The sequence below is a fragment of the Oncorhynchus mykiss genome, chromosome 28, assembly GCF_013265735.2.
Source record: "Oncorhynchus mykiss isolate Arlee chromosome 28, USDA_OmykA_1.1, whole genome shotgun sequence".
NCBI lineage: Eukaryota > Metazoa > Chordata > Actinopteri > Salmoniformes > Salmonidae > Oncorhynchus > Oncorhynchus mykiss.
The window spans coordinates 7,095,415-7,223,643 of NC_048592.1; the positions used below are offsets into that span (position 1 = coordinate 7,095,415).

The 128,229-nt window shown below is 42.9% G+C and overlaps 1 protein-coding gene across 2 annotated transcripts; it reads left to right on the plus strand.

Moving 5' to 3' along the window:
• Positions 1 to 44,738: 44,738 nt before the first annotated feature.
• Positions 44,739 to 105,030, plus strand: LOC110508413 (leucine-rich repeat and immunoglobulin-like domain-containing nogo receptor-interacting protein 3). Of its 2 annotated transcripts, none has more exons than XM_021588929.2 (4): positions 44,739 to 45,338; positions 102,209 to 102,821; positions 102,936 to 103,679; positions 103,859 to 105,030. In XM_021588929.2, exons 2-4 carry the CDS (start codon positions 102,255 to 102,257, stop codon positions 104,429 to 104,431), a joined length of 1,884 nt encoding a protein of 627 aa, XP_021444604.2. In that variant the 5' UTR covers positions 44,739 to 45,338; positions 102,209 to 102,254; the 3' UTR covers positions 104,432 to 105,030. The 2 variants fall into 2 exon arrangements, with proteins under 2 accessions (XP_021444604.2, XP_036822590.1); XM_036966695.1 differs by lacking the exon at positions 44,739 to 45,338 and adding an exon at positions 65,376 to 65,712.
• Positions 105,031 to 128,229: the final 23,199 nt, after the last annotated feature.

Here is a 128,229-nt window from a genome sequence, read left to right on the forward strand (position 1 = left end):
TTTGTCAGGTGCATCACAGCTGATTCATGTGGAGTTACTCTGACCGTTCTATTACAGTGAATCCACCCTGTGTAACCCCACAGCATCTGTCAAAAGGTCTGGAACTTCATGGTACAGGAGGTACTGCACTCGACCTTGCACTGTAGGGTCACTGATTCAAACCATGTTCTGACTTTTCCCCTTTAGTCTCTACAACAGTATTTCTGTCAAATAATGCTTGCTCTCCTCTCACACCCTTACTCCTTTCTCTCAATCCCCATTCTCCCCCATCCTTTCTCCATGTTATACACTCTCCTCAAAAAAACTCAAAGGGCCAGTCAGGTATTCTGACTCTACCCCTAACTGTTTTGAGACAGTCTGGGAGTTTAAAGAAGGAGTGGGTGGGTGAAATTGTTACTGCAACCCTGATTGATTTGTGTGTTGATTCTGTCTCAAAAGACGCCAACGTCTGCAGATAACAGCTTTTTGGAGAAGATAACAGCCTTTTGGAAGAGTTGTGGGCTTTTTGGAAGTAGATTTTGGAGAGAGATATTCTTGTTAGAGATATGAGCCAGTGTGGTTATCACACCTTAGCCTGCTTTAGTATTCAGCTCATCAGTGGCCTAATTTGTGATCTCATTAGAATGGATATCTTTCACATGGTAGCTGTCTCTGACTCTGACTCTCTTTCCTCTCTCTCTGTCCCTGTCATGTTCTATCAGCTCTCCCTAGCCTATTGTTCTCTGACATGTTCAATCTCTCCCTAGCTCAGGCCGCTATATCCACCTGCTTCAAGATGTCCACTATCATCTCTGTGAAAGTAACTGAACTGAAGGACTACAGAATAGTAGCACTCACTTCTGTCATCTGTCTTCTGTCAAAGACCATATCATTTCCTCCCTACTCGGCACACTCGAACCCTCTCCAATTTGCCTCCCGCCCTGACAGATCCACAGATGACGCAATCGCCATTGCACTGCACACTGCCCTTACCCACCTGGACAACAGGAATGCATATGTGAGAATGCTGTTCATTGACTACAGCTCGGCCTTCAATACCATAGTGCTCTATAAGCTCATTACAAAGCTTGGGTCTGAACTCCTTCCTATGCAGCTGGGTCCTAGACTTCCTGACCCACAGGTGGTCAAGGTATGCAACATTACCTCCTCAACATTGATTCTCAACTCGGGGGCCCCACAAGGGTGCGTCCTCAGTCCCCTCCTGTATTCCCTGTATACCCAACTCCGTCATCAAGTTTGCTGACGACACAACAGTAGTAGGCCTGATTACCAAAAACAACAAGACAGCCTCCAGGAAGGAGGTAGGAACTCTGATTGCGTGGTGCCAGGTAAATAACCTCTCCCTCAACATTAGCAAAACTAAGGAGCTGATTGTGGACTTCAGGAGGAACCACGCTGGACACGTCCCCATCCTCATCAACAGGGCCGCCGTGGAGACGCTCAATAACTTCATATTCCTCTACGTACACATCTCAGAGAAGCTGAAATGGTCTAACCACATGGACATTGTGGTGAAGAAGGCACGACAACGACTCCTCAACCTCAGGATGCTGAAGAAATTTGCCTGTCCCCGAGGTGCCTCACAGTGTTCTACAGGGGCACCATCAAGAGCATACTGTCGGGCTGCATCACAGCCTGGTACAGCAATTCCACCGCCGCGGATTGCAAGTCACTTAAGAGGGTGATACGTGCACCCCCCCACCCGCTACTTCCTCTACGGACATTTTCTCTCCACACCACTTCAAGTGGGGACACACAGGGACCCCCCCACAACAGTCACTTATCTTACACAAGGCTACCCCTATGGACCCCCCCCCCCCCCCCACTTAATTGTATTCTGCCCCCGCCCCAACGACATTCATCACTGTTGCAGTTGTTAATATGTATATTATTTAGTTTTTTTATAATAATTGTTATTGTTTTTATTTCACTTGGCCATCCTACTCACCCTGTGGTCATTTACCCTCACCACTTCAACAGTCTTTACTCTGCCTCCATCCCAATGGACATTTATTTATTCACTGCTACAGTTATGATGTAATGTATCAGTCAAAAGTCTGGACACACCTACTCATTCCAGAGTTTTTCTTTATTTTTTAACATTTATATTGTAGAGTAATAGTGAAGACATCAAAACTATGCAATAACAAAAAAAACAAAAGTTTTAAACAAATCAAAATATATTTTATATATTCTTCAAAGTAGCCATCTCTGTGGTCCAACTCATCCCAAACCATCTCAATCGGGTTGTGGTCGGGTGATTGTGGAGGCCAGGTCATCTGATGCAGCACAATCACTCTCCTTCTTGGTCTAATAGCTCTTACACAGCCTGGAAGTGTGTTTTGTTCATTGTCCCGTTGAAAAACAAATGATAGTCTCACTAAGTGCAACCCAGATGGGATGTCGTATCGCTGCAGAAAGCTGTGGTAGCCATGCTGGTTAAGTGTGCCTTGAATTCTAAATAAATCACTGACAGTGTCACCAGCAAAGAACCCTCACACCATCACACCTCCTCCTCCATGCTTCACGGTTGGAACCACATATTCGTTGATCATACGTTCGCCTACTCTGCTTCTCACAAACACACTGCGGTTGGAACCAAAAATCTCTCATTTGGACTCATCAGACCAAAGTACAGACTTCCACAGATCTAATGTCAATTGCTTGTGTTTCTTGGACCAAGCAAGTCTCTTCTTCTTATTGGTGTCTTTTAGTAGTGGTTTCTTTGCAGCATTTCACAAAGAAGGCCTGATTCACATAGTCTCCTCTGAACAGTTGATGTTGAGATGTGTCTGTTACTTGAACTCTGTGAAGCATTTATTTGGGCTGCAATCTGAGGTGCAGTTAACTCTGATGAACTTATCCTCTGCAACAGAGGTACCTCTGGGTCTTCCTTTCCTGTGGCGGTCCTCATGAGTTTCATCAGTTTGCAACTGCACTTGAAGAAACTTTCAAAGTTCTTGAAATTTTCCGGATTGACAGACCTTCATGTCTTAAAGTAATGATGGACTGTCATTTCTCTATGCTTATTTGAGCTGTTCTTGCCATAATAAACTTGGTCTTTTACCAAATAGGTCTATCTTCTGTATACCACCCCTTCCTTGTCACAACAACTGATTGGCTCAAATGCATTAAGAAGGAAAGAAATTACAATTTTTTTTTAACAAGGCACACCTGTTAATTGAAATGTATGTGGTGACTACCTCATGAAGCTGGTTGAGAGAATGCCAAGAGTGTTTCATGAATTCTAACTATTGCCACTTTTAAGAATCTCAAATATAAAATATATTTTGATTTGTTTAACACTTTTTTGGTTACTACATGATTCCATATGTGTTATTTCATAGTTTTGGGTGTCTACTTTGAAGCAAAGGGTGGCTACTTTGAAGAATCTCAAATCTAAAATATGTTTAGATTTGTTTAACAATTATTTTGTAACTACATGATTTCATATGTGTTATTTCATAGTTTTTGTTATGGAGAGTGAATGAGGACCCAAAAGCGAACTAACTTAAACAGAGCTTCTTTAATAACAAAACATAGGTAGGCTCAGATAGACCGGCAGATTCCGACAGGACAGGACAAGGTTACAGCAAACATGACGATAGTCTGGCTCAGGCATGAAACACAAACAAACAAGAATCCGACAAGGACAGGAGCAGAAACAGAGGGAGATATAGGGACCTAATCAGAGGGAAAAAGGGAACAGGTGGGGAACGGGGTGAATGGGTAGTTAGGAGGAGACAGGGAACAGCTGGGGGAAAGAAGGGGAGAAAAGGTAACCTGACACGACCAGCAGAGGGAGACAGGGTGAAGGGAAAGGACAGAGACAAGACAACATGACAGTACCCCCCCACTCACCGAGCGCCTCCTGGCGCACTCGAGGAGGAAACCTGGCGGCAACGGAGGAAATCCTCGATCAGCGCACGGTCCAGCACGTCCCGAGAGGGAACCCAACTCCTCTCCTCAGGACCGTACCCCTCCCAATCGACAAGGTACTGGTGACCACGGCCCCGAGGACGCATGTCCAAAATCCTGCGGACCCTGTAGATGGGTGCGCCCTCGACAAGGATGGGGGGGGGGGGGGGGGAAGACGAGCGGGGGCGCGAAGAACGGGCTTAATGCAGGAGACGTGGAAGACCGGGTGGACGCGACGAAGGTATCGCGGAAGAAGAAGTCGAACTGCGACAGGATTAATGACCCGAGAAATACGGAACGGACCAATGAACCGCGGGGTCAACTTGCGAGAAGCCGTCTTAAGGGGAAGGTTCTGAGTGGAGAGCCAAACTCTCTGACCGCGACAATATCTAGGACTCTTAGTTCTACGCTTATTAGCAGCCCTCACAGTCTGCGTCCTATAACGGCAAAGTGCAGACCTGACCCTCTTCCAGGTGCGCTCGCAACGTTGGACAAAAGCCTGAGCGGAGGGGACGCTGGACTCGGCGAACTGAGATGAGAACAGCGGAGGCTGGTACCCGAGGCTACTCTGAAAAGGAGATAGCCCGGTCGCAGACGAAGGAAGCGAGTTGTGGGCGTATTCTGCCCAGGGGAGCTGTTCTGACCAAGACGCAGGGTTGCGAAAAGAAAGACTGCGTAAGATGCGACCAATAGTCTGATTGGCCCGTTCTGCTTGACCGTTAGACTGGGGGTGAAAGCCAGAAGAGAGACTGACGGAAGCCCCAATCAAACGGCAAAACTCCCTCCAAAATTGAGACGTGAATTGCGGACCTCTGTCCGAAACGACGTCTGACGGAAGGCCATGAATTCTGAAAACATTCTCGATGATGATTTGTGCCGTCTCTTTAGCAGAAGGAAGCTTAGCAAGGGGAATGAAATGGGCCGCCTTAGAGAACCTATCGACAACCGTAAGAATAACAGTCTTCCCCGCTGACGAAGGCAGTCCGGTGACAAAATCTAAGGCGATGTGAGACCACGGTCGAGAGGGAATAGGAAGCGGCCTGAGACGGCCGGCAGGAGGAGAGTTACCGGACTTAGTCTGCGCGCAGACCGAACAAGCAGCCACGAAACGACGCGTGTCATGCTCCCGGGTGGGCCACCAAAAACGCTGGCGAATGGAAGCAAGCGTACCCCGAACGCCAGGGTGGCCGGCTAACTTGGCAGAGTGAGCCCACTGAAGAACGGCCAGACGAGTAGGAACGGGAACGAAAAGAAGGTTCCTAGGACAAGCGCGCGGCGACGGAGTGTGAGTGAGCGCTTGTTTTACCTGCCTCTCAATTCCCCAGACAGTCAACCCGACAACACGCCCCTCAGGGAGAATCCCCTCGGGGTCAGTGGAGGCTACTGAAGAACTGAAGAGACGAGACAAAGCATCAGGCTTGGTGTTCTTAGAGCCCGGATGATAAGAAATCACGAACTCGAAACGAGCGAAAAACAGCGCCCAACGCGCCTGACGCGCATTAAGTCGTTTGGCAGAACGGATGTACTCAAGGTTCCTATGGTCAGTCCAAACGACAAAAGGAACGGTCGCCCCCTCCAACCACTGTCGCCATTCGCCTAGGGCTAACCGGATGGCGAGCAGTTCGCGGTTACCCACATCATAGTTACGTTCCGACGGCGACAGGCGATGAGAAAAATACGCGCATGGGTGGACCTTGTCGTCAGAGAGGGAGCGCTGAGAAAGAATGGCTCCCACGCCCACCTCTGACGCGTCAACCTCGACAACGAACTGTCTAGAGACGTCAGGTGTAACAAGGATAGGAGCGGATGTAAAACGATTCTTGAGGAGATCAAAAGCTCCCTGGGCGGAAACGGACCACTTAAAGCACGTCTTGACAGAAGTAAGGGCTGTGAGAGGAGCGGCCACCTGACCGAAATTACGGATGAAACGACGATAGAAGTTCGCGAAGCCGAGAAAGCGCTGCAGCTCGACGCGTGACTTAGGGACGGGCCAATCAATGACAGCTTGGACTTTAGCGGGATCCATCTTAATGCCTTCAGCGGAAATAACAGAACCGAGAAATGTGACGGAGGAGGCATGAAAAGTGCACTTCTCAGCCTTCACAAAAAGACAATTCTCTAAAAGGCGCTGGAGGACACGTCGAACGTGCTGAACATGAATCTGGAGTGACGGTGAAAAAATCAGGATATCGTCAAGGTAAACGAAAACAAAGATGTTCAGCATGTCTCTCAGGACATCATTGACTAATGCCTGAAAGACAGCTGGAGCGTTAGCGAGGCCGAAAGGAAGAACCCGGTATTCAAAGTGCCCTAACGGAGTGTTAAACGCCGTCTTCCACTCGTCCCCCTCCCTGATGCGCACGAGATGGTAAGCGTTACGAAGGTCCAACTTAGTGAAAAACCTGGCTCCCTGCAGGATCTCGAAGGCTGAAGACATAAGAGGAAGCGGATAACGATTCTTAACTGTTATGTCATTCAGCCCTCGATAATCTATGCAGGGGCGCAGAGACCCGTCCTTCTTCTTGACAAAAAAAAAACCCCGCTCCGGCGGGAGAGGAGGAGGGGACTATGGTACCGGCGTCAAGAGCTACAGACAAATAATCCTCGAGAGCCTTACGTTCGGGAGCCGACAGAGAGTATAGTCTACCCCGGGGGGGAGTGGTTCCCGGAAGGAGATCAATACTACAATCATACGACCGGTGTGGAGGAAGAGAGGTGGCCCTGGACCGACTGAACACCGTGCGCAGATCGTGATATTCCTCCGGCACCCCTGTCAAATCACCAGGCTCCTCCTGTGAAGAAGAGACAGAGGAAACAGGAGGGATAGCAGACATTAAACATTTCACATGACAAGAGACGTTCCAGGAGAGGATAGAATTACTAGACCAATTAATGGAAGGATTATGACAAACTAGCCAGGGATGGCCCAAAACAACAGGTGTAAAAGGTGAACGAAAAATCAAAAAAGAAATGGTTTCGCTATGATTACCAGAAACAGTGAGGGTTAAAGGTAGCGTCTCACGCTGAATCCTGGGGAGAGGACTACCATCCAGGGCGAACAAGGCCGTGGACTCCCTTAACTGTCTGAGAGGAATGTCATGTTCCCGAGCCCAGGTCTCGTCCATAAAACAGCCCTCCGCCCCAGAGTCTATTAAGGCACTGCAGGAAGCTGACGAACCGGTCCAGCGTAGATGGACCGACAAGGTAGTGCAGGATCTTGAAGGAGAGACAGGAGTAGTAGCGCTCACCAGTAGCCCTCCGCTTACTGATGAGCTCTGGCTTTTACTGGACATGAAGTGACAAAATGACCAGCGGAACCGCAATAGAGACAGAGGCGGTTGGTGATTCTCCGTTCCCTCTCCTTAGTCGAGATGCGGATACCTCCCAGCTGCATAGGCTCAGCTCCCGAGCCGGCAGAGGAAGATGGTAGTGATGCGGAGAGGGGGGCAACGGAGAACGCGAGCTCCTTTCCACGAGCTCGGTGACGCAGATCAACCCGTCGCTCAATGCGAATAGCGAGTTCAATCAGGGAATCCACGCTGGAAGGGACCTCCCGGGAGAGAATCTCATCCTTTACCTCTGCGCGGAGACCCTCCAGAAAACGAGCGAGCAAAGCCGGCTCGTTCCAGCCACTGGAGGCAGCAAGAGTGCGAAACTCAATAGAGTAGTCTGTTATGGATCGATTACCTTGACATAGGGAAGACAGGGCCCTGGAAGCCTCCTCCCCAAAAACAGATCGATCAAAAACCCGTATCATCTCCTCCTTAAAGTCCTGATACTGGTTAGTACACTCAGCCCTTGCCTCCCAGATTGCCGTGCCCCACTCACGAGCCCGTCCAATAAGGAGAGATATGACGTAGGCGACACGAGCAGTGCTCCTGGAGTAAGTGTTGGGCTGGAGAGAAAACACAATATCACACTGGGTGAGGAACGAGCGGCATTCAGTGGGCTCCCCAGAGTAACACGGCGGGTTATTGATTCTGGGCTCCGGAGATTCGAAAGCCCTGGAAGTGGCCGGTGGATCGAGGCGGAGATGGTGAACCTGTTCTGTGAGGTTGGAGACTTGGGTGGCCAGGGTCTCAACGGCATGTCGAGCAGCAGACACTTCCTGCTCGTGTCTGCCTAGCATCGCTCCCTGGATCCCGACGGCTGAGTGGAGAGGATCCGAAGTCGCTGGGTCCATTCTTGGTCGGATTCTTCTGTTATGGAGAGTGAATGAGGACCCAAAAGCGAACTAACTTAAACAGAGCTTCTTTAATAACAAAACATAGGTAGGCTCAGATAGACCGGCAGATTCCGACAGGACAGGACAAGGTTACAGCAAACATGACGATAGTCTGGCTCAGGCATGAAACACAAACAAACAAGAATCCGACAAGGACAGGAGCAGAAACAGAGGGAGATATAGGGACCTAATCAGAGGGAAAAAGGGAACAGGTGGGGAACGGGGTGAATGGGTAGTTAGGAGGAGACAGGGAACAGCTGGGGGAAAGAAGGGGAGAAAAGGTAACCTGACACGACCAGCAGAGGGAGACAGGGTGAAGGGAAAGGACAGAGACAAGACAACATGACAGTTTTGATGTCTTCACTATTATTCTACAATGTAGAAAATATTAAAAAATAAAGAAAACCCCTTAAATGAGTAGGTGTGTCCAAACTTTGGACTGGTACTGTATATAGTGCTATTTCTATTGTTATTGTTTTTCTATTATCGTTTTCATTATTTCATTTCAGTCCTACATGTTGGAGCTCGGAGCCTAACATTTTCACTGTACCCTGCAATCACACCTGCAACCCTGTACATGTGACTATTAAACACTATTAAATCCCTATCCTTAAAAAAAAAAAAAAAATTATTGAAGAACACAAAGAAAGTACTAATAAAGTAAAAGAACTACACAAAAAGATCTGGCACATTAGTTACATTGACATCATCTTTTAATTAGACAAAGTACGAAACCCATTTTTCCCAGTTTTCCTGACCTCTCTCCTCTTGAGTTTTTAAAGCAAAGGTCATACACTCCATATGGTGTGTTTCTTTAACAATATCTATCCATTGTGTCATGGTTTGTTCTATGTCAAATCACATTATTTTTAGATCTTATTTCCCCCCAGTAAGTTTCGACCAAAATATATGAGATTGATCCCACCCTTGAGAGCCCGCATTCTCTCCAACAAGGGTGTAGGGAGCCAGTCTGTTTTGATTTCAGTTTAGGTGTTATGAAGAAACGTATAACATTCTTCCAACATAATTCTCTCCATGACCTTGAGTTGGTAGAGCTTAGTTGAGTCTCAAATATGTTCAACCATGTTTCATCAGTTATTTCAATGTTAAGTTCCTCCTCCCATTTCTTTTTAATATAGTTTGTAGAATGTTTATTTAAGGGTGGAATACCCAAGTAAAGATTTTAAATAATTTTTTTGTTACTCCCCAAGTTGTATGCGTTAGTGAATACTTGGATTAATTGAGGTGCTCGAGGGTCAATCACTTTATCTCCCTTAAGAAATAGTGTCGAACTTGTAGGTATCTGTAAAAAATATTGTCTATCCAAGCCATGTTTTTTTACTTAGGTCCTGGAAGTTATCTAGGTTCCCATTCCTTATAATTGTACTGAATGATGTGATGCCTTTCTGTGTCCACTGTTTAAATCTGCTGTCCTGAGTTGCAGGGATGAAGCTGGGGTCAGCAGTTTGACCTCTCCGTCTAAATGATTTTGCTTAACTACCCCAAACCATGTTTTAATAAGAGAGAAATTCATCCACTGATTTTGTATATTTCTATTACCATGTCCTTATTTCCCTAAACTGACTGTATGGTTATCTCTGTCGAAGTAGTCTCTTTCCATTTGGATTCGTATTCTGAATTGCACTAACAAACCAGTATGTATATCTAGTTCTTGGACTCTTACTGTTCCAGATAAACCTTGATATCCGTTTATCCCATTCCCTAAACTGTTTAGGTGGGATTTCTATGGGCAGTGATTGGAACAAATACAGTAACCTTGGCAGGATGTTCATTTTGATTCTACTACTAAGATCCAAGGGAAGGGAAGTGAATTCATCATATATTTTCTTGTTGATGTGATCGTAATTCATGCAATAAAGTTTGGTTATATCCTTTGGTAAATTTACTCCCAGATATTTAATGGATGAAGAGGTCCAGGTGAAGTTATTCCTACTCTTCAGCTCTTCCTGTGGGGCACAATTATATTCTAGGGTTTGGGTCTTGTGTACGTTAAGCACGTACCCTGAATATGTTCCAAATGTTAGTAAAACATCCATCAATCTAGGTACACTTGAGCCTGGGTCTTTAAGGAATAACAGAACGTCATCAGCACACAATCATGCCTTTTGTTCATTGCCTCTTATTGTTATTCCCTCTATAGAGGGGTCCTGTCTTATTGCCTGTGCTAACGGCTCGATGAAGGCGCAGAGCGTGGGTGAAAGATTACAGCCTTGTCTTGCCCCTCGCTCTAATTTTATCGTTTGTGACAAATGTCCATTTATCTTCATTCTAGCAGTCGGACATGAATACAGTGTTTTGATGCACTATATCAGTTCTTTGTTGAAACCAAATCTTTCCATAACTTGGAATAGGTAATCCCATCCCACTGAATCAAATGCTATTTCTGCATCTAGACTGATTTAATATAGCACTTGGTCTTATTCTGAGTAATGTGGTCCATGACATGTAGTGTTCTCCTTATGTTGTACTGTGTCTGCCTATTTTGTATGAAACCAGTTTGAGCCCCGTCAATCAATTCTGGGATTATGTCTTCCATTCTGTTGGCTATTATTGATGCATATACAGTGGGGCAAAAAAGTATTTAGTCAGCCACCAATTGTGCAAGTTCTCCCACTTAAAAAGATGAGAGAGGCCTGCATTTTCATCATAGGTACACTTCAACTATGACAGCCAAAATGAGAGAAAAAAAATCCAGAAAATCACATTGTAGGATTTTTTATGAATTAATTTGCAAATTATGGTGGAAAATAAATATTTGGTCACCTACAAACAAGCAAGATTTCTGTCTCTCACAGACCTGTAACTTCTTCTTTAAGAGGCTCCTCTGCACCCCCCATTCTTGTAGATATGCTGTGAAGTTCTTTGTTTTCTTCGTGTTTCTTGTTAATGTCCTTCTTGAACTCATTTAGTTATTTTCGTACAGCTTCTCGATGTTCCTCTCGTAAGCCTGTGAACGCCTTGTGCAATTCCTCCTTTATCACCTCACGAAATGAGGGTTATTTTGCTGCTGCTAGCTTATTTGCACTAGAATTAGCCATCTCTGTTTCGTCAACGATTATATCTTCTGCTGTCTTGTTACGAGCTATTGTTGTTGCTCCATGACCTTTTCCTATTTTCACCTTTTCCATTTTGTGTAAGTTAAAATAATTCTCAGAGTAAATACTTGAATTTAGGGGGGAAATACCTTACCCTTGTGCAGTACGAAAAACTAGGCAGCCATTTCCTAAGTTGCGTCACCGGAAGTCCCTTTCTTGCTCTCCTTGATCTCTCTTTCGTTTTGTCTGTCTCATTCCTCTCTGCTTTTGTCTCACTCTCATTCTCTCTCCCTCTGTCCATTCTACCCTAACCCTATATTCTCGCTTCATGATTTTCGAGTTTACCGATTTCGCTTTTACTGTTCTATGATTTTCTTTCTTTCTCTGAATTCCCTTCCTCCTCTATTTTTTCTCTGGGTAATTTTCTCTACTCTGTCCCCCAACTCCATCTCAGTTTTAAGTTTCACATTTTATTTGTCGCATGCACAAGTAGAGTGAAATGCTTACCTTGCAAGCCCTTCCCAACAGTGCAGTGTTCAATATTATAATAGAAAAGCTCTCTCTCTCTCTCGCTCTCTCTCTCTTTCTTTATCTCTCTCTCTCTCTCTCTCTCTCTCTCTCTCTCTCTCTCTCTCTCTCTCTCTCTCTCTCTCTCTCTCTCTCTCTCTCTCTCTCTCTCTCTCTCTCTCTCTAGTTGTTTGTGTGTGCAGCGGGATGGTGAAGAGCCTTTTAGCGTGCCACTGGCAGACGGCTGATTGTAGATAATTACAGCTATTTGACGGCAGCTTTTCACATCCCGTTCTCTGTAAAAGCACTTACAGAGGTAGATCAGAACAGTGATGCCAATGGCCCTCATTTCTCTCTCCAGATTCAGAGAGCGACGGCCACAGAGGGAACATAATAGAACTGATAGAATGGCACAGGGGGAATTTGATAGAATGTCTGTTAGAATATGCTGCAGATACAGTAGTTCTGGAGCTATCAATGCACAGTTAGGCAAATCACTTTATTCTCTCTGTTGGCAACAAACATTGATGATAACATGCTCATTTTGCATTGGTAAGGCAATGTCTTGGATATTTTGGAAGCAAAATATTGTGTTTGAAAAGTTTAAATCTCAAAACGATTCTGCAACCATGTGATGATGAATGTGATTATCAATTGTTATCTTAGGCAGATGAACCCTACATGTACTCTTCTATGTGACCAACTGCATGGGTTAAAACCCGGGTCTTCTGGCTGTGTGTCAACATCTGCGCGTCACCTGTCCTTCCTCAGAGTTGTTTTGTCGGCCTCCCCAGCTCCCTCTGACACGTGGTGTGTCTAATCCTCGTTCTGAGAGAAGGTCATTGTTTTAAAGCTTCAGCTACACGCCTCTCTCAACCCCCTGCTGTATGAACACTAAGAGTGACTCAGGCTCTTTCTCCCACCTCGCTCTCTCTGTCTAGCTGAAATGTCAATTATATTTCATACTGAACAAAAATTATAAGCGCAACATGCAACAGTTTCAACGATTTTACTGAGTTACAGTTCATGTAAGGAAATCAGTCAATTGAAATGAATTTATTAGGCCCTAATCTATGGCTTTCACATGACTGAGCAGGGGCGCAGCCATGGGTGGGCTGGGGAGTCAGGTCCAGCCAATCAAAATGAGTTTTCCCCACAAAAGGGCTTAATTACAGACATAAATACTCCCCAGTTTAATCAGCTGTCCTGGTGGCTGGTCTCAGACGATCCCACAAGCGAAGAAGACGGATGTGGATGTCTGTGGCTGTGGTCTGTGGTTGTGATTCCGGTTAGACGTACTGCCAAATTCTCTAAAACAACATTGGAGATGGCTTATGGTAGAGAAATTAACATTCCATGCTCTGGAAACAGCTCTGGTGGACATTCTAGTAGTCAACATGCCAATTGCATGCTCCCTCAAACCTTGAGACATCTGTGGCATTGTGTTATGTGACAAAACTGCACATTTAGAGTGGCCTTTTGTCAGTTGGATGGAATATATTGGCAAAGGAGAGATGCTCACTAACAGGGATGTAAACAAATGTATTTATTAACAGCTCATGAAACATAGGACCAACACTTTACATGTTGCACTTGTATATTTTTTCAGTATATTCCATTCAAATTGAGCTTTATTGGAATGGAAGGGACAATTGAATGTTGCTAAAGCAATATGATACAATTACAATGCAAGTAACATAGCTTGAATAAATAACTGGTATATGGATTCAAGCACTCTCTTTCCCTCTCTCTCTTCCTCCATCTTTCTCCTCTCTCCATAATTCTCTTGTCTCTGCTTGCCTATTTGCTTTGTGTCTTTCTCAATTTGTGTCTCTACCTGTCTCTGCATCTCTCTTTCTTTTCCCCGCTTCCTCCTTATAGAAGCTGTGTGCTTGCAGTGGAAACTTGTGGAGGATTAAAGGAGCTCTTCACACAACATGAACCCCATCTGTCTGTCTCCACATTTCAGATGGAAAGCCTTGACAGCTGTGCACTTGACCCGCAGGCAATAGAAGATAATAGAAGATGAGATCAAAGGAAGAACAGTAAATAGACTCACAAAAGGGAGTTAGGGAGGAAAGGAGGGAGGCAGGGAGGAAGGGATTAAGAAGGGAAGGAATTAAGCAAGGAAGGATACATTATTGGAGTGATTGGAATCGTTCCCCAGTCACTTTTGAGCCTTACCGCTGTCAGGTATCCCTTGGCCAGCGCTGCAGACAGAGAATGGATTGCTCCCTCACCCCACCATGATTAATGGCTGTTTGGCATTGGCAAAGCTCTGTACACAAAACACACTCAATCTGACAAACTTCACAGCACACAGATACACACATCGACAAATAACACACACACACTGACCAACCGCCCACACACACATGCGCACGCACACACACACATGCTAACACACCTCTGATCTCACACTCAGGCGAGCATCTGTGAATCTGATGCTGTGTGTGTGTGTGCGTGTCTTCATGTGCATGTGTGGTGACATCTTTCTAGCTCTTCTTTAAAATGGTCACACATGAGCACAGAGCAAGGGAAGCAAAATGTATTTTGGGATATGGGAACATGGGCTTAATTTGAGTCTGATTTGCATTCACACACTAATTGTTGTACATATTTCCAGCTGTATAGGCAAATGGATCCATGGAACATATCAAGTATCTTTAAAAGAAAGTAAACAAAAGTATAATGTATATCTCATAGTTGTGCTGTTATGTAATATCAGATCATGTGCGGTTAGCATTAACGCTACATATCTCCAATGATGACGTGGTGTCGTCAACATATATTTTAGCTTTCCTATTAATGATTTGTGTCGCCACAATTGGTCCCAGAGGGGTGTGGCGCAAAAAAAACATACTGGGGCCCGTAATTTTTCCTGATCTGGTAACCAAATCAAGTAAAACTCTGGGCCTTATATTGTATGACGTTATTCATTTGTTGTAAAAAGGTTTCATATGGGCTATGATGGGACCAGAGTTTTTCTAATTAGGTCACATGGTTTTAAAAATCTCCCGGAAAAACACTGTCAAACTGCAGCAACCTTGTACTTGTCATATTTATTATATTTTAAAGAAGGACTATCCTATACACAAACACAGGGCTGAGCTTGCTTTATGCAGGTTTGCATCGTGTAGCCCTGCCCTAATGCAACTGTAGGCCTAATAAACAATGTACTCACAGGCTATGTCAGCTATTGTGTTTATTTAAAAAATAAATATATGTTTAACTAGGCAAGTCAGTTAAGAACAAATTCTTATTTACAATGCCGGCTTACCGGAGAACAGTGCCTTGTTCAGGAGCAGAACAACAGATTTTTACCTCAGCTCGGGGAACCTTTCAGTTACTGGCCCAACACTCTAACCACTAGGCTACCTGCCATCCCATTATTGATTAATTCTGGTGAATAATTTTGAATGGAAAAATTGTATGTAGACTTGTCAAGTTTGAATATATCAATCAAAAGTGATCCCATTCACATTTTCTCAAAAACCAAATGTGAATGGCAGTGAGAGGCTTTGAAGCCATTGGTCGGCCATCTCACTCCCCAGAAGAAACAGTCCATAGAGTATTTCAATTACAATTTTCAACAACAAAATTACATGTATAAAAATATGTTTGTTATTGTAGTGGGGACAGTAATATTACATTCAAAAATATATATTTGAAGGAAAATATTTTTATCATTTGTTTTCACACAAAATTGCATGTTTAGCTCACATAATATAATGTAAAAGTATGCATTAAGGTGTCTGTAATATAATCAACGTGGCAAAAACAAATGTAAACATTAATAAATGCATTTTTATAGCTTCCAAACTATTGGTGGGTAAGTGCCAAGCTGGAGGCGCGGCGGCTTCAAAACAGCCTCCCTGTTAGTCTTCTAGGGTTTATATAAAGCATTGGCTAGCTAGACCAGCTGCGGTTGTTAGTAGCCTAGAGTTGATCAGACGGAAACATTTTCTTCTTTCCATGCCATACAGCATGTCAGATTGCTATGTTTAGGTGTAGGCTGCAACATGTATGTAAGACGTTTTTGCTTGTAGTGATGTGTTATCACACTTGCTAAATAAATACCGCAGTTAAGTGGAGAGCGCTCCTTAAGCTTTGTGCCCGGCCCACGTGACCTGCGAGTTCCGTAAATGTGATTGGTCAAGAAACACAAAGAATCTTCAGCAGCACTGGATGTGAAGAACAGAGAAATTGTGCGCGAGTTGACCAAAAAAAAAACGGTACTTTCCCCTCTTTTTTGAACTAAATCAAAAGTGATGTGGCGTGGCTACACCTGATTGAAAAGTGCTGTGGCAAATGCCGCCTCCCCACACGTTTTCCGGCGGCCCTAATGTGGTGTCAACAAAAGACGTATTTCCTTTCCCAGCCTATTGCTTTTAACAAGCCAGACCAAGGACCTGGTTGTCACTGTCATGAGCTCAGCTGTTGGATGGCTGGCCTGTGCTACGCTAGCCCTGCTACGCTAGCCCTTTTCGCAGCAGAAGACATCATCATGTCAGCCGCTCTCCCATTGGGAGATAATACTCTCCATCAGGCCCTTTGATTGCCTTATTATGAGCTGTCCGGCTCAGAGATATGGGCTATGCATCACTGCGCGCGCGCACACACACACACACACACACACACACACACACACACACACACACACACACACACAGTCTTGTACAGCTAACCTTGTGGGGACACACAATTCAGTCCCATTCTAAATCCAATTTTTCCCAACACCTAAACCTAACCCGTACTCTTACCCTAATACTAACCTTAACCTTTATCCAAAAACCCCATCTTAACCCTTACCATAGCTCCTAACCCTAACTCTAAAACTAATTCTAACACTAATTCTAACCTTAACACTAAACCCCCTAGACATAGCATTTGACCTCGTGGGGACCAACAAAATGTCACCAGTTGGTCAAATCTTTGTTTGTTTACTATTCTTGTGGGCACTTCTGGTCCCAACAAGAATAGTTAAATACGTCCACACACACACACACACACAGACAGAGACAGAGACCTCTAGTGAGGCAGATTGTAGTACATCAGGACTCATGGCTAACAACTCTCTCACAGCCGCACCTGTCCTTTTAACAGGGGAATAGACCAAACATATAAAATATTAAACTGATATTTTGTATTAATACAACTACTTAATGTGTTATCACTGTGCTTCGTCTAATAGCACAACCAAATTACCTGGATTGCAGTTGAGATTACATTAAAAGTACATAATGCAGGTGATAAATGCTGTTCAAGATTCTGCGCACATTATTACACCAATTGTGAAATTCTCCACAGACCTGAGACTTTTGCATTCTATCTTGAACATGGACACTTTCTATGATTACATAGGAAGACATAGTTACAGTCGGCTAACCTCAAAATGTGGCCATGGATGTGTTATTCTTTTTAAAGTTGAATAAATGCTGTTAGATTACTTTGTAAGAGAGCCTTAACTTTTGGCTATTTACTGTTTATAGAAAATATTATTGAATTGTGTTTGGTTGACAATGCAACCAAATATCAACATTTAAAGCATATCTAATACTTGGGTAGTTTCATCTGAGCCACTGGACTAAATTGCATATTTGTCCACACTGAGACTTAACACTCATTGGCACACCAATCAGTGTGTATGTGTGTGCATGCGTGTTTGTGTCCTTCAACGGGGTATTTAGACAGAGTGAAAAGAGGCCAACGTCAACAGGCCAAACACAGACTCCCTCCTCTCTCTCTCTCTCTTCCTTCTTCTCCTGTCCTTCATCTTTTCTTTCTATTTTCTTTGCCGTAGGTCTATTCTTAATTTCTCCCACCACCCTCTTCCTTTCTCTGTTCCCTAGTTCAGTTTTTCTCTCCAGGTCCTCCCTCCTTTTCTTCTGTTCCATCTTTCTGCTCATTGTGGGATTGACCTTGTGTGCCTGTCCCCTTTCCCTCACTTAATTCTACTCCATTGCCTACTCCTCCTCTCCCCCTGTCCCTCTCCTTGGACTCTCTTATATAAGCAGACCAAATGAGAAGGAGTGGAAGGGCTACTGTCAGGGGTGTGTGTGTGTGTGTGTGTGTGTGTGTGTGTAAGAGCCAGGGGACAGAGGTGTACCCGAGGTCATTAATTGTCCTCCTCTCCTCCAGATGAGATCCTGGGAGGTGAGACATGACAAGGACAGGAATTAGAACAGGAACGAGGAAGTGGACTAATAGAGGATAAGGCTTGGGGGAGTGAGAGAGAAATCGGTCCGCAATGAAACGTGGATGGTTGGAGGGGTTACAGTAAAATAGAGGCAAAACTGAAACAAGTTTAATTTGTGTGTGGTGGAGTAAGGGCATGGATTGCACAACTACCTCTCACAGTCTCACGTCATAATTAGACGTTTATCCATGTTTTTCAAATGTCAAATATCGAAGTTGTGCGTCAAACGTTGATTTTCAAGTTAAGGCATTAACTCAGAATATTTAAGGTTAGGGTTAAGTTTAGGCATTAACTCCAAAATCTTAAGGTTACGCATTAACTGCGAATGGTTAAGGTAAGGGTTAAGGTTTAGAATAGGCTTAAAACAATATCTAAAAAAAACAACTTTCTATCATTGGAATCAAACTTACCAACATTGGAATCAGAGGAAGATGCTTACTGCCACAATGCCATCCCTGTCGACAACGCCCTAGCAAACCCGAAACCTACTTGAAGGTAGAAGCGCTCACTGCTGCCCCTAGTGGCCGGTTTCTACGTCATCTTCCAACGTCCTCAGACATGGATGAATGTCGAATACTGACCTGGCTAGGATTGCAAGGGGGGAGGTGCAGTACAGTGAAAGACAGGATGAAGGGAAAGGTTAGAAAGAGGGGGTTCTGAAAGAGGTTAAGAATTAATTGTAGTTCTCTCCCTGCGGAAATGACTATGTCTTCAGGACTAGGTGCTTGAAAGCTTCAGGTTAAAGGGTTGTGGGAAAGAGGGGGATGGGGATAGAGATAGAGGTGAGAAAATAATTGTATTTCTCTCTCTCTCCCTCTCTCTCTCTGTACGACCACTCAGAGATGATCACGGGGTAGTTGTCAGGCCAGAAGGCTATGATGGAAGTGCAGAATGAAAAGGTTGGGGACGAAAGACAGAGAGAGGGATGGGGGCGGAAATGGAGGACTGTGGTTAGAAAGGTGGAGGAATACGGAAATTAAGAATGAATAGTTGTTCTCTCACCCTGCAGAGGTGACTGCTGCTTGCTGTCAGTCAATGCCCTGCCTGCTCGAAGCTTGTGGGTAATGGTTCATACTGCTGTTTTACCCTGAGCACTACAACCTAACGCACATTATGCACAATGTATTCAGTTCAGCCCTGAGGAGAGATGTATTCAGGAGAGTCAGAACAGAGCAGGCCATAGAGAAAGGGTGTTTTGTATTAGAGAGAACAAGTACTTGTGAGTGAGTGAGTGAGTGAGTGAGTGAGTGAGTGAGTGAGTGAGTGAGTGTGTGTGTGTGTGTGTGTGTGTGTGTGTGTGTGTGTGTGTGTGTGTGTGTGTGTGTGTGTGTGTGTGTGTGTGTGTGTGTGTGTGTGTGTGTGTGTGTGTGTGTGTGTGTGTGTGTGTGTACACGACCGGCTCGATTTGATCTTATGTAACAACATTTGAAATGGTGTTTTTTACATTGGATAAAAGTAAAGACTCAGAGCTAGAAAATGGTATTCCAAACACTACAGTTGAAGATGGGAAAGTAATTATGCTTTGAAAGTTGATAAACTTGTAATCTTACTTTGAGAAAATGGCCCTTGAATCTTTTGGTAAACCTACTGGAGAGCTCTTTGTCTACACCCATTCACCATCGTTCATTTAAAATGAATTTAGTATTTGTCAATCTATCAAACTAGGCAACTAAAAGCAACTTTCTAAACAATGTTTTGGTTAGTTTCTAGCTTTTTAGCTAGCTAACAATGTTAAGTTAGCTGGCTAGCCAGTTCAAATAATGACCATATCATACAGCTAACAACGTCTTCACTTTAGCTCATTTGTCATCATTATTACAGGAAAATAAACTCACAGAAATATCATTATTTACAAGTTAATGGCGACCCAATTGCAGAAAATAGTTTATGGTTGTGAGTGTGACGAAGTAAAGCAGGGCAATTTTACAACTTGGATACTGTCTCGTTGGCCTAATATTATATTCTAATATGACTTTGGTGCAGGTCATGTTCTTCACATTACCGGCTCTGATTTTATATGATTATAGTATGTGTTTACCAAAGTTAATTTGTCACATGCACAGGATACAGAAGGTGTCGTGAAATGGTTACTTGCATAGTGGAGTTTTGTTTAGACATGTAGCTAGCTAGACAATGAACAATAATCCCAACTCAGAATGTTACTACCCTGCACGAATCTGCAGGTATCTAACCAACCAGGAAAATGTTAGCTAGCTAACATTAGGCTATAACTAGCAATGCTGTGACGAGTGCGTTGAGAGTTGGAAAGCAAGTCCTGGGAGTGAGCGTTTTAACAAATGAAACAAACACATAACAAACAACGCACAAACATGATAGTCAATAACACTTGAGGAAGCAACCAAGGGGAGTGACAGATATAGGGAAGATAATCAAGGAGGTGATGGAATCCAGGTGAGTGTCATGAGGCGCAGCTGCACGAGACAATGGTGACAGGTGTGCGGGATAATCAGCAGGTGATGACCTAGAGGCTGGAGAGGGAGTATACATGACAAATACAAATGGCTCTGAGATACAAATAATATTACTACACAGATCATACATGTAACGTTAGCTAGCGAGCCAGCCAGCTAATGTTGGCTAGCTAGCTAATAGTATGCTTTAACTTGAAATTGTCACGATCGTCGTTGTGAGGAGACCAAAGCGCAGCGTGGTGTGAATACATACTTTTAATGAATGACGAAAAAACACGAAGTACACTAAACAAACAAACAAACAAACAAACAAACAAACAAAATAACAAAACGAACGTGACCGCTATCGAAACACTAAGTGCTAACATGTAACATCACATAGACAATAATCCACGAAATACCCAAAGAAGATGGCTGCCTAAATATGGTTCCCAATCAGAGACAACGATAAACAGCTGCCTCTAATTGAGAACCAATCTAGGCAACCATAGACACACATAAACACATAGATGGTAAACAAAACAAGGGTTTTTCTTTATTTTTACTATTTTCTACATTGTAGAATAATAGTGAAGACATCAAAACTATGAAATAACACATATGAAATCATGTAGTTACAAAATAATTGTTAAACAAATCTAAGTATATTTTAGATTTGAGATTCTTCAAAGTAGCCACCCTTTCCTTGATGACATCTTTGCACACTCTTGGCATTCTCTCAACCAGCTTCATGAGGAAGGCATTTCCAACAACCTTTAAGGAGTTCCCACATGTGCTGAGCACTTGTTGGCTGCTTTTCCTTCATTCTGCGGTCCAACTCATCCCTAACCATCTCAATTGGGATGAGGTTGGGTGACTGTGGAGGCCAAATCATCTGATGCAGCACTCCGTCACTCTCCTTCTTGGTCAAATAGCCCTTACACAGCCTGGAGGTGTGTTTTGGGTCATTGTCTTGTTGAAAAACAAATGATAATCCCACTAAGCGCAAACCAAATGGGATGGTGTATTGCTGCAGAATGATGTGGTAGCCATGTTGGTTAAGTGTGCCTCAAAATAAATCACTGACAGTGTCACCATCACACCACCTTCGCCACGCTTCACTGTGGGAACCACACATGCGAAGATCATTCATTCACCTACTCTGCTTCTCACAAAGACACGGCGGTTGGAACCAAAAATCTCTAATTTGGACTCGTCAGACCAAAGGACAGATTTTCACCAGTCTAATGTCCATTGCCCATGTTTCTTGGCCCAAGCAAGTCTCTTCTTGTTATTGGTGTCCTTTAGTAGTGATTTCTTTGCAGAAATTCGAAGGTCTGATTCACACAGTCTCGTCTGAACAGTTGATGTTGAGATGTGTTTGTTACTTGAACTCTGTGATGCATTTATGTGGGCTGCAATCTGAGGTGCAGTTAACTCTAAGGAATGTATCCTCTGCAGCAGAGGTAACTCTGGGTCTTCCTTTCCTGTGGAGTTCCTCATGAGAGCCAGGTTCATCATAGCGCTTAATGGTTTTTGCAACTGCACTTAAAGAAACTTTAAAGTTCTTGACATTTTCCGATGGACTGCGTGTGTGTGTGTGTGTGCGTGCGTGTGTGTGTCTGTGTGTGCTCTCAGGGGTTTTTAATCAGGGCATCGCACTCGAGTTTGACTAGGTACAGCAGAGCTCTCCAGCCCGCTGCCTCAACAACTATGCTCTCACAACACACGCACATGCACACAGACACAATTTTTTTCGAATCTCTTATCTCATTTAATTTACTCTTTTGGGAATTGTACTGTAAAGAACATTAAAGTATTGTTTCCTCCCCAAGGCCTTTGCTGTAATACAAGAGACAATTTGGTCACAATAATACAGGTACAGTATATTGAGTATCAAAATAAAGGGCCAATAAACAGGTAACTGCCAAAATAAAGGAAACACTGTAGTACATGAGGGATACAAAGTATATTGAAAGCAGGTGCTTTTCCTGAGTTAATTAAGCAATTAACCTCATCATGCTTAGGGTCATGTTTAACCTTTCTGATCTCCCCATCCCGGATCCGGGATCGTGAATACAGACTCAAGCTCATTACCATAACGCAACGTTAACTATTCATGAAATCACAAATGAAATGAAATAAATATGCTAGCTCTCAAGCTTAGCCTTTTGTTAACAACACTGTCATCTCAGATTTTCAAAATATGCTTCTCAACCATTGCAAAACAAGCATTTGTGTAACAGTATTGATGGCTAACGTAGCATTTAGTGTAGCATTTAGCATTAGCATTCAGCTGGCAAAATTTACACAAAAAAACAGAAAAGCATTCAAATAAAATAATTTACCTTTGAAGAACTTCAGATTTTTTCAATGAGGAGACTCTCAGATAGCAAATGTTCAGTTTTTCCTGAAAGATTATTTGTTTAGGACAAATCGCTCCGTTTTCTGCGTCACGTTTAGCTATGAAAAAACCCCTGTATCCAGAATTGTGTAAATCTATCAGCAAGCTCATTAGCATAACACAACGTTAACTATTCATGAAAATCGCAAATGAAATGAAATAAATATGCCATCTCTCAAGCTTAGCCTTTTGTAAACAACACTGTCATCTCAGATTTTCAAAATATGCTTCTCAACCATAGGAAAACAATCATTTGTGTAAAAGTAGCTAGCTAGCGTAGCATTTAGCGTTAGCATCCAGCACGCAACATTTCAACAAAAACATAAAAGCCTTCAAATAAAATAATTTACCTTTGAAGCACTTCAGATGTTTTCAATGAGGAGACTCTCAGTTAGATAGCAGATGCTCAGTTTTTCCAAAAAGATTATTTGTGTATTAGAAATAGCTCCGTTTTGTACATCACATTTGGCTACCAAAAAAAAACGAAAATTCAGTCCTCAAAACGCGAACTTTTTTCCAAATTAACTCCATAATATCGACTGAAAACATGGCAAACGTTGTTTAGAATCAATCCTCAAGGTGTTTTTCACATATCTCTTCGATGATATATCGTTCGTGGAAGCATGGTTTCCCCTCTCAATCAAATGGAAAAATACTTGCACATGGCTTTACGCACCAGTTTCGACGCAGGACACCAGGCGGACACTTGGAAAATGTAGTCTCTTATGGTCAATCTTCCAATGATATGCCTACAAATACGTCACAATGCTGCCGACATCTTGGGGAAACGGCAGAAGGTCTAAGCTTATTCCTGTCGCATTCACAGCCATATAAGGAGACATTAGAAAACAGAGCTTCAGAAATTCTGCTAATTTCCTGTTTAACGTATCATCTTGGTTTCGCCTGTAGAATGAGTTCTGGGGCACTTACAGACAAAATCTTTGCAGATTCTGAAACTCAGAGTGTTTTCTTTCCAAAACTGTCAAGAATATGCATAGTCGAGCATCTTTTCGTGACAAAATATTGCGCTTAAAACGGGAACGTTTTTTATCCAAAAATGAAATAGCGCCCCTAGAGATGCAACTGGTTAACATGTGCCAATTATTTTGGCTACAATGACTAGAAGAAGAGCTCTCAGTCTCAACGGAGCATAGGGGGTTTAAAGAGTGGGTGTGGGTCTCAGTTACCAGATCTCAACCCAAAACCCGAATGGGAGATTCTGCAGAGACCACCACAAGCCGCCAAAACAGCTACAATGTGTATTGGCATATATTCTACAAGTGTCTGGAACTCTATTGGAGGGATGCGACACCATTCCTCTATGAGGAATTACTTCATTTGTTGTTGTTTTTTATAGTGGTGTATATAGTGGTGTCTCAAAAGCCGCTCTTGAATCTCCCATAAGTGCTCAGCACACACACACACACACACACACACACACACACACACACACTTTAAACCCCCTATACTCCTTTGAGACCCCTCTTTCAAAGTCACTGAGATCTCTTCTCCTAGCCATGGTAGCCAAAATAACGGGTAACTGGATATTTTATATATGACCCTAAGCATGATGGGATGCTAATTACTTAATTAACTCAAGAACCACACGTGTGGAAGTGTCTGCTTTCTATATACCATATACTAAGTGTTTCCTTTATTTTGGCAGTTACCTGTTACCAGTCACTAGTTATGTACAGCTTGTGAGTCTCCAGGAATCCAGGTATGGGGTGTCTCCTATAATATCACATCACAGATGTCCTGTAATTGAGTCTGAATGGGCCAGAATGGAAGCTGTTGCCTCACGTAGAGTAGGCCTTCTGGTGTGTAGCTATTTATGCATTACTTTCATTATACATTTTCCCAATGTGTCACAAATTATTATCAGTGAATGCAGAATTGGCTTATTAGAGGAAGTAAGTGCACACACACGCATGTACACACACACAGTTAGAATTGAAAAAGCTTAGCCTGACTGTAGGCCTTGTGGCATCTTCATGGAGATCTGAAAGGTTAAAGACAGTAGATTAATCCTGAAGGACATCCTTCACATACACACACGGTGCACGTGTACGCATTGCGCTCAAACGCACACACACTCATGAGTAAGCACCTGAGTGCACACACACACACTTGACCTGGCGGGCACAGCAGCTGTAGGGCTGATAGACGGGTTGGACCTTCCTCTGCTTTTGCAGAAATTAATATCTATTTAAGCATAGAACATTACTGTACTGTAACTAAGTCCAAAAACATCCTTGTATTTAGAAGTATTTGATATCAGTACTGGTATGGTATTTGAGAAAAACTTACATGAATGCCCCTTAGGCATAAATACCAATGTGTGTGTGTGTGTGTGTGTGTGTGTGTGTGAAGAGGTGTACAGTGATATGTGAGTCTAAACAGATGGCCACAGTCAGATGGCTGACACCGCGGTCGCTCTTACTTTGATGACATCACGGTCAGTGTCTGTCATCCCGCTGCACCTAGCAATGTGCCTGTCAATCAGAATGGAGGTCAGCACGGCAACTAAGGACCCAACGAAGCGGGAATGTACCCAAGGTGCGTGCGCACACACACACACCTCTGATCTCACACGCAGGAGAGCATCTGTGACTCTAATTCTAATGTGTTCACAAACACCCGCTACAGCCGACAACTCATATTGACATTTATACGAGAATAGAACAAAAAATAGAATTGTGTCCTCTCTGAATCTTACCTTTCTGTCTCTTTGTCTTTCTGTCTCTTTCTATCCTGTTGTGGAGTTTGGGGACTGTTGGGGTTACTGGTGGTGGTATGTAGGCCAACCGAGGCCAAGTTTAGCCCATTTTATTCCACTTCAGACCACTTTATCCTTTCCTAATCTGAGGTCCAACCAAGGCAGCACCTTTTGTGTCCAGGGGGGTTTGGGCATGTAACCTACTGCGCCCCACTTCAGTCTGTTTCTATATGGGGCCTATAGAAACAGTGCAATACAATACACCCATCTACACCCCCCTCACTCCCAGGAGTAAGCCTGCCACTGTTTAAACTCCTGTCTGCAATTCAGTAACCCATCCCCTCCACAAATACTCACACCTCATCTCTGGTTGGAATGTAGGATATTTCAATCTTACAACTGGCTTAACTGCACTGACGTTGCTATTTTGCTAGCTTAAAAGCTTATTTGCATCTGCTGGTTGTGTTATCAAAGCTATTGGTTTGTATTGCCATGCAATACGTTTTCTGTCTTGAATCTTGTTCTGGAGGCAGCCCAAAGTAACCATACTGCTAACCCGAATGCCTAAACCTAACCTTAAATTAAGACCAAAAAGCTAATTTTGGTATTCATGCATTTTTACCATATAGCATATTTTGACTTTGCAGTTGGCCCATCTAGGGGAAATTGCTCAGTTCTGCCTCCAGTGCAAGATTCATAACAATAAACGTCAACCTGCTATTGGCATAGTGTCTTCTGATTTCAGGACTGTTATATAATGAGATCTGTGGTCGTGTTGAAAAGCTGAATACATATGCACACACATGCAAATTCACAAGCACACACAAACACACACACACACACACACACACACACACACACACACACACACACACACACACACACACACAAACACACACACACACACACACACACAAGCTGTTTGTGTTGGTAAACGATGTTTCGCTGCCCACTCATCCTGGTCCTTCCTGAAAGAGAGCAGCCAGAGAATGAAACTCCTCTCTTTCTCTCACTCTCTCTCTCCCCCCTCTCATTGACACTCTCTCAATAATGTTTGTGAATTATTATTTTTCTCTCTAAGGGAAGGCATCTAGTCAAAGAGTTCTGTCATGCTATCCAGGTCTGTGCCCAAACAGTTTGAGCTTCTACTTTTATAAATCCACCTTTCCAGAAATAAGTCTCTCACTGTTGCCGCTTGTAATAGACCCCCCCTCAGCCCCCAGCTGTGCCATGGACACCATATGTGAATTGATTGCCCCCTATTTATCTTCAGTTTGTACTGTTAGGTGAACTGGGATATGCTTAACACCCCGGCAGTCCTACAATCTAAGCTAGGTGCCCTCACCCAAATTATCATGGAACCTACCAGGTACAACCCCAAATCCGTAAACACGGGAATCCTCATAGATCCTTACCAACCTGCCCTCCAAATACACCTCTGCTGTCTTCAACTAGGATCTCAGCGATCACTGCCTGAGTCTGTAATGCTTCCGCTGTCAAACGACAACCCCTCATCACTGTCAAACACTCCCTAAAACACTTCAGCGAGCAGCCCTTTCTAAATCGACCTGACCCGGGTATCCTGAAATTATATCGACCTCATTCCGTCAGTAGAGGATGCCTGGTTATTCTTTAAAAGTGCTTTCCTCACCAGCTTAAATAAGCATGCTCCATTCAAAACATTTTGAACCAGGAACAGATATAGCCCTTGGTTCATTCCAGATTTGACTGCCCTTGACCAGCACAAAAACATCCTGTGGCGTACTGCATTCACATCGAATAGCCCCCATGATATGCAACTTTTCAGGGAAGTTAGGAACGTATATTGGTTCCTAACTTTCAGTTTGATAAAGCTAGCCTTTGCTTTCTTAACTTTCCTAATAGCCCTTGGTTCACTCCAGATTTGACTGCCCTTGACGAGCACAAAAACATCCTGTGGCGTACTGCATTCGCATCGAATAGCCCCCGCGATATGCAACTTTTCAGGGAAGTTAGGAACGTATATTGGTTCACCCTCCGATCCAACAGGTCCCAGACTTGCTCAATAGGATTGAGATCCGGACTCTTTGCTGGCCATGGCAGAACACTGACATTCCTGTCTTGCAGGAAATCATGCACAGAACGAGCAGTATGGTTGGTGGCATTGTCATGCTGGAGGGTCATGTCAGGATGAGCTTGCAAGAAGGGTACCACATGAGGAAGGAGGATGTCTTCCGTGTAACACAGGGATGACAACAAGATCAGTCCGATGATGCTGTGACACACCGCCCCAGACCATGACAGACCCTCCACCTCCAAATCGATCCTGCTCCAGAGTACAGGCCTCGGTGTAACGGTCATTCCTTCGACGATAAACCCGAATCCGACCATCACCCCTGGTGAGACAAAACCGAGTCGTCAGTGAAGAGCACTTTTTGCTAGTCCTGTCTGGTCCATAGGTTTGTGCCCATAGGCAATGTTGTTGCCAGTGATGTCTGGTGAGGACCTGCCTTACAACACGCCTACAAGCCCTCAGTCCAATCTCTCTCAGCCTATTGCGGACAGTCTGAGCACTGACTGAGTTTTGGGATTTTTACAAATTATCTTTGAAAGACAGGGTCCTGAAAAAAGGACGTTTTAGAATTGTAATGGGTATAGAGAGGGCTTTTTCTACCAAACAGCAGGCTAGTAGTCCATCCAAAATGGAAACAGTGTAGAAGTTATAGATGGATAGAACACTGAGAAAGACAACATTCTGAAAGATTATATGATCCTTATCAATTCTTCAAACATTCCAAATGACAGCTAGTCCACTTGCCATGGTGCATTGCCTTGAACTGGAATCTCAATTCCACTCATTCTATGTATATGGCTCAATTACCACGTGGGTATAAAAGTGATCAGATATCAGTAAAGAGCTGTTGGGTTTTGGGGGTGTGATAAAGTAGGTCCTGTCAGTGTAGGTGTGATAAGGTAGGTCCTGTTAGTGTAGGTGTGATAAAGTAGGCCCTGTTAGTGTAAGTGTGATAAAGTAGGTCCCCCCACAGTGCCTTTGCAGGCACTCCTTGAGTGTGTGTGAATAACATGGTATGCCTTTATACTCTGTTTCTTTTTTCTTTGGAGCATTATGTGTGTGTGTGTGTGTGTGTGTGTGTGTGTGTGTGTGTGTGTGTGTGTGTGTGTGTGTGTGTGTGTGTGTTTGTGTTTGTGTGTGTGTGAGAGAGAGAATGACCTAGAGACGTGCAGCTGTCGCCCTGTGCCTATATGAAGATGTATGGGTCACAGAACTAACCAATCAGGGCACAGTATGATAGATAGAGGGTGAGGTTGAGGTGGCTCCAAAGCGCATGCTGAATCTAAGATGGGCTAAACTTATGCTCCCAATTCTTAGGGATGACAGGGTGATACGTTATAGAATTCTAATGTTATAGTGATTGATTTTGATTGATTTTATTTAATGTAAAACAATTTGTACAAAAACAAATCGTTTTTAAAAGTACAAGAAACCCAAAGGATGACACATGAAAGTGTAAAAACACTTATTTCCAATTTGGTCTTTGGTGTAGGACAAAAAAAATACATAACACACAGGAAAATACATGGAGATGCACATAAAAAAATATATGGGCATATGATAAGCAGCTAACTAGCATACATACACCATCAGTAAAGCACCATGATAAGCAGCTCACTAGCCTACATACACCATCAGTAAAACACCATGATAAGCAGCTCACTAGCATACATACACCATCAGTAAAACACCATGATAAGCAGCTCACTAGCCTACATACACCATCAGTAAAGCACCATGATAAGCAGCTCACTAGCCTACATACACCATCAGTAAAGCACCATGATAAGCAGCTCACTAGCCTACATGCACCATCAGTAAAACACCATGATAAGCAGCTCACTAGCCTACATACACCATCAGTAAAACACCATGATAAGCAACTAACTAGTCTACATCTCAATAAATAAATCATCAATACAAAAATACCATCAATAAAATAAAATCAAAGTTCCATACCAGCCATTATAATGAGCCCGTCCTTCTATAGCTCCACCACTGTTGTCATCAGCAAACTTGATGATTGAGTTGGAGATGTGCGTAGCCACGCAGTCATGGGTGACGAGCTTGGAGGGCACTTTGGTATTGAAGGCTGAGCTGTAGTCGATGAACAGCATTCTCACATAGATATTCCTCTTGTCCAGGTGGGCGAGGTCAGGGTTTCCAAAACTTTTCCAAAATTGTAGTTACACTGTTTATTTATACACTGGATTCTTGACATAGCTTACTCTAATATCTACTGCTGTACACATCATTATTAGCTGATCTTGTGTAAGTTATCCCAGTGTACATACGTATAGATTGCATTTGATTACTGCTACAGTGCTATTTTAGTATTAGTAGGCCCAGTATAAGAGATCAGACTAGTAGGCTAAGTATCAGATTCGTCCCACCGTTCTTCATTTCTTTTTTGTCTTTTTCTTTTCCTTACATTTTTTTTGACATTTTACTGCATTGTTAGGAGTTACTAACATAAACATTTCGCTGAACCCACTATAACACCTGCTAAACTGTGTACACAACCAATAAACCTTGATTTGATCTGAATGCCTCACGTCGGCCACGGAGATCAGGAGCACACAGCGGTGGGGGCCAATGTCAGTTACTCGGTGTTGTTTTCCTCAAAGCGGGCAAAGAAGATGTCTAGCTTGTCTGGGAGTGAGGCGCCGGTGTCGGCGACATGGCTGGCTTTCCCTTTATCACCTGTGATTGTCTGGAGTCCCTGGCACATCTCTCCTGTCTGAATGATTGAATTGCAACTCCACTCCCTGTACTGTCGTTTTGCCTCTTTGATTGTTTTATGGAGGTCAAAGCTCGTCTGTTTGTACATGTCCATGTTCCCAGTCCCCTTGCCGTGGTTAAATGTGGTGGTTTGCACTTTCAGTTTTGCACTAATGCTACCATCTATCCACAGTTTTTCATTTAGATAAGTTCTAATCATCACAATAGGAACAACAACCTCTTTGCACTTCCTGATGAACCCAGCCACTGAGTCAGTGTATACGTCGATAATATTCTGCATGATCAAAACAGTCTTGAAGCATAGATTCCGATTGGTCAGACCGACATTGAACAGTCCTTACCACGGGCTTCCTGGTTTAAGTTTCTGCCTATAGGCGGCGAGGAGTAGCCTGGAGGTGTGATGTGATTTGCTGAAGGGAGGGTCGGGGTGGGCCTTGTAGACATCCCATGAAGGGAGCGTTACAATGGTCAAGAGTGTTTTCTCCGTGTGTAGCACAGGAGATGTGTTGGTAGAATTTGAGGAGTATTTTCCTCAGATTTCCTTTATTAAAGTCCCCAGCTACAATAAATGTGTCCTCAGGATATGAGGTATCCAGTTTGCACAAAGTCCAGTGTAGTTCCTTGAGAGCCATCGTGGTGTCGGCTTGGAGGGGAATATACACGGCAGTGACAATAACCCAAGAAAAAATGATCTTTGGAGAACAAAAGGATTTGAGTTCCTGTACATTACCACAATCACACCATTTTTAATCATGATGCATACCCCTCCACCTTTGTTTTTACCAGAGAGTTCTTTCTTTCTGTTTGTGCGATGAACAGAGAACCCTGATGGCTGTGTGGACAGGAACAATATTTCTGTATAGAGCTACGTCATCAATATAAGAAATTAAGACTAAAAGTAGTCTGTTGTCTTATGTAGGCCTGCCCACATTTTCCCACAGTCCAATATGGCAGCCTTGTAAAATGTATAGCATGGATAGAACATTGAGAAAGACACTACATTCTGAAAGATGGTATCATCAAGATGGCAGCTAGTCCACTTGCCTTAGAACATCACCTTGAACTAGCACCTTCATTCCACTCATTTTATTGATATGGCTCAATTATGATGTGCGAATAAAAATGACCTGGTATCTATAAATAACATTGGGGTTTCATGGGGTGCGATAAAGTGGGTCCAGTAGGTGTTAACGCAGGGCAAGTGATAGAGAAAAAATGTTTAATGAAAAGGTCAACATCAAGGTTGGTAAAGGGCAAGGTCAATTGTATGGAGAGAGAGTGGGAGTGAGATATAGAGGAGCAGGGCTGGGACACACCACCTTGACCTTCTCTGACTCCTCACCGCTTCATCCCCCTCTCCTCCATCCAAGGCCCCATTCCCCAGTCAAATCTAGATCCTTCCTTTCATTTTTCTTTTCTCCTCCATCGCGGTCCTCCAACGGCTCCACATAACCCCCTTTCTCCCCTTGGACTTTCCCCTCCAATATCTTCCTATCTCCCCCTTTCTCCTCTCTATATCTCAGTTCCTTACTAATCCATGAACTGTATTCTCCACCTGTACACCCCATCCCCTCTTATCATCCTTTCTCCACCATCTCATCGCCCTTTATCGCCTTCTCCCCATCACAGGCCCCTCCCCCACCCCACCCCCCCACACATACCTCAACCACCTATCCCCCACTCCCATCACCTCTCCATCTACCCCTCTACTCTCCACCCTGCTAACGTACAGGACTGTTTCCACTGATAAGAGGCTCACATCATCGCTAACAGCTAACTCTCTCCCGCCTCTCCAATGCTACCACTAATGAAGCTGTCAGCACTGATCTATCTATCGTTCTGTATGGGAGAGAGAGGGAGTGTTTGTGTGTGTGTGTGGGGGAGGGGGTGACAGGGAGGTAAGAGGGTGAGCAGAGAGAGCGCGAGAGAGCGCAAGCGAGAGAGGGTGAGGGGGGGGGGCTACAGCAGCACCTAGACGTCTACACAGATTCTGTCAGACCTGGGCCATGATAGTAGATCTCAGTAAGACAAAATAATGGTGTTCCAAAAAGGTCCAGTTGCCAGGCCAGGACCACCAATACATATTCCATCTAGACACTGTTGCCCTAGAGCACACAAAAACTATACTCACCTCGGCCTAAGCATCAGCACCACAGGTAACTTCCACAAAGCTGTGAACGATCTGAGAGACAAGGCAAGAAGGACATTCTACGCCATCAAAAGGAACATAAAATTTGATTAGGATCTGTCAAAATCTGTCAAAAAAATACTTGAATTAGTTATGAACCCATTGCCCTTTATGGTTGTGAGGTCTGGGGTCCACTCACCAACCAAGACTTAACAAAATGGGATAAACACCAAATTGAGACTCTGCATGAGGAATTCTAAAAAAACATCTTCTGTGTACAATATAAAACACCAAATGATGCATACAGAGCAGAATTAGGCCTAATCAAAATCCAGAAAAGAGCTGTTCAATTCTACAACCGCCTAAAAGGAAGCGATTTCCAAACCTTCCATAATGAAGCCACCACCTACAGAGATTAATCTAGAGAAGAGTCCCCTAAGCAAGCTGGTCTTCGGGTCTGTTTGTGTTTGCGTGCAGAGCCCCAGGACCAGCTTGCTTAGGGGACTCTTCTCTAGGTTCATCTCTCTGTAGGTGGTAGCCAGGATAGCATCAGCAACACAATTAGACAGAGTGGCAGAATACCTGACGACTGTGACCGATCCAACATTAAGGAAAGCTTTGACTATGTACAGACTCAGTGAGCATAGCCTTGCTATTGAGAGAGGCCGCAGTAGGCAGACCTGGTTCTCAAGAAGACAGGCACACCGCCCACAAAATGAGGTGGAAACTGAGCTGCACTTCCTAAAATCCTGCCAAATGTATGGTCATATGAGAGACACATACAGTGCATTTGAATTTAGACCCCTTGCCTTTTTCCACATTTTGTTACATTGCAGCCTTATTTTAAAATTATTAAATTGTTTTTTCCCCTCATCAATCTACACACAATACCTCATAAATGACAAAGCAAAAACAGATTTTTTTTATGTTTGCAAATGTATAAAAAATTCTTAACAGAAATATTTACATAAATATTCAGACCCTTTCTCAGTACTTTGTTGAAGCACCTTTGGCAGCAATTACAGCATTGAGTCTTAGGTTTGACGCTACAAGCTTAGCACACCTGTATTTAAGGGAGTTTTTCCCATTCTTCTCTGCAGATCCTCTCCTCTGCTGCACAGCTATTTTCAGGTCTCTCCAGAGATGTTCGATCGGGTTCAAGTCCAGGCTCTGGCTGGGCCACTCAACAAGGACGTTCAGAGACTTGTCCTGAAGCCACTCCTGTGTTGTCTTGACTGTGTGCTTAGCGTCATTGTCCGGTTGGAAGGTGAACCTTCGCCCCCCAATCTGAGGTCCTGATTGTTCTGGTGCAGGTTATCCTCAAGGATCCCTCTATAATTCGCTCAGTTCATCTTTCCCTCAATCCTGACAAGTCTCATAGTCCTGTTGAAAACCATCCTCAAAGCATGATGCTGCCACCACCATGCTTCAGCGTAGTGATGGTGACAGGTTTCCTCCAGGCATGACTATTGGCATTCAGGCCAAAGAGTTCAATCTTTGTTTCATCAGACCAGAGACTCTTGTTTCTCATGCTCTGAGAGTCCTTTAGTGGGTGCCTTTTGGCAAACGCTGAGCGGGCTGACATGTGCTTTTTACTGAGGACAGGCTTCTGCTGCAGAGATGGTTGTCCTTCTGGAAGGTTCTTCCATCTCAACAGACGAACTCTGGAGCTCTGTCAGAGAGACCATCGGGTTCTTAGTCACCTCTTTGACCAAGGCCCTTCTCCCCTGATTGTTCAGGTTCTTCCATTTAAGAATGATGGAGGCCACTGTGTTCTTGGGGACATTCCATGCTGCATACATTTTTTGGTACACTTCCCCAGATCTGTGCCTCGACACAATCCTGTCGACTGACTGGGACCTTATATAGACAGGTGTGTGCCTTTCCAAATCATGTCCAATCAATTGAATTTACCACAGGTGGACTCCAATCACGTTGTAGAAACAGCTCAAGGATGATCAATGAAAACCCGATAAACCTGGGCTCAATTTAGAGTCTCATAGCAAAGGTTCTGAATACTTATGTAAATAAGGTATTTCTGGGTTTTTTAAACACTTTGTCATTATGGGGTATTGTGTGTAGATTGATTATAATTTTTTTTGTTTATCCATTTTAGAATAAGGCTGTAATGTAACAAAATGTGGAAAAGGGAAGGAGACTGAACACTTTCCGAATGCACTGTATATCCTCCAGATTACACAGACCCACAAAGAATTTGAAAACAAATCCAATTTTGATAAACTACCATATCTATTGGGTGAATACCACAGTGTGCCATCATAGCAGCAATATTTGTGACCTGTTGCCACAAGAAAAGGGCAGCCAGTGAAAAACAAACACATCCCATATTTGTGTTTATTTGCTTTTGCACATCGTTCTAACACTGTACATGGCCACAATATCAGGTTTGAAATATCTAAATTCCTCTAAAACTTTAATGCTTATCTTTGAAATAAATGATCACTTTTTAAATTATGTATTTCACTTGCTTTGGCATTGTAAACATAGTTGAAGTCGGAAGTTTACATAAACTTAGGTTGGAGTCATTAACTCGTTATTCAACCACACCACAAATTTCTTGTTAACTTAACAAACTTTAGTTTTGGCAAGTCGGTTAGGACATCTACTTTGAGCATGACACAAGTAATTTCTCCAACAATTGTTTACAGACAGATTATTTCACCTATAATTCACTGTATCACAGTTCCAGTGGGTCAGAAGTTTACATACACTATGTTGACTGTGCCATTAAACAGCTTGGAAAATTCCAGAAAATAATGTCATGGCTTTAGAAGCTTCTAATAGGCTAATTGATATCATTTGAGTCAATTGGAGGTGTACCTGTCGATGTCGTTCAAGGCCTACCTTCAAACTCAGTGGCTCTTTGCTTGACATCATGGGAAAATCAAAAGAAATCAGCCAAGACCTCAGAATTTTTTTTTAGACCTCAACAAGTCTGGTTCATCCTTGGGAGCAATTTCCAAACGCCTGAAGGTACCACGTTCATCTGTATAAACAATAGTATGCCAGTATAAACACCATGGGACCACGCAGCCGTCATACCGTTCAGGAAGGAGACGCATTCTGTCTCCTTGAGATTAACATATTTTGGTTCAAAAAGTGCAAATCAATCCCAGAACAACAGAAAAAACCTTGTGAAGATGCTGGAGGAAACAGGTACAAAGGTATCTATATCCACAGTTAAACTAGTTGTATATCGACATAACCTGAAAGGCCGCTCAGCAAGGAAGAAGCCACTGCTCCAAAACCTCCCATGTGGGTGGTAGCATCATGTTGTGGGGGTGCTTTGCTGCAGGAGGGACTGGTGAAGTTCATAAAATAGATGGCATCATGAGGCAGGACAATTATGTGGACATATTGAAGCAACATCTCAAGACGTCAGGAAGTTAAAGCTTGGTCTCAAATGGATCTTCCAAATGGACAATGACCCCAAGCATACTTCCAAAGTTGTGGCAAAATGGCTCAAGGACAACAACGTCAAGATATTGGAGTGGCCATCACAAAGCCCTGACCTCAATCCTATAGAAAATTTGTGGGCAGAACTGAAAAAGTGTTTGTGAGCAAGGAGGCCTACACACCTGACTCAGTTACACCAGCTCTGTCAGGAGGAATGGGCCAAAATTCATCCAACTTATTGTGGAAGCTTGTGGAAGGCTGCCCGAAACATTTAATCCAAGTCACACCCTGGCCTAACCAAAATAGAGAATAAAAAGCATCTCTATGGCCATGGCGTGACACCAACACTGAAATGATGGTGTTAAGAGCAAGATCATGGCGTTAATATAAAGAGACAGTTTCATAGTTTTGTCTCTGTCTTTTTGCATTTGTTTCCCCTTCCTAAAATAACAAAGCTGCACAGGTCTTTAAATTTAGCCCCTTGTAATTTCAGTGAACAAAAAGTTGGCGTTATATGTTCCAGAAGGTTTCCGTTTTATAAACCTTGTTAGGGTGTCATGGAACATCTTGGTATCATCATTAAGAACAGACAGTTGAGAGCTGTATATCTCTGGCTGTGGGTATTATACAGTATGAGGGAGTTAGGAGGGTGTGTTGTAGGTGTAATTGAATTGGTTGAATTGGCAGTAGCAGAGTGAGTGGGTAAAATAAATTGTGTAGCCAAGCCAGAAAGAAAAGCCATATTACAACTTACGCATTTTAATAATTGCATTGTTTGTTCTATAACCTGTTAGTTCATACACCTTGCCACAATAAGAAGAGACAGTGGCAGAATAAATTCAACCACACCTTTGTTTCATCACAAAACCGGAGAGCAACATCTGTCCACAAAGCATTTTGCATGTAACAAGTTAATGTTTCTGACATTTTTGGACTAAACAATCATTGATTTAGAATCACGGAGAGCTATCGCAACAGGAGCTGCCTCCACTATTCCAGCACCTTTTCAACTTTAACATCATCAAATCCCTTATGCTTAGTTTAATACAGTGACAACTAAAATATACAAAAAACAATTTAGTCCAATCAATTTAACCTAAATATGATGTGACTGTCAGTTTGGCTCAATGCTGATTGGCTATTATTTTATTTTTTTAAATATCACGGGAGGCCAGATGCTCGCTGGCTTCCCTTGTATTTAATGCTACAGGTGGCAACAAAGTCATACTATTTTTGACCAGACAGCATCAGATAGATGGGCTACACATACTGAGAAAGAGGGGCGCTGTTTAGCCTCTTGCGAATTTAAAGAAAATTATGAAACACAGAGAGACGAAAGATACATTATTTTATATATATTCTTTATTTTTCTTGGTCATTTTTGGGGGGGGGGGGGGGGGGCCTGGCTTCCCTTGGCATCCATGAGAGCACGTCACTGTGAATTGGGTCATATTTTTAATTAAAACATTTTATTTCACCTTTATTTAACCAGGTAGGCCAGTTGAGAACAAGTTCTCATTTACAACTGCATTTACACCAAACCCAACACCAAACAGGCTCCCTAAATATGGTTCCCAATCAGAGACAATGACTAACACCTGCCTCTGATTGAGAACCATATCAGGCCAAACATAGAAATAGACAAACTAGACATGTAACATAGAATTCCCACTCAGATCACACCCTGACCAAACAAAACATAGAAACATACAAAGCAAACTATGGTCAGGGTGTGACAAGCAGTGCGACACAAACAACAACACAGAGTTACACATGGAATAAACAAACGTACAGTCAAAAACAGAATAGAAATAAATCTATATAAAGTGTGTGCAAATGAGGTAAGATTAGTTAGGTAAGGCAATAAATAGGCCATAGTGGCGAAGTAATTACAATTTAGCAATTAAACACTAGAGTGATAGATTTGCAGAAGATGAATGTACAAGTAGAGATACTGGGGTGCTAAGGAGCAGAACAAAAATAATAATAATATGGGGATGAGGTAGTTGGATGGGCTATTTACAGATGGGATATGTACAGGTGCAGTGATATGTGAGCTGCTCTGACAGCTGATGCTTAAAGTTAGTGAGGAAGATATAAGTCTCCAGCTTCAGGGATTTTTGCAGTTCGTTCCAGTCATTGGCAGCAGAGAACTGGAAGGAAAGGTATAGGTATAGGCTTTGGGGTGACCAGTGAAATATACCTTCTGGAGCGCATTCTACGGGTGGGTGCTGCTATGGTGACCAGTGAGCTGAGATAAGATGGGCTTTACCTAGCAAAGACTTATAGATGGCCTGGAGCCAGTGGGTTTGGCGACAAATATGAAGCGAGGGCCAGCCAACGAGAGCATACAAGTTGCAGTGGTGGGTGGTATATGGGGCTTTGGTGACAAAACGGATGGTACTGTGATAGACTGCATCCAATTTGCTGAGTAGAGTGTTGGAGGCTATTTTATAAATGACATCGCCGAAGTGAAGGATCGGTAGGACAGTCAGTTTTACGGGGGTATGTTTGACAGCATTAGTGAAGGATGCTTTTTTTGCGAAATAGGAAGTTGATTCTAGATTTAATTTTGGATTGGAGATGCTTAATGTGAGTTTGGAAGGAGAGTTTACAGTCTAACCTGACACCTAGGTATTTGTAATTGTCCTCATATTCTACGTCAGAACCGTCCAGAGTAGTGATGCTAGACAGGCGGGCAGGTGCGTGCAGCGATCGGTTGAAGAGCATGCATTTAGTTTTACTTGCATTTAAGAGCAGTTGAGAACACGGAAGGAGAGTTGTATGGCATTGAAGCTCGTCTGGAGGTTAGTTAATTAACACAGTGTTCAAAGAAAGGCCAGAAGTATACAAAATGGTGTCGTCTGCGTAGAGGTGGATCAGAGAATCACCAGCAGCAAGAGCGACATCATTGATGTATACAGAGAAAAGAGTCGGCCCAAGAATTGAACCCTGTGGCACCCCCATAGAGACTGCCAGAGGTCCGGATTACAGGCCCTCTGATTTGACACGCTGAACTCTGTCTGAGAAGTAGTTGGTGAACCAGGCGAGGCAGTCATTTGAGAAACCAAGGCTGTTGAGTCTGCCGATAAGAATGCGATAATTGACAGAGTCGAAAGCCTTGGCCAGGTCGATGAATACGGCTGCACAGTATTGTCTTTTATCAATGGCGGTTATGATATCGTTTAGGACCTTGAGCATGGCTGAGGTGCACCCATGACCAGCTCGGAAACCGGATTGCATAGCGGAGAAGGTACGGTGGGATTCGAAATGGTCGGTGATCTGTTCGTTAACTTGGCTTTTGAATACCTTAGAAAGGCAGGGTAGGATAGATAAAGGTCTGTAACAGTTTGGTGCTAGAGTGTCTTCCCCTTTGAAGAGGTGGATGAGAGGGGGATGACCACATTTGAGATGTGCATGAGTATGTGTACGAGTGTGTGTGTGTTTGTGTTTGTGATTGTGTGTGGTATGCATGACCGTATGAGTTAATGTCTCTTGTCTCCTGACTGTCTGGCCTCTCTGACTCACTGTTTCATTCTGACGAGGCACAAATCCGCAGAAAAGTTGCCAAAACAACAACTAACAATACATCACAAATGGATCATGTTGACAACTCCCACTACTTTATTAACTCTGTTGCTTTCCATACTACTTAAGCCTTTGCTCTGGTATGTTGTGTTTGACTTTACGGTAGCCAGCTCGATCACAGGGTGTAACATCATTCTGTAATAGTCATAAATCTCAGATATTTATGGAGCCCCTCAGCTCTCTCAAATGTCACCCTGTAGCTCACCCTGTCCGGCTGCAAATGTCAACCAGAGTGAAACTGAACCTCAGAAGGAGAGTGAGGGTATTACTTTATATTATGAATATCATGGTTTCGGTGGTGGGGTAATATTGGTTTTGATATGATATGACGCGATATAATGTACTAGGATATAAGATAATAGGATATTATGGCATTTTAATGACCAGATGCTTTTATCCAAAGTGACTTAACACAATCAACTCATACAGTAGTAGGCTATATTTCGCCCATACCGGAATCCAACTCAATTCTGTTATTCCAGGCACCAGAATCAAATTAAATAAGCCATCAAAGCTCAAAATAGACATTGTCTCCATTGTCTGAGTCAGCTTACTGTTTATGATTCATGACGTTCGTAGAGGACATGACTAATGGATAATACCAGCTATAAACAGTGCAGTGTGTTAAAAAGCAATGTGGGAAGGGGGTTAAAATGTTAGTGTGTGTTTAAAAAAAAAACGAACTATAGTTTTGGCAAGTCGGTTAGGACATCTACATTGTGCATTACACAAGTCATTTTTTCAACAATTGTTTACAGACAGGTTATTTCACCTATAATTCACTGTTTCACAGTTCCAGTGGGTCAGAAGTTTGCATTCACTATGTTGACTGTGCCTTCAAACAGCTTGGAAAATTCCAGAAAATGAGGTCATGGCGTTAGAAGCTTCCGATGGGCTAATTGACATCATTTGAGTCAATTGGAGGTGTACCTGTGGATGTATTTCAAGACCTCCCTTCAAACTCAGTGCCTCTTTGCTTGACATCATGGAAAAATCAAAAGAAATCAGCCAAGACCTCAGAAAAAAAATTGGAGACCTCCACAAGTCTGTTCATCCTTGGGAGCAATTTCCAAATGCCTGAAGGTACCACGTTCATCTGTACAAACAATAGTACACAAGTATAAACACCATGGGACCACGCAGCCGTCATACCTCTCAGGAAGGAGATGCGTTCTGTCTCCTAGAGATTGACGTACTTTGGTGCAAAAAGTGCAAATCTATCCCAGAACCACAGCAAAGGACCTTGTGAAGATGCTGGAGGAAACAGGTACAAAAGTATCTATATCCACAGTAAAATGAGCCCAATATTGACATAACCTGAAAGGGCATTCAGCTTTAAAGCCAGACTACGGTTTGCACATGGGGACAAAGATCAAACTTTTTGGAGAAATATCCTCTGGTCTGATGAAACAAGAATAGAACTGTTTGGCCATAATGACCATTGTTATTTTTAGAGGAAAAAGGGGGATGCTTGCAAGCCGAAGAACACCATCCCAATCGTGAAGCACGGGGGTAGCAGCATCATGTTGTGGGGGTGCATTGCTGCAGGAGGGACTGTTGCACTTCACAAAATAGATGGCATCATGAGGTCGGAAAATTATGTGGATATATTGAAGCAACGTCTCAAGACATCAGTCAGGCAGGAAGTTAATGCTTGGTCACAAATGGGTCTTCCAAATGGCTCAGTTACACCAGCTCTGTCAGGAGGAATGGGCCAAAATTCACCCATCTTATTGTGGGAAGCTTGTGGAAGGCGGTCCGAAACATTTGACCTAAGTTAAACAATCTAAAGGCAATGCTACCGAATACTAATTGAGTGTATGTAAACTTCTGACCCACTGGGAATGTGATGAAAGAAATTAAAGCTGAAATAAATAATTCTCTCCAGTATTATTCTGACATTTCACATTCTTAAAATAAAGATTTGATCCTAACTGACCTAAGACTGGGAATTTTTACAAGGTCTAAATGTCAGGAATTGTGAAAAAGTGAGTTAAACGTAGTAGCAGGTATATGTAAACTGTACATACAGTACCAGTCAAAAGTCTGACACACCTACTAATTTCAGGGTTTTTCTTTATTTTTACGATTTTCTACAATGTAGAATAATAATGAAGACATTAAAACTATGAAATAGCACATGGAATCATGTAGTATCCAAAAAAATGTGAAATCAAAATATATTTTATATTTGAGATTCTTCACCTGGAATGCATTTCAATTAACCGGTGTGTCTTGTTAAAAGTTTTTAAAAAAAGTGTATTTCCTTCTTAATGTGTTTGAGCCAATCAGTTGTGTTGTGACAAGGTAGGGGTGGTATTAGAAGATTTTTTATTTGGTAAAAGACCAAGTCCATATTATCGCAAGAACAGATCAAATAAGCAAAGAGAAACAACAGTCCATCATTACTTTAAGACATGAAGTTCAGTCAGTCTGGAACTGAGTTACCTCTGCTTCAGAGGATCAATTCATTAGAGTTACCAGCCTCAGAAATTGTGTCACACCCTGATCTGGTTCATCTGTCCTTGTGATTGTCTCTACCCCCTCCAGGTGTCGCTTATTATCCACAGAATTTTTCCCTGTGTTTCCTGTCTCTCTGTGCCAGTTTGTCTTGTTTGCCAAGTCAACCAGCAGTTTGTCAAGCAGTCTCTGTTTTTTTCGTGTCCTCCTGGATTCAACCCTTGCCTGTCCTGACTGCGAACCCGCCTGCCTGCCAATCTGCCTCTTCTGACTACCAGCCTGTCTATCCCCTTGTACTGTTTAGAACTCTGATCTTTTATCTGACCCCTGCCTGGCCTGACCTCGAGACTGCCTATTGTCTGGTACTGTTTGGACTCTGACCTGGTTGATGAACTCTTGCCTGTCCCCGACCTGCCTTTGCCTTCTCCATTTGTTATAATAAATATCACCACTCTACCATCTGCCTCCTGTGTCTGCATTTGGGTCTCGCCCTGTGCCCTTATAAATTGCAGCCCAAATAAATACTTCACAGAGTTCAAGTAACAGGCACATCTCAACATCAACTGTTCAGAGGAGACTGCAGGGATCAGAACTTCGCACGCACACACACATCGGAGAATGTCAAGAACTTTAAAATTTCTTCAAGTGCAGTTGCAAAAACCATCAAGCGCTATGATGAAACTGGCTCTCACGAGGAACTCCACAGGAAAGGAAAACCCAGAGTTAGAGGATAAATTCCTTAGAGTTAACTGCACCTCAGATTGCAGCCCAAATAAATGCATCACAGAGTTCAAGTAACAAACACATCTCAACATCAACTGTTCAGAGGAGACTGTGTGAATCAGACCTTCATGGTTAATTTTCTGCAAAGAAACCACTACTAAAGGACACCAATAAGAAGAGACTTGCTTGGACCAAGAAACACGAACAATGGACATTAGACCGTGGAAATCTGTCCTTTGGTCTGATGAGTCCAAATTTTTCCAGAGATTTTTGGTTCCAACCGCCGTGTCTTTGTGATATCCAGAGTAGATGAACGGATGATTTCTGCATGTGTGGTTCCCGGTGTGAAGCATGGATTAGGAGGTGTGGGGGTGCTTTGCTGGTGACACTGTGATTTATTTAGAATTCAAGGCACACTTAACCAGCATGCCTACTACAGCATTCTGCAGCGATACGCCATCCCATCTGGTTTGCGCTTAGTGGGACTATAATTTGTTTTTCAACAGGACAATGACAATGATCTAACACACCTCCAGGCTATGTAAGGGCTATTTGACCAAGAAAGAGAGTGATAGTGTGCTGCATCAGATGACCTGGCCTCCACAATTACCCGATCTCAACCCAATTGAGATGGTTTGGGATGAGTTGGACCGCATAGTGAAGGAAAAGCAGTGCTCAGCATATGTGGGAACTCCTTCAAGACTGTTGGAAAAGCATTCCAGGTGAAGCTGGTTGAGAGAATGCCAAGAGTGTGCAAAGCTGTCATCAAGAATCTAAAATATATTTAGATTTGATTTTTTATAAAATTAGGTTACTACATTATTGCATATGTGTAATTTCATTTGTTTTACTGTGTGTGTGTATATATATATATATATATATATATATACATTGTAGAACTATGAAATTACACAAATGCAATAATGTAGTAACCTAATTTAAAAAAAATCTAATCTAAATATATATATATATATATTTAAAGAAGAACCCTTGAATGAGTAGGTGTGTTCAAACTGTTTGCTGGTACTATATATGCGTGAGTGTGCATGTGATGAGAGGGGTGTGTGTGGTTACGTGTTTGTGAGCATGTATCGGTGTGTGTGTGAGTGTGCATGTACATGCACGTTCATGTGTGTGTTTGTGTGTGTGTGTATTAGCTGGGCAGCAGGTGTTCCTTGGCCTTGGACTCCGGTGAGGTTATTGAGATGCCAGACCCTTGGCCTCTAGATCAAGGGCCACACTTCTCCTTTCCTGTGATGAGCTCTTAACTGACTTTAAGGGCATGCAGGAAGTCTGGGTGTGTGGGTATGTGCCAAAGAGTGTGTGTGTGTGTGTGTGTGTCTTGGGGGTATGTGTGTGGGGGGGGGGGGGGGGGGGGCGGGGGGGTGTATGTGTGTGTCTTTGCCTGAACCCAGCTGGCTGATGATTTTATCCACTCTGACAGGGCAGAAGGACAGAACAATAAAAATTTATATTTTCTCTCTCCATCTCTTCCTTCCTCTATCTCTCTCTCTTCATCTCTCTATGAGGCATAATCCATCTGATTTAACAAATTGCCACAAAAACATACTCATCCATATTTCACAGGCAGGTCTGTGTGAATCTCATAGAAAGTACACTGGCTCTCTACGGGTGGAACAGTGATATGAAATGATTGTGAGTGTGTGCTAGCTCCGTCCACGCTCCATTGACAATGAGGGGAGTTGTTCATAGTAACAAATAAAAAATCTGTTTCACTGTTCAACGTGTTTGCTCATCATTATTGGACACAATCATTCCCAATAATCCCCAGTCCCTGGCTACACAGTATTCCCAACATAATTTCCAATCGACAAATAACGATATACTGTAAATCCTCCCCTCTCTCTTTCTGTCTGCCAATTTGCCTTTCTGTTTCCCGCTCCATTTTTTCTCTATCTCGCTTCTCTCTCTTTTTTTCCTCTGTCTTTCTGTCTCTCTCTCCCGCTCCCTCTCTCAAACATGTGATTGGTTGACATTTATGACATGTGTGTTTTACAATGTGCCAAATACAGACCAGTTGAAATCCTCTATTCTCTCCCTCTGCGTTTTTGTTCAAGTCCAGCTCTTGCTAGAGGATCCCTAAGCCCTGAGCCTGGTGACAGAGCCAATTGTGAATCCAAACAGCCTGAGCAGCAGACAGAGAGGGAGAGAGAGAGACAGAGAGGAGAGAGAGAGAGAGAGAGAGAGAGACAGAGAAAGAGAGAGAGACGCTCACACTGATAGAGACACACGCTGTGAAAGAGGCAGAAGCAACAGCTACAGCAACAGAGCCAACATGCTCCCTCTCTCATACACACACAAACACACACATAGAGAACCAGACCCATGCCAGGGGAGACGGTGAGCACACACCCACACTGAGGAGCACTTTCTCTGGGGAGTAGATCTCACAGACCCCCCTCCACCTGGTTCTCTGGGACTTATTTTGAATAACAAGGAGCTGAGAAAAAAGGTGTTTGTCTGTTTGTTTGCAAAATACACTAACCGGGAAGAGTGGCAGAACGAGAGAGCAAAGAAAAGAGGGATGAGTGGCGTGTTTGGCACAGCTGCTGATGCCAGGGGCTGAGGGAGAGAGGGAGGCTGACGAAGAGAGAGAGGAGGGATCTGAAGACCTGAGGATTGGAGGAGAGGAAGACTGGCACATGAAGAGCTGATCAAACTTATGGACAGAGAGGAGATAGGGACACAGTACCGGGAAACACACACACACGGACACACACACACGCACAACAATGACGAGGGAACAAAGTCCACGCTTCAGTCCTGGGTGAGTTAACTTCTACTGAGCCAAACACACACACACACACTCATAATACACACACACACACACACACAGATGCAATCACATACTTGCACATACGCACTCATACACACAGATGTATACGCACACTGAGAATAAATTCCTGTCGGTGTGTCATCATGAGGACCTCTTCCAACCCTGACCCTGTCTCCTCACTCACATATCTCCAGGGTTAAGAGAGCGAGATCAGATCAGAGAGGGAGAAAGGAGTGTGCTTGTTTACCTGTGGATGAATGTGAGCGAGTGTTTACCTGGAGCTTACCTTGACAATCATCCAATAATAGTGGATGATTGTCTGCAGTGGATTGGTTTGGTAGCTGTATTGTATCCAGGCAGATAAGTGATTGATAGCCGACTGTATATGGAATTGGTATAGTTGGGTTTGTAGCTCAACCCTCTGTCATAAATTCTGTTATTCCAGCAGCAGCATTTCATAACAGATTTCATAGGCTGTCTTGATTATGTAAACACATAAATCCTGTAGCGTAACGCTTGTCAAATTTCATGTAGCACTTTTTGAAAATGAAGTATACCCATGGGTACACTATAAAATAGTGTTTGTAGGGTAAACGTTGGGTTGCTATAGCATTGTCTCTGGCTGTATTTGCATTCTCTGTCTATTGCACTGTATTAGCCCTTTAATGGAAATGCGGTCAAGCTGTAATGCTGTTTGCTCCATTGGGTCAGCACGTTATAATGAATATATGGTAGGCTTTAGTAGTGAGGCTTGAATTCCAAGCATTTTTATATGTATATCATTACAAAGCCACCTGTAATTACATTCCTTTCCTGCAGATTCTGTCCAGCCCTGGTAATAACATGATAATAATCTAGTATTCACCACGGTGGTTACATGTATTTTTGTATTTTGTGGTCAAACAACAATATCGGCTTACTGTGTTTTGGGGCAGAGGCAACACTAACTATGGCTGGCTTGGTGGCTGCCAACAACCTCTATACTGACCGTGTTATGTCAGCTGTCGTAACCTGGCATAAGTGATCATGATCATCTTTTGGTACACATTGTGAAGAGCTCTTCTTTGTCTACACCCATTCAGCATCGTTCACACCGTCTTAAGCCTTAGCCCCGCCCATCTCTGTAAGGATTCACGTGAGGCCATGTGCTAAGTGTGAGTACGGTAGTGTACTAAAGATTTCAAGACTAAAGGCTGTTTTATACGACGTCTATCGACATGTCTGTAGCTATTTATTTTGTATTTATTTGTATTTATTTAACCTGTAGGCCGTCATTGTAAACAAATTCTTATTTACAATGACGGCCTTCCCTATGCAGTTGTTGCAGTGATGTCATGAACTTGTTGTTGTCGTAATGAAAAGGTATATACACAAAAACAACAGGCTGCATGACATCAGCAAGTATAAGCAACTTTCTAAACAATGTTCTGGTTAGTTTCTAGCTTGTTAAACCATATTAAGCCAGTTCAAATAACAACCATATCATATAGCTGACAAAGTCTTAACCTTAGATCATTTGTCTTCATTATTACAGGAAAATAAACTCACAACAAGATCATTATTACAAGTTAATGGCGAGCTAATTACAGAAAATAGCTTACGGTTTTGAGTGTGAAAAACTAAAATCAGGGAGTTCTACCGGAGAATTTTAGAATTTGAACTAAAGTTCTATCCTAATTTGACTTTGGTGCAGGTCATGTTGTTCTTCACATTACCATCTCTGGGAAACACACACTATATCAAATAAAATCTAAGTTTATTCATCACATGCACAGGATACAGACGGTGTAAACGGTACAGTGAAATGGTTACTTGCATAATGGAGTCTTTTGTTTAGACATCTAGCTAGCTAAAAAATTAACCATAATCCCAAATCATGATGTTACTAACCTTCATGAATCTACAGGTAGCTAACCAACTAGGTTCAATGCTAGCTAGCTAGCTAACATTAGGCTATTACCAGAAATGCAAATGGCTCTGAGATACAAATAATGTTTCTACACAGATTGTAATATTAGCTAGCGAACCATCCAGCAAATGTTAGCTAGCTAACAGTACACTTTAACCTGCAATGAAAACAACTTTCTGATCAAATTAGAAACTTATAATATCTGAAAATGTAGCTAGCTAGACTATTACCTGTATACATGGATGAACGCTTCTCCCTCTCTGTCATGGATGTCATGGTTGCCCTTAGTTTGAAGATGCAAACCGGAGACTGGCATTTTATACAATAGCCTTCTGTGCTTTCTTTTCAACTCCCTCTGCATTTGCAATCACGCCTGAATTTTCTCCAGCTTCTCAGCTATCATACTCTGGTTCCACCGGGCACTCCACTGATTTCAAAACTCGGTCCTCAAGAAAGTGGAGAGCCTTAGCAACACTTTTGCAGTTCTTCTTCAAATGCCTCTCCTGTGAAGGAGTGACAAGCGAAGTATGGCTAGTGTCCTGAAATTAGTCACTGTTACAATGCATTCGGAAAGTATTCAGACCCCTTGACTTTTTCCACATTTTGTTACGTTACAGCCTTATTGTGTAATTGATTGAATTATAATTTTTTTCCTCATCAATCTACACACAATATCTCATAATGACAAAGTGAAAACAGGTTTTAGAAATACCTTATTTACATAAGTATTCATACCCTTTTCTATTAAAGATGGTGCCGACTGAGATGGTCGCCTCGCTTCTAGTCCTCAAGAAAGTATTTTTATGTATTATTTCTTACATTGAAAATGTAATAATGTTATTACATACAGCCGGGAAGAACTATTGGATATCAGAGCGACGACATTTGACCAACATTACAACCAGGAATACGACTTTCCTGAAGTGGATCCTTTGTTCGCACCACCACCCAGGACATTGGATCTGATTCCAGAGGCCAACCCAAAACAACGTCGCTGCAGAAGAGGTAGGCGGAGCGGCCTCCTGGTCAGACTTTGAAGGTGTGCACACCACCCACCACTTCCGATTATATTACTCGCCAATATCCAGTCTCTAGATAACACGGTACACTCAATTAGGGCAAAGGTTGCTTTCAGAGAGACTTCCAGGATTATAACATTCTCTGTTTCACAGAAACATGGCTCTTTCGGAACATGTTGTTGGAGCCACCGGGATTCTTTATGCGTCGCGCCGACAGAAATAAACATCTCTTTGCGAAGAAGAAGGGCCGGATGTATGCTTCATGATTAACGACTCATGGTGTAATCGTAACAACATACAGGAACTCAAGTCCTTTTGTTCACCTGACCTAGAATTCCTTACAATCAAATGCCGACCAGAATTCTCATTGGTTATTATCACAGCCATGTATATCCCTCCTCAAGTCGATACCACAACGGCCCTCAAGGAACTTCACTGGACTCTATGCAAACTGGAAACCATATATCCCGAGGCAGCATTTATTGTAGCTGTGCATTTTAACAAAGCAAATTTGAGAAGGCTACCTAAATTCCAACAGCATATTGATTGTAGCACTCATGCTACACTCATACACTGGATCACTGCTACTCTAACTTCCGCGATGCATACAAAGCCCTCGCCCGCCCTTCCTTTTGAAAATCCGACCACGACTCCATTTTGCTCCTACCATCCTATAGGCAAAAACTCAAACAGGATGTACCCGTGACTAGAATTTATCAGCACTGGCCTGACCAATCCACAAGTCACTTTAAAAATGCCACTTTTATAATGTTTACAAATCGTGCATTACTTATCTCATATGTATATACTGTATTGGGGCTGCAGGGTAGCCTAGTGGTTAGAGTGTTGGACTAGTAACCGGAAGGTTGCAAATTCAAACCCCCGAGCTGACAAGATACAAATCTGTCGTTCTGCCCCTGAACAGTTAACCCACTGTTCCTAGGCCGTCATTGAAAATAAGAATTTGTTCTTAACTGACTTGCCTAGTTAAATAAAGGTAAAATTAAAATTATATACCATCTATTGCATCTTGCCTATGTCGCTCGTTCATTGCTCATCCATATATTTATATGTACATATTCTTATTCCATCCCTTTACTTAGAGTTGTGTGTATTAGGTAGTTGTTGTGGAATTGTTAGATTACTTGTTAGATATTATTGCACTGTCGGTACTAGAAGTACAAGCATTTCGCTACAGTCGCATTAACATCTGCTCACCATGTGTATATGACACATAAAATCAGATTTTATTTTATTTGAGACTCGAAACTGAGCCCAGGTGCTTCTTGTTTCCACTGATCATCCTTGAGATGTTTCTACAACTTGATCTGAGTCCACCTGTGGTAAATTATATTGATTGGACATGATTTGGAAAGGCACATACCTGTCTATATAAGGTCCCACAGTTAACAGCGCATGTCAGAGCAAAATCCAAGCCATGAGGTCGAAGAAAATGTCCATAGAGCTCCAAGACCGTATTGTGTCCAGGCACAGATCTGGGGATCAGGGGAGAAGGGCCTTGGTCAGGGAGGTGACCAAGAACCCGATGGTCACTCTGACAGAGCTCCAGAGTTCCTCTATGGAGATGGGAGAATCTTCCAGAAGGACGACCATTTCTGCAGCACTCCACCGATCAGGCCTTTATGGTAGAGTGGCCAGATGGAAGCCACTCCTTGGTAAAAGGCACATGACAGCCTGCTTGGAGTTTGCCAAAAGACACCTAAAGGACTCTCAGACCATGAGAAATAACATTCTCTGGTCTGATGAAACCAAGATTGAACTCTTTGTCCTGAATGCAAAGTGTCAGGTCTGGAGGAAATCTGGCACCATCCCTACGGTGAACCATGGTGGTGGCAGCATCATGCTGTCGGGATGTTTTTTTAACGGCAGGGACTGGGAGACTAGTCAGGATCAAGGCAAAGATGAATGTAGTAAAGTACAGAGAGATCCTTGATGAAAACCTCCTCCAGAGCGCCCAGGACCTCAGACTGTGGTTAAGGTTCACTTTCCAACAAGACAATGAGCCTAAGCACACAGCCAAGACAACATTGGAGAGGCTTCGGGGCAAGTCTCTGAGTGTCCTTGAGTGGCCCAGCCAGAGCCCGGACTTGAACCCAATCGAACATCTCTGGAGAGACCTAAAAATAGCTGTGAACCTGACAGAGCTTGAGAGGATCTGCAGAAAAGAATGGGAGAAACTCCCCAAATACAGGTGTGCTAAACTTGTAGTGTCATATCCAAGAAGACTCGAGGCTGTAATCGCTGCCTAACGTGCTTCAACAAAGTACTGAGTAAAGGGTCTGTATACTTATGTAAGTGTTATATTTCAGTTTTTGCATTTTTTTTCTTCTAAACACCTGTTTTTAATTTTCATTATGGGGTATTGTGTGTCGATTGATGAGGATCTTTTTGTAATTCAGCCATTTTAGAATAAGGCTTGTTACGTGACAAAATGTAGAAAAAGTCAAGGGGTCTGAATACTTTCTGAATGCACTGTATATCACATCATTTGTACTCTACAGCTTTCTCCGTCTCCATCTCTATTCCTTTCCTCCCTCTCTCTCTCTCTCTCTCTGATACATGTGCAAAATACACATAAACACACACACACCCCTATAATCCCTTTAGTGGAGTTAGCATGAAGGCTGCCTGCTGCTGTTGCTAAGCTTCCCACTGCTAGAGGAATGGTTCAGAGAGACAGAGACTGAGGGAGGAAGATAGAAAATGATGGAGTGAAAAGGTGGAAAGAGAGATATTAGATAACGATGTAGTGGTGGAAAATGTATGTACAGTATATAGGTGATAACATAAAGAGATAAAAGGAATGAGGAAAATACTAAAAAGGGAGGAAAATAGAAAATGAACAGAGTAGAAGGTGGGATGAGGAATTTAAATGGGGCAGGACAACGCAAAAGGATGTGAAATGCTTAGCCTCTTCATTGATGGGCAGAGAATAATGATGTCTCTCTGGTTTCAGGGCACAGCAGGGAGATGACAATTTACCCAAACATGGGGAGAGAGGGGGATAGTGAAAGAGAGGGGAGAGGAGTGTAGAGAGAAAGGTGTGATGGTTTTTGCTAACCATGGGGAGAGAGGGAGGGAAAAAAGAGAGGGGAGGGAGGAGAGAGAGGGGTTTTAGCCAACCTGCAGGGACCTCACACATAAACCATCACAGGGAGTTAGGCTTTGGAAGAGGAGAGATGAGAAATAGAGAAGGGGATGCGATAGGAGATAAAGAGAGCGAGAGAAATGAAAAGAAAGAGAGTGTTAGCAGAGTGAAATCCTCTTGTCCATTGTGGTGGTCTCCTCTGTCCCTGGAAGCTGTAAAAACCTCAATGGAGGAAAACGGTCAGAACCATGAAGGGCTGGGAATTTGAAGGGAGGAGAGTGTCTGAAGGTTGCCTAGATAGGGAGGGATAGAGGGAGTGAAGTAAGAGGGGGGAAGGAGGAAGGGGAGGTGGGGGATTAAAAGAGGAAAGGTTTGGAAGAAAGGGGTGTTGAAAGGGTATGTGTGTGTGTGTGTGTTGGGGTGGGAGGGAGGGGCGTTTATGCTTTTGACCTTGAAAAACATTGGTAACCATAGTGAGCATGCTGAGGTTGTCCTCTGTGTTCAGGATTTTACAATTAGCCCACAGAAGGTGACTTCAACACACACACACACACACACACACACACACACACACACACACACACACACACACACACACACGTACACACAATCACATTCTTAGGGTGTGGAAGATTATATAATTAGCCTGGTTGGCATAAAGATGGGAACTGACAGTCTGTCTGATGTGCTAGGGGAGAAGAAGCTATCAGACCCAGGAAGGTCAATTACACACACACACACGTACGCACGCACACACACACACACACACACACACACACACACACACACACACACACACACAGTACCCACACAGCACACACACACAATATGATAATATTTTTTACGATCTCCGTTGGGGTCTCAACTTGCTGTTGAGAGTTAGAGTTGTAGAATAGACTAGGTGCAGTTTTTTCTTCTTATGTCAGTCACTGACTCAATTAGCACATTTCAGCTAAAAAATGTTTACATTGGTAAGTTAGTCTAGCCAGCTATCTAAACTTGTAGTAATCATGGTGGAATTATGGACTGGGGCCCCATTGATTTTGTTAGTCACCCTCACTCAGATATCATATTAACATGGCATTAGTCAGGACAATGTTGCTGGAAATTTGCTTAAAAATGGGCAACATTTATCTGCACCCTATCGCAAAATGTATGGAAATGCAAATTTTCGCATGGGCCCTCAGAAGGTTAGGGCCAATTCTGACTGCATGTGTGGGTATATATGTGGATACGCAGCCCCTGCAGCCACTGCAGCCTCTCTTGATGAGTGCAGGTTTTTTGTGGCCCCCAACCCCATCAAAGTTGCCTGTCCCTGCTCTATGTGTAACCAGGAGTTAGCCCTCTAGCTATTTTGTTATTGTGTTGGATAACTAGGTCACAATAAAAATAGAGATGGAAGAACAGACTAAACACTCTCTCTCATCTCCCTCTTATTCCATTCGATATACTTTCATTTACTTTCTTGGCTACATTTTCTCAGATGTGACTAGAGAATCGATCACTCCATTTGTCTTTTCTTGTTAATTCAGAGGTTTTCTTGGCTGGTTGTTCTAATCATTGGACATTATAAGATCATTACATCTTTCCAGTATATCGTGGTGGCTGGATAAATTGATGGCTGGATGGCTGACCTGAAACTCTCTGTCAGCCTACACTCAGAAAAAAAGTTTATTTGGCTGTCCCCATAGGAGAACCCTTTTTGATTCCAGGTAAAAAACATTTTGGTTCCAGATAGAACCCTTTTGGGTTCCATGTAGAACCCTCTGTGGAAAAAGGTCTACTTGGAACCCAAAACAGTTCTACTTGGAACCGAACAAGGTTCTTCAAAGGGTTCTCCTATGGCAGGGTTCCCCAACTGGCGGCATGCCAGCCGAATTTGGCCTGCAGGTGGTTTTATTTGTCCCCCCTAAGTTTTCTGAGCAAAATCATTCTTATTCTTTCATTCTAATTTTCATTGTTGGAAAAAAAACTGTAAAAAAAATTCCATGAAATCAGCTTCTTATTCCATGAATAATATAGAGACGTGATCATAAACAAATGCAAGCAAGGTTGGAAATGATGTTTTATTCCAATATTATATCTGTTTGTGCTTCTTGCTGTCAATTTGCAGTGTACAAATGATTTGTAATTATGTTCCAGCCCCCCAACCATCCACTCAATAAAAAAATCAGCCCGCGTTTGAATCTAGTTGATGATCCCTGTCCTATGGGGACAGCGGAAGAACCCTTTTAGGTTCTAGATAGCACCTTTTTTCCTGAGAGTGTATATTCAGTCTCCAGTAATGTTATCTCACGGCTCATCACCTGTTCACAAAGAGTGAAGAACTCAGCTCATGTCTCTTCGCGTGGTGGTGTTTGGCTGCCTTCCTCTTTCCTCACCACCTGTTCTCTGTAAGTCAGGACTCGTGTTCCTTTGACACATTGAATGCTTAATGTGGGTCAAACTGTTTCACCTGTCTAACTAGGGTGTATGTGTGTGTGTGTGCCCAGCTAACAACAAACATTCCCACAACTTTAGAGAATGTTCCCTTAAGAGTCTTATTAGGTCATTACCTAACATTTTCATAAAAAAAAATATATTATTTACATAAGTATTCAGACCCTTTGCTATGAGATTCGAAATTGAGTTCAGGTGCAACCTTATTCCATTGATCATCCTTGAGATGTTTTTACAATTTTATTGGACATGATTTGGAAAGGCACACACCTGTCTCTATAAGGTCCCACAGTTGACAGTTCATGTCAGAGCAAAAACCAACCCATGAGGTTGAAGGAATTGTCCATAGAGCTCCGAGACAGGATTGTGTCGAGGCGCAGATATGGGGAAGGGTACCAAAACATTTTCGCAGCATTGAAGGTCCCCAAGAACACAGTGGCCTTCATCATTCTTAAACGTAAGAAGTTTGGAATCTCCAAACCAAGCAATCAGGGGAGAAGGGCCTTGGTCTTACTTTTTCACTTTAGCATTATGGGGTATTGTGTGTAGATTGCTGAGGAAAAACATGTATTTAATACATTTTAATACATTTTAGTAACGTAACAAAATGTAGAAAAGATCAACGGGTCTTAATACTTTCTGAAGGCACTTTATCTACCTCAATGTCATTGTACTCCTCCACATCGACTCGGTACTGGTAGCTTGTGTATATAGGCAAGTTATTGTCACTCATTGTGTATTAAATTCTTCTTGTTAAATATGATTTATATTATTTCTCTTTTTTTCTCTCTGTACTGTTGGGAAGGGCCCATAAGTAAGCATTTCACTGTTAGTCTATACCTGTTGTTTACGAAGCATCTGACAAATATAACTTGATTTGATTTGAAACATGTGAAGAACGTTAATATCTTAAGTTCTGAGAACATATTAACCACATTCTATTTCACTTAGAGCCGATTGACACACACAGTACATGCGTCAATCGCACAGTGAAGACATTTTGAATATTAAATAGCTCTCTGTGTGTTTTTTCTAGAGACTTACTGTTTCATATGGTGGCTGCAGCTCAATCCCCTCTTTCCGCCGATATAAGGTTTGAGCCTATTCCCTAATATGGGGCTTGTGAAAACAGCTTTTTCTACACATGAGAGGATCCGGACAAGAACGTAGACACAAAATAGTTGGTAAAACCTAAACCGTGTGAGCTATAAACAAATATGTCACCAATATTGAAAGAGACTCTACAAACAACAATGTCGGTTGTTTGGCTCTTCGACATCCACAAGCTTTATAGCAGTAGTCTAAGCTAACTGTCGCGAACGTCCTCATTTCGAAGAGGTCTTCTCCACAAAACCGACTGTCCAGACCGAACCGTTGGACAAACAAATACACCACATGGCTCGTCGAATATCTCATTCCAAAATCATGGGCATTAATATGGAGTTGGTTCCCGTTTAGCTGCTATAACAGCCTCCACTCTTCAGGAAAGGCTTTCCACTAGATGTTGGACATTTGCTGAGGGGAATTGCTTCCATTCAGCTACAAGATCATTAGTGAGGTCTGGCACTGATGTTGGGCAATTAGTTGGAATGCAGTCGGTTAAGGCCAGTCAAGTTCTTCCACACCGATCTCAACAAACCCTTGCTATATGGATCTCGCTTGACCTAATGAGATTCTTAAGGGAAAGTTCTCTACATTTGTGGGAACGTTTGGTGTTAGATGGATCCTTTCCTCTCACTATTCTCCGCTTCCTTCCTTTCATCTTTCGCCTGTGTGTCTGCGACCTTGAACATATATGTATCTGTGTGTGTAATGTCCTTTTACTGCGTATCCTTATGTGTGTCTGTGTGCATGTGTCTGTGTATGTGTGTGTGTGGGGGTGTGTGAAAGTTTGCTCGAACTCTGTCTGTCATTTGTTAAGCCCAGGGTTAGTGATCAGATCAGCAATGCTTTCAGTAAGCTGTGGCAAATTGAAATGTTTTATCAAAATATAGCCGTCGGTCATTTGGATTCATATTTAAAGTGTCCTGGCTGGCTGACGTGGTTGAGATTGTTGTGGTTTTGTAGGAGGAGAGGGGGAGTAGATTTAATTCAATCTTCTGGATTTTCTTGCCATTTATAAATGCAGTGAGGTTCTAACTTTTGTGGCTGTGTCTCAGTGTGTGTTTGTATGCTGTTATGCTTTACAGTTAAGACTCTGTCGATGTCACTGTGTGTGTGTGGGGGGGGGGGGGGGGGGGGGGATGCCATCTGTTGGTCAGGAGAGGAGGGCAGGGCAGAGATGCAACATAATACTAGGGGAAGGCCTCTCATACCAGGGTTTTCTAGTGTATGTATGTCTAGTTGTATTTCCACACACACACACACACTCATGCCTTGTTCCACTCTTTCACACATCCGCATCACAGTTATCGATGTTTACACACACTGTCTTTGTGTTTCCTCTATCCGCTGTTTGCTTGGTGATTTAGCTGTTGACGTTCAACCTTATCCTCTCTCTCTCTATTTTTTCTTTCTCTTTCTCTCTGTCTCTCTCACTCTCTCACTCTCTCTCGCTCTCTCGTCCTCTCCCTCCATCCCCCTTTCTGTCAGTAGATGAATGGCTCTTGGAAGACTAGCAGAGCTTAAAGGGGAGTGTTAATCAGTGTTCAATCTCTATGACCTGTCCGCTCTGATACTCTGTGCTCCTTTGGCTTATTAAGTGCAGTCCTGGTACTGCTATAGACATGTTTCTTCCATTACACTTCAGAGGTTCGTTCAGATACCCTTTATCCTCACAATTAGAACCATGCTGTGAGGAAAATGTGTGTATTGTGCACAAATGTTTCAAGTTTCAAAGTTGTATTGTCACATATACAAGATACCGCAGGTGTAAAACAGTACAGTGAATGCTTAACTTACAAGCTCTTTCCCAACAATGCAGAATGAAAGGTACTAATATGAGTCCATGGTAACGGAAATACGCTGAGTCTAAAACCATTGATTTAACAAACCATAGAACTCTATGCACAAGGACACCTTTTAACAATTTCACATTTACAGGAAGATCTGTGCAGATACAGTGTTTGCGTCTGCACAGTTTCTAAAATAGTTTTTTTTTTACTGTGTAAATTGTTCAAAGTAGTCATTGTGCATCGAGTTGTACAGGATCTTAATTTGAGCGAGTTTGCTACAGCAGGAAAATAATCCTGCAGCAACGGGAAATTTGAATTATTAATGGCCGTTTTTTTGTTGGTGGTTGATATGTTTGGCATACATTTTAAAGTGAAAAACAGAGTCTCAGCATAATTGCTTTAACGTGGAATTTCCCTATAGATAAGAAGAAAAACATAAAATACAAGAGGGGAAAAAAAGAAGAGAAACACAATAATGCAGTTGTATACAGGTCGGTGCCAATACCATAAATCCAATGTGCAGGGGTACTGGAATAATTGAGGTAGGTACAATATGTACATGTAGGTATTTAAACAAGGTTAAAGTGACTAGTAGCAGGATAACTACCAACGATAATGATAATCATAATAATCAACGTAGCAGCAGCGAATGGTAATAGTAGTCACTATAATCACTATGGCAGCATGTGTGGCCTCAGTAGTGAGTGTCTCAGTAGTGAGTGTTTGAGCAGGGGTGCATGAGAGTGTGTGTATGTGGGTATGTGTGTATGCGTGAATGAGAAGAGTGTCCGTGTAGGAGTGTGTGCCTGAATGGTAGAGAGCTATGGATAAGCATAGAGTCAGTGCATGTAGTCAGTGTGGATAATCTGTGGGAGAAGGGTAGCTATTCAACAGTCTTATTGCCTGGGGAAAGAAGCTGTCTCTGAGCCTGTTGGTCCGAGACCCAATACTCCGGTACTGCCTACCGAACGGGAGCAGAGAAAACAGTCCATGGCTCAGGTGGCATGGTTGTCTTGGATGGCCGGGAGTTTGCACCCAGTGATGCGCTGGGCCCTCCGCAACACTCTCTGTAGGGCTTTGTGTTTGTGGGCAGAGATACAACCACTGAGGATGCTTTTGATTGTGCACCTGTAAAAGGTCCTGAGGGCCCATACCAAATCTCTTCAGCCTTCTGAGAGGGAAGAGGCATTGTCACGACTGTGCTGGTGTGAGAGGACCATGTTAGGTCCTCAGTGATGTGGACACAGAGGAATTTGAAGCTCTTGATCTACTCCACTGCTGCCCACCACACTAAAAGGACTCTGACCTCCACCTGTGTCATCATTGTCAGTGATCAGGTGTACCACAGTCATGTCGTCAGCAAACTTAATAATGGAGTTGGAGTCATGCGTGGCCACACAGTTGTGGGTAAACAGGGAGTACAGGAGGGGACTAAGCACACACCCCTATGGGCCTCCATGTTGAGGGTCAGTGTGGCGGAGGTGCTTTTTGCCTACCCTCACCAGTTGCAAAGGGAGGTGTTCAGTTCCAGGGTGCCAAGCTTGTTGATGAGCTTGGAGGGCACTATGGTGTTGAACACTGAGCTGTAGTCGATGAACAGAATTCTCTCTTGTCTGGGTAGGAGCAGTGTGGAGTGCAATTGAGATTGCGTCATATGCGGATCTGTTGGGGTGGTATGCTAATTGGAGTGGGTCCAGGATGTCTGTGATGATGGAGTTGATGTGTGCCATGATCAGCATTTCAAAGGACTTCATGATGACATGATTACTGATATGACTGGTACAGAGCAGTAGTCATTGTGGCACATTGCCTTAGAGTTTTTGGGAACAGGAATGATGGTAGTCAGCTTGAAACATGTAGGGATTATAGACTGAGATAAAGTAGAAGTAGAAACTGTCTGTGAAGATGCCAGCGAACTGGTCTGCTCATGCCCTGAGGACGCACACTTGAATAACTTCTGGCCCTGGGGCCCAATAACGATTGTTGACCCGATTAAAGTCTTACTAACGTCAGTCCGAGATCACCCAATCCTCTGGAACAGCGGGGGCCCTCTAGCAAGGCTCTGTGTTGTTTTTGTTGAAGCGTGTATAAAAGCATTACATTCATCTGATAAGGAGTCGTATAAAAGCATTACATTCGTCTGAGTCATCATTGGGTAGTTTAAAACTGGGTCCTCTTTTATAATCCGTAATAGACTGTAGTTCTTGTAGGGCGTTGGAGACGGTGTAGTAGGATTCCACCTTATTCCTGTATTGTCTTTTCGCATGTTTGATGGCCTGTGGAGGTAGTGGGACTTCTTCTAAGCGTTCTTATCCTCGACTGTAGCCTCAGGGTTATGCTGGGTATACACTACATGATTTTGCCATTCCAGACACGTTTTCATGATCGGGGTGAAATCCTATGAACTTGGGCTAGGATCAGTACATCGGGACTCGCATAGTTTGAACAGGTCAAGGACTCACCGATGATGGCTTTTCCATTCTCCGGACCCCTGTTGGATGTCCCGATAATGTAGTATGAGAGAAACTCAGGGCAGGATCAACTACGGAATCAATGTGTAATGTAAGATTTTAGAAGTTGTGTAGTGTATGAAAAGCCTTAGCTGCTATAGCCCTATGTGCGGTGTCTCTGTCCTTTAGCTTGGCGCGTATCTCATTGTTCATCCGGGGCTTTTGGTTGGGAAAGCAGTAAACTTTCATTGAGGGGACAACGTCACCGATGCACTTTCTTATGATGTCAAAAACTCGTCAAAGCCATCACTCGTCACAGTCCCAGAACATATTCCAGTCCGTGCCAACAAAGCAGTCTTGTAGCGTAACCTCCACTTTATCTGACCATTTCTCTATAGAGCGTGTCACAGGCCCTTCCTGCTTGAGCTTTTGCTTGTATACAGGAAGTAGGAGTATAGCGTTACGATCTGATTTGCCAAAGGGGGGTCAGGGTGAGGGCATTGAGGGCCCTTAGTGACGCAGAGTTAAAATCCCCGACTACAATAAGTGCAGCCTCTGGGTGCGCAGTTTCCTGCTTGTGCCTCGTACAGATCATTGAGTGCCAGTGAGATGTTGGCTTGAGATGTTATCGTCACGGCTATAGGGAGATAGAAGGGTCAGCATTTGACCATCAGGTATTCCAGGTTGGATGGCACCCAATGACACCCATACCCTATGTAGTGAGCACTGGTCAAAAGTAGTGCACTTTGTGGGGAATAGGGTGCTTTAAGACTGGGTGGTTTTGTAGATAAGTGCTTCGTAGTATTCTTTGACGCCGCAGCTAATATAGCCTCCATTGTAGATGCAAACACACACGCACATCCATATGCGTGCACGCATGCACGCACACACACACACACACACACAATGTTGTGAGGGCGCAGTGCTTCAGCCGTTAGCGCTGCCTCACTGCAACACAAACAAGCCCTGCGAAAGCCCGAAGACAGTTCACCAATGTGAATATACAATACACACACACGCACGCACACATACATCATACTCCTCAGGGACTGGAGGCATACAGCGGTCACAATGTCCTTTTGCTTTGTCACATACGCTGTGACTATATATGATACTAAAGTGCAAGTTACATACAAACACGCACACACACATACACAGACACACACATACACGGACATGCTCACCACAGGAGGTTGGTGGCACGTTAATTGGGGAGGACGGGCACATGGTTATGACTGGAGCGGAATCAGGGGAAAGGTATCAACAACATCAGACACATGGTTTCCATGTGTTTGATGCCATTCCATTCTCTCCGTTTCAGCCATTGTTATGAGCCATCCTCCCTTCATCAGCCTCCACTGGTGCACACACACACGCATGCTTTTGCTTTGCCTAGCTGCTCCACCAATTATAAAATTGTGTCGAATCATACACTGCATTGCACAGTCAACTCAACGTTTTCCTTACGTTTTTCTTGCTGGCCTTTAAGTGAATTGTGGAGTAGAGTGGAGATGAAAGTGACATTTTCATTTAGGCTATTGCTTGTTCATGTTGCTACAGTAGCTCAGTATTTCTGTCGGAGAGAAAGAGAAAGAAAGGAGAGTGTGTGTATGTGTGCATGCATGTGTGTGTTTTTACGTATGTGTACTGTCTGTGTACATGCGTAAGAGAGTTTTAAGAATAGCATGCTATACTGTATTTTGGCATTGCGTGACTGTGTGTGTGTGGCATTGTAAATCCCTTGACACTCTCTGTCCTTCTGGCTTGTTTGGGTGACAATGATTAAAATGACCCATGACAAGATGCCTCCTCTCTCTCTGTCTCTATCCTCCTTTGTCTCTGTCCTCCTCTCTCTATCTCTCTCTCTGTTTCTCCATCCTCTTCTGCCTCTATATCTTCTCTCTCTGTCTTTATCATTTCTCGCTCTCTCCCTTTTTCTCTCTCTTTTTCTCTCTCTATCAGGACCTCATGGGACCCTTTTTACCTCACAGGACCTTGTGCAGTACTGGGGCTCGGAAAAAGCATGAACAAATGCTCCAAAAACAGCCAAATAGGTTATTTTAGAAACAAAAAGCTCTCAGTATAGTAATGCAGGTCTTTAGATATTGTACACATGCAATTATGTCATTCTGAACTTTATCCACAATGTTACATTCCATATTGTGCAACTAGAGCTGTTTCCCCTATCCAGTTTCCGTTTCTAAAAGGATGTATTTTGGTGTTTTTGTAGCATTTGTTCATGTTTTTTGTTTTTTACATGAAAATGCTTCTTCTGTACTGCACAACGAGGATCAGGAAATGACTTGCTGGTTGGGGTAACTATCTTAAGAATAAGTGAAATCGTGTCTGGATGTAACGGGATTCTAATGACTAACACCTGCCTCTGATTGAGAACCATATCAGGCCCAAACAATGAAACAGACAAACAAGACATCCAACATAGAATGCCCACTCAGATCACACCCTGACCAAACAAAACATAGAAACATACAAACAAGACATCCAACATAGAATGCCCACTCAGATCACACCCTGACCAAACAAAACATAGAAACAGACAAACTAGACATCCAACATAGAATGCCCACTCAGATCACACCCTGACCAAACAAAACATAGAAACAGACAAACTAGACATCCAACATAGAATGCCCACTCAGATCACACCCTGGCCAAACAAAACATAGAAACAGACAAACTAGACATCCAACATAGAATGCCCACTCAGATCACACCCTGACCAAACAAAACATAGAAACAGACAAACTAGACATCCAACATAGAATGCCCACTCAGATCACACCCTGACCAAACAAAACATAGAAACAGACAAACTAGACATCCAACATAGAATGCCCACTCAGATCACACCCTGACCAAACAAAACATAGAAACAGACAAACTAGACATCCAACATAGAATGCCCACTCAGATCACACCCTGACCAAACAAAACATAGAAACAGACAAACTAGACATCCAACATAGAATGCCCACTCAGATCACACCCTGACCAAACAAAACATAGAAACAGACAAACTAGACATCCAACATAGAATGCCCACTCAGATCACACCCTGACCAAACAAAACATAGAAACAGACAAACTAGACATCCAACATAGAATGCCCACTCAGATCACACCCTGACCAAACAAAACATAGAAACAGACAAACTAGACATCCAACATAGAATGCCCACTCAGATCACACCCTGACCAAACAAAACATAGAAACAGACAAACTAGACATCCAACATAGAATGCCCACTCAGATCACACCCTGACCAAACAAAACATAGAAACAGACAAACTAGACATCCAACATAGAATGCCCACTCAGATCACACCCTGACCAAACAAAACATAGAAACAGACAAACTAGACATCCAACATAGAATGCCCACTCAGATCACACCCTGACCAAACAAAACATAGAAACAGACAAACTAGACATCCAACATAGAATGCCCACTCAGATCACACCCTGACCAAACAAAACATAGAAACAGACAAACTAGACATCCAACATAGAATGCCCACTCAGATCACACCCTGACCAAACAAAACATAGAACATACAAAGCAAACTATGGTCAGGGTGTGACACTGGACCCTTCTATAACATGAGGGGTTAAATGCGGAAGACACATTCAGTTGTACAACTGACTAGGTATCCCTTTCCCTTTCCAGTTACATAAAAATAATGATTTGGATGCAAAAGAAAAAGCTAAATTCTCTTTTAACATTTGATATAGATATAAATATCTGCTTTGTGTCTACATGTTGTGCTTTCAGAAGTCTAAATTGGTTGCTACATCTCTCTTATACAGGTCTCTCTTTTCAGTATTTCACCTTGGATTTTCACCCAAGTATACACTCACAAGCACCTCCCTTAAAACAAAAGAAATTGTTTTTTTTTCATTCCTCCTGTACTCACACATCTCATTTAGCTTCCGTACTTTATCTGTGTTTACCAAGATCTACGTTTGTAGACAAGATCAATTCACCCTCTCTCTTTTCATTTGTTTCTACACAGCTCTCTCTTCATCTCAGCCTGTCTGCAGTCTGTCAGTTTCCTGGCTTTTGTGTGGTGTTCTGTTTCTCTGTGCCTCTGTTATTTAATTATTTTTTTTACCTTTATTTAACTAGGCAAGTCAGTTAATAACAAATTCTTAACCTTCTCTCCACTTTCTATTTCCCTTTTCTCTCCCCCTCCGAGGCTCATAACGCCTCTGAATCCTTGGCTCTCTCGTCACTTCTCTCTCCCTCTCCTTCTCTCCTCCTCCTTTTTTAAACATTGATTCATGAATGTATTATGCGAGTCAGAATAGAGCTTTGACTCTTTGTCCCTCTCTCCGCGTGTCATTGGTCCAGAATGAATCATTAATGTGTTTCCGGGCAAAATTAGGATCACAATTGTTTTTGGTTTTGGAATGTCGCTATTCAGGATACATACGACTAATAAAACTTGAAACTTGAAACTATTTTAAACATTGGGAGCTATCAGCATCTTTCCTCAAGCTCTTTTCTCTCTTTCTCTCCCTTCTTTTTCTCTTTCCCTCCATCCTCCCACCACCATTTTGTTTGTCCCGCTGTTAGATGAACAGAACAGATTTTTAAAAACTTTTATCCATCCTCGGATAAAATGCAGCGCATACTAAGCAGATGGGGAGGCACTGGATTGGTTGAGATACTCAGATAAAATCAGCTATTTCTTTATGTGCATATGCCTGTGGTGCATCAATATATCTACAGTATGCGTGCATGTACGTGCATGCATCAGCATGTTTTTGTGTGTGCCTCCCTCTGTGTGTGCACATGTGGCTTTTGCAGTACTGCATATTTATTTTCCTGTGTATAACGTCTGTGTATAACGTCTCTGTATATCATCTTAGGGCATCTGTTTGTGGTCATTTTTTTGCTATCTGAATAGTTTATGGGTAGATGCAAAAAAGCACCTCACCATTATTTACCCCAAAAACGCTCTTCTATTATTTATCAGTGTTCTCCCAAAACCAAAAGCCTTTAATCTGATTTAGAAGCACTTAGTTTATTCTGTTTTAGAAGGCTTTAAGAGTCTTGAGTTTCTTGGACATGATGTGAAGAAACTCATGAGTGACAGGTGTCGTTTCCAAGCCGGATCTTCAATGGCCATTATAATATTACAAGCACACCCTGTTATGAATGTAAATGACTGTTATCATGTCATAAACACAGAGTTCTGTTCTTATGACATCACAAACACAACCCGAGTTCTAATCTCAAATGGCCATTATGACGTCACAATCGGAGTTCTCATCTTAAATGGCCATTATGACAAATAAAATATCACAGGCCAAGTTCTATTTGGCCAATATGACAACACAAACACCCACCTAATGGCCATATGACATCGCAAACACAGGCATAGTTGTCATTATGGGTGCGTTCATAAAATTCACTCTGGAGTGCCAGAGTGCACTCAGAGTACGCTCTGGGCAGTCGTAAATTCATAGCGTTATCAGTGTTCATAAATTCAGAGTGTTTCGCTCGGAGCACACTGGACGAGGACTAGGGTTGATCCGAGCGTTCAGACCTCACAACAGCAGCAGTCAAGCACCCAAGGTAACTGGCTAAAGTTGGCTAGCTTGCTAGCTACTTCCAGACATAAATGAGAAAACACCTCACTAGCCATTTTTCTCACCCTAGCAGAGCTGGTTAGTCTTTCATGTTATCTAGAACGTCTGTGACTGTAACTGTGCTGCTGGCAACAATTGAATTACGTTCTTTTGCTGACATTTACTACCAGTCATATTCAACGGATGTTGCGCATTCGTAAATCCATCAGTTATTCTGCTACTCATTGCTGGAAGACAGATCTGTAAACTTAAGTGGAAGGAGTGGAGTGGAGAAGATGGGTGGAAAGAGGGAAGGGAGGAGGAATGCCTGTTGTCCTGGTCATAATTTTAAATCCCCTCATGACATTCCGCCGGTGAATCTGATACCCCTGTTCACAGAAGGCATGGGGAGATTACACACACACACACACAAGCACATGTGCACACAAGCAGCTGTGCGCACACAGACTGATTATTCTCGGTCCACTTGGACATAATTGGGACATCAGCTGTGACCTCTCTGGCAGAGAGGAGTGTGTGTAAGCGAGAGAGAGAGAGAGAGAACGAGAGAGTAAAGTAATGAGTATAAAACCAAGAGCGAAAGAGAGAGACAGAAGAGGACATGTGGATAGGAGAAAAGAGCGGGTGAGTGAGTGGAAGAGAGAAAGGGCAAGCGTGAACTCCAGCCTGGGACTTGTCTGTCAACAGATTATCCCCTTGAGAGTAGCCTCATCTCTCAGTGTCTGTGTGTCTGCTCGGGCCAGGTCCCCGAGCTCCCCTCTAGATGTGTGGAGGGTAATAAGCACAGTCTGACCACAGCACTATCTCCCCTGGGCTGCCTGCCGAAGCTCTGGAGCCTTCGAGCCTCAGCCATACCTGAGGTTGGATGTCACATCCGCTTATCGGTGCTAACGAGGGACCCGCAGGCAATCTGATCAAAACTCCACTGGTTAGTGTGTGTGTGTGTGTGTGTGTGTGTGTGCGTGCGTGTGTGTGTGTGTAATAGGGGGACTGGAGAATATAATGAGGATTCCCTTACAGAAAAAGTATTTCACATGATTTTACATGTGGAATATAACATGATTTCACATGAAACTTCACGTGAAATCATGTGAAAACGTGTTTTTGGAACAGTTCAAAAGTGACCAAATGTTTTCACGTGTAGTTTCATGCAATCACATGTCGCTTTACATACTGTCACACGTTATTGCATTAACTTCACATAAAATCATGCGATCAAATGAAAACTTATTTTTGGAACACTTCATGTGAAATGCATGTGGTTTTTCCATAAGGGTTGGCAGTAATGCTGTATCTCCAGAATGTCTCCTTTATTTCGCCAGTCTGCTCTCATTCAGCAAACCATCTCTGACCTCCCAATAACCCCAATAGATAGCACAGAGTAGAAGATACTGTAGCCTCAAGCTTCCTCTCCTCTTTTCCCACAACTCTTCCCTTCTTTTCTTTCCATATCATTCAATCTCTTCTGTCTTCTTTTCCTAGCCTGTTCCTGAAACACCCTCGCCTTGCTATGTTGTCGACTCGCTGTGCTGTGTTTGCCAAGGTCCTTGTTTACAGAATCTCCACAACTGTGCATGTTTGTGTGTGAACCTGGTGTGATGGAGATTCAGTAAGTCAGTCAGTCAGTCAGTCTCTCTCTCTCTCTCTCTCTCTCTCTCTCTCTCTCTCTCTCTCTCTCTCTCCCTCTCCCTTTTACACTTAGCTCTGAAACCCTAGCGACAGTTCCTATTGGTTGAGCCTTTACAGCGTGGGAGCCAGGGAGCCAATCAGCACACAGTTCAACAGGGTCATCATTACCCATGGAGCAGTGCAATTATACAGAGCAGTCGACATCCCGTCCACGCACACGTACCTACTGATAGAGCTTACATAGTGCACACAACCCATCCATCCATGTACACAGCGCACTCTACTGCTGATCCACATACAAATACCTCTCTTTGGTCTGAGCATCCCATCCACGTACACATACAGTACCTACTGGTACAGCCGTGATTACACGCTGTGTCTAACATCCCATTGGCTATACTGCTTACATACCGTGCCAAGTATCCCATCCACGTAAACATACCTATATATATCACTTGCATACTGAAATTGACTGTGCATCTCAAACCACGACGCTTAGCTCCTTGTCAAATTGTTTTGATCCAGAGTAGCCATTTTATCAACAACTGAACAGCAATATATTGTCAGATGCATTGTGAAGAACATGGTCCACCACCCAAAGGACATCCAGCCAACTTGACGCAACTGTGAGAAGCATTGACTGTGGAATGCTTTCAACAGTCAATGCTTTCAACACCTTGAAGAGCATTCAGACCCTTTACTCAGTACCATTAATTCTTGGGCATGAAGCATGAAGCTTGGTCTCTCCAGAGATGTTCGATCGGGTTCAATTCTGGGCCCAACTCTGGCTGGGCCACTTAAGGCCATTCAGAAACGTGTCCCAAAGCCACTCCTGCTTTGTCTTGGCTGTGTGCTGAGGGCCATTGTCCTGTTGCAAGGTGGACCTTCAACCCAGTCTGAGGTCCTGAGCGCTCTGGAGCAGGTTTTCATCAAGCATGCCTCTGTACTTTGCACCATTCAATCAAATGTATTTATAAAGCCCTTCTTACATCCGCAGATGTCATAAAGTGATAAAAAAGAAACCCAGCCTAAAACCCCAAACAGCAAGCAATGCAGATGTAGAAGCACGGTGGCATGGAAAAACTCCCTAGAAATGCAGCAACCTATGAAAAAACCTAGAAAGGAACCAGGCTCTGAGGTGTGGTCAGTCCTCTTCTGGCTGTGCCGGGTGGAGATTTTTAGAGTGCATGGCCATGAAGGCCAGATTGTTCTTCAAGATGTTCAAACGTTCATGGATGACCAGCAGGGTCAAATAATAATCACAGTGGTTGTAGTGGATACAACGGATCAGTATCTCAGGAGTAAATGTCAGTTGTCTTTTCATAGCCAAGCATTCAGAGGTCGAGACAGCAGGTGCAGTAGAGAGAGAGAGAGTCAAAACAGCAGGTCCGGAACAAGGTAACACGTCCGGTAAACAGGTTGATACTGGAGCAGCAGCATGACCAGGTGAACTGGGGACTGCCAGGAGTCATCAGGCCAGTTAGTCCTAGGGCTCAGGTCCTAGGGCTCAGGTCCTAGGGCTCAGGTCCTCTGGGAGTGGAGGGAGAGAGGGAGAGAGAGAGAGAGAGAGGGAGAGAATTAGAGGGAGCATACTTAAATTCACACAGGACAACAGATAAGACAGGAGAATTACACCAGATACAGTGCCTTGCGAAAGTATTCGGCCCCCTTGAACTTTGCGACCTTTTGCCACATTTCAGGCTTCAAACATAAAGATATAAAACGGTATTTTTTTGTGAAGAATCAACAACAAGTGGGACACAATCATGAAGTGGAACGACATTTATTGGATATTTCGAACTTTTTTAACAAATCAAAAACTGAAAAATTGGGCGTGCAAAATTATTCAGCCCCTTTACTTTCAGTGCAGCAAACTCTCTCCAGAAGTTCAGTGAGGATCTCTGAATGATCCAATGTTGACCTAAATGACTAATGATGATAAATACAATCCACCTGTGTGTAATCAAGTCTCCGTATAAATGCACCTGCACTGTGATAGTCTCAGAGGTCTGTTAAAAGCGCAGAGAGCATCATGAAGAACAAGGAACACACCAGGCAGGTCCGAGATACTGTTGTGAAGAAGTTTAAAGCCGGATTTGGATACACAAAGATTTCCCAAGCTTTAAACATCCCAAGGAGCACTGTGCAAGCGATAATATTCAAATGGAAGGAGTATCAGACCACTGCAAATCTACCAAGACCTGGCCGTCCCTCTAAACTTTCAGCTCATACAAGGAGAAGACTGATCAGAGATGCAGCCAAGAGGCCCATGATCACTCTGGATGAACTGCAGAGATCTACAGCTGAGGTGGGAGACTCTGTCCATAGGACAACAATCAGTCGTATATTGCACAAATCTGGCCTTTATGGAAGAGTGGCAAGAAGAAAGCCATTTCTTAAAGATATCCATAAAAAGTGTCGTTTAAAGTTTGCCACAAGACACCTACCTGGGAGACACACCAAACATGTGGAAGAAGGTGCTCTGGTCAGATGAAACCAAAATTGAACTTTTTGGCAACAATGCAAGACGTTATGTTTGGCGTAAAAGCAACACAGCTGAACACACCATCCCCACTGTCAAACATGGTGGTGGCAGCATCATGGTTTGGGCCTGCTTTTCTTCAGCAGGGACAGGGAAGATGGTTAAAATTGATGGGAAGATGGATGGAGCCAAATACAGGACCATTCTGGAAGAAAACCTGATGGAGTCTGCAAAAGACCTGAGACTGGGACGGAGATTTGTCTTCCAACAAGACAATGATCCAAAACATAAAGCAAAATCTACAATGGAATGGTTCAAAAATAAACATTTCCAGGTGTTAGAATGGCCAAGTCAAAGTCCAGACCTGAATCCAATCGAGAATCTGTGGAAAGAACTGAAAACTGCTGTTCACAAATGCTCTCCATCCAACCTCACTGAGCTCGAGCTGTTTTGCAAGGAGGAATGGGAAAAAATGTCAGTCTCTCGATGTGCAAAACTGATAGAGACATACCCCAAGCGACTTACAGCTGTAATCGCAGCAAAAGGTGGCGCTACAAAGTATTAACTTAAGGGGGCTGAATAATTTTGCACGCCCAATTTTTCAGTTTTTGATTTGTTAAAAAAGTTTGAAATATCCAATAAATGTCGTTCCACTTCATGATTGTGTCCCACTTGTTGTTGATTCTTCACAAAAAAATACAGTTATATATCTTTATGTTTGAAGCCTGAAATGTGGCAAAAGGTCGCAAAGTTCAAGGGGGCCGAATACTTTCGCAAGGCACTGTATAACAGACTGGCCCTAGCCCCCCGGCACATAAACTATTGCATCATAGATACTGGAGGCTGGCCCCGTCCGACTATATCCCCAGACAGGTCCAACCAGGCAGTAAATGACCCCACCCACTTTGCCAAAGCACAGACCCCACACCACTAGAGGGATATAAACAGACCATCAACTTACTACACTGAGACCAGGCTGAGTATAGTCCACAAATATCTCCTCCCCCGCACGAGCCCAAGGGGGTGCAAAATCAGACAGGAAAGATCACGTCTGTGACTCAACCCACTCAAGTGACACACACCTCCTAGGGATGGCATGGAAGAGCACTAGTAAGCCAGTGACTCATTCCCCGTAATAGGGTCAGAGACCAAGAATCCCAGTGGAGAGAGGGGAGCCGGCCAGGCAGAGACAGCAAGGGCGGTACGTCGCTCCAGTGCCTTGCCGTTCACCTTCGCACACCTGGGCCAGACTACAGTCAATCATAGGACCTACTGAAGAGATGAGTCTTCAGTAAAAACGTAAAGGTCTAGACGGAGACAGCATCTCTCACATGGATAGGCAGTCCAATCTATAAAAATGTATTGATATAGGAGAAAGCCCTGCCTCCACCTGTTTGGTTAGAAATTCTAGGAACAATAAGGCAGCCTGCGTCTGTTCATCTTTTCCTCGATCCTGACTAGTCTCCCAGTCCCTGCCACTGAAAAACATCCCAGCAGCATTTTAATTTTTAAATGTTTTGTTTAACCTTTATTTAACTAGGCATGTCAATTAAGAACAAATTCTTATTTACAATGACGGCCTACCGGGGAACAGTGGGTTAACTGCCTTGTTCAGGGGCAGAACGAAAGATGTTTATCTTGTCAGCACAGGGGTTCAATCCAGCAACCTTTCGGTTACTGGCTCAATGCTACCTGCCGCCTCATGATGCTGCCATCCCCATGCTTTACCATAGGGATGGTATTGGCTAGGTGATGAGCTGTGCCAGGTTTCCTCCAGACCTGACACTTTGCATTCAGGTCATACAGGTAATGAGTGGAGAACAGGAGGGCTTCTTAAAGAAAAACGAACCGGTCTGTGAGAGCCGGAATTCTTACTGGTTGGTAGGTGATCAAATACTTATGTCATGCAATAAAATGCTAATTAATTACTTAAAAATCATACAATGTGATTTTCTGGATTTATGTTTTAGATTCCGTCTCTCACATTTGAAGTGTACCTATGATAAAAATTACAGACCTCTACATGCTTTGTAAGTAGGAAAAGCTGCAAAATCGGCAGTGTGTCAAATACTTGTTCTCCCCACTGTACTTTCTAGCTACATGCACCCTAAAGACTCTGGCAAGTGTGCTAGTCTATTGTCACTTTTATTATGCCTGCACATCATGGTTCACCAGCAGCCCCAAACATCTAAAGAATAAGCAACAGACCAGCAAAAACAAGCTTGGAAGAATTGTGCTTAAACTCCCCTCTCATACTCATCTGGAGGTCGTTATTTTTTTTCTGTATCTCTGTAATGTGTCTGTTATCTATGTAATTGTATATGTATTTATGTAGAAAATAGGGACCACAATGGAAATAAATCCCTGACTTTATTGTGCAATCCCGGTCACTTAAAAAAATATTTGTATTGTATATGTCAGTGTAGGCTCCTCAGAGGAGGGAAGAGGAGGACCATCCTCCTCAGTGTATTTCATAAATAATAATAACAGTGAAACATTAAGTTATCCTTTTTTGATAAAACTATACTAAATATATTCACATGCTCCCAAATAATTTATTAAATAAATCTTCAATTAAGGTCTACAGTAGCCTCAACAGCACTCTGTAGGGTAGCACCATGGTGTAGCCGGAGGACAGCTAGTTTCCATCCTCCTCTGGAGGCTTGTGGTTCTCACCCACTTCCATAGACTTACATAGTAATTAGCACTTCTGGAGGACGTTCTCCAACCTATCAGAGCTCTTGCAGCATTAACTGACATGTTGTCCACCCAATCAAAGGATCAGATAATGACTCTAGTACTGAAATAATAAGCTACAGCTAGCTAGCACTGCAGTGCATAAAATGTGGTGAGGAGTTGACTCAAACAGAAAAAAGACAATAGTTGAAAAGTTCTTTAATTAATTTCCTAAAAAATGAAGGGGAAGCAAGAGAAAGAGAGAGAGAGAGAGCTAGCTATGTTTCTTATTTTTTTCCATTTTAATTTCCACTTACTTAGCTAGCAAATGCAGCTAGCTAGTTTAGCCTACTCAAACCTAGCTGGCTATGGCTATTCAACACTGGAACTCTTACAAGTCAAGGTAAGGTTTTGGTTTTATAAATGTATTGCCCCTGGGGCCATACTAATATGGTGACAACGACGTAGGCTGTGTGAAGCGTTAAGTGGTTATGATATGAAGGTTTGGCTTGGGAAGTTAATTCTGCCTGGTCACAGACAGCTGATGTGCTGTGCACTGAAGTCCACAAGCGAAGGGAGAAGGTGAGAGGAGGAGAGTGTAGATGCGAGAAGGAATTATCAACAACACAACGAAACCCAACCAAATCATGAAAAAACAAAAAGATAATTACTTGACTCATAGGAAAGAATTAACAAAAAAACAGAGCAAACTAGAATGCTATTTGGCCCTAAACAGAGAGTACACAGTAGCAGAATACCTGACCACTGTCACTGACCCAAACATAAGGAAAGTTTTGACTATGTTCAGACTCAGTGAGCATAGTCTTGCTATTGAGAAAGGCCGCCGTAGGCAGACCTGACTCTCAAGAGAAGACAGGCTATGTGCACACTGCCCACAAAATGAGGTGGAAACTGAGCAGTACTTCCTTACCTCCTGCCAAATGTATGTTCATATTAGAGACACATATTTCCCTCAGATTACACAGATCCACAGAGAAGCAGCAAGATTTGTGACCTGTTGCCACAAGAAAAGGGCAACCAGTGAAGAAAAAACACAATTGTAAATACAACCTATATTTATGTTTATTTATTTTCCCTTTTGTACTTTAACCATTTGCACATCTTTACAACACGGTATATATACATAATAGGACATTTGTAATGTCTTTATCTTTTTGGAAATTCTATGAATGTAATGTTTACTGTTCATTTTATTTTATTTCACTTTTGTGTAGTATCTACTTCACTTGCATTGGCAATGTTAACATATATTTCCCATGCCAGTAAAGCCCCTTGAAAATGATCCAACGATCAAAGGGCCCTAGGCTACCTGGCTAAAATGCTTGCTCGCTAGTTCTATTCAAGGGCAACGTTAGCTAGTTAACATTTTTTACTTAATTTTTTACCATTTTTATTTCACATTTATTTAACCAGGTAGGCTAGTTGAGAACAAGTTCTCATTTACAACTGCGACCTGGCCAAGATAAAACAAAGCATTGCAACACAAACAACAACACAGAGTTACACATGGAATAAACAAATATACAGTCAATAATACAATAGAAAAAGTCTGTAAACGGTGTGTGCAAATGAGGTAGGATAAAGGAGGTAAGGCAATAAATAGGCCATAGTGGCGAAATAATTACAATATTGCAATAAATACTGAAGTGATAGATGTGCAGAAGATGAGTGTACAAGTAGAGATACTGGGGTGCAAAGGAGCAAAATAAATCAAATAGAAAACTGTATGGGGATGAAGTAGTTAGATGGGCCAATTACAGGTGAGCTATGTACAGGTGAAGTGATCTATGAGCTGCTCTGACAGCTGGTGCTTAAAGCTAGTGAGGGAGATATGAGTCTCCAGCTTCAGTGATTTCTGCAATTCGTTCCAGTCATTGGCAGCAGAGAACTGGAAGGCAGAAGGAAGAATTGGCTTTGGGGGTGACCAGCGAAATATACCTGCTGGAGCGCGTGCTACGGGTGGGTGCTGCTATGGTGACCAGTGAGCTGAGATAAGGCGGGGCTTTACCTAGCAAAGACTTATAGATGACCTGGAGCCAGTGGGTTTGGCGACAAATATGAAGCGAGGGCCAGCCAACGAGAGCATACAGGTTGCAGTGGTGGGTGGTATATGGGGCTTTGGTGACAAAACAGATGGCACTGTGATAGACTGCATCAAATTTGCTGAGTAGAGTGTTGGAGGCTATTTTATAAATTACATCACCGAAGTGAAGGATCGGTAGGACAGTCAGTTTTACGGGGGTAAGTTTGGCAGCATTAGTGAAGGATGCTTTTTTTGAGAAATAGGAAGTTGATTCTAGATTTAATTTTGGATTGGAGATGCTTAATGTGAGTCTGGAAGGAGAGTTTACAGTCTAACCAGACAGCTAGGTATTTGTAATTGTCCACATATTCTAAGTAATAACCGTCCAGAGTAGTGATGCTAGACGGGCGGGCAGGTGCGGGCAGCGATCGGTTGAAGAGCATGGCATTGAAGCTCGTCTGGAGGTTAGTTAACACAGTGTCCAAAGAAGGGCCAGAAGTATACAAAATGGTGTCATCTGCGTAGAGGTGGATCAGAGAGTCACCAGCAGCAAGAGCGACATCATTGATGTATACAGAGAAAAGAGTCGACCTGAGGATTGAACCCTGTGCACCCCCATAGAGACTGCAAGAGGTCCGGACAACAGGCCCTCCGATTTGACACACTGAACTCTGTCTGAGAAGTAGTTGTTGAACCAGGCGATGCAGTCATTTGAGAAACCAAGGCTGTTGAGTCTGCCAATAAGAATGTGATGATTGACAGAGTCGAAAGCCTTGGCTTTGGCTCAGACGATACGAAAGAGAGGTTGAACAGACTAGTAATAGGGGTTGCAACAATGGCAGCGGATAATTTTAGAAAAAGAGGGTCCAGATTGTCTAGCCCGGCTGATTTGTAGGGGTCCAGATTTTGCAGCTCTTTCAGAACATCAGCTGTCTGAATTTAGGTGAAGGAGAAATGGGGAGCCTTGGGCAAGTGCTGTGGGGGGTGCAGGGCTGTTGACCGGGGTAGGAAAGCATAGTGGAAAGGTGGAAAGCATGGCCAGCCATAGAAAAATGCTTATTGAAATTCTCAATTATCACAGATTTATCGGTGGTAACAGTGTTTCCTAGCCTCAGTGTGCAGCTGGGAGGAGGCGCTCTAATTCTCCATGGACTTTACAGTGTCCCAGAACCTTGAAAAAGCTAGCCTTTGCTTTCCTAACTGCCTGTGTATATTGGTTCCTAACTTCCCTGAAAAGTTGCATATTGCGGGGGCTATTCGATGCTAATGCAGTACACCACAGGATGTTTTTGTGCTGGTCAAGGGCAGTCAGGTGTGGAGTGAACCAGGGGCTATATCCGTTCCTGGTTAAAAAAAATTGAATGGGGCATGCTTATTTAAGATGATGAGGAAAACACTTTTAAAGAATAACCAGGCATCCTCTACTGACGAAATAAGGTCATTGTCCTTCCAGGATACCCGGGCCAGGTTGATTAGAAAGGACTGCTCGCTGAAGTGTTTTAGGGAGCGTTTGACAGTGATGAGGGGTGGTCGTTTGAACCCAGACCCATTACGGACGCAGGCAATGAGGCAGTGATCGCTGAGATCCTGGTTAAAGACAGCAGAGGTGTATTGGAGGGCAGGTTAGTTATGATGATATCTAAGAGGGTGCCCGTGTTTACGGATTTGGGGTTGTACCTGGTAGGTTCATTGTAGGTTCATCAACATTAGTAGGTTAGGTTAGAACCTGGTAGGTTCACCAACATTAGCCTTCATCATCTAGCTACGTATTGAAATTCCATCTTCTCAGGCAAGGGGCACAACAATGTATGAATTAATGGTTGGATCAGAATCACCGTTATAATCATTGGCCAGTACGGAGAATGAAGTCAAACCACAACTCCAAACCCCTATCTCCATCCATGGCTAGTTTAGGAAAGGGACCATTTTAACTAGCTGGCTAGCTAGCCACTGTCAATGACATATACTCTCAATGGGATTTGATAGCTGTGATGCCAGATCCAAGCTGGCTTCCTTGACACCATTCACAGTTGAGCTCGCTCAGTTTAGCTCAATGCTGATTGGCACATTTTTATACTTTTTTTGTCATGGGAGGCCAGATGCTCGCTTGCTTTCCTTGCCTTCAATGCTACGGGCGGCAACAATGTCATACTTGTTTGGATCAGACACTATCAGATAGACTGCCTACACATAGAGAGACAGAGGGGCGCTGTCTCGATGCTTTCTCCTGTGAGATATATTTAGCATCTTGCGAATTGAAGCAAAATTCTGAAACACAGATAGACGAAAGTTCAATTATTTATTTCAAAACATTTTATTGGTACATTTTTTCGGGAAGCCTGGCTTCCCTTCGCATACATGAATATACGCGACTTTCAACTGTGCCACAAAAGCATTCTGTAAATGGCAAAGTCGATATCCACGTTTATAAACACAGGGTAGCTACATTTATCACAGGGTCGCTACATTTATTGTTATTTGTGGCCGTAAACATTATTTTGAGTTAATTATATGAAGGGGGTGTGCAATTTTATTTTACAGTAGAAGGGGAGAGTCATGTGAAAATATTTTTATGACATCTTGAGTTAGACCAGCCCACTCCCCCCACCACCCCGTGCTCTCTGCTCTCCTATAGTATGAGGAATGATATACAAGCTGTTTTGCATCCATTAGATTGGCTCTGTCTGAAATGGAGTTGACCTTCCCCTGTCATTACTCTCTCTCACTCTATTTGTCTATCTCTCGCTTCCTCGTCACCCTTCTCTCTCTGGCTATCTCTCTCTCTCTCTATTTGTCTATCTCTCGCTTCCTCATCACCTTTCTCTCTCTGGCTATCTCTCTCTCTCTCTATTTGTCTATATCTTTCTATTTGTCTCTCTCTCTTCTTCATTGTAATTTTCTACCTCTTCCTCTCCGTGTCCCTCCCTTTCTCTTTGTATGTACTTTCATCAGCCACTCTCTATCCATCACTATCACACTCTCTCTTTCACCCTTTCACATACACTCCTCTCCTCCCCCTCTCCTCAGTTAGTCAGTCACTGTTTTAAATTCCCAGTTTTCACCTGTCTAACGAGAGAGAGGATTGAATTAATTCCTTTTCTCTTTAATTCCACCAGGAAATGAGCACACACACACACACACACACACACACATGCATGCACACACACACACACACACACACACACACACACACACACACACACACACACACACACACACACACACACACACACACACACACACACACGCGTTTAGAAGGGCTGCTCACTTTGAGGTAAAAAACCTCCAGGGAAATGAACACTCACTCATACGTGCACACGCACAGACACTCACACTTGCGTGCACACACAGTTTCACACACACAGGGTGAATAGGCCTCGTCTCTTTCAGGTGAAACTCCTCAAGGGAAATTTTTTCTTACTCAGAATTCCTTTTCTTATCATCAATCTATGGCCGGTCTGGGGCAGTGAGATTATTATGTTTTTTGCAATCTCTCACCTCAGCAGCTATTTGTTTCAAATCAGTCATTATTCCTTTACAGGACATCAGATATGAACTCTGTCATATCCTGACACAACATTCGGGACCACAGAAATCAGTTTGGTGTTGACTGATGCTCATTGCCTGTCCTGTTTTCTCTCTCTCAGACCATTTCATCAGTGTTTAGCCAGGACTTTGGCTTTCTTATGTTTCAAATTATAACTTCAGGTAGGGCTTTATAATAACTCCACGTAATTAAGTATTTATAATGGATTAGTTAATAGTTTCTTCATCATTTATTAATCATTACTCCATTCATAAGATGTTTAACATAGGTCCTTAAAACCATTTACTAATCATTATTTAAGTCTTTCTGTGTGACCTCGTTTAAAGTGTGGGCTATTTATACTTTATAAATACTTCATGAATAGTTTGAGTGACAAGTGTAATTTCTAACAAAAAGATGGAGTTGCCAATGGTAGAAATTCCAGCAGTACCTGACCCTCCTGGAACATATCAATGGTTAAACAATTAAGCACGCAATAGAGAATCTTTGAACATATTGAACATTGTATTCCAAAACAGTAAAATGCTTGGAATGGTGTGATGTGTTGCTATGCTATGTATGATCATGTTTTTTTTATCCGTTAGTGTTTCTTGGCAGTGACTTTTCTACTAAAACCAAAGTGTGGATTGAAGTCACTCAGAGCAATCCATTTTGGCAAGCAAAGCCAGGTGTGAACAAGGTTAAAAGACCGACACACTGGAAGCATTTAGGGGTTATACATGTAATAAGTATAGCTGCAAATCATACATGTAACATTTATACATCACATATCAGTAGTAATAAAAAATCCACTAGAGAAAAACTTTGCGGTCCGGCCAGCTGCTGTGTGTAGAGCAGGCTATATCTCACTAATTAATGATTCATTCGATATTGCAAGGTTGACAACATCAGCAGAACATTCATATTAAAGCTCTTCAACATGTCCTTGCAACAGTTGTGAATAAAATGTATTTACAGTGGGGCAAAAAAGTATTTAGTCAGCCACCAATTGTGCAAGTTCTCCCACTTAAAAAGATGAGAGAGGCCTGTAAATTTCATCATAAGTACACTTCAACTATGACAGACAAAATGAGAGAGAAAAAATCCAGAAAATCACATTGTAGGATTTTTAATGAATTTATTTGCAAATTATGGTGGAAAATAAGTTTTTGTGGCAAAAGGTCGCAAAGTTCAAGGGGGCCGAATACTTTCGCAAGGCACTGTATATCCTGTATATTTCCTTAAACATCCTGTGTTGTGTGCTTATTATTTTACCATTGATATGTTATTTTCAGACCTTAAGGTGCATTAGGTACTGCTGGAACGTCTACCAATGACATGTCTATCTTTTTGTGAAAAATTACACTGGTCACTCATCATGCTCATCATGCATAAATAAAGTATTTATAAAGTATAATTAGCCCACACTTTAGATGAGGCCACACAAAAATCTCATAAGGACCTATATTAAACATCTTATGAATAAAGTAATGATTAATAAGTGATGAAAAAATGATTTACTAATCAATTATAAATGCTTTATTAAGTATAGACAACTGTACAGTCATTAAAAAGTGTTGCATAACTTCAGGGTTACTTCAGAGTTTGTTAGGGGTTTGCTCAGTCTCCCACTTTCTCTCATTATCTCTCTCTGTATCTCTCTCTGTATCTCTCTGTCTCTCTGTCTCTCTTTTTCTCTCTGTATCTCTCTTTCTCGCTCTCTTTTTCTCTCTGTATCTCTCTTTCTCACTCTCTCTCTGTGTCTGTTTATCTCTCTCTCTCTCTGTATCTCTCTTTCTCACTCTCTCTCTGTGTCTGTTTATCTCTCTCTCTCTCTGTATCTCTCTTTCTCGCTCTCTGTCTGTCTCTCTGTGTCTCTCTTTCTCACTCTGTCTTCCTAATTGTATTAAGAGTCTAAATAACCTCTACTCTCACTAGCTAATTAGAATTTAGCACAAACAATCGCGTGCCAGAATAAATGACTGAATCACGACACAAAAACACACACACAACACCACGCAAACACACACACTCACACACACTAACACCCACAAACACACACAAGAGTAAGTGGCTTGTAAGTCTGTTATCTGTGTACTAGCGGGCACAATGCCAATCTACTAATCACAGAGATTTCTTCATCTCACCCAGAAAGACTTGCTCACTTACTTATGGCAGCGCAATGCCCTAAATGATGGCATGCCATGGCTCTCTGTTCTTATTGGAAGCTACAAGGAAGGACGCCAGAAAGATAGCTCTGGTCATCATGCATACCAGTCCCTTCCCCATTTAACCCCAACAATCTCCCTTGTCTGCCCACTGACCGGTGGAAACTTCCCAGCAACTGGTGGATTTACGGTAAAAGAGCACAGACTTAACCTTTGAACCCAATCACGTGACTGCTTTAGGCACTGGAGGGGGGAAAAAGGGATGTCACAGTGTATAAATAGAATGTATGGAATTACACATGTGTGTGCCATGTGAGAGCTGATCAGCTGTGTGATTAGCATAAGTGTGTCATCTCGGAGGAACGTTGAGGAGTTTCTTTGTTTTGTTGACAGGCACAGAAGTAGCAGAGTGTTACTTTATTCAACAGCTCAGCAAAAACAATGTTCAAGTGCTTAGTGGCTCCATGGTGAGTCTTGTTGTTTATATACTGTACCCGGTGTCCCAAAGCTGCAATGTTGGGAAAATCTCCCTTCCAATTTACTTCATATTTATAATGTCTCCAAGCCCCCTTATTTGCGTGTGGGTGAGTACAAGTCAGCTTGTGTGTGTGTGTGTGTGTGTGTGTGTGTGTGTGTGTGTGTGTGTGTGTGTGTGTGTGTGTGTGTGTGTGTGTGTGTGTGTGTGTGTGTGTGTGTGTGTGTGTGTGTGTGTGTGTTCGGTCTGGTTCGCTCTGGTTCGGTCTGGTCTGGTCTGGTTCGGTCTGGTCTGGTTCGGTATGGTCTGGTCTGTTCTGGTCTGGTTCGGTCTGTTCTGGTCTGGTCCGGTCTGGTTCGGGTCTGGTTCGGTCTGGTCTGGTCTTGTCTGGTTTGGTCTGGTTCGGTCTGGTCTGGTTCGGTCTGGTTCGGTCTATTCTTGTCTGGTCTGGTTCGGTCTGGTCTGGTCTGGTTCGGTCTGGTCCGTTCTTTTTCGGTCTGGTCCCGTCTGGTACGGTCTGGTCCGGTCTGGTACGGTCTGGTTCGGTCTGGTACGGTCTGGTACGGTCTGGTCCGGTCTGGTTCGGGTCTGGTTCGGTCTGGTCTGGTCTGGTCTGGTCTTGTCTGGTTCGTTCTGGTTCGGTCTGGTTCGGTCTGGTCTGGTTCGGTCTGGTTCGGTCTGGTCTGGTCTGGTTCGGTCTGGTTCGGTCTGGTCTGGTTCGGTCTGGTCTGGTCTGGTTCGGTCTGGTACGGTCCGGTCTGGTCTGGTCTGGTTCGGTCTGGTCTGGTCTGGTCTGGTCTGGTCTGGTTCGGTCTGGTCTGGTTCGGTCTGGTCTGGTTCGGTCTGGTCTGGTTCGGTCTGGTCTGGTTCGGTCTGGTCTGGTTCGGTATGGTCTGGTCTGGTTCGGTCTGGTCTGGTCCGGTCTGGTCTGGTCTGGTTCGGTCTGGTTCGGTCTGTTCTGGTTCGGTCTGGTCTGGTCTGGTTCGGTCTGGTCTGGTTCGGTCTGGTCTGGTTCGGTCTCGTCGGTCTGGTCTGGTTCGTTCTGGTTCGGTCTGGTTCGGTCTGGTCTGGTCTGGTTCGGTCTGGTCTGGTTCGGTCTGGTCTGGTTCGGTCTGGTCTGGTTCGTTCTGGTTCGCTCTGGTTCGTTCTGGTCCGGTCTGGTCTGGTCTGGTCTGGTTCGGTCTGGCCTGGTCTGGTCTGGTTCGTTCTGGTTCGCTCTGGTTTGGTCTGGTCTGGTTCGGTCTGGTCTGGTTCGGTCTGGTTCGGTCTGGTATGGTCTGGTTCGTTCTGGTTCGCTCCGGTTCGGTCTGGTCCGGTCTGGTTCGGTCTGGTCTGGTTCGGTCTGGTTCGGTCTGGTCTGGTTCGGTCTGGTCTGGTTCGGTCTGGTCTGGTTCGGTCTGGTCTGGTTTGGTCTGGTTCGTTCTGGTTCGTTCTGGTTCGGTCTGGTCTGGCCTGGTCCGGTCTGGTTCGGTCTGGTTCGGTCTGGTTCGGTCTGGTTCGTTCTGGTTCGTTCTGGTTCGGTCTGGTCTGGCCTGGTCCGGTCTGGTTCGGTCTGGTCTGGTCCGGTCTGGTTCGGTCTGGTCTGGTTCGGTCTGGTCTGGTCTGGTTCGGTCTGGTCTGGTTCGGTCTGGTCTGGTCCGGTCTGGTCTGGTTCGTTCTGGTTCGGTCTGGCCTGGTTCGGTCTGGTCTGGTTCGTTCTGGTTCGGTCTGGTCTGGTTCGGTCTGGTCTGGTCTGGTGTGTGTGCGTGCGCGCGTGTGCCTTTGCATGTTTGGGGACCCCTTTGTGTCTGGTAGAGTGCATATATACAGTATGTGTGTGAGTCATAGAGAAAAGCAGGTCACTGCAAGGTGTCTAAGTCATTAGCTTAGCCAAAGCTAATTAAATGTTCTACAGGCGTTATCTCCAGCCCTGCTCTTAAGGGACACGTTCCACGGCATGTTCTTATTGTAGCGCCACTGACTGCAGCTATGGAGTTATGATGTAGAGAGTGTACGACTTAGATACTATCGTTACTCAGCACAGGGGTAGCTCTCAATAGTGTAAAATGGCCTTGTCTCCTTGTCTCATCTCCTTCATCTGCACTGAACTGACGAGACAGGCAAGTTTAAGCAATATGGATGCCCGACAGGAATTGTCTTTCAACCATCCAGTTCTTCCATGTCAGTTCAAAAGGAGGAAAGGAGAGGTGAGTTTAGACTTTTGAGATGCACCCTGTTTCAGAAATCCCTATACTGTGAAAGGATGGGAATTAACAGCCCAAGACAAGGACAGATAGCCACACTTCAGACTACTGGATCCCCAGTGAGTCCAGAACAAGCATCCCTACCGCGGTGACAGAGCATGACGAGGTCTGTTAACCAATCATACTCATCCCGGCAACCCACCCTTCATTAGAATTATTAGTGTCTGTTTCTGTGTGTGCATGTACGTGCTTGCGTGTGTGTGTGTGCATGCGCACGTCTGTGTGTGTGTATGAGTGCATCATCTCATTAGCAAGATTATCACATTAGCATAACAGCTGGAGCAGTAGAGAGGGGGAAGCAAGGCTGAATCATGTCATGAATCACCCACCTCCAGCCTTTTCTCTTACCCATCACCTCCCTATCTCCTCCTGGACCACCATCTCTGTGTGTTTTTATGGATACAGTAGATTCATTGTGTATCCATATGCGACAATAACAATTACAGCATCTATAGCTGTTTGGCTGTGCTTGCTCAGCAAACAGGGGACATCCTAAGGACATGTGGGGACATTCCCATTAGGTCCCACTGATGTTCTGAGAACGTTCTAGGAACATTAAAACACGACTTTAACTTCAGGACCATCAGAGGACGTTCAGTACAGGTCCCGGGTTTGGGCACAGTATAACGTTATAATAAGGTATTTTGATGTCCATTAGGGAATGTTATGAAAAGGTTCCTATCTGATTCTGAGAGAACGTAATCCATGAGACATGGAATAAAAGAAGGAAGGAAAGCGCTGCTAGGGTACACGTTAGTAGGTCTTTGTAGTGGTCTTTGGTAAAAGGGGTAAATTGGTCACCAAAAAGAAAGGAGGACGAAGGCATTTTTCGTATAATGAATAAAAATGCCTTTATTTGTATGTCAATGGAACCAAGATTTAAAAGCTCTGACGTGTTTCGGCTGCATGCCCTTTGTCAGGGAGTACAAAGATTCAATGATACAATGTCTTATTTTGAACCAAGCATTTTTCGATCAACCCTGATTGAAAAGTGAGTGGTTACAGAATACTTAATCGTCAATAGTCATAGGACAACATCTAGTAAACAATGATATACAGTGCCTTCAGAAAGTATTCATACCCCTTGACATATTAGTTGTCTTACAACCTGAATTCAAAATGGATTAAATTGATATTTTTTTCTCGCCCATATACACACAATACCCTGTAATGACGAAGTGAAAACATGTTTTTTTTTATATGTTTGCAAATGTATTAAAAATGAAATACAGAGATATCATCATTTACATAAGTATTCACACCACTGAGTCAATACTTTGTAGAAGCACCTTTGGAAGCGACAACAGCTCTGAATCTCTACTGGATAAGTCTCTAAGAGCGTTGCACACCTGGATTGTACAATATTTGCACATTTATCTTTTCTAAATTATTAAAGCTCTGTCAAATTGGTTGTTGATCATTGCTAGACAACACTTTTCAGGTCTTGCCATAGATTTTCAAGTAGATTTAGGTCCAAACTGTAACTTGGCCACTCAGAAACATTCACTATCTTCTTGGTAAGCAACTCCAGTGTAGATTTGGCCTTGAGGTTATTTTGTAATTGGTTATTTTGTTTTTGGTTTAGGTTATTGTCCTGCTGAATGGTGGATTCAGCTCCCAGTGTCTGGTGGAAAGCAGACTAAATCAGATTTTCCTCTAGGATTTTGCCTGTGCTTAACTCCATTACGTTTATTTTTTTATCCAGAAAAACTCCACAGTCCTTAACGATTACAAGCATACCCATAAAATGATGTAGCCACCACTATGCTCAAAAATAAGGTGTTGTATTGGATTTTCCCCAAACATAAGACTCTGTATTCAGGACAAAAAAGGAATTGCTTTGACACATTTTTTGTAGTATTACTTTAGAGATCTGTTGCAAACAGGATGCACGTTTTGGAACATTTTTTATTCTGTACAGGCTTCCTTCTTTTCACTCTGCAATTAGGTTAGTATTGTGGAGTAACTACAATGTTGTTGATCCATCCTCAGTTTTCTCCTATCACAGCCAATAAAATCTGTAACTGTTTTAAAGTCACCATTGAATGTTTTCCTTTCCACTCCGGCAACTGAGTTAGGAAGGACGATTGTATCTTTGTAGTGACTGGGTGTATGATACACCATCCAAAGTGTAATTAATAAAGTGTTCAAAAATGTTTTACTCATCTACCAATAGCTGCCCTTCTTTGCGAAGGATTGGAAAACCTCTTTGTGGTTGAATCAGATAATTGTATGTGTGAGGTACAGTGATGATGGAGTCATTCAAAAATCATGTTAACCCTATTACGTAACCCCATGCAATTTATTATGTGATTTAAGCAAATTTTTACTCCTGAACTTATTTACGCTTGGCATAAAAAAAGGGATTGAATACTTACTGACTCAAGACTTTTCAGCTTTTCCTTTTTTATCAATTTGTAAAAAAAAAAAAAATTAAAACATATTGTGGGGTATTGTGTGTAGGCCTGTGACCCACATTTTTATACATTTAATCCATTTTAATTTTAGGCTGTAACAAAATGTGGAAAAACGAAATGGGTGTGAATACTTTAAGTGCCTTGCGAGGAAGACCTCACTATTTGCCGAGGGAATTCACTTTTGTTATTGTCACCGCTGTTTGCTGTTTACATACCGCCACAAGCTAACACAACAGCGGCACTCGGCAAACTGTACAAGACCATTTTAGCCAGCAAGAATCCTTTCACCCGGATGCAGCATTTATCATCACAGGAGATTTTAACCAAGCAAGTTCTAAACAAATTATCCCAAAATATCACCAACATGTATCCTGTCCCACGAGAGGCAACAACGTGCTAGACCACGTGTACAAAAACATATGTGATGCATACAAAGTAATCTCCCGCCCCCACTTCGGCCAATCAGATCACATCTTTCTGTTCCTACTCCCCACCTACAAGCAGCAACCCAAGAGGAATTCACCAGAATAGAGAATAGTGAGGTGCTGGACGGATGAGGCGGACTCAATGCTGTAGGATTGTTTTCAGAATACTTGTTGGAAAATGTTCAAAGACTCATCCAAAGATACATCCATCAACACTGAGGAATATATTGTTCATCGTCAGTCACAGGAATTGTCAGGAAATGTGTTGATTCTGTTGTACTTTGTACCCACAATAACAATCTGGACATACCCCAACCAAAAACTCTGGATGAACAGAGAAATCCTTACCATGCTAAGAGCCCGTGCCTCAATGTCAGCCAAACGAACCCTAATGAGTCGGTTGCGCACGATGCTTACAAGGCAAATAGGTACGAGCTTCGCAAATCCATTCGGGAGGCATAAAGACAATATAGCCTGAAATTTGAATCACTGTTCGATAACTCAGACTAGCGACGCATGTGGCCAGGACTACAGGCTATCACGGACTACAAAGGCAAATCCAGCTGTCTGGTGCCCACCAAAGCCTCCCTCCGAGACCAGCTCAATGCATTCTATGCTCGCTTCGAGGCAGACACCACCGAGCCTTCCAGGAGGGCTCTAGCTGATCCTGACGACCAGGTACATTCGCTCTCCGAGGCTGACGTCAGGAAAACTCTTAAGAGAGTGAATACTTACAAAGCCGTGGGTCCAGATGGCATCCCTGGCCGTGTCCTCAGAGTGTGCACTGACCAGCAGGTAGGCGTCTTCTCGGATATCTTCAACCTGTCCCTGTCACACTTGTTTCAAGGAGACCACCATCATCTCAGTTCCCAAGAAAACCAAGGTGACAAGCCTAAATTACTATAACCCAGTCATCATAAAGTTCTTCGAGAGGCTTGTCATGGCCCACATCAAGACCAGAATGCCGGACACACTGGATCCACTGCAATTTGCCTACCCCTCCAATATATCCATGTTATATGCTATTTCCATCGCAATTCATAAGGCCCAAACACACCTGGGTAATAGGAACACCTATGTGAGAATGCTGTTCTTTGACTACAGTTCATCATTCAACACTATTGTTCCCTTCAAGCTCATCACCAACAGGAAGAGGATGTCAATATTCAAAAAGAAAGGGAGCAAGGGGTGGGGTCCAAACCAATGGGGTGGCAATTGCAGTGAAATGTTCTGTCCACTGTGCACACCTCCAAAATGTGAGTGTGTGTGTGTCCGTGTGTGTGTGAGATAACTGAGTGAGGAATGGGTGTGTCGAGATGCTCGCAGAGAGACAATGATAGCACAATGAGAAATGGAAGGTCCCGTTCATATTAATAGGGGTTGATTAAACTGTGAGGGTGAAGGAACACACCTGGGAGCTGATCGTTTCTTTGTTTTCTCTTGGTAGCAGGCTTATTACTGAGAGTTATGGGACGGGGTGAGCTCCACTCTGTCTCTAGGCTTGTTACAACACAAGGGGAGAGGGGGACACACACACACACACAGTGGGACACACAAAGACTCACTTAGTTCATTTTTGTCTCGGGCTGTGTACTCCCCTTAGAGTGCGGTATTGAATAATAAATTGCAACTTTTATGCTTAACACCACAATCCACACATGCACGTTCACACACACACACACACACACACACACATACATTAACACGCCAATGGAGGCTACTGAGGGGAGGACGGCTCATAATATTGACTGGAACGGAGTGAATGTAAAGACATCAACACATGGAAACCATGTGTGCTACTGTAGAAACAACAACACAATATACAGAAAATCAGGCACTTACTTTGATAGGAACACACACACGTCCAAAGTTATTATTTGTAAGGAAAACAAAAGTGAAGGCATGTGAGAGTCACCAGAAAATGTGCCAGGGGGGAAACATTTGTGAAAAGCCTGTTCTGACTAGAGTTGCGCAAATGTCTGCATACTTGATCTGGGGATACACGGGGGAAGAGCTTGGGCAGAGAGATGTCAGAGAGATGTTTGTCCGGCTCAGTAAAGCCACAAACATAAATTGTCCGCAACAGTGAAATGGGTTACTTCTTATGTGAATTAATGAGTAGGCGGAACACGCTCAATTCAAATCATTTGAAATTGTCAAGTTGAAACATAGCCTATAGATAATTAGCAGGCAGCATGCCTTGGTTTTAGGGCAGCGTGCCTTGGTTTTAGGGCAACGTGGGTTAACTGTCCGGTTGCGTAACGATCAAATTTTGGAGCAGTGAGTGCATTCTGACATCACCCCCCCAAAAAACTCAGACTGGGGCAACAGTTTGGAACTCACGCGTGGAAAGGTTAAAAGTCTAAGCCTTACTGCAATTAGCCCATAGAAACACATTGAATATCAGATTCATACAAAGAAAAACAATAACTCAAAAGAAAGTTTGTTTTAAAATGTGTATCTGAGAGAGATATAAGACAAATCAGGAAACTATATATTGGAATGTTTTATTTTTTGACTGTTGTTTTCTGCTCTTTTGTGGATGTCAGGAGTTGTACTTGATGTGTCAGACATCCTAGCTGATGTCTAGTTCCAGTGTGATTTGCAGGCTTTTGAAAAATAGCTTGTTGTACTATCAGAGATGTGGTATGCTTGCTTATCTAAGATGTGATGAGAGAGGGAGAGACAGATAAACACTACCGTTCGAAAGTTTGGGGTCACTTAGAAATTTCCTAGTATTACATTTTTTTTTTTTTAAAAAGCACATTTTTTGTCCATTAAAATAACATCAAATTGATCAGAAATACAGTGTAGACATTGTTAATGTTGTAAATGACTATTGTAGCTGGATTTGGCCAGCTACAATAGTCATTTACAACATTAACTAGCGATGTCTACACTGTATTTCTGATCAATTTGATGTTATATTAATGGACAAAAAAATAGCTTCTTTCAAAAACAAGGACATTTGTAAGTGACCCCAAACTTTTGCACGGTGAGAGAGAGAGAGAGAGAGAGAGAGAGAGAGAGAGCGAGAGAGAGAGAGAGAGAGTCTGTCCTTCACATATCATCTCCATTCAGAGAGGTTTGTGTCATCAGCACATAAGAATTTCCCGGTGGCCTTTATTCCTTACATCTCTCTCTCTCACCTCTCTCAATTCCCCATCTCTCTCTTTCTGTCTTTCAACGCTTCATCGCTCTCTCTCCATCTCTGCCGCGCACACACTCTTTCACTCTCACTCATTGTTTGACATGGAGAGCATACAGAATGTGCCCCATATTCATCGGTTGCACCTGACGTCATAAACAGTGGTGCCTGCCATGGAGGGATGCTATTACCTTGCAGTGTGTGTCCATGTCTATATGTGTGGGTGCCTGCATGCGGTATGTGTTTGTGTGTGTGTGAGCTCGTGTGTTTGTGTGAGTGTGCGTGTAAGCGTGATTGCGTGTGTGCGTGTCTGCTGGACACTTTTGTGGCCAGCCCAAAGTGAGCAGCAGAGGTCCACTTATAGCTAACAGCATGCCACCTGAAAATTTGGCCTGTCAACGTCATGATGTCAATGACAGCTTTTGGATACCTTCCTTGGATCGATATGCAGTAATTCATTTTCAAGATACAGGCACTCTTCAATCCAATATAGATAGACATCTCACAAAATCTCACAAAAAAACTTTGACGGTGACAGAACTTATCATAGGCTTTCTGGCCAAGTTTAAAAGATGGAGATATTTATTTTGAAAACTGATATTTGTGTTGATTTCTTTAGCAGGAAGACATTATCCTATGGCCCTCGTCAGAACGTTGGACTAAAACTTTGGACATATGAATCACCAACCTGTCTCTCTGACTGATTATTTAATGGTTGTCATTGAGATTCGTTAATGTGTTTGTTTCTGTAATGAGCTGAGGCTCATGTGAGGACTCGTGTCTGTCTTGGTCATAGTTGATATTTTCCGGCTAGGCTTTTAGCGAAATCTCTTCTTCTCTCTCCATTTCCTTCCTTCCTTCCTTCTCTCTCTCTCTCTCTCACTATGTGACCTCATATTGAGGCCGTGGGACTGCCACAGTAAAGCAATGGGAATGTGATGCTAAGCCCTGTGCTACGCTTGGCTTGGGCTTAAAATGGGCAAACTAAGCATGGATTGAATATGGGACTTACTGGTACTTAGCTATGGAAAGCACTTTCCCTGGGAAAGTACAGACTTGTCAAGTTCCCGCCTCAATTTGTCTCGTGGCAAGAAATGTAGAAGCTCTCCGAATATCCTGCTGACTGGATGACTGCTCTCGCCTGACTGCTACTAAATTGGGTTTGTGTGAGAAGGTTTACGAGGCTTACAAAGCATGTGTGTGTGTGTGTGTGTGTTTGTCCCTCCTCTAGCGATAGTAAATGTCTACTGTGTAGTTGTGTATTTGTGGATGGTTGAGCAGGCTGCTGTCTCTAAACCCAGGCATGGCTTATGGAGAGAGAGGCTGGGCTTTAGGGAGGACCATGCTCTACGGCCCATATACCAGCCGCGCCAGTCAACATGTCTGACCTATTTACACACACACACACACACACACACACACACACACACACACACACACACACACACACACTACCTGATACCAGCCCAAGGATGGAAACAGACACACAGTCAGACAGACGTATGTATTTGTGGACACACAGACAGAGCTAAAAAAAAACAGTTTATACATGCTCAGGATGAACCCTGTGCTTTGTATGCTGACAACTACTAGCATCTTGCAGGTCTCTTTCAAAATGATCATGTTGATATCCTAAAAGGGGGTCTGACCTATGTTCCTTCAGCCCTATGACTCTGAAAAGCTTCTACCCCCAAGCCATAAGACTGCTAACCAAACTATCTGCGTTAACCCTTTTAACATTCACTTTTTGCTGTTACTGTTATCCATATTATCTATCCTGTTGGCTAGTCACTTTATTCCTAGTTACAATTAATTTTAGCAGACTCCCTTATCCAGAGCAACTAGGGTTAAGTGCCTTGCTCAATGGCACATTGACAGATTTTTCACCTAGTCAGCTCTGGGATTCAAACCAGCAACTTTTCGGTTACTGGCCCAACGCTCTTAATCGCTAGGCAACCTGCCACCCATACGTACCGATCTACCTCAATTACTTCGTACCCCTGCACATTGACTCGGTACTGGTACCCCGTGTATATAACCAAGTTATCATTACTCATTGTGTCCATTATTACTTTTATTATTAAGAGTGATTACTTTCATATTATTTTGTTATTTTCTCTCTCTCGGCTTTGTTGGGAAAGGCCCGTAGTAAGTAAGCATTTCAGTCTATGTCTACACCTGTTGTTTACAAAGCATTTGACAAATAAAAATGTATTTGATGTTCCCTCAGCTCTCCATGTCTAACAATGACAAAGAAAATCTAGACAAATATGTATGGGACCTGCTGAATATTTTCAATCAATATGACCTTGATTCTTTGGTCAATATTACAGCAGCCCCAAATGCATGTTCTGAGATGTAAAAATATATATATACAGTTGCAATCGGAAGTTTACATACACCTTAGCCAAATTCATTTAAAGTTTTTCACAATTCCTGACATTTAATCCTAGTAAAAATTCCCTGTCTTAGGTCAGTTAGGATCACAACTTTATTTTAAGAATGTGAAATGTCCGAATAATAGTAGAGAGAATGATTTATTTCAGCTTTTATTTCTTTCATCACATTCTCAGTGGGTCAGAAATTTAAATACACTCAATTAGTATTTGGTAGCATTGCCTTTAAATGGTTTAACTTGGGTCAAACATTTCGGGTAGCCTTCCACAAGCTTACCACGATAAGTTGGGTGAATTTTGGCCCATTCCTCTTGACAGAGCTGATGTAACTGAGTCAGGTTTGTAGGCCTCCTTGCTCGCACACACTTTTTCAGTTCTGCCCACACATTTTCTATAGGATTGAGGTCAGGGCTTTGTGATGGCCACTCCAGTACTTTGACTTTGTTGTCCTTAAGCCATTTTGCCACAACTTTGGAAGTATGCTTGGGATCATTGTCCATTTGGAAGACCCATTTGCGACCAAGCTTTAACATCCTGACTGATGTCTTGAGATGTTGCTTCAATATATTCACATAATTGTCCTGCCTCATGATGCCATCTATTTTGTGAAGTGCAACAGTCCCTCCTGTAGCAATGCACCCCCACAACATGATGCTGCCACCCCCATGCTTCACGGTTGGGATGGTATTCTTCGGCTTGCAAGCCTCCCACTTTTTCCTCAAAACATAAGAATGGTCATTATGGCCAAACAGTTCTATTTTTGTTTCATCAGACCAGAAGACATTTCTCCAAAAAGTCCATTCTTTGTCCCCATGTGTAGTTGCAAACCGTAGTCTGGCTTTTTTATGGCGGTTTTGGAGCAGTGGCTTCTTCCTTGCTGAACTAGGACTCGTTTTACTGTGGATATAGATACTTTTGTACCTGTTTCCTCCAGCATCTTCACAAGGTCCTTTGCTGTTGTTCTAGGATTGATTTGCACTTTTCTCACCAAAGTACGTCCATCTCTAGGGGGCAGAACGCGTCTCCTTCCTGAGCGGTATGACGGCTGCGGTACCTTCAGGCGTTTGGAAATTGCTCTTGTAGAGGTCTCCAATTTTTTTCTGAAGTCTTGGCTGATTTCTTTTGATTTTCCCATGATGTCAAGCAAAGAGGCACTGAGTTTGAAGGTAGGCCTTGAAATACATCCACAGGTACACCTCCAAGTGACTCAAATGATGTCAATTAGCCTATCAGAAGCATCTAAAGCCATGACTTCATTTTCTGGAATTTTCCCGAGCTGTTTAAAGGCACAGTCAACATAGTGTATGTAAACTTCTGACCCCCTGGAATTGTGATACAGTGAATTATAAGTGAAATAATGTCTCTGCAAACAATTATTGGAAAAATTACTTGTTTCATCCAAAAAGAAATTACCTAACAGACTTGCCAAAACTATAGTTTGTTAACAAGAAATTTGCGGAGTGGTTGAAAAACAAGCTTTAATGACTACAACTGTATGTAAACTTCAGACTTCAACTGTGTATATCAGCATCTACTGAATTAATTGTTTATAATGATTGGTTCAGATATGTAAAATTATATGACATAGAATCCACTGAAATATTCAATAATTTGTGACCGGAAGTTTAAAAATGGCTCCTCTCACTTGGATTGCCGAACCCCGGTTTAGAAGATAGAACTGAGTGAACATAGAGCAGAAGGGACATGGGGCTGAGGAAACATAGTGCTGTGAGAACATAGACATGGTCCCTCAAGTTAGTATTCATCTTATTGCGACTAACCTGTATGAATAAAGGTAAAGGCCTAGATTCAATCAGTTAACCGTTAACCTGCATATTATAGCTTTTGTTTAGGTGTAACTGCATTGGAGCTGTCAATTCCACAAGCGGCTCCCGGCGTTATCACTATTGCAAACATTGCCATTGGATGCACCGAGTTCCGTTAGTACAAATCCTATGCAGCCGTGTTACAAGCTCAAACACTGGAATCCGTGACGTAATCTACTACACATAAAGGCTGATATAAATCCTTATTATATCATTTCATTATTTTCATTGAGTGTCATTATTTCTATACATTGTCTATTTATTGTATTTTTCTATACACTTTCTTGTTCTGAACTTCTAATACGGGGGGGATTTAAGGACAGATGACCACAACAGCAGCCGCTAGCTGATTTGACAGCTCCAACACAGTTACACCTCCAAACAAAAGCAATGACATGCTATGCAGTTGCCGGTAATCGCCTGTTAACACTGAACAGATTGAATCTAGGCCTAAATTAAATTTGCCAGTGGTATTGCGTGGACATCTGGCCTATGTTGGGTGAAGTGTGGGATCATGCTGTTCTGTGTGTTTGGGGACTAGTGGTGGGTCTGCTCCTCTACCCCTTCTCATCTCCCTCAGGTGGAGTCTTTACAACTGGCTCGTGTGACGTTCACAACACTGTGTGAGTTTGGGCACCGCTGGTGTGCTGCCCTGGCCAACAGAGGGGCGCAGCTAGGTGGTGTGTTTGTGCCTGTGCCTGTGTGTGCGTGTGTACGTGTGTGTGTGTTTGTGTGTGTGCGTGCGTGTGTGCATGCGTGTCTAGGCAGGTGGTGAAACCAGCTCTCAAACCAACCCACAGCCTAGTAATGAGGAGAGCCAGACAGAAACTGTAGTTTTCGCATCAATATTTTCACAGTCTTGTCTGCATATTCAATATTCAAAGTTACCTATTAATGTTTGGTAGCTCGATTGGGTTTGATTTTAAATCGATTTCCATATGTGTGATTTCCAAATGTTATTTTTAGGAGATCATGATATTCTACTGCCATCTGGCTGCACTAATGATGCATGTTAACAGGGCTGTAACCTGTCTGGTCTGTGAGTGTGGGAGTCAAAAATGAAGCTCCTGTATAGATACAGAGTTATCCTCTCTATCAGAGCCATGTATTTCTGCCCTGAGGTATCCTACAGATGGACAGGCTAATGACACGAGTATACTAACAACAATGAATCAACAACAGTAATAACACATACAGTACATCAACAAGACAGACAGCACTATACCAACTGCAATAACAACACTTATCTACAGTATTTATAGTTTGCAACAGCAGATAGTGATACATCTGATAAACCAGCCAGGTCACCCGTGATGCAAGTCAGTATTCAACATCCATCCATGTCCGAGGGCATCGGGAGAGCACATGGAAAGCACACAACAATGAGCGCTGTTACATTCAAGTAGGTTTCGGTTTTGCAAGGGTGTTGTGTGCAGGGATGGTGGATGGGCATAAGCACCAACTGCCCATAAGCATCTCCCTCTGGTGCCAAAGGTTGCATGTTCAAATCCAATGATAGAAAGTTGTTTTTGAGATTTTTGTTTTAAGCCTATCTCAAACCTTTAATAACCTTTGGAAGTTAATGCCTAACCTTAAGATTTTGGAGTTAATGCCTAAACTTGCACATACAGTGCCTTGCGAAAGTATTCGGCCCCCTTGAACTTTGCGACCTTTTGCCACATTTCAGGCTTCAAACATAAAGATATAAAACTGTATTTTTTTGTGAAGAATCAACAACAAGTGGGACACAATCATGAAGTGGAACGACATTTATTGGATATTTCAAACTTTTTTAGCAAATCAAAAACTGAAAAATTGGGCGTGCAAAATTATTCAGCCCCCTTAAGTTAATACTTTGTAGCGCCTTTTGCTGCGATTACAGCTGTAAGTCGCTTGGGGTATGTCTCTATCAGTTTTGCACATCGAGAGACTGACATTTTTTCCCATTCCTCCTTGCAAAACAGCTCGAGCTCAGTGAGGTTGGATGGAGAGCATTTGTGAACAGCAGTTTTCAGTTCTTTCCACAGATTCTCGATTGGATTCAGGTCTGGACTTTGACTTGGCCATTCTAACACCTGGATATGTTTACTTTTGAACCATTCCATTGTATATTTTGCTTTATGTTTTGGATCATTGTCTTGTTGGAAGACAAATCTCCGTCCCAGTCTCAGGTCTTTTACAGACTCCATCAGGTTTTCTTCCAGAATGGTCCTGTATTTGGCTCCAGCCATCTTCCCATCAATTTTAACCATCTTCCCTGTCCCTGCTGAAGAAAAGCAGGCCCAAACCATGATGCTACCACCACCATGTTTGACAGTGGGGATGGTGTGTTTAGCTGTGTTGCTTTTACGCCAAACAGAACGTTTTGCATTGTTGCCAAAAAGTTCAATTTTGGTTTCATCTGACCAGAGCACCTTCTTCTACATGTTTGGTGTGTCTCCCAGGTGGCTTGTGGCAAACTTTAAACTACACTTTTTATGGATATCTTTAAGAAATGGCTTTCTTGCCACTCTTCCATAAAGGCCAGATTTGTGCAATATACGACTGATTGTTGTCCTATGGACAGAGTCTCCCACCTCAGCTGTAGATCTCTGCAGTTCATCCAGAGTGATCATGGGCCTCTTGGCTGCATCTCTGATCAGTCTTCTCCTTGTATGAGCTGAAAGTTTAGAGGGACGGCCAGGTCTTGGTAGATTTGCAGTGGTCTGATATTCCTTCCATTTCAATATTATCGCTTGCACAGTGCTCCTTGGGATGTTTAAAGCTTGGGAAATCTTTTTGCATCCAAATCCGGCTTTAAACTTCTTCACAACAGTATCTCGGACCTGCCTGGTGTGTTCCTTGTTCTTCAAGCTCTCTGCGCTTTTAACGGACCTCTGAGACTATCACAGTGCAGGTGCATTTATACGGAGACTTGATTACACACAGGTGGATTGTATTTACCATCATTAGTCATTTAGGTCAACATTGGATCATTCAGAGACCCTCACTGAACTTCTGGAGAGAGTTTGCTGCACTGAAAGTAAAGGGGCTGAATAATTTTGCGCGCCCAATTTTTCAGTTTTTGATTTGTTAAATAAGTTTGAAATATCCAATAAATGTCGTTCCACTTCATGATTGTGTCCCACTTGTTGTTGATTCTTCACAAAAAAATACAGTTTTATATCTTTATGTTTGAAGCCTGAAATGTGGCAAAAGGTCGCAAAGTTCAAGGGGGCCGAATACTTTCGCAAGGCACTGTACACTGCTGCCATCTATATACAGCATAATGTATAGAGTATTACCATATAGAAGATGAACCTCGGTATGTCTACACCTTAAAAATTCTGAGTTAATGCCTAATCTTAACCATAACCTTAAAAATTCTGAGTTAATGCCTAATCTTAACCATAACCTTAAAAATTCTGAGTTAATGCCTAATCTTAACCATAACCTTAAAAATTCTGAGTTAATGCCTAAACTTAACCATAACCTTAAAAATTCTGAGTTAATGCCTAATCTTAACCATAACCTTAAAAATTCTGAGTTAATGCCTAAACTTAACCATAACCTTAAAAATTCTGAGTTAATGCCTAAACTTAACCATAACCTTAAAAATTCTGAGTTAATGCCTAAACTTCACCTTAAACACTTCTAAATTTGAAGTTTGAGAAACATGGATGAATGTCTAATTCAGACATGAGACTGTGAGAGTTAGTTGGATAAAAGGACCAGCCATCACAGACAGAGGCCCCACTGCCTCCATCACTCACCCCACAAACGGAACAGTGATCTAGGGGAGGAGAAGGGGAGGTGATGGAATGGAGTATACTGGAGCCTCTGGGGGAGGTCTGCCCTTGGCCCAGTTCACAGTCCTCATTCATGCAGTGACTCAGTCAGTGAACCATAGGATGACACAGGGGAGAGGAGACCTACAGACCTCATCCATTACACTGAATAACAGCCAGAGAAGCCAGGCAAGGGCACACACACACACACACACACACACACACACACACACACACACACACACACACACACACACTAACAGACAGGCACATACACACATGCAGACACACATGCACACACACACATACACACATACACACCCATAGGCTGGTATAAGTTATGAGAGTGGTTGTTCAGTGGTCTTGTTAAGCTGGTTTGCAATGAAGTGAGAGTGAAGCTTGGCCGGGTATTTTGATCGCTCATCTGTTGCTGCAGAGTTTGTGTCATGAAGAAGTAGCTATATTTGTCACGTTCTCCCCAAAAATTCAATTTCCAGCTATCATAAAACAGGCAGGATCCTTCAGATATATGAGGTGTCTGGCTAGGCTATGTTTTGACAGGGCGGGGATGTGTGTGTGTGTGTGTGTGTGTGTGTGTGTGTGTGTGTGTGTGTGTGTGTGTGTGTGTGTGTGGGTGTGTGTGTGTGTGTGTGTGTGTGTGTGTGTGTGTGTGTGTGTGTGTGTGTGTGTGTGTGTGTGTGTGTGTGTGTGTGTAAGAGAGAGGCTGGTTTTCTAAACTTGAGATCTAGTTGTGTATTCAAGCTCTCTATCGAGATGGGGACCTCTTCCAGATAGGCCTCAGGCTAAGATTGAGAGCAGGCAGCAATCTGTGTGGGTTTACCAGGGGCTTTGTGTGTGTGTGTGTGTGTGTGTGTGTGCTCTACATCAAAAAACTGTATTCACTGTAGTTGTTTCACCTGTCTTTGTGCTTGTCTCCACCGCCTCCAGGTGTCGCCCATCTTCCCTATTATCCCCAGTGTATTTATACCTGTGTTCTCTGTTTGTCTGTTGCCGGTTTGTCTTGTCTTGTCAAGCTTACCAGCGTGTTTTCCGAGTTTCTGTTTTTCCTAGTCTCTGTTTTTTCTGGTCCTCCCAGTTTTGACCTCTTGCCTACCCTGACACTAATACCCTGACTACACCGCTCACGTCGCGTGCGCGAGCATTGCAAAATACATTTTGAAATCTATATTATTCAATTATTGCACCCACACTGCTTGCGCGTGCCAAATAAAAGTCAGTTCTATTTGTGACGCAGATCGCACTGCAAATCCTGCCTCTCCCATCTCCTCATTGGTTTATAGAAGCAGGTACCCATGTGCCATCTCCTCATTGGTTATACCCACATAGGTGACTGAAAGACTAACAAGGTCGGTGGCGGTAATGCACCTAATTTGTGAAAGTTGCCAATCGCAATATAAAGTCCAGAGAAGAAAAAGCCTGGAAGGAGGAGAGATGACTAGCCAAGTAATAGCAGAAAGAACAGCCAATGACTTGGGTGACTGGGGTCTTTGACAGGAGTCTGTGACTGGAGTCTTACGCAATACCCTCTGTAGCACCTTACGGTCAGATGCTGAGCAGTTTCCATACCAGGCGGTGATGCAACCGGTCAGGATGCTCTCCATGGTGCAGCTGTATAACCTTTTGAGGATCTGGGGACTTATGCCATATCATTTCATGACGGGGAAAAGGTGTTGTCATGCCCTCTTCACAACTGTCTTGGTGTGTTTGGACCATGATAGTTCGTTGATGATGTGGACACCAAGGAACTCTCGACCCGCTCCACTTCAGCCCTGTCGATGTTAATGGGTGACCTGTTCGGCCCACCTTTTCCTGTAGTCAACGATCAGCTCCTTTGTCCTGCTCACATTGAGGGAGAGGTTGTTGTCCTGGCACCACACTGCCAGGTCTCTGACCTCCTCCCTATAGGCTGTCTCATCGTTGTCGGTGTTCAGGCCTGCCACTGTTGTGTCATCAGCAAACTTAATGATGGTGTTGGAGTCATGCTTGGCCACGGAGTCGTGGGTGAACAGGGAGTACAGGAGGGGACTAAGCGCGCACCCCCGAGGGGCCCAGTGTTGAGGATCAGAGTGGTGGATGTGTTGTTGCCTACCCTTACCACCTAGGTGTGGCCCGTCAGAAAGTCCTGGATCCAGTTGCAGAGGGAGGTGTTTAGTCCCAGGGTCCTTAGTGCTGAGCTTTGTTGGCACTATGGTTTTGAATGCTGAGCAGTAGTCAATGAACAGCATTTTCACATAGGTGTTCCTTTTGTCCAGGTGAGAAAGGGCAGTGTGGAGTGTGATTGAGATTGCGTCATCTGTGGATCTGTTGGGGCGGTATGCGAATTGGAGTGGGTCTAGGGTTTCTGGCATGATTATGTTGTAGGGAGCCATTACCAGCCTTTCAAAGCACTTCATGGCTACCTACGTGAGTGCTACGGGGAGGTAATCATTTAGGCAGGTTACCTTTATTTTCTTCGCCACAGGGACTATGGTGGCATGTTTCAAACATGTAGGTATTACAGACTCGGTCAGGGAGAGGTTTAAAATGTCTGTGAAGACACTTGCCAGTTGGTTCAGTCATGCTTTGAGTACATGTCCAGGTAATCTGTCTGGCCCCACGGCTTTGTGAATGTTGACCTGTTTAAAGGTCTTGCTCACATCGGCTACTGAGAGAGCTGGTGCTCTCATGCATGCTTCAGTTATGCCGTGTATTCTCTCTAGGAACCTGGGAGAATATACAGCATAATGTATAGAGTATTACCATATAGAAGATGAACCTCGGTATCCTACCTCATATTTGCTCTTCATCTGAGGAGAATGTTAATTGGGTTTGAAGTTTGTCGATTTTCAGAAGATCAAATACTCCTATGCTGGGATTTTGTAGAAAGCCTCAAATTTGATAGTTTTTTTGTGATAATTTTACAGAAATAGGCATAACAATTCCTTCACAATTTCCAGTGAGCGTTTTGTCTCATCCAAATGTGGGAGAACTTTGCTTGCCCAAAGTTCAATCAAAGCTGCAAATAAATAGTCCTAAGGAAATAACTATGCAAGTAGGGAATATTTTTAATCTCTTTGAGACAGAGACAGACAGAAAGATGGCTCTTTGCTCTCAACCCTTGAATGGGGCCCGATAAACACAAACTAGCACATATATTATTAATATGTTTAGCTCTGCCTGAAACACAACCAATCTTCCGAGTGCTTTTTAACATCCCTCCAGTAAAGGCAGTGTAATATATTATAACACCCTCTCCTTCTCATTCATCTTAAAGGGATAATTCAGGATTTTTATTTACTTCCCCAGAGTCAGATGAACAAGTGGATACCATTTGTATGTCTCTGTGTCTAGCATGAAGGAAGTTAGAGGTAGTTTTTTGAGCCAATGTTAACTAGTGTTAGCTAATGCTAGTTAGCAAATGCGCTAACACTAGTTAGCAACTCCCTTCATAATGGACACAGAGACATAAAAATGGTGTCCACTAGTTCATCGGGGAAGATATTATCCTGAACTATCCCTTTAAGATCCCAACTTTTAATGCAGCTCAGACTTAGACCTCATAAAGATCGGACCCTTTTTTTTCCATTTTCGCCTAAAATGACATACCCAAGTCTAACTGCCTGTGCTCTGGCCCTGAAGCAAGGATATGCATATTCTTGGTACCATTTGAAAGGAAATATTTTGAAGTTTATGAAAATGTGATAGGAATGTAGGAGAATATAACATCTGATAAAATATTAAATCTGATAAAAGATAATATAAAAGAAAAAAAAAACCTTCTTTTGTATTTTTTGTTGTACCATCATCGTTGAAATGCAAGAGAAAGGCCATAATGTATTATTCCAGCCCAGGTGCAATTTAGATTTTGGCCACTAGATGGCAGCAGTGTGTGTGCAAAGTTTCAGACTGTTCCAATGAACGATTGCATTTCTGTTCAAAATTGTGTATCAAGACTGCCCAAATGTGCCTAATTTGTTTATTAATAACTTTTCATGTTCAAAACTGTGCACTCTCCTCAAACAATAGCATGGTATTCTTTCACTGTAATAGCTACTGTAAATTAGACAGTGCAGTTAGATTAACAAGAATTTAATATTTCCACCCATATCAGATATGTCCTGGGAAATTTTCTTGTTACTTACAACCTCATGCTAATCGCATTAGCCTACATTAGCTCAACCGTCCCACAGGGGACCCACCAATCCTGAAGAAGTTTGTCTGCTTTTTTCATGGTGTTTCACAGCTAATAACAGCTAAGTGAAGCCAATACTTTGCATCATCAATCCTTTAATCATGGTCTTTTTAAAATAGCAGCCTTTAGATTTTAGAGAGAATAAATAATCTTCAATGTCTCCTTATAATAAGATTCTTGTGTGGCTCTTTAATTCCTGTTAAACAGGCTGCACTGTACCTGTTTCATCTTTGATCCCTGACAGCGTGTTCCATAGGTGTCAGTGTCGATCCCGCTCCCATTTATCTCTGATGTGCTAATTGTGTTGAGCTGATCTCAGCTCTCTTCTAGTGTAACTGGAGACGTGGAGGGAATGAGATACAGGACTAATGAGATGGAGCTCTAGGTTTGCAAGCCAGGGGGGCCTGGTGAAGTCTGGGTTCTGGTCCCAATATAAAAACACTAACTTGTCATCACTTCCTGTCCACTTGAAGGGGCATCACATCCTCTTTTTGAAATGTTCAACCAAGGTCACTGACTTCCGTAGGTTGTTGTAAATGAGAATCGGTGCAATCAATGCTGAACCTTTGTGTGTGTGTGTGTGTGTGTGTGTGTGTGTGTGTGTGTGTGTGTGTGTGTGTGTGTGTGTGTGTGTGTGTGTGTGTGTGTGTGTGTGTGTGTGTGTGTGTGTGTGTGTGTGTGTGTGCGTGTGTGCGTGCATGCGTGAGCGTATTGGGGCAGTACTGAACGTTCTGAACCTTTTGGCTGGTGTCCTCTGGCAAATCACTCAATGACAACATTAAGTGGGCGATTTGACAGGTTGCTTGAAGGAACGTTTAAGCATTAGCTTTTTTTTATTTTTTTTGTGGAGAGAAGAACAACATGCATTTTTTATTTATTCAAAGTAAAATGACACATTCAAAGACATACTCACAGTCACTTGCACACACATTCCCACAAAATGACTCATAGTGGTAATGAGACAACAGGGTTTGCCTGAAAACGTTATCTGAAATGTCTGTAAAATGTGTGTGTATGTGCGTCTTTGCATGAAGAAAATGTTGTGTTCATGTCACTGTGACACACATATAGACACAGATTTTACAGGCATTTCAGGGGATGTTTCCACGGTAACCCTGTTGTCTCTTTGCATCGCATCATATGTTGTGTGTGATGAATTCAGTGTGCGTCGAGGTACGAAGAAAGCACATAGCGAGGAGGAAAGAAGGGGAGGAAACATGCATGAATTCCCAGGCTGCTTCTCACTCACGTGATTCCCAATGCCCTTCCCTGCTAAATGAACAAGTATCCTCACTACAGATGTAGGATCTTAATTTGAGCCAGTTTGCTACAGCAGGAAAATATTCCTGCAGCAACAGGAAATGGGAATTATTATGTGGATTATAATTAATTGACATTTTTGTAGGGGTTGATACATTTTTCACAAGGGAAAATCAAGTCTGAAAGTCTGGAAATTACAAACTTCCTAAGTATTTTTAAACCTCTAATACAAGTTTAACATTTCTTGCATTGAACGGTGATCCAATTAAGATCCTACATCTGTATCTTAACTTTCATAAACAAAATAATGTGCGATAAGGTGATGTTGTCAGTGGTGGTTTAATGCTTTGGAAAGTAGCTGTGATGTCTAAGCTTTCTGGTTATCAGGGGCATAACGACAGTTGTATAGTAAGGTGCATTGATTATTCAGGACACTGAATGTAATGTTTATGAACATAAATGTGTTGATAGGTGTTTTAAAAGACTTCTCCATCTGTCTTCCTCTCCTCCCTTCACCCACACTCTTTTCTGTCTGTACTTTCCATTATCCCTTCCCCATCTCTTAAATTTCTTACCTTAATTCTCCCTTCTATTTTTCTCCATCTTTCCCTCTCTTTCTTCAACCTCCCACTCGCTGTCTTTATCTACCTTCTACTCCCCATTTTCTCCCTTTCTCCTCCCTACTCCTCTACTCTTTATTCCCAAACTTTCTCAATAACCTCTCCTCCCTCTGTCTCCCTTTCCCTATAGGTGTGTAGTACACTGACCCTGCCTGTGATAGGCTAGGAGTCAGACCATGACCACCAGGGCCATGATTGGCTCCCTGGGCCCCAGTGTGTGGTCCCTGACGCCATGGCGGTGGGTGAGTCTCTGGGGGCCGGCCCTGCTGCTGGTTACCATTATATCCCTGCTGCCAGGTAGTTGCCAGGCGTGCCCCCCGCGGTGCGAGTGCTCGGCCCAGATCCGGTCAGTCTCGTGCCAACGGCGGCGCCTCACCGGCATCCCAGAGGGCATCCCTACAGAAACCCGCCTCCTGGACCTCAGCCGGAACCGGCTCCGCTGGGTTGAAATGGGCGACCTGGCACCGTACCCGCACCTTGAAGAAGTGGACTTGAGTGAGAATCTCATTGCCACGCTGGAGCCCAATGCGTTCGCCAATCTGCAGAGCCTGCGGGTTTTACAGCTGAGGGGGAACCAGCTGAAGCTGGTACCCATGGGGGCCTTCGCCAAGCTGGGAAACCTGACCACGCTGGATCTGAGTGAGAACAAGATGGTGATTCTGTTGGACTACACCTTCCAGGACCTGAGGAGTCTGAGACACCTGGAGGTGGGAGACAACGACCTGGTCTACATTTCTCATAAGGTAAGCTGTTATCCATCTGTTTTCCAAGTACATTCTCTAACCTTTTATTGATTATATTATGTTTCCACAATTGGCACTCACATCTAATCAAGTTCAATCTAATTGTATTTGAAGGCCTTTTCTGGTCTTCTGGGGCTGGAGGACCTGACCATCGAGCACTGCAACCTGACGTCCATCTCTGGCCAGACACTGTCCTACCTACGCAGCCTGGTCACTCTGCGATTAAGGCACCTCAGCATTGCTGCCCTAGAAGACCACAACTTCCGCAAGCTTAACAACCTGCGGGGGCTGGAGATCGATAACTGGCCCTATCTGGAGTACATCTCCCCGCTCAGCTTCCAGGGTCTGGACCTGTCCTGGTTGTCCATCACTAACAGCAACATCACCTCCGTCCCCTCATCCTCCTTCAGGAACCTGATCCACCTCACTCACCTCAACCTGTCTTTCAACCCCATCACCACTCTGGAGCCCTGGGCTTTCAGGGAGCTACTGAGGCTCAAGGAGCTGATCATGGTGAACACGGGCCTAGCTACGGTGGAGCCCCACTCCCTGGGCGGCCTCAGACAGATCCGGGTCCTCAACTTCTCCTCCAACGAACTCCAGACCCTGGAGGAGGGATCGTTCCACTCTGTCAACAGTCTGGAGACGCTGCGGGTGGACGGGAACCCGCTGCTGTGTGACTGCCGTCTGTTGTGGATCCTGCAGAGACGCAAGACCCTCAACTTTGACGGCAGGGTGCCCGTGTGCGCTGGGCCGGAGGAGGTGCAGGGGTATAGCCTTAGCACCTTCACCGACTCAGCGCTCTTCGATCACTTCACATGCCAGAAGCCCAAGATACGCAACCGCAAACTTCAACAGGTAAGAGTTATTATCCCACTTTGCTGTACACGTAAACATAATGTAACTACAGTGTAGGTACACATTGATATGTAGTACTTACAGCCTTGTTGCCTGTTTCAGTTTTGTGCCTAATACTTAATTCATTCATTAATTTATATATTCATTAATTCATTCATCCATTCATTCATTCCACTAAGGTGACGGCTCGTGAGGGCCAGCCAGTGAGTTTCCTCTGCAGTGCCGTGGGAGAGCCCGCCCCCAACATCATGTGGATCTCCCCTCAGCGCCGAATAATCACAGCCAAGAGCAATGGCCGCATCACTGTCCTCCCAGGAGGGACGCTAGAGATCCGCTATGCCCAGGTCACCGACAGTGGCACCTACATGTGCATCGCCAGCAACGCCGGCGGCAACGACACCTACTTTGCCATGCTCACCGTCCGGGGCGCGCCGCTGGATGCCGCGTCGGCTTTCTTTGCCAACCGCTCGCTGTACGGTGGCGAGTTCTTCAACGACACAAACCTGAACAGCACGCGCGTCTTCCTCAAGTTCACCCTGGACCTGACCACCATCCTTGTCTCCACGGCTATGGGCTGCATCACCTTCCTAGGCGTGGTGCTCTTCTGTTTCCTGTTGTTGTTCGCTTGGAGCAGGGGGCGGGGCCAGCGCAAGAACAACTTCACAGTGGAGACCCCTTTCCGGAAGACCGAGGGGCCTGCGGCCACGGGTAGTGCCGGAGGAGCCCGGAAATTCAACATGAAGATGATATGAAACAACGCAGCCAAGGGCCAGACGGGGGAGGCATAAGCATGTCCCGGAAACGTGTTTGACAAAACACACAGCCCTGACTCGCAAAGATTTTTTGTTTTTTTATGAAATTAAATCCAGACAGTATTCACACATGGCATGGCCAGATTCGATTTGATGATGACCTTGATCTCACCAGCTCTTACTGGTTTTATTCAGCTTGTGGTACAAATATGTATTTAAAATAATTATAAGATCTTTCCAGTGAATAAATATAACATTGTCATTGAGCTTGATAAGAATTATAGAAGTTAAGAATTTAGTGTGATCTTTTACTGGGTGATTACTGTGTTGTGAAATGCTTGTAGTTATGTCTCTCTCACAGGAAGTGACGTCACAGGAAGGGAAAAGGTCTTCCTGGAAGCTGTGTACTTGTAGTGGTCATTGCACAGAGGGCATGGAGAGACACGGTCATCAACTTATCACAGTATTTGTAGTCTTGCTTTCTTAAATTCTGCCTTTTTGAGAAATATTGCAATAGCATGTAAATATTGCAATTTAAAGTAAGTTGTATAGTAATAAGATTATAGTATTGAATAAAAACAAGCCATTTTTGTAAGACATTTGGGATATGATTTCCATTGTCACATTTATAAGATAGCATCAAGGCCACAGCTGAACTGAGGAAGGATGTGCTGAGACAAGGACTCCAGAAAGACATTGAATCCAAGTGAAATCAATACAGAAAATTACTTCAATCATTTGACCCTTTCAAATTCATGACAAAAAAGATCAGAAGAAACATTTTAAAAAAACATGAAAAGAAAGTATATTCTGACCATATATTCTAAATTGGGCCCACTTTACTTTCAGACGTGACCGTTTGCACAGATTAGCTGTGTGAGTTGGAACAAATCAAATCAAAATCAAATCAAATTTATTTATATAGCCCTTCATACATCAGCTGATATCTCAAAGTGCTGTACAGAAACCCAGCCTAAAACCCCAAACAGCAAGCAATGCAGGTGTAGAAGCACGGTGGCTAGGAAAAACTCCCTAGAAAGGCCAAAACCTAGGAAGAAACCTAGAGAGGAACCAGGCTATGTGGGGTGGCCAGTCCTCTTCTGGCTGTGCCGGGTGGAGATTATAACAGAACATGGCCAAGATGTTCAAATGTTCATAAATGACCAGCATGGTCGAATAATAATAAGGCAGAACAGTTGAAACTGGAGCAGCAGCACAGCCAGGTGGACTGGGGACAGCAAGGAGTCATCATGTCAGGTAGTCCTGGGGCATGGTCCTAGGGCTCAGGTCCTCCGAGAGAGAGAAAGAGAGAAGGAGAGAATTAGAGAACGCACACTTAGATTCACACAGGACACCGAATAGGACAGGAGAAGTACTCCAGATATAACAAACTGACCCTAGCCCCCCGACACATAAACTACTGCAGCATAAATACTGGAGGCTGAGACAGGAGGGGTCAGGAGACACTGTGGCCCACTCCGAGGACACCCCCGGACAGGGCCAAACAGGAAGGATATAACCCCACCCACTTTGCCAAAGCACAGCCCCCACACCACTAGAGGGATATCTTCAACCACCAACTTACCATCCTGAGACAAGGCTGAGTATAGCCCACAAAGACCTCCGCCACGGCACAACCCAAGGGGGGGGGGGGGGGGGGGGGGGGGCGCCAACCCAGACAGGATGACCACATCAGTGACTCAACCCACTCAGGTGACGCACCCCCTCCAGGGACGGCAAGAGAGAGCCCCAGTAAAGCCAGTGACTCAGCCCCTGTAATAGGGTTAGAGGCAGAGAATCCCAGTGGAAAGAGGGGAACCGGCCAGGCAGAGACAGCAAGGGCGGTTCGTTGCTCCAGAGCCTTTCCGTTCACCCTCCCACTCCTGGGCCAGACTACACTCAATCATATGACCCACTGAAGAGATGAGTCTTCAGTAGAGACTTAAAGGTTGAGACCGAGTTTGCGTCTCTGACATGGGTAGGCAGACCGTTCCATAAAAATGGAGCTCTATAGGAGAAAGCCCTGCCTCCAGCTGTTTGCTTAAAAATTCTAGGGACAATTAGGAGGCCTGCGTCTTGTGACCGTAGCGTACGTGTAGGTATGTACGGCAGGACCAAATCAGAGAGATAGGTAGGAGCAAGCCCATGTAATGCTTTGTAGGTTAGCAGTAAAACCTTGAAATCAGCCCTTGCTTTGACAGGAAGCCAGTGTAGAGAGGCTAGCACTGGAGTAATATGATCAAATTTTTTGGTTCTAGTCAGGATTCTAGCAGCCGTATTTAGCACTAAGTGAAGTTTATTTAGTGCTTTATCCGGGTAGCCGGAAAGTAGAGCATTGCAGCAGTCCAACCTGGAAGTGACAAAATCATGGATTAATCCTTCTGCATCATTTTTGGACAGAAAGTTTCTGATTTTTGCAATGTTACGTAGATGGAAAAAAGCTGTCCTTGAAATGGTCTTGATATGTTCTTCAAAAGAGAGATCAGGGTCCAGAGTAACGCCGAGGTCCTTCACAGTTTTATTTGAGACGACTGTACAACCATTAAGATTAATTGTCAGATTCAACAGAAGATCTCTTTGTTTCTTGGGACCTAGAACAAGCATCTCTGTTTTGTCCGAGTTTAAAAGTAGAAAGTTTGCAGCCATCCACTTCCTTATGTCTGAAACACATTCTTCTAGCAAGGGCAATTTTGGGGCTTCACCATGTTTAATTGAAATGTACAGCTGTGTGTCATCCGCATAGCAGTGAAAGTTAACATTATGTTTTCGAATAACATCCCCAAGAGGTAAAATATATAGTGAAAACAATAGTGGTCCTAAAACGGAACCTTGAGGAACACCGAAATTTACAGTTGATTTGTCAGAGGACAAACCATTCACAGAGACAAACTGATATCTTTCCAACAGATAAGATCTAAACCAGGCCAGAACTTGTCCGTGTAGACCAATTTGGGTTTCCAATCTCTCCAAAAGAATGTGGTGATCGATGGTATCAAAAGCAGCACTAAGGTCTAGGAGCACGAGGACAGATGCAGAGCCTCGGTCCGATGCCATTAAAATGTCATTTACCACCTTCACAAGTGCCGTCTCAGTGCTATGATGGGGTCTAAAACCAGACTGAAGCATTTCGTATACATCGTTTGTCTTCAGGAAGGCAGTGAGTTGTTGCGCAACAGCCTTTTCTAAAATTTTTGAGAGGAATGGAAGATTCGATATAGGCCGATAGTTTTTTATATTTTCTGGGTCAAGGTTTGGCTTTTTCAAGAGAGGCTTTATTACTGCCACTTTTAGTGAGTTTGGTACACATCCGGTGGATAGAGAGCCGTTTATTATGTTCAACATAGGAGGGCCAAGCACAGGAAGCAGCTCTTTCAGTAGTTTAGTTGGAATAGGGTCCAGTATGCAGCTTGAAGGTTTAGAGGCCATGATTATTTTCATCATTGTGTCAAGAGATATAGTCCTAAAACACTTGAGCGTCTCTCTTGATCCTAGGTCCTGGCAGAGTTGTGCAGACTCAGGACAACTGAGCTTTGAAGGAATACACAGATTTAAGGAGGAGTCCGTAATTTGCTTTCTAATAATCATAATCTTTTCCTCAAAGAAGTTCATGAATTTATCACTGCTAAAGTGAAAGTCATCCTCTCTTGGGGAATGCTGCTTTTTAGTTAGCTTTGCGACAGTATCAAAAAGGAATTTCGGATTGTTCTTATTTTCCTCAATTAAGTTAGAAAAATAGGATGATCGAGCAGCAGTAAGGGCTCTTCGGTACTGCACAGTACTGTCTTTCCAAGCTAGTCGGAAGACTTCCAGTTTGGTGTGGCGCCATTTCCGTTCCAATTTTCTGGAAGCTTGCTTCAGAGCTCGGGTATTTTCTGTGTACCAGGGAGCTAGTTTCTCATGAGAAATGTTTTTAGTTTTTAGGGGTACAACTGCATCTAGGGTATTGCGCAAGGTTAAGTTGAGTTCCTCAGTTAGGTGGTTAACTGATTTTTGTCCTCTGGCGTCCTTGGGTAGACAGAGGGAATCTGGAAGGACATCAAGGAATCTTTGTGTTGTCTGTGAATTTATAGCACGACTTTTGATGATCCTTGGTTGGGGTCTGAGCAGATTATTTGTTGCAATTGCAAACGTAATAAAATGGTGGTCCGATAGTCCACGATTATGAGGAAAAACATTAAGATCCACAACATTTATTCCATGGGACAAAACTAGGTCCAGCGTATGACTGTGACAGTGAGTGGGTCCAGAGACATGTTGGACAAAACCCACTGAGTCGATGATGGCTCCGAAAGCCTTTTGGAGTGGGTCTGTGGACTTTTCCATGTGAATATTAAAGTCACCAAAGATTAGAATATTATCCGCTATGACTACAAGGTCCGATAGGAATTCAGGGAACTCAGTGAGGAACGCTGTATATGGCCCAGGAGGCCTGTAAACAGTAGCTATAAAAAGTGATTGAGTAGGCTGCATAGATTTCATGACTAGAAGCTCAAAAGACGAAAACGTCATTTTTTTTTTTGTAAATTGAAATTTGCTATCGTAAATGTTAGCAACACCTCCGTCTTTGCGGGATGCACGGGGGATATGGTCACTAGTGTAGCCAGGAGGTGAGGCCTCATTTAACACAGTAAATTCATCAGGCTTAAGCCATGTTTCAGTCAGGCCAATCACATCAAGATTATGATCAGTGATTAGTTCATTGACTATAATTGCCTTTGAAGTAAGGGATCTAACATTAAGTAGCCCTATTTTGAGATGTGAGGTATCATGATCTCTTTCAATAATGACAGGAATGGAGGTGGTCTTTATCCTAGTGAGATTGCTAAGGCGAACACCGCCATGTTTAGTTTTGCCCAACCCAGGTCGAGGCACAGACACGGTCTCAATGGTGATAGCTGAGCTGACTACACTGACTGTGCTAGTGGCAGACTCCACTATGCTGGCAGGCTGGCTAACAGCCTGCTGCCTGGCCTGCACCCTATTTCATTGTGGAGCTAGAGGAGTTAGAGCACTGTCTATGTTGGTAGATAAAATGAGAGCAAAGCCACTGGCCGACGGTTGCCATGACCCCCCGACGCCCCAAGGGTTTGGTTGGGAAGCTTAATCCATTGGTCACGGGCCGCACGGTAATCATGATAACCAATACACAGCCCAGTGCAGCAGAGAGGAGTGGGGTCAGTGGGACAAAGGGAGAGGGATTATGTTTATGCCTCCTCTTTCTAACCTTTGAATAATACTACTGCCATACCACTGCGGGATGTGGGGAGCAGGAGGTGGAGAAGGGAGTGTATATGCCCCCTATCTCTAACCTCCCTATTAACCCTGCTCCCGTCCGACTGCACTTGGCTGTGCTGGGACAGAACTGACCTCCACACAGCTGGCAGGGGAGCAGCATGGAAGTCACGACACACTCAGAGTCAGAACACAGTGCAGAACACAGTGCAGAACACATACTCCGTTTTTACACATGCATACATGCACACAAACATTCACAATCACATTTGCACTCATTCACAAGTGCACAGAACCTTTTCTCAAGACAAACACAAAGTCATATAGAGGGCAAACACACACACACACATACAGTTGAAGTCGGAAGTTACCATACACTTAGGTTGGAGTCATTAAAACTTGTTTTTCAACCACTCCACAAATGTCTTGTTAACAAACTATAGTTTTGGCATGTCAGTTAGGACATCTATTTTGTGCATGACAAGTAATTTATCCAACAGTTGTTTACAGACAGATTATTTCACGTATAACTCACTGTATCACAATTCCAGTGGGTCAGAAGTTGACATACACTAAGTTGGCTGTGCCTTTAAACAGCTTGGAAAATTCCAGAAAATGAAGTCATGGATTTAGATGCTTTTGATAGGTTAATTATCATCATTTGAGTCAATTTGAGGTATACATGTGGAAGTATTTCAAGGCCTACCTTCATAATCAATGCCTCTTTGCTTGACATCATGGGAAAATCAAAATAAATCAGCCAAGACCTCAGAAAAAAAGTGTAGATCTCCACAAGTCTGGTTCATCCTTGGGAGCAATTTCCAAATGCCTGAAGGTTCATCTGCAGCCATCTTACCGCTCAGGAAGGAGATGCGTTCTATCTTCTAGAGATGAACGTACTTGTCTCGTTCTGACCTTAGTTCCTTTGTTTTGTCTTTGTTTTAGTGTGGTCAGGGCGTGAGTTGGGGTGGGCAGTCTATGTTTGTTTTTCTAGGTTGTTATATTTCTATGTGTTGGGCCTAGTATGGTTCTCAATCAGAGGCAGGTGTCGTTCGTTGTCTCTGATTAAGAATCATACTGTTTTCCCCATTTTGGTTGTGGGTGTTTATTTTCTGTTCTGTGTTTTGTTGCACCGTTCAGGACTGTTCGTTTGTCGTGTTTTGTTTCAGTGTTTATTAAACCCGTTTTATATGAACACTTACCACGCTGCACCTTGGTCCTCCTCTCCTTCCCCAGACGACAAGCGTTACAGTACTTTGGTGCGAGAAGTGCAAATCAATCCCAGAACAACAGCAAAGGACATTGTGAAGATGCTGGAGGAAACAGGTACAAAAGTATCTATATCCACAGTAAATCGACATAACCTGAGAGGCCGCTCAGAAATCACTGCTCCAAAACCGCCACAAAAAAATCCAGACTACGATTTGCAACTGCACATTGGGACAAAGATTGCACTTTTTGGAGAAATGTCCTCTGGTCTGATGAAACAAAAATAGAACTGTTTGGCCATAATGACCATCGTCATGTTCGGAGGAAAAGGGGGAGGCTTGCAAGCCGAAGAACACCACCCCAACTGGGAAGCAATGGGGTGGCAGCATCATGTTGTGGGGGTGCTTTGCTGCAGGAGGAACTGATGCACTTCACAAAATAGATGGCATCATGAGAAAAGGAACGTTTTGTGGATATATTGAAGCAACATCTCAAGACATCAGTCAGGAAGTTAAGGCTTGGTCGCAAATGGGTCTTCCAAATGGACAATTACCCCAAGCATACTTCAAGATGTGGCAAAATGGCTTAAGGACAACAAAGTAAAGGCATTGTAGTGGCCATCACAAAGCCCTGACCTCAATCCTATAGAAAATTTGTGGGAGGATCTGAAAAAGTGTGTGCGAGCAAGGAGACCTACAAACCTGACTCAGTTACACCAGCTCTGTCAGGAGGAATGGGCCAAAATTCACCCAACTTATGGTGGGAGGCTTGTGGAAGGCTACCCAAAACATTTGACCCAAGTTAAACAATTGAATGGCAATGCTACCAAATACAAATTGAGTGTATGTAAACTTCTGACTTCTGGGAATGTGATGGAAGAAATAAAAGCTGAAATAAATCATTCTCTCTACTATTACCCTGACAATTCACATTCTAGAAATAAAGTGGTGATCCTAACTGACCTAAAACAGGGACTTGTATTAGGATTAAATGTCAGGAATCGTGAAAATCTGAGTTTAAATGTATTTGGCTAAGGTGTATGTAAACTTCCGACTTCAACTATATATATATATATATATATATATATATAGTCTGATGCACACACACACAGTTTACAGGATAACATTCTAGCAATACTTTATGTACAAACATAAATCCTTTTTGAAGCTACTAACGTACAGTTTTCATTATAAAGCAAAAGCATTAGATAAGTGCTGGAGGTTTTTGTATGCTACAACGGATAGCAGTAGCTGTATGATACACGTGCAAGTATAGTGATCATTGTTACAACCATTACCATTTTTTGTGAGCTATCATAATCATCATAGTAGTTTGGCTGGCAGAGTGGCGTAGACAGCCAGATAGATAGTGAGACTCCGCCCTATTATCACTCACAACACTACAGGGCTATAGTATCCAGAACAGTGCCATATTAACACTCACAACACTACAGAGCTACAGTATCCAGAACAGACCCTATTATCACTCACAACACTACAGAGCTATAGTATCCAGAACAGCCCCTATTATCACTCACAACACTACAGAGCTATAGTATCCAGAACAGCCCCTATTATCACTCACAACACTAGAGAGCTATAGTATCCAGAAGAGACCCTTATTATCACTCACAACACCACAGAGCTATTAGTATCCAGAACAGCCCCCTATTATCACTCACAACACTATAGAGCTATAGTATCCAGAACAGCCCCTTATTATCACTCACAACAGTACAGAGCTATAGTATCCAGAACAGCCCCCTATTATCACTCACAACATTACAGAGCTATAGTATCCAGAACGGCCCAGCACCCTGTTATCACTCACAACAGAACTGTATTGACAACTAAACTCTCTACTAAACTCTTTCGCTCTCCTACTCTGAGACGGCCAGTGGGCAATTGTCTGTGCCCCACTAGACCAGTGTGTCCCCACGCTATCCTGCATCCTGCACCCCCACTTGGTCCTCCTACGGGAGTGGTCCCTGGCTGGAGACCGATAACGAAAAATGTAAATTAAGTCATGTGAACCCTGTCCATGCCATGTGCATCATATAGTGGAGAGTACAGTGGGATTTATTATGATGTGTTCTGTTTTCATTCGTTTAGTTCCCTCCTTTCTGCTTTACCTCCGTTGAGGTTCTCCATTAACCATTTACAAGTACATCAACTATTTACCATTAACCACTTAGACTCTGGCATCCGTCAGAGAGATTACTCCTGTTCTCAACATGAGCTTCCATTACTGAAGGTTTGTGTCGTGTGTGTGTGTGTGTGTGTGTGTGTGTGTGTGTGTGTGTGTGTGTGTGTGTGTGTGTGTGTGTGTGTGTGTGTGTGTGTGTGTGTGTGTGTGTGTGTGTGTGTGTGTGTGTGTGTGTGTGTGTGTGTGTGTATGCATGCATGCATGCGTGTGGAGAATTAACCTTTTGCCATGATTCGGATAAAATGTAGGAAATTAGAAGGAGTTTAGTGTAGGACGCAATGTCACAATGCTTTCAAATCAGATTAATTCTGAAGGCTCTAAAATTATCCTCTAGTACATCTGTAGAACAAATTGACCAAACGGCCTGTGTGATGATGAACAGTTTTGTATTTATTAAAGTTTAATGAGGCTGAATGGAAATAGATTAGGACATTTGTCTGGTTTTCTCTCTGCCAGAAGAGACGTGTGAGAATCCATCTTGGCTCCGGTCTTGGGAATAGAGGTCATGACTCACCTGATGTTTCTCATTCCAATCCTGTGTTTTTCCATATTCCCGTTTTTGTGAATGTCTGTTGTGGTTGTTGATGGTGTAAACGTAAATCACAGATGGAAGGATTAGATGAAGGTATTTAGTTTTGTTATCTTTCCCTCCTTCTATTCTTCTTCATCAGTTCATGCCTAGACCTCATTATCCCCATCCATAGTAACTAAGCTGGAGTATGGTCGTGTGGTACACTCTTAGAAAAAATGGTTCCAAAAGGGTTCTTCGGCTCTCCCTATAGGAGAACACATTTTGGCTCTAGGTAGAACTATTTTTGGTACAATGTAGAACCCTTTTGGTTCCAGATTGAACCCTTTGTGGAATGGGTTTTACATGGAACCCAAACGGGTTCTACCTGGAACCAAAAAGGGTTATTCAAACGTTTTTTCTAATTGGACAGCCGAAGAAACCGTTCTAGATAGCAAATTGTTTTCTAAGAGTGCAATAGACACATGTTCTATCTGGCCGGTGATTCGATGTTGTTGTGTTTTGAGTCATTGCTCTGAGTAATGTTATCAATCATGGAGCAGGGACTTATGCAACTGAAATAATGATAAGGGGTGACCCAGGTTCCTTGGAAGCACCGTACCCAAACTCCTGCTTCTATAACCTTCCATTTCAACCAGACACTGCATTCTGGAATATTTTTCTGGGTACAGAAACCTCTAGACTCTATGTATGTAACATCTCTGCAAATATTCTGTCCAAGCCACCAACCCACAACAGTAAAGAAAAGGGGGAAATACTGTTCAAACACTCAAAAAATCTGGTCTAAACCAAAAGCATTCTGTACCGATCTGAGACGAGCACATCTCAGTTTTTTTTTTATTGTGTCAAGGGGAGAATAGTTTGTTATTTTTCGATCCCTGGTAGGTACTGCTGTTCAGGTTTGAAGATAAGCATTTGCATACATATGAAATCCATTCGACCTTCAAGGGTCCTTGAATGTAAGAGGAAATAGGGTTGTAGTGTACTTCATTCGGTGCACTTCAAATTGAGAGCCTTTTGAACTTCCCTCAACCTGCTCTATATCTCCATCCCTCTACCTCTCTACCTGAACGAGAGTATTCGTTTCCTAGGTTACCTATTCATTTAGCCCTTTGTGGAGCGTGCTGCACATTCTAATTGATTCTAATGGATGACATTTAAAGGGTGGACTGCCAAAAAGGTTTCGCTATTCAACGGTAACATTCCTGAATAGAACAACATTATAGTGTTCTAGACAGAATATACTTGTAGCCTTTCATGTTTCTACGGGAGAATGGGAGACATCAGACTGACTGAGTGAGTGTCTCGTCTTGAGAAAGTCTTGAGAATCTTGGCTGAGCTCTCCCCTGCCTCCCCCAGTTTGTCCTTGCCTGTGGAGTGTGTTGTGTGTGTGTGTGTGCGTGCTTGTGTGTTAGTTGTTAGTGGCGAGACATCTCTTTTTCAGAGGCCCCTGTAATAGGGTAGCACCTAATGGGAAACCCCTTTATGTTTGGCCCAGGGAATGCACTGATGAAAATACACAAACAATAGTCTCCGATAAAAGGGGGATCATTAACAGCTACAGGACAACTTTTGAAATATATAGATGTTTTGTTCTCTATTTTACACCAAGGTTAGGGTGTTCTGCTCTTTATTACAGAGACAGTGATCCCCCACCCCCACCCCTGCCCAGACCATTAATAACAACATCAAAATAATGAGTTTTTAGCACCCTTATTTGAGTAGAAAAGTAGGATAGAATAGTATTTTAACCACTCACCTCACACAATTTTTATGTAACAAATACCCTTATCTTCAATCATCCTCTCAACAACATGTTTCGAAGGAAATTAGGTCTGATATTAGATATGACTGAACTAATTGGTCTGAAATAATAAGAAATATGACACCCGGGAAGAGGTTTGGAGCTGGTTTTGTGAACGTTTCGCTCTCATAGGTAACGTCCTCTTACCTTTGTCTTTGTAGCAGAACCATGTTCTCCACAGACTCAAATATTTGTCAAGGTCGCTATTTCCTTGGGTCGACTTACCATGACACAGGGTTCAAACAATCTGTTCCCATGACAAATAAGGACCCACTATTTTAAAGGAACCCACAAGAGGCAATATGTAAACAGACTATGATATTTACATCAATCAAGGCTTGACCAGAACACTGCTGTGGACAGTCACCCCCCTTTCAGTATGCTCACACTGGCCCCTAGAGGTGAGAGTGGGACATATCAGATAACATGCATCGGCCATTATATGCCTGCACTGGATCTCAAATGACATTGTAACAACTACCCATGACAAAACACTATCATAGAAAACAAAGTGACTGTAAGCTTCGCAAGTCAGTATTTTACTGATTTGATATCCTACTAATAAAAACAGTCATTCAATGTTGAGTGTTTAACATCACATAGCTGTGCTATACCTGTAGACATAAGAGAGATGTGCAGATTAAAGGACATTTATTTATCTGAAATTTGCTCCGTTGACTGTGGCTCAGACTGTCTGTGAATTCATGAGCAACTGAAGGCAATAAACAAATTACCTGGTAGAAAACGATGTGAATTAATTCATGAGCAACTGAAGGCAATAAACAAATTACCTGGTAGAAAACGATGTGAATTAATTCATGAGCAACTGAAGGCAATAAACAAATTACCTGGTAGAAAACTATGTGAATTAATTCATGAGCAACTGAAGGCAATAAACAAATTACCTGGTAGAAAATTATGTGAATTAATTCATGAGCAACTGAAGGCAATAAACAAATTACCTGGTAGAAAACTATGTGAATTCATTCATGAGCAACTGAAGGCAATAAACAAATTACCTGGTAGAAAACTATGTGAATTAATTCATGAGCAACTGAAGGCAATAAACAAATTACCTGGTAGAAAACTATGTGAATTAATTCATGAGCAACTGAAGGCAATAAACAAATTACCTGGTAGAAAACAAACTATGTGGCATCGATATTAGTCAGAAACGTTTCTTCGAATGTCAAAATTGACTACAACGTGTAAATGGGATCATTTTGGTCATAAAGTCAGTCTCGTCAAAAACTGAGATTTGCGAGATAATTAGGAAAAATGTGTACGTTTCAGAATGAAGGGTACTGTAACAGTCTTCCTTGGGTTGGGTTTATTTCAATCATGCCTACATCTGTCAGCACCCAAGTAATCATCAATTCGGTCTGCACTCAACCACATGATAATGCCCATGGCCAATTTGGTTTGACATTTGATATCCCTATGGGACCAATGGAACAATATTTTTTAAATGTAAATATCTCCAATTGCAATGACTTAAAGACCTCAAACTAACTGTAAATTGTAGAAATTCATATACAAATATTGAAAGCATTTAATGAGACTAACAGACGTGCAACATGAAAATATTGTCCCATTTACATTGTATGATTTATTGACAGTCCCTAACTAGCCCCACAGATAGGCTACCCAAAGCAGGTCCTTGCCATTCTGCTGCCCTAGGCAAGACCCCCAAAAATGCAGCCCCCTCAAAACTAGAATAGTCCCATTAAGCAAAATTACGTTGACAAGACGTCTAAAAGACGTAACTTCCAGACGTTGAAGTTGTTCAATTTAGGTTCTGAATGAAAGGTGAAAATACGTATTTTCCAGACATTGAAAACGTCTGGTTTTCTGGGTGTTGAAATCAGGCAAATATTTGGTTCTGAATGAAAGTTGAAAAGAAGTCATTTATAGACGTCTATGATTGGTTCAGATTTGGTACGGACTGAAACAAAAATCAATGTCCGTGGATGTGGAAATCAAGGCCAATCCAGACTGCACCAACAAAAGACATCCAAAAGGTGTCGGCTTCGTTCCATGCTTACTGAGGTGTAGCCTGCAGTGTTGCCTGAAATATAATTTTATGAATCCCCATTTATGTGGTAAGCCTACCATTTGTAGAACACAAAAAAAGATGTCTGGTCTGAACCAGAACCAAAAAAAGGCGTCCAAAAGATGGCTTGTGCTTACTGGGGTGTAGCCTACCATGTTATACCCACAATGGAATTGTATGAATGCCCATCCATGTGGTAGGCCCACCATTTGTAATTACAGGCCATTTCATTGGCTTTGTTAGTCCTGTATCCTGTGACTAATCAATTTGACTATTTAAGCTCTGAATATCAGCTACCCAAGGTTATCAGGAGTTATCGTGAGACTATTGTAAAGAAGAATGTGTTCTTAACTGACTTGCCTAGTTAAATAAAGGTTCAATAAAAAATGTATACATTTTCAATGTGTTTACACAGCGGGAAATGTAAAAAAGTATTTTATTTTTTGCTATGATCAACTTTGATGGATACAAACTTATAACCACCAATCAAAATAGAAAAAAAATAGAGGAAGGCCAGGACTAAAAACAAACCAAATGTAACTATTGTAACATAGACTGTGTCTGTAAAATGTATATAGTACGTATAAGTTGGAAGTAGAAGCCTTAATGTTATTGTTTATTAGTTTACTCCAATTAGGGAAGGGGTGGTAGGGTTTGCAGGGAATAATAAAATAAAATAATATATTTCAAAAAGATGTGTGTATAATATATAGTATAATATATATGTATATGTATATTTGTACGTATGTATATGTATGTGTACATGTATGCATGTCTATATATATATATATATATATATATACATATAGTGCTGAGCTAGAAGTGTAACTGTCGTGATGTTCGCTACTGTTTCATCCCCTCTCGAGGTATATATATATATATATATATATAGGTATATATATATATATATATATATATATATATATATATAGGTATATATATATATATATATATATATATATATATATGTAGGTATATATATATATATATATATATATATATATATATATATATATATATATATATATATATATATATATATATGTATATATAGGTATATATATATATATATGTATATATACATACCTCGAGAATACCTCGAGAGGGGATGAAACAGTTACACTTCTAGCTCAGCACTGGGAATAAGTACTATTTTTTCTATCAAACAGCAGTTACCTTGCCAGCTAGATCATTCAACTAAAGAGTAGCCAGTTTCTATTTGATCGGGGGAAACCTGCATGATGTAAAAAGTGTCCGTCTCATTACATTGTCATACATTTTATCTCCAGCCTGTAGGCTACAGAAAAGGACATGTATTCATTCTACCATATCCTATATCTGCTACATGATTTATGTTAGATAATTGTTTTGACGGAACGTTGGTGGAGCGCTGCAGCAATGCGTCACTCCAACAGCACCTCGGAGAGGCGAACTGGGAATAGACAAGCAAAATATGTGGTGCACCTGCCTTTGACGAAGTGGGCTCTGCTTATCACAGGGCAGCATCAACGCTCACCTTAAAAACCGTTATGCCATTGCTTGAGACAAATTGTCATTGTTTTGGGTCAGAATTATGTGAGGATTTATGTGTTGTTGTTGGAGGGGGGTCTTGGTCAGTTTAGCTCAGAAAATGACGCCCTCATTAATCTGCCACTGTTGGCGGCCACCTAATCCTGCCTAATGAGCGGGCCAGCCATAATCCAAAAATCAATCCAATTTTGCCACAATGGCCGGCTGAAGCTAATTGTTGAAAGAAGTTGGCTAGCTTGCTAGTGAGTCTAGGCTGCTTCCAGACACAAAACCTGGTTAGACTGTTTCAAGTTATCTAGAACAACAAGATCTCATCGTGTCCCGTCTAACGTATTATGGATGAACATCTATTTTTAATGCATTCATTCCGTGTGGTTACAGGGTTAAAACAACATTAATTCAAAGGTTAACAGTTTAGGCATTACTTCAGAGTTGTTAAGATTTTGCTACGGTATGGGGAAGGCTTAAAAAAAAATGTTTTAAAGCAACACACTAGGTATCATCAGTATTCACGGCTTGCTATAGCATTGAGAACTGTCAGTGGTCTAAGCAGCACGCTCCAGCTGCAAACCTCATGAGGCAGCAGTGTTAGACTGTTGGGCCAGTAAACGAAAGGTTACTGGATTGAATCCCTGAGCTGACAAGGTACAAATCTGTCGTTCTTCCCCTGAACAAGGCAGTTAACCCACTGTAGGGCGTCGTTGTAATTAAAAGTAACTGACTTGCCTAGTTCAATTTTAAGAAATGATTTTCCACCCAGTGCTGGGAAATTGTTTTTCTTTCTTTTTGTGAGTGCTGAGGAAGGCATAAATACTCAGGAACTTTTCAAACATCTGAAATCCCTGTCTACTTCTAGTGACCAGCCTGATCTAGAACAGGGAATGACTGTAACTGTGTACTTTTTTTGGCACAATGAAAGTACAAACGCTTACCACGTTCGAACACACACACACACACACACAAGAGACACCCACATCAAAGCACGGCCTCCAAGACCCAAATCTCATTCTCAGTCGTATTTCCTAATGAGAAGAATTGAAACGGAAGCTGAAGTTCAACTCCCCTTTAACATCATGTTTAAAGAGTTCAACTCTTTTCTGACTCCCCTCCTCAAGTTTCAATAGCAATGATAGCAACAATCAATAACTTAAGGTTACTTGTTATGAGTGGCGAATAAGTTGAGACCCTCAATTCCATAAAAGGAGCCAGTCCCGCCCTCTGGTTATTCTCAAGCTTCTCTTCCTCACTCTCCTGCGAGCAAAAGGAATGCGGTGAGATGTATTACTCATCATTTCAGAGAACTGGGGTTAAGCAAGTAAGTTCTCTTTCAATTACTCGTTTCGATATCTCACATGTGGGGATATTGCCAACTCCCATATCGCAAAACATGCTCTCCAAAGCCAGGGAAGTCCCAACATCAGCAACCCTCAGAGGTCCCGAAACCAAGGGAGTATGCACCAAAAAGGTGCACAGACAACCCAAGGGGAAAAATCTCATAACAAAGTGAGGGGAAGCTAGACGCATACAACCTCAATCTAATGAGATATGCCCCAAACAGTGTCCGGGAGGTAAACTCCTATGTAGGAGAGGGACCTCAGAAGGCCATCAGCCAAAAGAATGGTCCCCATGATCTGGCAGGATATCGTTGAAATGAGCGAAGAGCATGACAGCCTTGCCTGAGCTCTCCTATAATCCAAGTAGATGTGAACCACACTTATTGGGAAGCGACTGGGAATTGACGGGGAAACGAAGGGGGAATGTCCGGGGAACATCGGGGAAACGACAGGGATGCCCTTCTAGGGAAGGAGACAGGCAAAAAGCCACAGGCTCCAAGGTGTGACAATGGAAAAAAGTTGACCCCGCCCAAAGACAGGGTTAAGTACATTAACCTGAAAACCACCTGGACAGACTGTGGGTGCGAACAGTGGCTTGTAGAGCACTGTTCACACATACGCTTAGGGACACCAAGGGCAGTAGTAAAGCAAAAGGAGGAATATTATGTCACAATGCTTTTAATTGGCTAATAGCTGCTGTGAAAGGATTTTAAGCACAATAGACACAGACAGCTAAAAGCTTGGCGAATGGACGTAAGCGACGTGTCCACCATAGAGACTACCCAACAGTTATGGATAAACTGTGTCACTGGCGGGACCTTGGCAGGCCGAGAAAGCGGCAAAAGGACCCTAACAAAGATAGACCTTCTCCTACCAGGAGCATAGGACCCTGGAAAGCAGAGTGTAGAGATGAAAAATCTGTATAGTCACACCACTTCTCCACGACATAAACGCACCAACGGTAAAAACAGAGAGCGTGCATAAGTGGCCTGTATCATCTCCTTTTTTCTTTTTTTTTTTTAACCGGCTACGCCCAGAAGGCTAAAGCATCTTGGTGAGCAGGGTTATAACTGCCGATGGGAAAAACGCTGGTCATCAAGGGCTCGCAGATGAGGAGGGAAAGCATACGGCATCACCCTCTTCTCCTGGATGTGTCACCTCTTCCACCCCAAACGGCGTGGTCACCGTGTTTACCAGAAACAACTCAACTCAAAGGGTACTAGTTTAGGGGTTCATTCAGAGTGGATAAGGTTAGGGCTCTGGTTTGGGACAGGATTGAAACAAAATAATTAAAAACGACAAGCTAAGTTTCACCAGCAGTCCCCATCTCCTGCGCTATCTCAAGGATTTCTGTGAGATGAATCCCATTGTCATCCTCGTCATCGCCTAACTCGCCTTCCCCTGACACTGTGTCATCAGACAGTGAGGGCAGGGAGTCGAGGCTATCCATGACCTCGCTCCAACTTGGCTCAGTTGCGGAGTGCTGAGCCTCGGCTGTCACTGTTGGCTCGGAGGCCAGACGGGATATCGAAATAGAAGCACGTTTAAGCCTCCTCTTCAGACCTGCCCTCGTCAGCAGTCTGCAGTGGTCATATGATTCAGGGTCCCAATCAATTGATGCATAGAGGGTGGTACTCTTTCCCCACAATCTTGGAGCCGCAAGAACTTGGGGGTTCGAGTGCTAGGCCTCGTTCTGGAAAGGGATAGCAGTGGCCATTGTGAGGGACAAGGCTTGCTAGTGGGACCAAGCAATGTCTGTTGAAAGAACAACATAGATGTAGATGGCATGGGCTAGCTAGTTAGGAGCTTTGCGGCTAACAGCTAGCAATATTGACCACTGTATAACGCTATAGCCACGAGGCTAGTGGAGTGTTAGCTAGCTAGCAGCTACCTTGTGGTGAAGATGTGCCATGGCTAGCTCAGTGCTGGCTAAAGGAAACCGTGTGACTGAGTTAGCCTTCAGAAAGAGTGCTCAGCAACCGACGAGAAGGCTGTGAGGGTTGGTCTAGTTAACAGAATGGGTGAATGTAGGTTAAACTAGATGAGATAAGGGAGCTAGTAATGCTACCGTGTTGCTACCTTGCTTCTCAGCAAGCTAGCCAAGTCTCAATAGCTAGCAGTGACGCTAGCTACAGTACCAACAGAGACTGAGAAGTAGAAAATGAATTTTATTGAAGTTAGGGTCTCACCTCATTCACCACTCTACCTGTCTGTCTCCAACAAAAGCTTTGGATAGGTACTTCCAAGAGAGTAGCTGGTCCTAGTGAAACCCCACATTTGAGATATCGAAAAGAATAATTGAAAGAGAACCATTACTGTATCTCTTTCTGTAAGACTGATGATTACTTTGAAGAGATGGATCAATTCTCTCTCTCTCTCAAGCAAAACTGTTTTATTTTCTTGTGAGTTTAGCATGTTTAATCTACAGTATGCATGCCTGGTCTTGCCAAACACTCACTCACACCTGTATGGAGAGAAATGGATGCAATAGATGCTAGCCATGGGACTGAGTGAAACCAACTGCCATTAAAAACACTGACTCCTGTCCTTAAGAACCGATGTAGGTGAATACAGAGAGACTTACCTCAGGTGATTTTGATCTTGTAGTAACTCAGATCATGTATATTTTGAAATGTAAATGAAGGACTAATTAAAGGAATCTTTTGTTTTTGTTTTGTGCATTAGTTCTACTCAGATAAATGCCGTTGAAGAATAGGATTCAAACCTCAGGAGTGGGAGGAGGGATACTTTACAGTCTGACCAGCACTCATTCCTAGGTTTCTAATCTCCAATGTTATGTTCAAAGTTATTATGATGTAATACATGTACCAAAGTGTACCTTCCTAAGGAGTCACTGCGCAACCTCAAATAACAGCCATTTCAGGTTGTTGTGTGGAGCGACTCAAGACCATTATGAGAAACACACACATTGTGGCTTCTCCGTTTGTCTCTCTATTTGTTTGTTTCATTGTAGTAAAGTATTTTGTTGGTCAAGTCTACAATGTCAAAGCTTCACTTCATCCTGGCGATATAGCCTCGTTAAGTTTGGAACCTTTTATATAGTCTAAGTATTGCTGGAGAAACCTCGGAATGGGTGCTGAACTCCATCGCTCCACCTGAAGGTTATCCACACTCACACACACAAACAGTTACAGGAGAAAGGTTCTAATCTCAAAATCACAATTCTAATTCAATGGAGATATGGAAGTATGCTAAATCCTAAATACTGTTCCACTTCCTGTTGCAAATAGTGCTTGGACCCTTGGCTTTGGAGAACAGAACTGTACATACTATATATATATATATATCATGTAATCTTGTCTGTTTCTTCTGCCATGCCTGACAGAGTAAAATGACTGTTGATTTTTAAATAGTGTAGATATAGTTGTGTAGGATATAGGAAGTATCTATAATATTCTAGCATATATTCTCTAAGTGTTCAATCCATTTCACCCAGTCACACAGCAACTTTACTTGTAGGAGAGGTACATATAAATCTGTCTCTCGACTATCTGGAGGCTTTTATACTGTCTGTCTTGTAAAATAATATAGATTTTTTGTCATTAAAGCATGTTGTTACACTGTTACATCTGTCTCCTCTTGGTTTAAAGTCAATATGAATTCAATTTCACGCTGACATGCACAGCATGCACACACTCACAGACACACGCAATATGTCTGGTCATTCTGGTCATTTGCCACTAGAGGGCAGCAGTATCATCTGATAACGACTATCCTCTCCTCTGCATCCCAATACTGAAACATAAACTAGATGACATGCAAGATCCTTACAAAATGTACACTACCGTTCAAAAGTTTGGGGTCACTTAGAAATGTCCTTGTTGAGTTGCAAAATTAATAGCAAATGTAGTCAAGATGTTGACAATGTTATAAATAATGATTTTTAATTGAAATAATCCTCCATTTGCAACAATTACAGCAGTGCAGACCTTTGGCATTCTAGTTGTCAATTTGTTGAGGTAATCTGAAGAGATTTCACAGCATGCTTCCTGAAGCACCTCCCACAAGTTGGATCGGCTTGATGGGCACTTCATACGGTCAAGCTGGTCCTACAACAGCTCAATAGGGTTGAGATCCGTTGACTGTGCGTGCTGGCCACCCCATTATAGACAGAATACCAGCTGACTGCTTCTTCCCTAAATAGTTATTCCATAGTTTGGAACTGTGCTTTGGGTCATTGTCCTATTGTAAGAGGAAATTGGCGTCAAGCACTCCTCCAGCATCTTTTCATTTTTTTTGCGTCTCACGAATGTTCTTCTTTGTGATCCAAACACCTCAAACTTAGATTTGTCTGTCCATTACACTTTTTTCCAATCTTCCTCTGTCCAGTGTCTGTTTTGCCCATCTTAATCTTTTCTTTGTATTGGCCAGTCTGAGATATGAAGGCCAGCATCCCGGAGTCTCCTCTTCACTGTTGACATTGAGACTGGTGTTTTGTGGGTACTACTTAATGAAGCTGCCAATTGAGGACTTGTGAGGCATCTGTTTCTCAAACTGGACACTCTAATGTACTTGTCCTCTTGCTCAGTTGTGCACTGGGGCCTCCCACTCCTCTTTCTATTCTGGTTAGAGCCAGTTTGCGCTGTTCTGTGAAGGGAGTAGTACACAGCGATGTGCGAGATCTTCAGTTTCTTGGCAATTTCTCACATTTCTCAGAACAAGAATAGACTGACGAGTTTCAGAAGAAAGCTCTTTGTTTCTGGCCATTTTGAGCCTGTAATCGAACTCACAAATGCTCATGCAATGATCAATTAGCCTTTTAAAATTATAAACTTGGATTAGCTAAGACAACGTGCCATTGGAACACAGAAGTGATGGTTGCTGATAATGGGCCTCTGTACGCCTATATTCCATAAAAAAATCTGCCGTTTCCAGCTACAATTGTCATTTACAACATGAACAATGTCCGATCAATTTTATGTTATTTTAATGGACAAAAATGATTGCTTTTCTTTAAAAAACAAGGACATTTTGAATTGACCCCAAACTTTTGAACAGCAGTGTGCTTTAGTTTCCATTTGAATCAAAGGCCAAAACAAGTCAGAAAACTCTACACATCGTCTATAAATTAGAATGTGTTGCATTGACCGAAAACACTTTTTGATTTCTCTCTCAATTAAATGAAAATCAAAGATAGGACTACCATCCAATTGTTTGTTTATTTATTGAATTACTCAAAACACACATTTTACCCATACTGTTTTTTTCACTTCGGGTTTTTTCTGTTACGGTCATTACTCAGTAAAGGTCTCAACAGGCGAAAATGATGAGTAACTGCACAGGCTCTCTATGCTACTGTGGAATAGAGATGGGAGAATGGCTCTCAGGCAGTGTGTGTGTGTATGTGTGATTGTATGGACTATATTGGAAAATACTAGAATAGTGTGTGTGTGTGTGTGTGTGTGTGTGTGTGTGTGTGTGTGTGTGTGTGTGTGTGTGTGTGTGTGTGTGTGTGTGTGTGTGTGTGTGTGTGTGTGTGTGTGTGTGTGTGTGTGTGTGTGTGTGTGTGTGTGTTCACACGGATGTCTGCTCTCATAAGTCTTGTGGTATATCATTAGAGTCACAGAACCCTGAGTGAATGGATCTAGATAGGTAGAAGTGAACATTGTGGTGTTTGCAAAGAATTCTGTGCTAAAGGGAACCAGTACATAAACATTTAAAATCAATATCTAGTCACAATACACATGCGATGTGACTAGAATTACTTCTGATCCTGGAGAAACTCAATTTCTGTAAAATTGGAGGCTAACCCCAGGGCGAATATATCAAGTAATCAATAAACCAATCAATGAATTAAAGGGTACTATGTGTTTGTTACAGGGCTTGGTATGTGAGAGCAACACACTGGAGACTTCACACTGTAAAAGTGTAAGCCTTATTACTTTCACACATCCAGTCCAGTCCAATTCAATGTGTCAGTGTGTGTGCCTGTGTGTAGTACATGAGCGTGTGTGTGTGTGTGTAAGTGTGTACATGTCTTGTGTGTATTTGGGCATTTGAAAAACATATTCGATTAAACGTCCAGTTAACCAGTCAGATTATCCTTGGGGAGAGTCCCTGGCACCTTGACCTCTGCAGCAGAGGTCAATCCTAAAGGTTGAAGGCCGAAGGGGAGGGGCCACACACAATGGCTGTTTCACCCTGAGAGCCATTCCTCCTCCTAATCCCCCATCCTGTTCAGCAGTTCTCTGCCTGCCTTTCTCCATCTTTTCTCTCCTCTTTATTGGAAATTGATTGTCTTCTACCATCACAATGACACTTGGTTCTGATTGATTGGCAGGTAAGGGAAGAGGGAGAGAACATTTTGTACTTGGGCTGAGAGAGCGCTGGGACTCTCCTACACTCTGGAGCCAAAATGGATGCCTTACATCATATACATGAGCCTATTTCAGTAGCCTGAGTGCCAGTCTGTTTCTGCATTAGCCAACACTTTATCTTAGCTTTGGTGAATGTAAAAACAGTCAGGCACCCGGGGCACTACTTCAGGACAGTGCTGGTTTGAGAGATACACACAGGTGCCTTCAATTCAACAACATGAAACAAGCAGTGAATACGCATAAAATAATACAGAGAAAAGACCAAAAAATCACCATCATCCCTCACTAGCACACATCAGGACAGGGTTACAAAAACAACAACAGACACAACAGACCAGGAAGAAAGACGTTGGGGAGGAGGAGACAACACATACAGTACATACACACAACACATACACAACCAGCACAAACAAAATAACAACTGAAAGGAAAGAAAGCATCACGTGGCATCACCCGTTTTCTTAACTTCTCTTTTCCAGCCCCAGTCGTTCTTTCCTTTTCTCGCCCTCTCCTTTACCCGGGAGTACATTTCATCCTGCAGTTTCTATACAGCTATATAATATCCATGCATATAAGAATTGCTCGCGTCGCCCCTGACAACAGAGGTGCTCTGGTGGTTTGGTTCTCTTTTTAATATGGGGATCACTTGAACACACAGGAGACAGTTGGCTTACAAAGCTATAGTTTTTACGAAAGTAAATAAGAAAAGAAAAAAAGGAACACTATTTGTCCACAATGTGTTATCGTTGGTTTTCAAATTAACATTTTTTTTTTACTATCCTGTATTTTTTTCCATTCTTTAGTCATATCCCCTGATGTTTACTGGATGTTACCTATACACCTCCCCTCTAGATTTCTTACAACCTACCGCCCTTCCCCTCACACCATTCCTTATGCCCTAGAACCCTTTCACCATCCTTCCCCTATGGCCTTAAACCCACCCTACCTCCCTTATACTTGACCCTACAACTCTCCCTATACTTCCCCTCTACCCATAATCCTATCTTCTTACACCACACCACACCACCCTCACACCATACCACAATACTTCCCTATTCTTTCCACAACTCGTCAGCTTTTACTTTCTATCTTTCCCACATTCTTCTTTACCCATCCCATTACTTTTAGTTACAGTCAGTCTCCCTCATAACAGGATACAGAGGAATAAATCAATAAATCAACAAACCATATCAAACAGTAAAAAGTCTTTAGTACATATTCTCCATGAATAAAAACAATTATTTTAGCAGTGACTCATGACTTTCATTGCTAATGACGATGTTATTGTTTCACCTTTGACCTTTATATTAAAGATTTGAGGTATATTGGGATGAATTGTCTACACATGCCTGCCTAGTTGCCAAGCTAGCCGGGACAGGGGACAGGTGAAGAGGGTTAGACCCGGGTCAGGGGACAGGTGAAGAGGGTTAGAGCCGGGTCAGGGGATAGGTGAAGAGGGTTAGAGCCGAGACAGGGGATAGGTGAAGAGGGTTAGAGCCGGGTCAGGGGACAGGTGAAGAGGGTTAGAGCCGGGTCGGGGACAGGTGAAGAGGGTTAGAGCCGG

Bases quoted from the DNA above. Each gene is read 5' to 3' on its own strand.
- LOC110508413 (XM_021588929.2), top strand. From the start codon at position 102,255: ATGACCACCAGGGCCATGATTGGCTCCCTGGGCCCCAGTGTGTGGTCC. The intron at 102,822-102,935 runs GTAAGCTGTTAT...TTGTATTTGAAG, and splicing joins TGGTCTACATTTCTCATAAG to GCCTTTTCTGGTCTTCTGGG. The intron at 103,680-103,858 runs GTAAGAGTTATT...CATTCCACTAAG, and splicing joins GCAACCGCAAACTTCAACAG to GTGACGGCTCGTGAGGGCCA.